Source organism: Medicago sativa, chromosome 5, assembly GCF_051527215.1.
Source record: "Medicago sativa cultivar Bolivia chromosome 5, Bolivia_mono, whole genome shotgun sequence".
Lineage (NCBI taxonomy): Eukaryota > Viridiplantae > Streptophyta > Magnoliopsida > Fabales > Fabaceae > Medicago > Medicago sativa.
In genome coordinates this window covers 39,404,709-39,548,887 of record NC_140753.1, presented here as the reverse complement: position 1 = coordinate 39,548,887, position 144,179 = coordinate 39,404,709, and positions in this window count along the sequence as shown.

The following is a 144,179-nucleotide window of genomic DNA, read 5'->3' as shown; positions in this document are numbered from 1 at the left end:
ATCATCCTGGAAGACGAAAGGTCACACCTTGTGAGCTTTCGTCTTCCAGGATAAAAACTCTATTTAAACAATATTTTAGCAAGTTACTTGTTCATTGGTTATATATTCAAGTAACCTGACTAAAATAATGTTTAAATCGATTTATCATCCTGGAAGACGAAAGGTCACACCTTGTGACCTTTCGTCTTCCAGGATAAAAACTCTATTTAAGTAATATTTTAGTCAAGTTACTTGTTCATTGGTTATATATTCAAGTAACCTGACTAAAATAATGTTTAAATCGAGTTATCATCTTGGAAGACAAAAGGTCACACCTTGTGACCTTTCATCTTCTAGGATAAAAAAAAAGCTATTTAAACAATATTTTAGTCAGGTTACTTGTTAATTGGTTATATATTCAAGTAACCTGACTAAAATAATGTTTAAATCGAGTTATCATCCTGGAAGACGAAAGGTCACACCTTGTGGCCTTTCGTCTTCCAGGATAAAAACTCGATTTAAACAATATTTTAGTCAAGTTACTTGTTCATTGGTTATATATTCAAGTAACCTGACTAAAATAATGTTTAAATCGTGTTTTCATCGTGGAAGACGAAAGGTCACACCTTGTGACCTTTCGTCTTCCAGGTTAAAAACTCTATTTAAATAATATTTTAGTCAAGTTACTTGTTCATTGGTTATATATTCAAGTAACCAGACTAAAATAATGTTTAAATCGAGTTATCATCCTGGAATTTAAACAATATTTTAGTCAAGTTACTTGTTGATTGGTTATATATTCAAGTAACCTGACTAAAATAATGTTTAAATCAATTTATCATCCTGGAAGACGAAAGGTCACACCTTGTGATCTTTCGTCTTCTAGGATAAAAACTCTATTTAAACAATATTTTAGCAGGTTACTTGTTCATTGGTTATATATTCAAGTAACCTGACTAAAATAATGTTTAAATCGTGTTTTCATCTTGGAAGACGAAAGGTCACACCTTGTGACCTTTCGTCTTCCAGGTTAAAAACTCTATTTAAATAATATTTTAGTCAAGTTACTTGTTCATTGGTTATATATTCAAGTAACCAGACTAAAATAATGTTTAAATCGAGTTATCATCCTGGAAGACGAAAGGTCACACCTTGTGACCTTTCGTCTTCCAGGTTAAAAACTGTATTTAAACAATATTTTAGTCAAGTTACTTGTTGATTGGTTATATATTCAAGTAACCTGACTAAAATAATGTTTAAATCTAGTTATCATCCTAGAAGACGAAAGGTCACACCTTGTGACCTTTCGTCTTCCAGGTTAAAAACTCTATTTAAACAATATTTTAGTCAAGTTACTTGTTCATTGGTTATATATTCCAAGAACCCGACTAAATTAATGTTTAAATCGAGTTATCATCCTGGAAGACGAAAGGTCACACCTTGTGACCTTTCGTCTTCCAGGATAAAAACTCTATTTAAGCAATATTTTAGTCAAGTTACTTGTTCATTGGTTATATATTCAAGTAACCTGACTAAAATAATGTTTAAATCGAGTTATCATCCTGGAAGACGAAAGGTCACACCTTGTGGCCTTTCGTCTTCCAGGATAAAAACTCTATTAAATAATATTTTAGTCAAGTTACTTGTTCATTGGTTATATATTCAAGTAACCTGACTAAAATAATGATTAAATCGAGTTATCATCCTGGAAGACGAAAGGTAACACCTTGTGACCTTTCGTCTTCCAGGTTAAAAACTCTATTTAAACAATATTTTAGTCAAGTTACTTGTTCATTGGTTATATATTCCAAGAACCCGACTAAATTAATGTTTAAATCGATTTATCATCCTGGAAGACGAAAGGTCACACCTTGTGACCTTTCGTCTTCCAGGATAAAAACTCTATTTAAGCAATATTTTAGTCAAGTTACTTGTTCATTGGTTATATATTCAAGTAACCTGACTAAAATAATGTTTAAATCGAGTTATCATCCTGGAAGACGAAAGGTCACACCTTGTGGCCTTTCGTCTTCCAGGATAAAAACTCTATTAAATAATATTTTAGTCAAGTTACTTGTTCATTGGTTATATATTCAAGTAACCTGACTAAAATAATGTTTAAATCGAGTTATCATCCTGGAAGACGAAAGGTCACACCTTGTGACCTTTCGTCTTCCAGGTTAAAAACTCTATTTAAATAATATTTTAGTCAAGTTACTTGTTCATTGGTTATATATTCAAGTAACCAGACTAAAATAATGTTTAAATCGAGTTATCATCCTGGAATTTAACAATATTTTAGTCAAGTTACTTGTTGATTGGTTATATATTCAAGTAACCTGACTAAAATAATGTTTAAATCGTGTTTTCATCTTGGAAGACGAAAGGTCACACCTTGTGACCTTTCGTCTTCCAGGTTAAAAACTCTATTTAAATAATATTTTAGTCAAGTTACTTGTTCATTGGTTATATATTCAAGTAACCAGACTAAAATAATGTTTAAATCGAGTTATCATCCTGGAAGACGAAAGGTCACACCTTGTGACCTTTCGTCTTCCAGGTTAAAAACTCTATTTAAACAATATTTTAGTCAAGTTACTTGTTGATTGGTTATATATTCAAGTAACTTGACTAAAATAATGTTTAAATCGAGTTATCTTCTTGGAAGACGAAAGGTCACACCGTGTGACCTTTCGTCTTCCAAGATGAAAACACGATTTAAACATTATTTTAGTCAGGTTACTTGAATATATAACCAATGAACAAGTAACTTGACTTAAATATTGTTTAAATCGAGTTTTTATCCTGGAAGACGAAAGGCCACAAGGTGTGACCTTTCGTCTTCCAGGATGATAACTCGATTTAAACATTAATTTAGTCGGGTTCTTGGAATATATAACCAATGAACAAGTAACTTGACTAAAATATTGTTTAAATAGAGTTTTTATCCTGGAAGACGAAAGGTCACAAGGTGTGACCTTTCGTCTTCCAGGATGAAAACTCGATTTACACATTATTTTAGTCAGGTTACTTGAATATATAACCAATGAACAAGTAACTTGAGTAAAATATTATTTAATAGAGTTTTTATCCTAGAAGACGAAAGGTCACAAGGTGTGACCTTTCGTCTTCCAGGATGATAACTCGATTTAAACATTATTTTAGTCAGGTTACTTGAATATATAACCAATGAACAAGTAACTTGACTAAAATATTGTTTAAATAGAGTTTTTATCCTGGAAGACGAAAGGTCACAAGGTGTGACCTTTCGTCTTCCAGGATGATAGCTCGATGTAATCATTATTTTAGTCAGGTTACTTGAATATATAACCAATGAACAAGTAACTTGACTAAAATATTATTTAAATAGAGCTTTTAACTTGGAAGACGAAAGGTCACAAGGTGTGACCTTTCATCTTCCAGGATGATAAGTCGATTTAAACGTTATTTTAGTCAGGTTACTTGAATATATAACCAATGAACAAGTAACTTGACAAAAATATTGTTTAAATAGAGTTTTTAACCTGGAAGACGAAAGGTCACATGGTGCGACCTTTCGTCTTCCAAGATGATTACTCGATTTAAACATTATTTTAGTCAGGTTACTTGAATATATAACCAATTAACAAGTAACTTGACTAAAATATTGTTTAAATAGCTTTTTTTTTATCCTGGAAGACGAAAGGTCACAAGGTGTGACCTTTCGTCTTCCAGGATGATAACTCGATTTAATCATTATTTTAGTCAGGTTACTTGAATATATAACCAATGAACAAGTAACTTAACTAAAATATTATTTAATAGAGTTTTTATCCGGGAAGACGAAAGGCCACAAGGCGTGACCTTTCGTCTTCCAGGATGATAACTCGATTTAAACATTATTTTAGTCAGGTTACTTGAATATATAACCAATGAACAAGTAACTTGACTAAAATATTATTTAATAGAGTTTTTATCCTGGAAGACGAAAGGCCACAAGGCGTGACCTTTCGTCTTCCAGGATGATAACTCGATTTAAACATTATTTTAGTCAGGTTACTTGAATATATAACCAATGAACAAGTAACTTGACTAAAATATTGCTTAAATAGAGTTTTGATCCTGGAAGACGAAAGGTCACAAGGTGTGACCTTTTGTCTTCCAGGATGATAACTCGATTTAAACATTATTTTAGTCAGGTTACTTGAATATATAACCAATGAACAAGTAACTTGCTAAAATATTGTTTAAATAGAGTTTTTATCCTGGAAGACGAAAGGTCACACTCGATTTAAACATTATTTTTGTCTGGTTACTTGAATATATAACCAATGAACAAGTAACTTGAGTAAAATATTATTTAATAGAGTTTTTATCCTAGAAGACGAAAGGTCACAAGGTGTGACCTTTCGTCTTCCAGGATGATAACTCGATTTAAACATTATTTTAGTCAGGTTACTTGAATATATAACCAATGAACAAGTAACTTGACTAAAATATTGTTTAAATAGAGTTTTTATCCTGGAAGACGAAAGGTCACAAGGTGTGACCTTTCGTCTTCCAGGATGATAGCTCGATGTAATCATTATTTTAGTCATGTTACTTGAATATATAACCAATGAACAAGTAACTTGACTAAAATATTATTTAAATAGAGCTTTTAACTTGGAAGACGAAAGGTCATAAGGTGTGACCTTTCATCTTCCAGGATGATAAGTCGATTTAAACGTTATTTTAGTCAGGTTACTTGAATATATAACCAATGAACAAGTAACTTGACAAAAATATTGTTTAAATAGAGTTTTTAACCTGGAAGACGAAAGGTCACATGGTGCGACCTTTCGTCTTCCAAGATGATTACTCGATTTAAACATTATTTTAGTCAGGTTACTTGAATATATAACCAATTAACAAGTAACTTGACTAAAATATTGTTTAAATAGCTTTTTTTTTATCCTGGAAGACGAAAGGTCACAAGGTGTGACCTTTCGTCTTCCAGGATGATAACTCGATTTAATCATTATTTTAGTCAGGTTACTTGAATATATAACCAATGAACAAGTAACTTAACTAAAATATTATTTAATAGAGTTTTTATCCTGGAAGACGAAAGGCCACAAGGCGTGACCTTTCGTCTTCCAGGATGATAACTCGATTTAAACATTATTTTAGTCAGGTTACTTGAATATATAACCAATGAACAAGTAACTTGACTAAAATATTATTTAATAGAGTTTTTATCCTGGAAGACGAAAGGCCACAAGGCGTGACCTTTCGTCTTCCAGGATGATAACTCGATTTAAACATTATTTTAGTCAGGTTACTTGAATATATAACCAATGAACAAGTAACTTGACTAAAATATTGCTTAAATAGAGTTTTGATCCTGGAAGACGAAAGGTCACAAGGTGTGACCTTTTGTCTTCCAGGATGATAACTCGATTTAAACATTATTTTAGTCAGGTTACTTGAATATATAACCAATGAACAAGTAACTTGCTAAAATATTGTTTAAATAGAGTTTTTATCCTGGAAGACGAAAGGTCACACTCGATTTAAACATTATTTTTGTCTGGTTACTTGAATATATAACCAATGAACAAGTAACTTGACTAAAATATTATTTAAATAGAGTTTTTAACCTGGAAGACGAAAGGTCACAAGGTGTGACCTTTCGTCTTCCAAGATGAAAACACGATTTAAACATTATTTTAGTCAGGTTACTTGAATATATAACCAATGAACAAGTAACTTGACTAAAATATTGTTTAAATCGAGTTTTTATCCTGGAAGACGAAAGGCCACAAGGTGTGACCTTTCGTCTTCCAGGATGATAACTCGATTTAAACATTATTTTAGTCAGGTTACTTGAATATATAACCAATGAACAAGTAACTTGACTAAAATATTGTTTAAATCGAGTTTTTATACTGGAAGACGAAAGGCCACAAGGTGTGACCTTTCGTCTTCCAGGATGATAACTCGATTTAAACATTATTTTAGTCAGGTTACTTGAATATATAACCAATGAACAAGTAACTTGACTAAAATATTGCTTAAATAGAGTTTTTATCCTGGAAGACGAAAGGTCACAAGGTGTGACCTTTCGTCTTCCAGGATGATAACTCGATTTAAACATTATTTTAGTCAGGTTACTTGAATATATAACCAATGAACAAGTAACTTGACTAAAATATTATTTAATAGAGTTTTTATCCTGGAAGACGAAAGGCCACAAGGCGTGACCTTTCGTCTTCCAGGATGATAACTCGATTTAAACATTATTTTAGTCAGGTTACTTGAATATATAACCAATGAACAAGTAACTTGACTAAAATATTATTTAAATAGAGTTTTTAACCTGGAAGACGAAAGGTCACAAGGTGTGCCCTTTCGTCTTCCGAGATGAAAACATGATTTAAACATTATTTTAGTCAGGTTACTTGAATATATAACCAATGAACAAGTAACCTGACTAAAATATTGTTTAAATCGAGTTTTTATCCTGGAAGACGAAAGGCCACAAGGTGTGACCTTTCGTCTTCCAGGATGATAACTCGATTTAAACATTATTTTAGTCAGGTTACTTGAATATATAACCAATGAACAAGTAACTTGACTAAAATATTGTTTAAATCGAGTTTTTATACTGGAAGACGAAAGGCCACAAGGTGTGACCTTTCGTCTTCCAGGATGATAACTCGATTTAAACATTATTTTAGTCAGGTTACTTGAATATATAACCAATGAACAAGTAACTTGACTAAAATATTGCTTAAATAGAGTTTTTATCCTGGAAGACGAAAGGTCACAAGGTGTGACCTTTCGTCTTCCAGGATGATAACTCGATTTAAACATTATTTTAGTCAGGTTACTTGAATATATAACCAATGAACAAGTAACTTGCTAAAATATTGTTTAAATAGAGTTTTTATCCTGGAAGACGAAAGATCACAAGGTGTGACCTTTAGTCTTCCAGGATGATAAATCGATTTAAACATTATATTAGTCAGGTTACTTGAATATATAACCAATGAACAAGTAACTTGACTAAAATATTATTTAATAGAGTTTTTATCCTGGAAGACGAAAGGCCACAAGGTGTGACCTTTCGTCTTCCAGGATGATAACTCAATTTAAACATTATTTTAGTCAGGTTACTTGAATATATAACCAATGAACAAGTAACTTGACTAAAATATTGCTTAAATAGAGTTTTTATCCTGGAAGACGAAAGGTCACAAGGTGTGACCTTTCGTCTTCCAGGATGATAACTCGATTTAAACATTAATTTCGTCGGGTTCTTGGAATATATAACCAATGAACAAGTAACATGACTAAAATATTGTTTAAATAGAGTTTTTATCCTGGAAGACGAAAGGTCACAAGGTGTGACCTTTCGTCTTCCAGGATGATAACTCGATTTAAACATTATTTTAGTCAGGTTACTTGAATATATAACCAATGAACAAGTAACTTGAGTAAAATATTATTTAATAGAGTTTTTATCCTAGAAGACGAAAGGTCACAAGGTGTGACCTTTCGTCTTCCAGGATGATAACTCGATTTAAACATTATTTTAGTCAGGTTACTTGAATATATAACCAATGAACAAGTAACTTGACTAAAATATTGTTTAAATCGAGTTTTTATACTGGAAGACGAAAGGCCACAAGGTGTGACCTTTCGTCTTCCAGGATGATAACTCGATTTAAACATTATTTTAGTCAGGTTACTTGAATATATAACCAATGAACAAGTAACTTGCTAAAATATTGTTTAAATAGAGTTTTTATCCTGGAAGACGAAAGGTCACACTCGATTTAAACATTATTTTTGTCTGGTTACTTGAATATATAACCAATGAACAAGTAACTTGACTAAAATATTATTTAAATAGAGTTTTTAACCTGGAAGACGAAAGGTCACAAGGTGTGACCTTTCGTCTTCCAAGATGAAAACACGATTTAAACATTATTTTAGTCAGGTTACTTGAATATATAACCAATGAACAAGTAACTTGACTAAAATATTGTTTAAATCGAGTTTTTATCCTGGAAGACGAAAGGCCACAAGGTGTGACCTTTCGTCTTCCAGGATGATAACTCGATTTAAACATTATTTTAGTCAGGTTACTTGAATATATAACCAATGAACAAGTAACTTGACTAAAATATTGTTTAAATCGAGTTTTTATACTGGAAGACGAAAGGCCACAAGGTGTGACCTTTCGTCTTCCAGGATGATAACTCGATTTAAACATTATTTTAGTCAGGTTACTTGAATATATAACCAATGAACAAGTAACTTGACTAAAATATTGCTTAAATAGAGTTTTTATCCTGGAAGACGAAAGGTCACAAGGTGTGACCTTTCGTCTTCCAGGATGATAACTCGATTTAAACATTATTTTAGTCAGGTTACTTGAATATATAACCAATGAACAAGTAACTTGACTAAAATATTATTTAATAGAGTTTTTATCCTGGAAGACGAAAGGCCACAAGGCGTGACCTTTCGTCTTCCAGGATGATAACTCGATTTAAACATTATTTTAGTCAGGTTACTTGAATATATAACCAATGAACAAGTAACTTGACTAAAATATTATTTAAATAGAGTTTTTAACCTGGAAGACGAAAGGTCACAAGGTGTGCCCTTTCGTCTTCCGAGATGAAAACATGATTTAAACATTATTTTAGTCAGGTTACTTGAATATATAACCAATGAACAAGTAACCTGACTAAAATATTGTTTAAATCGAGTTTTTATCCTGGAAGACGAAAGGCCACAAGGTGTGACCTTTCGTCTTCCAGGATGATAACTCGATTTAAACATTATTTTAGTCAGGTTACTTGAATATATAACCAATGAACAAGTAACTTGACTAAAATATTGTTTAAATCGAGTTTTTATACTGGAAGACGAAAGGCCACAAGGTGTGACCTTTCGTCTTCCAGGATGATAACTCGATTTAAACATTATTTTAGTCAGGTTACTTGAATATATAACCAATGAACAAGTAACTTGACTAAAATATTGCTTAAATAGAGTTTTTATCCTGGAAGACGAAAGGTCACAAGGTGTGACCTTTCGTCTTCCAGGATGATAACTCGATTTAAACATTATTTTAGTCAGGTTACTTGAATATATAACCAATGAACAAGTAACTTGCTAAAATATTGTTTAAATAGAGTTTTTATCCTGGAAGACGAAAGATCACAAGGTGTGACCTTTAGTCTTCCAGGATGATAAATCGATTTAAACATTATATTAGTCAGGTTACTTGAATATATAACCAATGAACAAGTAACTTGACTAAAATATTATTTAATAGAGTTTTTATCCTGGAAGACGAAAGGCCACAAGGTGTGACCTTTCGTCTTCCAGGATGATAACTCAATTTAAACATTATTTTAGTCAGGTTACTTGAATATATAACCAATGAACAAGTAACTTGACTAAAATATTGCTTAAATAGAGTTTTTATCCTGGAAGACGAAAGGTCACAAGGTGTGACCTTTCGTCTTCCAGGATGATAACTCGATTTAAACATTAATTTCGTCGGGTTCTTGGAATATATAACCAATGAACAAGTAACATGACTAAAATATTGTTTAAATAGAGTTTTTATCCTGGAAGACGAAAGGTCACAAGGTGTGACCTTTCGTCTTCCAGGATGATAACTCGATTTAAACATTATTTTAGTCAGGTTACTTGAATATATAACCAATGAACAAGTAACTTGAGTAAAATATTATTTAATAGAGTTTTTATCCTAGAAGACGAAAGGTCACAAGGTGTGACCTTTCGTCTTCCAGGATGATAACTCGATTTAAACATTATTTTAGTCAGGTTACTTGAATATATAACCAATGAACAAGTAACTTGACTAAAATATTGTTTAAATCGAGTTTTTATACTGGAAGACGAAAGGCCACAAGGTGTGACCTTTCGTCTTCCAGGATGATAACTCGATTTAAACATTATTTTAGTCAGGTTACTTGAATATATAACCAAAGAACAAGTAACTTGACTAAAATATTGCTTAAATAGAGTTTTTATCCTGGAAGACGAAAGGTCACAAGGTGTGACCTTTCGTCTTCCAGGATGATAACCCGATTTAAACATTATTTTAGTCAGGTTACTTGAATATATAACCAATGAACAAGTAACTTGCTAAAATATTGTTTAAATAGAGTTTTTATCCTGGAAGACGAAAGATCACAAGGTGTGACCTTTAGTCTTCCAGCATGATAAATCGATTTAAACATTATTTTAGTCAGGTTACTTGAATATATAACCAATGAACAAGTAACTTGACTAAAATATTATTTAATAGAGTTTTTATCCTGGAAGACGAAAGGCCACAAGGCGTGACCTTTCGTCTTCCAGGATGATAACTCGATTTAAACGTTATTTTAGTCAGGTTACTTGAATATATAACCAATAAACAAGTAACTTGACAAAAATATTGTTTAAATAGAGTTGTTAACCTGGAAGACGAAAGGTCACATGGTGCGACCTTTCGTCTTCCAAGATGATTACTCGATTTAAACATTATTTTAGTCAGGTTACTTGAATATATAACCAATTAACAAGTAACTTGACTAAAATATTGTTTAAATAGCTTTTTTGTTATCCTGGAAGACGAAAGGTCACAAGGTGTGACCTTTCGTCTTCCAGGATGATAACTCGATTTAATCATTATTTTAGTCAGGTTACTTGAATATATAACCAATGAACAAGTAACTTCACTAAAATATTATTTAATAGAGTTTTTATCCTGGAAGACGAAAGGCCACAAGGCGTGACCTTTCGTCTTCCAGGATGATAACTCGATTTAAACATTATTTTAGTCAGGTTACTTGAATATATAACCAATGAACAAGTAACTTGACTAAAATATTATTTAATAGAGTTTTTATCCTGGAAGACGAAAGGCCACAAGGCGTGACCTTTCGTCTTCCAGGATGATAACTCGATTTAAACATTATTTTAGTCAGGTTACTTGAATATATAACCAATGAATAAGTAACTTGACTAGAATATTGCTTAAATAGAGTTTTGATCCTGGAAGACGAAAGGTCACAAGGTGTGACCTTTTGTCTTCAAGGATGATAACTCGATTTAAACATTATTTTAGTCAGGTTACTTGAATATATAACCAATGAACAAGTAACTTGCTAAAATATTGTTTAAATAGAGTTTTTATCCTGGAAGACGAAAGGTCACACTCGATTTAAACATTATTTTTGTCTGGTTACTTGAATATATAACCAATGAACAAGTAACTTGACTAAAATATTATTTAAATAGAGTTTTTAACCTGGAAGACGAAAGGTCACAAGGTGTGACCTTTCGTCTTCCAAGATGAAAACACGATTTAAACATTATTTTAGTCAGGTTACTTGAATATATAACCAATGAACAAGTAACTTGACTAAAATATTGTTTAAATCGAGTTTTTATCTTGGAAGACGAAAGGCCACAAGGTGTGACCTTTCGTCTTCCAGGATGATAACTCGATTTAAACATTATTTTAGTCAGGTTACTTGAATATATAACCAATGAACAAGTAACTTGACTAAAATATTGTTTAAATCGAGTTTTTATACTGGAAGACGAAAGGCCACAAGGTGTGACCTTTCGTCTTCCAGGATGATAACTCGATTTAAACATTATTTTAGTCAGGTTACTTGAATATATAACCAATGAACAAGTAACTTGACTAAAATATTATTTAATAGAGTTTTTATCCTGGAAGACGAAAGGCCACAAGGTGTGACCTTTCGTCTTCCAGGATGATAACTCGATTTAAACATTATTTTAGTCAGGTTACTTGAATATATAACCAATGAACAAGTAACTTGACTAAAATATTGCTTAAATAGAGTTTTTATCCTGGAAGACGAAAGGTCACAAGGTGTGACCTTTCGTCTTCCAGGATGATAACTCGATTTAAACATTAATTTCGTCGGGTTCTTGGAATATATAACCAATGAACAAGTAACATGACTAAAATATTGTTTAAATAGAGTTTTTATCCTGGAAGACGAAAGGTCACAAGGTGTGACCTTTCGTCTTCCAGGATGATAACTCGATTTAAACATTATTTTAGTCAGGTTACTTGAATATATAACCAATGAACAAGTAACTTGAGTAAAATATTATTTAATAGAGTTTTTATCCTAGAAGACGAAAGGTCACAAGGTGTGACCTTTCGTCTTCCAGGATGATAACTCGATTTAAACATTATTTTAGTCAGGTTACTTGAATATATAACCAATGAACAAGTAACTTGACTAAAATATTGTTTAAATCGAGTTTTTATACTGGAAGACGAAAGGCCACAAGGTGTGACCTTTCGTCTTCCAGGATGATAACTCGATTTAAACATTATTTTAGTCAGGTTACTTGAATATATAACCAAAGAACAAGTAACTTGACTAAAATATTGCTTAAATAGAGTTTTTATCCTGGAAGACGAAAGGTCACAAGGTGTGACCTTTCGTCTTCCAGGATCATAACCCGATTTAAACATTATTTTAGTCAGGTTACTTGAATATATAACCAATGAACAAGTAACTTGCTAAAATATTGTTTAAATAGAGTTTTTATCCTGGAAGACGAAAGATCACAAGGTGTGACCTTTAGTCTTCCAGGATGATAAATCGATTTAAACATTATTTTAGTCAGGTTACTTGAATATATAACCAATGAACAAGTAACTTGACTAAAATATTATTTAATAGAGTTTTTATCCTGGAAGACGAAAGGCCACAAGGTGTGACCTTTCGTCTTCCAGGATGATAACTCGATTTAAACATTATTTTAGTTAGGTTACTTGAATATATAACCATTGAACAAGTAACTTGACTAAAATATTGTTTAAATAGAGTTTTTATCCTGGAAGACGAAAGGTCACAAGGTGTGACCTTTCGTCTTCCAGGATGATAACTCGATTTAAACATTATTTTAGTCAGGTTACTTGAATATATAACCAATGAACAAGTAACTTGACTAAAATATTATTTAATAGAGTTTTTATCCTGGAAGACGAAAGGCCACAAGGCATGACCTTTCATCTTCCAGGATGATAACTCGATTTAAACATTATTTTAGTCAGGTTACTTGAATATATAACCAATGAACAAGTAACTTGACAAAAATATTGCTTAAATAGAGTTTTTATCCTGGAAGACGAAAGGTCACAAGGTGCGACCTTTCGTCTTCCAGGATGATAACTCGATTTAAACATTATTTTAGTCAGGTTACTTGAATATATAACCAATGAACAAGTAACTTGACTAAAATATTTTTAAATAGAGCTTTTAACCTGGAAGACGAAAGGTCACAAGGTGTGACCTTTCATCTTCCAGGATGATAAGTCAATTTAAACGTTATTTTAGTCAGGTTACTTGAATATATAACCAATGAACAAGTAACTTGACAAAAATATTGTTTAAATAGAGTTTTTAACCTGGAAGACGAAAGGTCACATGGTGCGACCTTTCGTCTTCCAAGATGATTACTCGATTTCAACATTATTTTAGTCAGGTTACTTGAATATATAACCAATTAACAAGTAACTTGACTAAAATATTGTTTAAATAGCTTTTTTTTATCCTGGAAGACGAAAGGTCACAAGGTGTGACCTTTCGTCTTCCAGGATGATAACTCGATTTAATCATTATTTTAGTCAGGTTACTTGAATATATAACCAATGAACAAGTAACTTGACTAAAATATTATTTAATAGAGTTTTTATCCTGGAAGACGAAAGGCCACAAGGCGTGACCTTTCGTCTTCCAGGATGATAACTCGATTTAAACGTTATTTTAGTCAGGTTACTTGAATATATAACCAATAAACAAGTAACTTGACAAAAATATTGTTTAAATAGAGTTGTTAACCTGGAAGACGAAAGGTCACATGGTGCGACCTTTCGTCTTCCAAGATGATTACTCGATTTAAACATTATTTTAGTCAGGTTACTTGAATATATAACCAATTAACAAGTAACTTGACTAAAATATTGTTTAAATAGCTTTTTTGTTATCCTGGAAGACGAAAGGTCACAAGGTGTGACCTTTCGTCTTCCAGGATGATAACTCGATTTAATCATTATTTTAGTCAGGTTACTTGAATATATAACCAATGAACAAGTAACTTAACTAAAATATTATTTAATAGAGTTTTTATCCTGGAAGACGAAAGGCCACAAGGCGTGACCTTTCGTCTTCCAGGATGATAACTCGATTTAAACATTATTTTAGTCAGGTTACTTGAATATATAACCAATGAACAAGTAACTTGACTAAAATATTATTTAATAGAGTTTTTATCCTGGAAGACGAAAGGCCACAAGGCGTGACCTTTCGTCTTCCAGGATGATAACTCGATTTAAACATTATTTTAGTCAGGTTACTTGAATATATAACCAATGAACAAGTAACTTGACTAAAATATTGCTTAAATAGAGTTTTGATCCTGGAAGACGAAAGGTCACAAGGTGTGACCATTTGTCTTCAAGGATGATAACTCGATTTAAACATTATTTTAGTCAGGTTACTTGAATATATAACCAATGAACAAGTAACTTGCTAAAATATTGTTTAAATAGAGTTTTTATCCTGGAAGACGAAAGGTCACACTCGATTTAAACATTATTTTTGTCTGGTTACTTGAATATATAACCAATGAACAAGTAACTTGACTAAAATATTATTTAAATAGAGTTTTTAACCTGGAAGACGAAAGGTCACAAGGTTTGACCTTTCGTCTTCCAAGATGAAAACACGATTTAAACATTATTTTAGTCAGGTTACTTGAATATATAACCAATGAACAAGTAACTTGACTAAAATATTGTTTAAATCGAGTTTTTATCCTGGAAGACGAAAGGCCACAAGGTGTGACCTTTCGTCTTCCAGGATGATAACTCGATTTAAACATTATTTTAGTCAGGTTACTTGAATATATAACCAATGAACAAGTAACTTGACTAAAATATTGTTTAAATCGAGTTTTTATACTGGAAGACGAAAGGCCACAAGGTGTGACCTTTCGTCTTCCAGGATGATAACTCGATTTAAACATTATTTTAGTCAGGTTACTTGAATATATAACCAATGAACAAGTAACTTGACTAAAATATTGCTTAAATAGAGTTTTTATCCTGGAAGACGAAAGGTCACAAGGTGTGACCTTTCGTCTTCCAGGATGATAACTCGATTTAAACATTATTTTAGTCAGGTTACTTGAATATATAACCAATGAACAAGTAACTTGACTAAAATATTATTTAATAGAGTTTTTATCCTGGAAGACGAAAGGCCACAAGGCGTGACCTTTCGTCTTCCAGGATGATAACTCGATTTAAACATTATTTTAGTCAGGTTACTTGAATATATAACCAATGAACAAGTAACTTGACTAAAATATTGCTTAAATAGAGTTTTTATCCTGGAAGACGAAAGGTCACAAGGTGTGACCTTTTGTCTTCCAGGATGATAACTCGATTTAAACATTATTTTAGTCAGGTTACTTGAATATATAACCAATGAACAAGTAACTTGCTAAAATATTGTTTAAATAGAGTTTTTATCCTGGAAGACGAAAGGTCACAAGGTGTGACCTTTCGTCTTCCAGGATGATAAATCGATTTAAACATTATTTTAGTCTGGTTACTTGAATATATAACCAATGAACAAGTAACTTGACTAAAATATTATTTAAATAGAGTTTTTAACCTGGAAGACGAAAGGTCACAAGGTGTGCCCTTTCGTCTTCCAAGAGGAAAACATGATTTAAACATTATTTTAGTCAGGTTACTTGAATATATAACCAATGAACAAGTAACCTGACTAAAATATTGTTTAAATCGAGTTTTTATCCTGGAAGACGAAAGGCCACAAGGTGTGACCTTTCGTCTTCCAGGATGATAACTCGATTTAAACATTATTTTAGTCAGGTTACTTGAATATATAACCAATGAACAAGTAACTTGACTAAAATATTGTTTAAATCGAGTTTTTATACTGGAAGACGAAAGGCCACAAGGTGTGACCTTTCGTCTTCCAGGATGATAACTCGATTTAAACATTATTTTAGTCAGGTTACTTGAATATATAACCAATGAACAAGTAACTTGACTAAAATATTGCTTAAATAGAGTTTTTATCCTGGAAGACGAAAGGTCACAAGGTGTGACCTTTCGTCTTCCAGGATGATAACTCGATTTAAACATTATTTTAGTCAGGTTACTTGAATATATAACCAATGAACAAGTAACTTGCTAAAATATTGTTTAAATAGAGTTTTTATCCTGGAAGACGAAAGATCACAAGGTGTGACCTTTAGTCTTCCAGGATGATAAATCGATTTAAACATTATATTAGTCAGGTTACTTGAATATATAACCAATGAACAAGTAACTTGACTAAAATATTATTTAATAGAGTTTTTATCCTGGAAGACGAAAGGCCACAAGGTGTGACCTTTCGTCTTCCAGGATGATAACTCGATTTAAACATTATTTTAGTCAGGTTACTTGAATATATAACCAATGAACAAGTAACTTGACTAAAATATTGCTTAAATAGAGTTTTTATCCTGGAAGACGAAAGGTCACAAGGTGTGACCTTTCGTCTTCCAGGATGATAACTCGATTTAACCATTAATTTCGTCGGGTTCTTGGAATATATAACCAATGAACAAGTAACTTGACTAAAATATTGCTTAAATAGAGTTTTTATCCTGGAAGACGAAAGGTCACAAGGTGTGACCTTTCGTCTTCCAGGATGATAACTCGATTTAAACATTATTTTAGTCAGGTTACTTGAATATATAACCAATGAACAAGTAACTTGACTAAAATATTATTTAATAGAGTTTTTATCCTGGAAGACGAAAGGCCACAAGGCGTGACCTTTCGTCTTCCAGGATGATAACTCGATTTAAACATTATTTTAGTCAGGTTACTTGAATATATAACCAATGAACAAGTAACTTGACTAAAATATTGCTTAAATAGAGTTTTTATCCTGGAAGACGAAAGGTCACAAGGTGTGACCTTTGGTCTTCCAGGATGATAACTCGATTTAAACATTATTTTAGTCAGGTTACTTGAATATATAACCAATGAACAAGTAACTTGCTAAAATATTGTTTAAATAGAGTTTTTATCCTGGAAGACGAAAGGTCACAAGGTGTGACCTTTCGTCTTCCAGGATGATAAATCGATTTAAACATTATTTTAGTCTGGTTACTTGAATATATAACCAATGAACAAGTAACTTGACTAAAATATTATTTAAATAGAGTTTTTAACCTGGAAGACGAAAGGTCACAAGGTGTGCCCTTTCGTCTTCCACGATGAAAACATGATTTAAACATTATTTTAGTCAGGTTACTTGAATATATAACCAATGAACAAGTAACCTGACTAAAATATTGTTTAAATCGAGTTTTTATCCTGGAAGACGAAAGGCCACAAGGTGTGACCTTTCGTCTTCCAGGATGATAACTCGATTTAAACATTATTTTAGTCAGGTTACTTGAATATATAACCAATGAACAAGTAACTTGACTAAAATATTGTTTAAATCGAGTTTTTATACTGGAAGACGAAAGGCCACAAGGTGTGACCTTTCGTCTTCCAGGATGATAACTCGATTTAAACATTATTTTAGTCAGGTTACTTGAATATATAACCAATGAACAAGTAACTTGACTAAAATATTGCTTAAATAGAGTTTTTATCCTGGAAGACGAAAGGTCACAAGGTGTGACCATTTGTCTTCAAGGATGATAACTCGATTTAAACATTATTTTAGTCAGGTTACTTGAATATATAACCAATGAACAAGTAACTTGCTAAAATATTGTTTAAATAGAGTTTTTATCCTGGAAGACGAAAGGTCACACTCGATTTAAACATTATTTTTGTCTGGTTACTTGAATATATAACCAATGAACAAGTAACTTGACTAAAATATTATTTAAATAGAGTTTTTAACCTGGAAGACGAAAGGTCACAAGGTTTGACCTTTCGTCTTCCAAGATGAAAACACGATTTAAACATTATTTTAGTCAGGTTACTTGAATATATAACCAATGAACAAGTAACTTGACTAAAATATTGTTTAAATCGAGTTTTTATCCTGGAAGACGAAAGGCCACAAGGTGTGACCTTTCGTCTTCCAGGATGATAACTCGATTTAAACATTATTTTAGTCAGGTTACTTGAATATATAACCAATGAACAAGTAACTTGACTAAAATATTGTTTAAATCGAGTTTTTATACTGGAAGACGAAAGGTCACAAGGTGTGACCTTTCGTCTTCCAGGATGATAACTCGATTTAAACATTATTTTAGTCAGGTTACTTGAATATATAACCAATGAACAAGTAACTTGACTAAAATATTATTTAATAGAGTTTTTATCCTGGAAGACGAAAGGCCACAAGGCGTGACCTTTCGTCTTCCAGGATGATAACTCGATTTAAACATTATTTTAGTCAGGTTACTTGAATATATAACCAATGAACAAGTAACTTGACTAAAATATTGCTTAAATAGAGTTTTTATCCTGGAAGACGAAAGGTCACAAGGTGTGACCTTTGGTCTTCCAGGATGATAACTCGATTTAAACATTATTTTAGTCAGGTTACTTGAATATATAACCAATGAACAAGTAACTTGCTAAAATATTGTTTAAATAGAGTTTTTATCCTGGAAGACGAAAGGTCACAAGGTGTGACCTTTCGTCTTCCAGGATGATAAATCGATTTAAACATTATTTTAGTCTGGTTACTTGAATATATAACCAATGAACAAGTAACTTGACTAAAATATTATTTAAATAGAGTTTTTAACCTGGAAGACGAAAGGTCACAAGGTGTGCCCTTTCGTCTTCCACGATGAAAACATGATTTAAACATTATTTTAGTCAGGTTACTTGAATATATAACCAATGAACAAGTAACCTGACTAAAATATTGTTTAAATCGAGTTTTTATCCTGGAAGACGAAAGGCCACAAGGTGTGACCTTTCGTCTTCCAGGATGATAACTCGATTTAAACATTATTTTAGTCAGGTTACTTGAATATATAACCAATGAACAAGTAACTTGACTAAAATATTGTTTAAATCGAGTTTTTATACTGGAAGACGAAAGGCCACAAGGTGTGACCTTTCGTCTTCCAGGATGATAACTCGATTTAAACATTATTTTAGTCAGGTTACTTGAATATATAACCAATGAACAAGTAACTTGACTAAAATATTGCTTAAATAGAGTTTTGATCCTGGAAGACGAAAGGTCACAAGGTGTGACCATTTGTCTTCAAGGATGATAACTCGATTTAAACATTATTTTAGTCAGGTTACTTGAATATATAACCAATGAACAAGTAACTTGCTAAAATATTGTTTAAATAGAGTTTTTATCCTGGAAGACGAAAGGTCACACTCGATTTAAACATTATTTTTGTCTGGTTACTTGAATATATAACCAATGAACAAGTAACTTGACTAAAATATTATTTAAATAGAGTTTTTAACCTGGAAGACGAAAGGTCACAAGGTTTGACCTTTCGTCTTCCAAGATGAAAACACGATTTAAACATTATTTTAGTCAGGTTACTTGAATATATAACCAATGAACAAGTAACTTGACTAAAATATTGTTTAAATCGAGTTTTTATCCTGGAAGACGAAAGGCCACAAGGTGTGACCTTTCGTCTTCCAGGATGATAACTCGATTTAAACATTATTTTAGTCAGGTTACTTGAATATATAACCAATGAACAAGTAACTTGACTAAAATATTGTTTAAATCGAGTTTTTATACTGGAAGACGAAAGGCCACAAGGTGTGACCTTTCGTCTTCCAGGATGATAACTCGATTTAAACATTATTTTAGTCAGGTTACTTGAATATATAACCAATGAACAAGTAACTTGACTAAAATATTGCTTAAATAGAGTTTTTATCCTGGAAGACGAAAGGTCACAAGGTGTGACCTTTCGTCTTCCAGGATGATAACTCGATTTAAACATTATTTTAGTCAGGTTACTTGAATATATAACCAATGAACAAGTAACTTGACTAAAATATTATTTAATAGAGTTTTTATCCTGGAAGACGAAAGGCCACAAGGCGTGACCTTTCGTCTTCCAGGATGATAACTCGATTTAAACATTATTTTAGTCAGGTTACTTGAATATATAACCAATGAACAAGTAACTTGACTAAAATATTGCTTAAATAGAGTTTTTATCCTGGAAGACGAAAGGTCACAAGGTGTGACCTTTTGTCTTCCAGGATGATAACTCGATTTAAACATTATTTTAGTCAGGTTACTTGAATATATAACCAATGAACAAGTAACTTGCTAAAATATTGTTTAAATAGAGTTTTTATCCTGGAAGACGAAAGGTCACAAGGTGTGACCTTTCGTCTTCCAGGATGATAAATCGATTTAAACATTATTTTAGTCTGGTTACTTGAATATATAACCAATGAACAAGTAACTTGACTAAAATATTATTTAAATAGAGTTTTTAACCTGGAAGACGAAAGGTCACAAGGTGTGCCCTTTCGTCTTCCAAGAGGAAAACATGATTTAAACATTATTTTAGTCAGGTTACTTGAATATATAACCAATGAACAAGTAACCTGACTAAAATATTGTTTAAATCGAGTTTTTATCCTGGAAGACGAAAGGCCACAAGGTGTGACCTTTCGTCTTCCAGGATGATAACTCGATTTAAACATTATTTTAGTCAGGTTACTTGAATATATAACCAATGAACAAGTAACTTGACTAAAATATTGTTTAAATCGAGTTTTTATACTGGAAGACGAAAGGCCACAAGGTGTGACCTTTCGTCTTCCAGGATGATAACTCGATTTAAACATTATTTTAGTCAGGTTACTTGAATATATAACCAATGAACAAGTAACTTGACTAAAATATTGCTTAAATAGAGTTTTTATCCTGGAAGACGAAAGGTCACAAGGTGTGACCTTTCGTCTTCCAGGATGATAACTCGATTTAAACATTATTTTAGTCAGGTTACTTGAATATATAACCAATGAACAAGTAACTTGCTAAAATATTGTTTAAATAGAGTTTTTATCCTGGAAGACGAAAGATCACAAGGTGTGACCTTTAGTCTTCCAGGATGATAAATCGATTTAAACATTATATTAGTCAGGTTACTTGAATATATAACCAATGAACAAGTAACTTGACTAAAATATTATTTAATAGAGTTTTTATCCTGGAAGACGAAAGGCCACAAGGTGTGACCTTTCGTCTTCCAGGATGATAACTCGATTTAAACATTATTTTAGTCAGGTTACTTGAATATATAACCAATGAACAAGTAACTTGACTAAAATATTGCTTAAATAGAGTTTTTATCCTGGAAGACGAAAGGTCACAAGGTGTGACCTTTCGTCTTCCAGGATGATAACTCGATTTAACCATTAATTTCGTCGGGTTCTTGGAATATATAACCAATGAACAAGTAACTTGACTAAAATATTGCTTAAATAGAGTTTTTATCCTGGAAGACGAAAGGTCACAAGGTGTGACCTTTCGTCTTCCAGGATGATAACTCGATTTAAACATTATTTTAGTCAGGTTACTTGAATATATAACCAATGAACAAGTAACTTGACTAAAATATTATTTAATAGAGTTTTTATCCTGGAAGACGAAAGGCCACAAGGCGTGACCTTTCGTCTTCCAGGATGATAACTCGATTTAAACATTATTTTAGTCAGGTTACTTGAATATATAACCAATGAACAAGTAACTTGACTAAAATATTGCTTAAATAGAGTTTTTATCCTGGAAGACGAAAGGTCACAAGGTGTGACCTTTGGTCTTCCAGGATGATAACTCGATTTAAACATTATTTTAGTCAGGTTACTTGAATATATAACCAATGAACAAGTAACTTGCTAAAATATTGTTTAAATAGAGTTTTTATCCTGGAAGACGAAAGGTCACAAGGTGTGACCTTTCGTCTTCCAGGATGATAAATCGATTTAAACATTATTTTAGTCTGGTTACTTGAATATATAACCAATGAACAAGTAACTTGACTAAAATATTATTTAAATAGAGTTTTTAACCTGGAAGACGAAAGGTCACAAGGTGTGCCCTTTCGTCTTCCACGATGAAAACATGATTTAAACATTATTTTAGTCAGGTTACTTGAATATATAACCAATGAACAAGTAACCTGACTAAAATATTGTTTAAATCGAGTTTTTATCCTGGAAGACGAAAGGCCACAAGGTGTGACCTTTCGTCTTCCAGGATGATAACTCGATTTAAACATTATTTTAGTCAGGTTACTTGAATATATAACCAATGAACAAGTAACTTGACTAAAATATTGTTTAAATCGAGTTTTTATACTGGAAGACGAAAGGCCACAAGGTGTGACCTTTCGTCTTCCAGGATGATAACTCGATTTAAACATTATTTTAGTCAGGTTACTTGAATATATAACCAATGAACAAGTAACTTGACTAAAATATTGCTTAAATAGAGTTTTTATCCTGGAAGACGAAAGGTCACAAGGTGTGACCTTTCGTCTTCCAGGATGATAACTCGATTTAAACATTATTTTAGTCAGGTTACTTGAATATATAACCAATGAACAAGTAACTTGCTAAAATATTGTTTAAATAGAGTTTTTATCCTGGAAGACGAAAGATTACAAGGTGTGACCTTTAGTCTTCCAGGATGATAAATCGATTTAAACATTATATTAGTCAGGTTACTTGAATATATAACCAATGAACAAGTAACTTGACTAAAATATTATTTAATAGAGTTTTTATCCTGGAAGACGAAAGGCCACAAGGGGTGACCTTTCGTCTTCCAGGATGATAACTCGATTTAAACATTATTTTAGTCAGGTTACTTGAATATATAACCAATGAACAAGTAACGTGACTAAAATATTGCTTAAATAGAGTTTTTATCCTGGAAGACGAAAGGTCACAAGGTGTGACCTTTCGTCTTCCAGGATGATAACTCGATTTAAACATTATTTTAGTCAGGTTACTTGAATATATAACCAATGAACAAGTAACATGACTAAAATATTGTTTAAATAGAGTTTTTATCCTGGAAGACGAAAGGTCACAAGGTGTGACCTTTCGTCTTCCAGGATGATAACTCGATTTAAACATTATTTTAGTCAGGTTACTTGAATATATAACCAATGAACAAGTAACTTGAGTAAAATATTGTTTAAATCGAGTTTTTATACTGGAAGACGAAAGGTCACAAGGTGTGACCTTTCGTCTTCCAGGATGATAACTCGATTTAAACATTATTTTAGTCAGGTTACTTGAATATATAACCAAAGAACAAGTAACTTGACTAAAATATTGCTTAAATAGAGTTTTTATCCTGGAAGACGAAAGGCCACAAGGTGTGACCTTTCGTCTTCCAGGATGATAACTCGATTTAAACATTATTTTAGTCAGGTTACTTGAATATATAACCAATGAACAAGTAACTTGACTAAAATATTGCTTAAATAGAGTTTTTATCCTGGAAGACGAAAGATCACAAGGTGTGACCTTTCGTCTTCCAGGATGATAACTCGATTTAAACATTATTTTAGTCAGGTTACTTGAATATATAACCAATGAACAAGTAACTTGACTAAAATATTATTTAATAGAGTTTTTATCCTGGAAGACGAAAGATCACAAGGTGTGACCTTTAGTCTTCCAGGATGATAAATCGATTTAAACATTATTTTAGTCAGGTTACTTGAATATATAACCAATGAACAAGTAACTTGACTAAAATATTATTTAATAGAGTTTTTATCCTGGAAGACGAAAGGCCACAAGGCGTGACCTTTCGTCTTCCAGGATGATAACTCGATTTAAACATTATTTTAGTCAGGTTACTTGAATATATAACCAATGAACAAGTAACTTGACTAAAATATTGCTTAAATAGAGTTTTTATCCTGGAAGACGAAAGGTCACAAGGTGTGACCTTTTGTCTTCCAGGATGATAACTCGATTTAAACATTATTTTAGTCAGGTTACTTGAATATATAACCAATGAACAAGTAACTTGCTAAAATATTGTTTAAATAGAGTTTTTATCCTGGAAGACGAAAGGTCACAAGGTGTGACCTTTCGTCTTCCAGGATGATAAATCGATTTAAACATTATTTTAGTCTGGTTACTTGAATATATAACCAATGAACAAGTAACTTGACTAAAATATTATTTAAATAGAGTTTTTAACCTGGAAGACGAAAGGTCACAAGGTGTGCCCTTTCGTCTTCCAAGATGAAAACATGATTTAAACATTATTTTAGTCAGGTTACTTGAATATATAACCAATGAACAAGTAACCTGACTAAAATATTGTTTAAATCGAGTTTTTATCCTGGAAGACGAAAGGCCACAAGGTGTGACCTTTCGTCTTCCAGGATGATAACTCGATTTAAACATTATTTTAGTCAGGTTACTTGAATATATAACCAATGAACAAGTAACTTGACTAAAATATTATTTAATAGAGTTTTTATCCTGGAAGACGAAAGGCCACAAGGTGTGACCTTTCGTCTTCCAGGATGATAACTCGATTTAAACATTAATTTCGTCGGGTTCTTGGAATATATAACCAATGAACAAGTAACATGACTAAAATATTGTTTAAATAGAGTTTTTATCCTGGAAGACGAAAGGTCACAAGGTGTGACCTTTCGTCTTCCAGGATGATAACTCGATTTAAACATTATTTTAGTCAGGTTACTTGAATATATAACCAATGAACAAGTAACTTGACTAAAATATTATTTAATAGAGTTTTTATCCTGGAAGACGAAAGGCCACAAGGTGTGACCTTTCGTCTTCCAGGATGATAACTCGATTTAAACATTAATTTCGTCGGGTTCTTGGAATATATAACCAATGAACAAGTAACATGACTAAAATATTGTTTAAATAGAGTTTTTATCCTGGAAGACGAAAGGTCACAAGGTGTGACCTTTCGTCTTCCAGGATGATAACTCGATTTAAACATTATATTAGTCAGGTTACTTGAATATATAACCAATGAACAAGTAACTTGACTAAAATATTATTTAATAGAGTTTTTATCCTGGAAGACGAAAGGCCACAAGGTGTGACCTTTCGTCTTCCAGGATGATAACTCGATTTAAACATTATTTTAGTCAGGTTACTTGAATATATAACCAATGAACAAGTAACGTGACTAAAATATTGCTTAAATAGAGTTTTTATCCTGGAAGACGAAAGGTCACAAGGTGTGACCTTTCGTCTTCCAGGATGATAACTCGATTTAAACATTATTTTAGTCAGGTTACTTGAATATATAACCAATGAACAAGTAACTTGACTAAAATATTGCTTAAATAGAGTTTTTATCCTGGAAGACGAAAGGTCACAAGGTGTGACCTTTCGTCTTCCAGGATGATAACTCGATTTAAACATTATTTTAGTCAGGTTACTTGAATATATAACCAATGAACAAGTAACTTGCTAAAATATTGTTTAAATAGAGTTTTTATCCTGGAAGACGAAAGATCACAAGGTGTGACCTTTAGTCTTCCAGGATGATAAATCGATTTAAACATTATATTAGTCAGGTTACTTGAATATATAACCAATGAACAAGTAACTTGACTAAAATATTATTTAATAGAGTTTTTATCCTGGAAGACGAAAGGCCACAAGGGGTGACCTTTCGTCTTCCAGGATGATAACTCGATTTAAACATTATTTTAGTCAGGTTACTTGAATATATAACCAATGAACAAGTAACGTGACTAAAATATTGCTTAAATAGAGTTTTTATCCTGGAAGACGAAAGGTCACAAGGTGTGACCTTTCGTCTTCCAGGATGATAACTCGATTTAAACATTATTTTAGTCAGGTTACTTGAATATATAACCAATGAACAAGTAACATGACTAAAATATTGTTTAAATAGAGTTTTTATCCTGGAAGACGAAAGGTCACAAGGTGTGACCTTTCGTCTTCCAGGATGATAACTCGATTTAAACATTATTTTAGTCAGGTTACTTGAATATATAACCAATGAACAAGTAACTTGAGTAAAATATTATTTAATAGAGTTTTTATCCTAGAAGACGAAAGGTCACAAGGTGTGACCTTTCGTCTTCCAGGATGATAACTCGATTTAAACATTATTTTAGTCAGGTTACTTGAATATATAACCAATGAACAAGTAACTTGACTAAAATATTGTTTAAATCGAGTTTTTATACTGGAAGACGAAAGGCCACAAGGTGTGACCTTTCGTCTTCCAGGATGATAACTCGATTTAAACATTATTTTAGTCAAGTTACTTGAATATATAACCAATGAACAAGTAACTTGCTAAAATATTGTTTAAATAGAGTTTTTATCCTGGAAGACGAAAGATCACAAGGTGTGACCTTTAGTCTTCCAGGATGATAAATCGATTTAAACATTATTTTAGTCAGGTTACTTGAATATATAACCAATGAACAAGTAACTTGACTAAAATATTATTTAATAGAGTTTTTATCCTGGAAGACGAAAGGCCACAAGGTGTGACCTTTCGTCTTCCAGGATGATAACTCGATTTAAACATTATTTTAGTCAGGTTACTTGAATATATAACCAATGAACAAGTAACTTGACTAAAATATTGCTTAAATAGAGTTTTTATCCTGGAAGACGAAAGGTCACAAGGTGTGACCTTTTGTCTTCCAGGATGATAACTCGATTTAAACATTATTTTAGTCAGGTTACTTGAATATATAACCAATGAACAAGTAACTTGCTAAAATATTGTTTAAATAGAGTTTTTATCCTGGAAGACGAAAGGTCACAAGGTGTGACCTTTCGTCTTCCAGGATGATAAATCGATTTAAACATTATTTTAGTCTGGTTACTTGAATATATAACCAATGAACAAGTAACTTGACTAAAATATTATTTAAATAGAGTTTTTAACCTGGAAGACGAAAGGTCACAAGGTGTGCCCTTTCGTCTTCCAAGATGAAAACATGATTTAAACATTATTTTAGTCAGGTTACTTGAATATATAACCAATGAACAAGTAACCTGACTAAAATATTGTTTAAATCGAGTTTTTATCCTGGAAGACGAAAGGCCACAAGGTGTGACCTTTCGTCTTCCAGGATGATAACTCGATTTAAACATTATTTTAGTCAGGTTACTTGAATATATAACCAATGAACAAGTAACTTGACTAAAATATTGTTTAAATCGAGTTTTTATACTGGAAGACGAAAGGCCACAAGGTGTGACCTTTCGTCTTCCAGGATGATAACTCGATTTAAACATTATTTTAGTCAGGTTACTTGAATATATAACCAATGAACAAGTAACTTGACTAAAATATTGCTTAAATAGAGTTTTTATCCTGGAAGACGAAAGGTCACAAGGTGTGACCTTTCGTCTTCCAGGATGATAACTCGATTTAAACATTATTTTAGTCAGGTTACTTGAATATATAACCAATGAACAAGTAACTTGCTAAAATATTGTTTAAATAGAGTTTTTATCCTGGAAGACGAAAGGTCACAAGGTGTGACCTTTCGTCTTCCAGGATGATAACTCGATTTAAACATTAATTTCGTCGGGTTCTTGGAATATATAACCAATGAACAAGTAACATGACTAAAATATTGTTTAAATAGAGTTTTTATCCTGGAAGACGAAAGGTCACAAGGTGTGACCTTTCGTCTTCCAGGATGATAACTCGATTTAAACATTATATTAGTCAGGTTACTTGAATATATAACCAATGAACAAGTAACTTGACTAAAATATTATTTAATAGAGTTTTTATCCTGGAAGACGAAAGGCCACAAGGTGTGACCTTTCGTCTTCCAGGATGATAACTCGATTTAAACATTATTTTAGTCAGGTTACTTGAATATATAACCAATGAACAAGTAACGTGACTAAAATATTGCTTAAATAGAGTTTTTATCCTGGAAGACGAAAGGTCACAAGGTGTGACCTTTCGTCTTCCAGGATGATAACTCGATTTAAACATTAATTTCGTCGGGTTCTTGGAATATATAACCAATGAACAAGTAACATGACTAAAATATTGTTTAAATAGAGTTTTTATCCTGGAAGACGAAAGGTCACAAGGTGTGACCTTTCGTCTTCCAGGATGATAACTCGATTTAAACATTATTTTAGTCAGGTTACTTGAATATATAACCAATGAACAAGTAACTTGAGTAAAATATTATTTAATAGAGTTTTTATCCTAGAAGACGAAAGGTCACAAGGTGTGACCTTTCGTCTTCCAGGATGATAACTCTATTTAAACATTATTTTAGTCAGGTTACTTGAATATATAACCAATGAACAAGTAACTTGACTAAAATATTGTTTAAATCGAGTTTTTATACTGGAAGACGAAAGGCCACAAGGTGTGACCTTTCGTCTTCCAGGATGATAACTCGATTTAAACATTATTTTAGTCAGGTTACTTGAATATATAACCAAAGAACAAGTAACTTGACTAAAATATTGCTTAAATAGAGTTTTTATCCTGGAAGACGAAAGGTCACAAGGTGTGACCTTTCGTCTTCCAGGATGATAACTCGATTTAAACATTATTTTAGTCAGGTTACTTGAATATATAACCAATGAACAAGTAACTTGCTAAAATATTGTTTAAATAGAGTTTTTATCCTGGAAGACGAAAGATCACAAGGTGTGACCTTTAGTCTTCCAGGATGATAAATCGATTTAAACATTATTTTAGTCAGGTTACTTGAATATATAACCAATGAACAAGTAACTTGACTAAAATATTATTTAATAGAGTTTTTATCCTGGAAGACGAAAGGCCACAAGGTGTGACCTTTCGTCTTCCAGGATGATAACTCGATTTAAACATTATTTTAGTCAGGTTACTTGAATATATAACCATTGAACAAGTAACTTGACTAAAATATTGTTTAAATAGAGTTTTTATCCTGGAAGACGAAAGGTCACAAGGTGGGACCTTTCGTCTTCTAGGATGATAACTCGATTTAATCATTATTTTAGTCAGGTTACTTGAATATATAACCAATGAACAAGTAACTTGACTAAAATATTATTTAATAGAGTTTTTATCCTGGAAGACGAAAGGCCACAAGGCATGACCTTTCGTCTTCCAGGATGATAACTCGATTTAAACATTATTTTAGTCAGGTTACTTGAATATATAACCAATGAACAAGTAACTTGACAAAAATATTGCTTAAATAGAGTTTTTATCCTGGAAGACGAAAGGTCCCAAGGTGCGACCTTTCGTCTTCCAGGATGATAACTCGATTTAAACATTATTTTAGTCAGGTTACTTGAATATATAACCAATGAACAAGTAACTTGACTAAAATATTATTTAAATAGAGCTTTTAACCTGGAAGACGAAAGGTCACAAGGTGTGACCTTTCATCTTCCAGGATGATAAGTCGATTTAAACGTTATTTTAGTCAGGTTACTTGAATATATAACCAATGAACAAGTAACTTGACAAAAATATTGTTTAAATAGAGTTTTTAACCTGGAAGACGAAAGGTCACATGGTGCGACCTTTCGTCTTCCAAGATGATTACTCGATTTCAACATTATTTTAGTCAGGTTACTTGAATATATAACCAATTAACAAGTAACTTGACTAAAATATTGTTTAAATAGCTTTTTTTTATCCTGGAAGACGAAAGGTCACAAGGTGCGACCTTTCGTCTTCCAGGATGATAACTCGATTTAATCATTATTTTAGTCAGGTTACTTGAATATATAACCAATGAACAAGTAACTTGACTAAAATATTATTTAATAGAGTTTTTATCCTGGAAGACGAAAGGCCACAAGGCGTGACCTTTCGTCTTCCAGGATGATAACTCGATTTAAACATTATTTTAGTCAGGTTACTTGAATATATAACCAATGAACAAGTAACTTGACTAAAATATTGCTTAAATAGAGTTTTTATCCTCGAAGACGAAAGGTCACAAGGTGTGACCTTTCGTCTTCCAGGATGATAACTCGATTTAAACATTATTTTAGTCAGGTTACTTGAATATATAACCAATGAACAAGTAACTTGCTAAAATATTGTTTAAATAGAGTTTTTATCCTGGAAGACGAAAGATCACAAGGTGTGACCTTTAGTCTTCCAGGATGATAAATCGATTTAAACATTATTTTAGTCAGGTTACTTGAATATATAACCAATGAACAAGTAACTTGCTAAAATATTGTTTAAATAGAGTTTTTATCCTGGAAGACGAAAGGTCACAAGGTGTGACCTTTCGTCTTCCAAGATGATAAATCGATTTAAACATTATTTTAGTCTGGTTACTTGAATATATAACCAATGAACAAGTAACTTGACTAAAATATTATTTAAATAGAGTTTTTAACCTGGAAGACGAAAGGTCACAAGGTGTGCCCTTTCGTCTTCCAAGATGAAAACATGATTTAAACATTATTTTAGTCAGGTTACTTGAATATATAACCAATGAACAAGTAACTTGACTAAAATATTGTTTAAATCGAGTTTTTATCCTGGAAGACGAAAGGCCACAAGGTGTGACCTTTCGTCTTCCAGGATGATAACTCGATTTAAACATTATTTTAGTCAGGTTACTTGAATATATAACCAATGAACAAGTAACTTGACTAAAATATTGTTTAAATCGAGTTTTTATACTAGAAGACGAAAGGCCACAAGGTGTGACCTTTCGTCATCCAGGATGATAACTCGATTTAAACATTATTTTAGTCAGGTTACTTGAATATATAACCAATGAACAAGTAACTTGACTAAAATATTATTTAAATAGAGTTTTTAACCTGGAAGACGAAAGGTCACAAGGTGTGCCCTTTCGTCTTCCAAGATGAAAACATGATTTAAACATTATTTTAGTCAGGTTACTTGAATATATAACCAATGAACAAGTAACCTGACTAAAATATTGTTTAAATCGAGTTTTTATCCTGGAAGACGAAAGGCCACAAGGTGTGACCTTTCGTCTTCCAGGATGATAACTCGATTTAAACATTATTTTAGTCAGGTTACTTGAATATATAACCAATGAACAAGTAACTTGACTAAAATATTGCTTAAATAGAGTTTTTATCCTGGAAGACGAAAGGTCACAAGGTGTGACCTTTCGTCTTCCAGGATGATAACTCGATTTAAACATTATATTAGTCAGGTTACTTGAATATATAACCAATGAACAAGTAACTTGACTAAAATATTATTTAATAGAGTTTTTATCCTGGAAGACGAAAGGCCACAAGGTGTGACCTTTCGTCTTCCAGGATGACAACTCGATTTAAACATTATTTTAGTCAGGTTACTTGAATATATAACCAATGAACAAGTAACTTGACTAAAATATTGCTTAAATAGAGTTTTTATCCTGGAAGACGAAAGGTCACAAGGTGTGACCTTTCGTCTTCCAGGATGATAACTCGATTTAAACATTAATTTCGTCGGGTTCTTGGAATATATAACCAATGAACAAGTAACATGACTAAAATATTGTTTAAATAGAGTTTTTATCCTGGAAGACGAAAGGTCACAAGGTGTGACCTTTCGTCTTCCAGGATGATAACTCGATTTAAACATTATTTTAGTCAGGTTACTTGAATATATAACCAATGAACAAGTAACTTGAGTAAAATATTATTTAATAGAGTTTTTATCCTAGAAGACGAAAGGTCACAAGGTGTGACCTTTCGTCTTCCAGGATGATAACTCGATTTAAACATTATTTTAGTCAGGTTACTTGAATATATAACCAATGAACAAGTAACTTGACTAAAATATTGTTTAAATCGAGTTTTTATACTGGAAGACGAAAGGCCACAAGGTGTGACCTTTCGTCTTCCAGGATGATAACTCGATTTAAACATTATTTTAGTCAGGTTACTTGAATATATAACCAAAGAACAAGTAACTTGACTAAAATATTGCTTAAATAGAGTTTTTATCCTGGAAGACGAAAGGTCACAAGGTGTGACCTTTCGTCTTCCAGGATGATAACTCGATTTAAACATTATTTTAGTCAGGTTACTTGAATATATAACCAATGAACAAGTAACTTGCTAAAATATTGTTTAAATAGAGTTTTTATCCTGGAAGACGAAAGATCACAAGGTGTGACCTTTAGTCTTCCAGGATGATAAATCGATTTAAACATTATTTTAGTCAGGTTACTTGAATATATAACCAATGAATAAGTAACTTGACTAAAATATTATTTAATAGAGTTTTTATCCTGGAAGACGAAAGGCCACAAGGTGTGACCTTTCGTCTTCCAGGATGATAACTCGATTTAAACATTATTTTAGTCAGGTTACTTGAATATATAACCAAAGAACAAGTAACCTGACTAAAATATTGCTTAAATAGAGTTTTTATCCTGGAAGACGAAAGGTCACAAGGTGTGACCTTTCGTCTTCCAGGATGATAACTCGATTTAAACATTATTTTAGTCAGGTTACTTGAATATATAACCAATGAACAAGTAACTTGCTAAAATATTGTTTAAATAGAGTTTTTATCCTGGAAGACGAAAGATCACAAGGTGTGACCTTTAGTCTTCCAGGATGATAAATCGATTTAAACATTATATTAGTCAGGTTACTTGAATATATAACCAATGAACAAGTAACTTGACTAAAATATTATTTAATAGAGTTTTTATCCTGGAAGACGAAAGGCCACAAGGTGTGACCTTTCGTCTTCCAGGATGATAACTCGATTTAAACATTATTTTAGTCAGGTTACTTGAATATATAACCAATGAACAAGTAACTTGACTAAAATATTGCTTAAATAGAGTTTTTATCCTGGAAGACGAAAGGTCACAAGGTGTGACCTTTCGTCTTCCAGGATGATAACTCGATTTAAACATTAATTTCGTCGGGTTCTTGGAATATATAACCAATGAACAAGTAACATGACTAAAATATTGTTTAAATAGAGTTTTTATCCTGGAAGACGAAAGGTCACAAGGTGTGACCTTTCGTCTTCCAGGATGATAACTCGATTTAAACATTATTTTAGTCAGGTTACTTGAATATATAACCAATGAACAAGTAACTTGAGTAAAATATTATTTAATAGAGTTTTTATCCTAGAAGACGAAAGGTCACAAGGTGTGACCTTTCGTCTTCCAGGATGATAACTCGATTTAAACATTATTTTAGTCAGGTTACTTGAATATATAACCAATGAACAAGTAACTTGACTAAAATATTGTTTAAATCGAGTTTTTATACTGGAAGACGAAAGGCCACAAGGTGTGACCTTTCGTCTTCCAGGATGATAACTCGATTTAAACATTATTTTAGTCAGGTTACTTGAATATATAACCAAAGAACAAGTAACTTGACTAAAATATTGCTTAAATAGAGTTTTTATCCTGGAAGACGAAAGGTCACAAGGTGTGACCTTTCGTCTTCCAGGATGATAACTCGATTTAAACATTATTTTAGTCAGGTTACTTGAATATATAACCAATGAACAAGTAACTTGCTAAAATATTGTTTAAATAGAGTTTTTATCCTGGAAGACGAAAGATCACAAGGTGTGACCTTTAGTCTTCCAGGATGATAAATCGATTTAAACATTATTTTAGTCAGGTTACTTGAATATATAACCAATGAATAAGTAACTTGACTAAAATATTATTTAATAGAGTTTTTATCCTGGAAGACGAAAGGCCACAAGGTGTGACCTTTCGTCTTCCAGGATGATAACTCGATTTAAACATTATTTTAGTCAGGTTACTTGAATATATAACCATTGAACAAGTAACTTGACTAAAATATTATTTAATAGAGTTTTTATCCTGGAAGACGAAAGATCACAAGGTGTGACCTTTAGTCTTCCAGGATGATAAATCGATTTAAACATTATTTTAGTCAGGTTACTTGAATATATAACCAATGAACAAGTAACTTGACTAAAATATTGTTTAAATAGAGTTTTTATCCTGGAAGACGAAAGGTCACAAGGTGTGACCTTTCGTCTTCCAGGATGATAACTCGATTTAATCATTATTTTAGTCAGGTTACTTGAATATATAACCAATGAACACGTAACTTGACTAAAATATTATTTAATAGAGTTTTTATCCTGGAAGACGAAAGGCCACAAGGCATGACCTTTCGTCTTCCAGGATGATAACTCGATTTAAACATTATTTTAGTCAGGTTACTTGAATATATAACCAATGAACAAGTAACTTGACAAAAATATTGCTTAAATAGAGTTTTTATCCTGGAAGACGAAAGGTCACAAGGTGCGACCTTTCGTCTTCCAGGATGATAACTCGATTTAAACATTATTTTAGTCAGGTTACTTGAATATATAACCAATGAACAAGTAACTTGACTAAAATATTATTTAAATAGAGCTTTTAACCTGGAAGACGAAAGGTCACAAGGTGTGACCTTTCATCTTCCAGGATGATAAGTCGATTTAAACGTTATTTTAGTCAGGTTACTTGAATATATAACCAATGAACAAGTAACTTGACAAAAATATTGTTTAAATAGAGTTTTTAACCTGGAAGACGAAAGGTCACATGGTGCGACCTTTCGTCTTCCAAGATGATTACTCGATTTCAACATTATTTTAGTCAGGTTAGTTGAATATATAACCAATTAACAAGTAACGTGACTAAAATATTGTTTAAATAGCTTTTTTTTATCCTGGAAGACGAAAGGTCACAAGGTGTGACCTTTCGTCTTCCAGGATGATAACTCGATTTAATCATTATTTTAGTTAGGTTACTTGAATATATAACCAATGAACAAGTAACTTGACTAAAATATTATTTAATAGAGTTTTTATCCTGGAAGACGAAAGGCCACAAGGCGTGACCTTTCGTCTTCCAGGATGATAACTCGATTTAAACATTATTTTAGTCAGGTTACTTGAATATATAACCAATGAACAAGTAACTTGACAAAAATATTGCTTAAATAGAGTTTTTATCCTGGAAGACGAAAGGTCACAAGGTGCGACCTTTCGTCTTCCAGGATGATAACTCGATTTAAACATTATTTTAGTCAGGTTACTTGAATATATAACCAATGAACAAGTAACTTGACTAAAATATTATTTAAATAGAGCTTTTAACCTGGAAGACGAAAGGTCACAAGGTGTGACCTTTCATCTTCCAGGATGATAAGTCGATTTAAACGTTATTTTAGTCAGGTTACTTGAATATATAACCAATGAACAAGTAACTTGACAAAAATATTGTTTAAATAGAGTTTTTAACCTGGAAGACGAAAGGTCACATGGTGCGACCTTTCGTCTTCCAAGATGATTACTCGATTTCAACATTATTTTAGTCAGGTTAGTTGAATATATAACCAATTAACAAGTAACGTGACTAAAATATTGTTTAAATAGCTTTTTTTTATCCTGGAAGACGAAAGGTCACAAGGTGTGACCTTTCGTCTTCCAGGATGATAACTCGATTTAATCATTATTTTAGTTAGGTTACTTGAATATATAACCAATGAACAAGTAACTTGACTAAAATATTATTTAATAGAGTTTTTATCCTGGAAGACGAAAGGCCACAAGGCGTGACCTTTCGTCTTCCAGGATGATAACTCGATTTAAACATTATTTTAGTCAGGTTACTTGAATATATAACCAATGAACAAGTAACTTGACTAAAATATTGCTTAAATAGAGTTTTTATCCTCGAAGACGAAAGGTCACAAGGTGTGACATTTCGTCTTCCAGGATGATAACTCGATTTAAACATTATTTTAGTCAGGTTACTTGAATATATAACCAATGAACAAGTAACTTGCTAAAATATTGTTTAAATAGAGTTTTTATCTTGGAAGACGAAAGGTCACAAGGTGTGACCTTTCGTCTTCCAGGATGATAAATCGATTTAAACATTATTTTAGTCTGGTTACTTGAATATATAACCAATGAACAAGTAACTTGACTAAAATATTATTTAAATAGAGTTTTTAACCTGGAAGACGAAAGGTCACAAGGTGTGCCCTTTCGTCTTCCAAGATGAAAACATGATTTAAACATTATTTTAGTCAGGTTACTTGAATATATAACCAATGAACAAGTAACTTGACTAAAATATTGTTTAAATCGAGTTTTTATCCTGGAAGACGAAAGGCCACAAGGTGTGACCTTTCGTCTTCCAGGATGATAACTCGATTTAAACATTATTTTAGTCAGGTTACTTGAATATATAACCAATGAACAAGTAACTTGACTAAAATATTGTTTAAATCGAGTTTTTATACTAGAAGACGAAAGGCCACAAGGTGTGACCTTTCGTCATCCAGGATGATAACTCGATTTAAACATTATTTTAGTCAGGTTACTTGAATATATAACCAATGAACAAGTAACTTGACTAAAATATTGCTTAAATAGAGTTTTTATCCTGGAAGACGAAAGGTCACAAGGTGTGACCTTTCGTCTTCCAGGATGATAACTCGATTTAAACATTATTTTAGTCAGGTTACTTGAATATATAACCAATGAACAAGTAACTTGCTAAAATATTGTTTAAATAGAGTTTTTATCCTGGAAGACGAAGGATCACAAGGTGTGACCTTTAGTCTTCCAGGATGATAAATCGATTTAAACATTATATTAGTCAGGTTACTTGAATATATAACCAATGAACAAGTAACGTGACTAAAATATTATTTAATTGAGTTTTTATCCTGGAAGACGAAAGGCCACAAGGTGTGACCTTTCGTCTTCCAGGATGATAACTCGATTTAAACATTATTTTAGTCATGTTACTTGAATATATAACCAAAGAACAAGTAACTTGACTAAAATATTGCTTAAATAGAGTTTTTATCCTGGAAGACGAAAGGTCACAAGGTGTGACCTTTCGTCTTCCAGGATGATAACTCGATTTAAACATTATTTTAGTCAGGTTACTTGAATATATAACCAATGAACAAGTAACTTGCTAAAATATTGTTTAAATAGAGTTTTTATCCTGGAAGACGAAAGATCAGAAGGTGTGACCTTTAGTCTTCCAGGATGATAAATCGATTTAAACATTATATTAGTCAGGTTACTTGAATATATAACCAATGAACAAGTAACTTGACTAAAATATTATTTAATAGAGTTTTTATCCTGGAAGACGAAAGGCCACAAGGTGTGACCTTTCGTCTTCCAGGATGATAACTCGATTTACACATTATTTTAGTCAGGTTACTTGAATATATAACCAATGAACAAGTAACTTGACTAAAATATTGCTTAAATAGAGTTTTTATCCTGGAAGACGAAAGGTCACAAGGTGTGACCTTTCGTCTTCCAGGATGATAACTCGATTTAAACATTAATTTCGTCGGGTTCTTGGAATATATAACCAATGAACAACTAACATGACTAAAATATTGTTTAAATAGAGTTTTTATCCTGGAAGACGAAAGGTCACAAGGTGTTACCTTTCGTCTTCCAGGATGATAACTCGATTTAAACATTATTTTAGTCAGGTTACTTGAATATATAACCAATGAACAAGTAACTTGAGTAAAATATTATTTAATAGAGTTTTTATCCTAGAAGACGAAAGGTCACAAGGTGTGACCTTTCGTCTTCCAGGATGATAACTCGATTTAAACATTATTTTAGTCAGGTTACTTGAATATATAACCAATGAACAAGTAACTTGACTAAAATATTGTTTAAATCGAGTTTTTATACTGGAAGACGAAAGGCCACAAGGTGTGACCTTTCGTCTTCCAGGATGATAACTCGATTTAAACATTATTTTAGTCAGGTTACTTGAATATATAACCAAAGAACAAGTAACTTGACTAAAATATTGCTTAAATAGAGTTTTTATCCTGGAAGACGAAAGGTCACAAGGTGTGACCTTTCGTCTTCCAGGATGATAACTCGATTTAAACATTATTTTAGTCAGGTTACTTGAATATATAACCAATGAACAAGTAACTTGCTAAAATATTGTTTAAATAGAGTTTTTATCCTGGAAGACGAAAGATCACAAGGTGTGACCTTTAGTCTTCCAGGATGATAAATCGATTTAAACATTATATTAGTCAGGTTACTTGAATATATAACCAATGAACAAGTAACCTGACTAAAATATTATTTAATAGAGTTTTTATCCTGGAAGACGAAAGGCCACAAGGTGTGACCTTTCGTCTTCCAGGATGATAACTCGATTTAAACATTATTTTAGTCAGGTTACTTGAATATATAACCAATGAACAAGTAACTTGACTAAAATATTGCTTAAATAGAGTTTTTGTCCTGGAAGACGAAAGGTCACAAGGTGTGACCTTTCGTCTTCCAGGATGATAACTCGATTTAAACATTAATTTCGTCGGGTTCTTGGAATATATAACCAATGAACAAGTAACATGACTAAAATATTGTTTAAATAGAGTTTTTATCCTGGAAGACGAAAGGTCACAAGGTGTGACCTTTCGTCTTCCAGGATGATAACTCGATTAAAACATTATTTTAGTCAGGTTACTTGAATATATAACCAATGAACAAGTAACTTGAGTAAAATATTATTTAATAGAGTTTTTATCCTAGAAGACGAAAGGTCACAAGGTGTGACCTTTCGTCTTCCAGGATGATAACTCGATTTAAACATTATTTTAGTCAGGTTACTTGAATATATAACCAATGAACAAGTAACTTGACTAAAATATTGTTTAAATCGAGTTTTTATACTGGAAGACGAAAGGCCACAAGGTGTGACCTTTCGTCTTCCAGGATGATAACTCGATTTAAACATTATTTTAGTCAGGTTACTTGAATATATAACCAATGAACAAGTAACTTGACTAAAATATTATTTAATAGAGTTTTTATCCTGGAAGACGAAAGGCCACAAGGTGTGACCTTTCGTCTTCCAGGATGATAACTCGATTTAAACATTATTTTAGTCAGGTTACTTGAATATATAACCAATGAACAAGTAACTTGACTAAAATATTGTTTAAATAGAGTTTTTATCCTGGAAGACGAAAGGTCACAAGGTGTGACCTTTCGTCTTCCAGGATGATAACTCGATTTAATCATTATTTTAGTCAGGTTACTTGAATATATAACCAATGAACAAGTAACTTGACTAAAATATTATTTAATAGAGTTTTTATCCTGGAAAACGAAAGGCCACAAGGCGTGACCTTTCGTCTTCCAGGATGATAACTCGATTTAAACATTATTTTAGTCAGGTTACTTGAATATATAACCAATGAACAAGTAACTTGACTAAAATATTGCTTAAATAGAGTTTTTATCCTGGAAGACGAAAGGTCACAAGGTGTGACCTTTCGTCTTCCAGGATGATAACTCGATTTAAACATTATTTTAGTCAGGTTACTTGAATATATAACCAATGAACAAGTAACTTGACTAAAATATTATTTAATAGAGTTTTTATCCTGGAAGACGAAAGGCCACAAGGCGTGACCTTTCGTCTTCCAGGATGATAACTCGATTTAAACATTATTTTAGTCAGGTTACTTGAATATATAACCAATGAACAAGTAACTTGACTAAAATATTGCTTAAATAGAGTTTTTATCCTGGAAGACGAAAGGTCACAAGGTGTGACCTTTCGTCTTCCAGGATGATAACTCGATTTAAACATTATTTTAGTCAGGTTACTTGAATATATAACCAATGAACAAGTAACTTGACTAAAATATTATTTAATAGAGTTTTTATCCTGGAAGACGAAAGGCCACAAGGCGTGACCTTTCGTCTTCCAGGATGATAACTCGATTTAAACATTATTTTAGTCAGGTTACTTGAATATATAACCAATGAACAAGTAACTTGACTAAAATATTGCTTAAATAGAGTTTTTGTCCTGGAAGACGAAAGGTCACAAGGTGTGACCTTTCGTCTTCCAGGATGATAACTCGATTTAAACATTAATTTCGTCGGGTTCTTGGAATATATAACCAATGAACAAGTAACATGACTAAAATATTGTTTAAATAGAGTTTTTATCCTGGAAGACGAAAGGTCACAAGGTGTGACCTTTCGTCTTCCAGGATGATAACTCGATTTAAACATTATTTTAGTCAGGTTACTTGAATATATAACCAATGAACAAGTAACTTGAGTAAAATATTATTTAATAGAGTTTTTATCCTAGAAGACGAAAGGTCACAAGGTGTGACCTTTCGTCTTCCAGGATGATAACTCGATCTAAACATTATTTTAGTCAGGTTACTTGAATATATAACCAATGAACAAGTAACATGACTAAAATATTGTTTAAATAGAGTTTTTATCCTGGAAGACGAAAGGTCACAAGGTGTGACCTTTCGTCTTCCAGGATGATAACTCGATTTAATCATTATTTTAGTCAGGTTACTTGAATATATAACCAATGAACAAGTAACTTGACTAAAATATTGCTTAAATAGAGTTTTTGTCCTGGAAGACGAAAGGTCACAAGGTGTGACCTTTCGTCTTCCAGGATGATAACTCGATTTAAACATTAATTTCGTCGGGTTCTTGGAATATATAACCAATGAACAAGTAACATGACTAAAATATTGTTTAAATAGAGTTTTTATCCTGGAAGACGAAAGGTCACAAGGTGTGACCTTTCGTCTTCCAGGATGATAACTCGATTTAAACATTATTTTAGTCAGGTTACTTGATTATATAACCAATGAACAAGTAACTTGAGTAAAATATTATTTAATAGAGTTTTTATCCTAGAAGACGAAAGGTCACAAGGTGTGACCTTTCGTCTTCCAGGATGATAACTCGATTTAAACATTATTTTAGTCAGGTTACTTGAATATATAACCAATGAACAAGTAACTTGACTAAAATATTGTTTAAATCGAGTTTTTATACTGGAAGACGAAAGGCCACAAGGTGTGACCTTTCGTCTTCCAGGATGATAACTCGATTTAAACATTATTTTAGTCAGGTTACTTGAATATATAACCAATGAACAAGTAACTTGACTAAAATATTATTTAATAGAGTTTTTATCCTGGAAGACGAAAGGCCACAAGGTGTGACCTTTCGTCTTCCAGGATGATAACTCGATTTAAACATTATTTTAGTCAGGTTACTTGAATATATAACCAATGAACAAGTAACTTGACTAAAATATTGTTTAAATAGAGTTTTTATCCTGGAAGACGAAAGGTCACAAGGTGTGACCTTTCGTCTTCCAGGATGATAACTCGATTTAATCATTATTTTAGTCAGGTTACTTGAATATATAACCAATGAACAAGTAACTTGACTAAAATATTATTTAATAGAGTTTTTATCCTGGAAGACGAAAGGCCACAAGGCGTGACCTTTCGTCTTCCAGGATGATAACTCGATTTAAACATTATTTTAGTCAGGTTACTTGAATATATAACCAATGAACAAGTAACTTGCTAAAATATTGTTTAAATAGAGTTTTTATCCTGGAAGACGAAAGATCACAAGGTGTGACCTTTAGTCTTCCAGGATGATAAATCGAATTAAACATTATATTAGTCAGGTTACTTGAATATATAACCAATGAACAAGTAACTTGACTAAAATATTATTTAATAGAGTTTTTATCCTGGAAGACGAAAGGCCACAAGGTGTGACCTTTCGTCTTCCAGGATGATAACTCGATTTAAACATTATTTTAGTCAGGTTACTTGAATATATAACCAATGAACAAGTAACTTGACTAAAATATTGCTTAAATAGAGTTTTTATCCTGGAAGACGAAAGGTCACAAGGTGTGACCTTTCGTCTTCCAGGATGATAACTCGATTTAAACATTAATTTCGTCGGGTTCTTGGAATATATAACCAATAAACAAGTAACATGACTAAAATATTGTTTAAATAGAGTTTTTATCCTGGAAGACGAAAGGTCACAAGGTGTGACCTTTCGTCTTCCAGGATGATAACTCGATTTAAACATTATTTTAGTCAGGTTACTTGAATATATAACCAATGAACAAGTAACTTGAGTAAAATATTATTTAATAGAGTTTTTATCCTAGAAGACGAAAGGTCACAAGGTGTGACCTTTCGTCTTCCAGGATGATAACTCGATTTAAACATTATTTTAGTCAGGTTACTTGACTATATAACCAATGAACAAGTAACTTGACTAAAATATTGTTTAAATAGAGTTTTTATCCTGGAAGACGAAAGGTCACAAGGTGTAACCTTTCGTCTTCCAGGATGATAACTCGATTTAAACATTATTTTAGTCAGGTTACTTGAATATATAACCAATGAACAAGTAACTTGCTAAAATATTGTTTAAATAGAGTTTTTATCCTGGAAGACGAAAGGTCACAAGGTGTGACCTTTCGTCTTCCAGGATGATAAATCGATTTAAACATTATTTTAGTCTGGTTACTTGAATATATAACCAATGAACAAGTAACATGACTAAAATATTGTTTAAATAGAGTTTTTATCCTGGAAGACGAAAGGTCACAAGGTGTGACCTTTCGTCTTCCAGGATGATAACTCGATTAAAACATTATTTTAGTCAGGTTACTTGAATATATAACCAATGAACAAGTAACTTGAGTAAAATATTATTCAATAGAGTTTTTATCCTAGAAGACGAAAGGTCACAAGGTGTGACCTTTCGTCTTCCAGGATGATAACTCGATTTAAACATTATTTTAGTCAGGTTACTTGAATATATAACCAATGAACAAGTAACTTGACTAAAATATTGTTTAAATCGAGTTTTTATACTGGAAGACGAAAGGCCACAAGGTGTGACCTTTCGTCTTCCAGGATGATAACTCGATTTAAACATTATTTTAGTCAGGTTACTTGAATATATAACCAATGAACAAGTAACTTGACTAAAATATTATTTAATAGAGTTTTTATCCTGGAAGACGAAAGGCCACAAGGTGTGACCTTTCGTCTTCCAGGATGATAACTCGATTTAAACATTATTTTAGTCAGGTTACTTGAATATATAACCAATGAACAAGTAACTTGACTAAAATATTGTTTAAATAGAGTTTTTATCCTGGAAGACGAAAGGTCACAAGGTGTGACCTTTCGTCTTCCAGGATGATAACTCGATTTAATCATTATTTTAGTCAGGTTACTTGAATATATAACCAATGAACAAGTAACTTGACTAAAATATTATTTAATAGAGTTTTTATCCTGGAAAACGAAAGGCCACAAGGCGTGACCTTTCGTCTTCCAGGATGATAACTCGATTTAAACATTATTTTAGTCAGGTTACTTGAATATATAACCAATGAACAAGTAACTTGACTAAAATATTGCTTAAATAGAGTTTTTATCCTGGAAGACGAAAGGTCACAAGGTGTGACCTTTCGTCTTCCAGGATGATAACTCGATTTAAACATTATTTTAGTCAGGTTACTTGAATATATAACCAATGAACAAGTAACTTGACTAAAATATTATTTAATAGAGTTTTTATCCTGGAAGACGAAAGGCCACAAGGCGTGACCTTTCGTCTTCCAGGATGATAACTCGATTTAAACATTATTTTAGTCAGGTTACTTGAATATATAACCAATGAACAAGTAACTTGACTAAAATATTGCTTAAATAGAGTTTTTATCCTGGAAGACGAAAGGTCACAAGGTGTGACCTTTCGTCTTCCAGGATGATAACTCGATTTAAACATTATTTTAGTCAGGTTACTTGAATATATAACCAATGAACAAGTAACTTGACTAAAATATTATTTAATAGAGTTTTTATCCTGGAAGACGAAAGGCCACAAGGCGTGACCTTTCGTCTTCCAGGATGATAACTCGATTTAAACATTATTTTAGTCAGGTTACTTGAATATATAACCAATGAACAAGTAACTTGACTAAAATATTGCTTAAATAGAGTTTTTGTCCTGGAAGACGAAAGGTCACAAGGTGTGACCTTTCGTCTTCCAGGATGATAACTCGATTTAAACATTAATTTCGTCGGGTTCTTGGAATATATAACCAATGAACAAGTAACATGACTAAAATATTGTTTAAATAGAGTTTTTATCCTGGAAGACGAAAGGTCACAAGGTGTGACCTTTCGTCTTCCAGGATGATAACTCGATTTAAACATTATTTTAGTCAGGTTACTTGAATATATAACCAATGAACAAGTAACTTGAGTAAAATATTATTTAATAGAGTTTTTATCCTAGAAGACGAAAGGTCACAAGGTGTGACCTTTCGTCTTCCAGGATGATAACTCGATCTAAACATTATTTTAGTCAGGTTACTTGAATATATAACCAATGAACAAGTAACATGACTAAAATATTGTTTAAATAGAGTTTTTATCCTGGAAGACGAAAGGTCACAAGGTGTGACCTTTCGTCTTCCAGGATGATAACTCGATTTAATCATTATTTTAGTCAGGTTACTTGAATATATAACCAATGAACAAGTAACTTGACTAAAATATTGCTTAAATAGAGTTTTTGTCCTGGAAGACGAAAGGTCACAAGGTGTGACCTTTCGTCTTCCAGGATGATAACTCGATTTAAACATTAATTTCGTCGGGTTCTTGGAATATATAACCAATGAACAAGTAACATGACTAAAATATTGTTTAAATAGAGTTTTTATCCTGGAAGACGAAAGGTCACAAGGTGTGACCTTTCGTCTTCCAGGATGATAACTCGATTTAAACATTATTTTAGTCAGGTTACTTGATTATATAACCAATGAACAAGTAACTTGAGTAAAATATTATTTAATAGAGTTTTTATCCTAGAAGACGAAAGGTCACAAGGTGTGACCTTTCGTCTTCCAGGATGATAACTCGATTTAAACATTATTTTAGTCAGGTTACTTGAATATATAACCAATGAACAAGTAACTTGACTAAAATATTGTTTAAATCGAGTTTTTATACTGGAAGACGAAAGGCCACAAGGTGTGACCTTTCGTCTTCCAGGATGATAACTCGATTTAAACATTATTTTAGTCAGGTTACTTGAATATATAACCAATGAACAAGTAACTTGACTAAAATATTATTTAATAGAGTTTTTATCCTGGAAGACGAAAGGCCACAAGGTGTGACCTTTCGTCTTCCAGGATGATAACTCGATTTAAACATTATTTTAGTCAGGTTACTTGAATATATAACCAATGAACAAGTAACTTGACTAAAATATTGTTTAAATAGAGTTTTTATCCTGGAAGACGAAAGGTCACAAGGTGTGACCTTTCGTCTTCCAGGATGATAACTCGATTTAATCATTATTTTAGTCAGGTTACTTGAATATATAACCAATGAACAAGTAACTTGACTAAAATATTATTTAATAGAGTTTTTATCCTGGAAGACGAAAGGCCACAAGGCGTGACCTTTCGTCTTCCAGGATGATAACTCGATTTAAACATTATTTTAGTCAGGTTACTTGAATATATAACCAATGAACAAGTAACTTGCTAAAATATTGTTTAAATAGAGTTTTTATCCTGGAAGACGAAAGATCACAAGGTGTGACCTTTAGTCTTCCAGGATGATAAATCGAATTAAACATTATATTAGTCAGGTTACTTGAATATATAACCAATGAACAAGTAACTTGACTAAAATATTATTTAATAGAGTTTTTATCCTGGAAGACGAAAGGCCACAAGGTGTGACCTTTCGTCTTCCAGGATGATAACTCGATTTAAACATTATTTTAGTCAGGTTACTTGAATATATAACCAATGAACAAGTAACTTGACTAAAATATTGCTTAAATAGAGTTTTTATCCTGGAAGACGAAAGGTCACAAGGTGTGACCTTTCGTCTTCCAGGATGATAACTCGATTTAAACATTAATTTCGTCGGGTTCTTGGAATATATAACCAATAAACAAGTAACATGACTAAAATATTGTTTAAATAGAGTTTTTATCCTGGAAGACGAAAGGTCACAAGGTGTGACCTTTCGTCTTCCAGGATGATAACTCGATTTAAACATTATTTTAGTCAGGTTACTTGAATATATAACCAATGAACAAGTAACTTGAGTAAAATATTATTTAATAGAGTTTTTATCCTAGAAGACGAAAGGTCACAAGGTGTGACCTTTCGTCTTCCAGGATGATAACTCGATTTAAACATTATTTTAGTCAGGTTACTTGACTATATAACCAATGAACAAGTAACTTGACTAAAATATTGTTTAAATAGAGTTTTTATCCTGGAAGACGAAAGGTCACAAGGTGTAACCTTTCGTCTTCCAGGATGATAACTCGATTTAAACATTATTTTAGTCAGGTTACTTGAATATATAACCAATGAACAAGTAACTTGCTAAAATATTGTTTAAATAGAGTTTTTATCCTGGAAGACGAAAGGTCACAAGGTGTGACCTTTCGTCTTCCAGGATGATAAATCGATTTAAACATTATTTTAGTCTGGTTACTTGAATATATAACCAATGAACAAGTAACTTGACTAAAATATTATTTAAATAGAGTTTTTAACCTGGAAGACGAAAGGTCACAAGGTGTGCCCTTTCGTCTTCCAAGATGAAAACATGATTTAAACATTATTTTAGTCAGGTTACTTGAATATATAACCAATGAACAAGTAACTTGACTAAAATATTGTTTAAATCGAGTTTTTATCCTGGAAGACGAAAGGCCACAAGGTGTGATCTTTCGTCTTCCAGGATGATAACTCGATTTAAACATTATTTTAGTCAGGTTACTTGAATATATAACCAATGAACAAGTAACTTGACTAAAATATTGTTTAAATAGAGTTTTTATCCTGGAAGACGAAAGGTCACAAGGTGTGACCTTTCGTCTTCCAGGATGATAACTCGATTTAAACATTATTTTAGTCAGGTTACTTGAATATATAACCAATGAACAAGTAACTTGACTAAAATATTGTTTAAATAGAGTTTTTATCCTGGAAGACGAAAGGTCACAAGGTGTGACCTTTCGTCTTCCAGGATGATAGCTCGATGTAATCATTATTTTAGTCAGGTTACTTGAATATATAACCAATGAACAAGTAACTTGACTAAAATATTATTTAAATAGAGCTTTTAACCTGGAAGACGAAAGGTCACAAGGTGTGACCTTTCATCTTCCAGGATGATAAGTCGATTTAAACGTTATTTTAGTCAGGTTACTTGAATATATAACCAATGAACAAGTAACTTGACAAAAATATTGTTTAAATAGAGTTTTTAACCTGGAAGACGAAAGGTCCCATGGTGCGACCTTTCGTCTTCCAAGATGATTACTCGATTTCAACATTATTTTAGTCAGGTTACTTGAATATATAACCAATTAACATGTAACTTGACTAAAATATTGTTTAAATAGAGTTTTTGTCCTGGAAGACGAAAGGTCACAAGGTGTGACCTTTCGTCTTCCAGGATGATAACTCGATTTAATCATTATTTTAGTCAGGTTACTTGAATATATAACCAATGAACAAGTAACTTGACTAAAATATTATTTAATAGAGTTTTTATCCTGGAAGACGAAAGGCCACAAGGCGTGACCTTTCGTCTTCCAGGATGATAACTCGATTTAAACATTATTTTAGTCAGGTTACTTGAATATATAACCAATGAACAAGTAACTTGACTAAAATATTGCTTAAATAGAGTTTTTATCCTGGAAGACGAAAGGTCACAAGGTGTGACCTTTCTTCTTCCAGGATGATAACTCGATTTAAACATTATTTTAGTCAGGTTACTTGAATATATAACCAATGAACAAGTAACTTGACTAAAATATTATTTAAATAGAGCTTTTAACCTGGAAGACGAAAGGTCACATGGTGTAACCTTTCGTCTTCCAGGATGATAACTCGATTTAAACATTATTTTAGTCAGGTTACTTGAATATATAACCAATGAACAAGTAACTTGCTAAAATATTGTTTAAATAGAGTTTTTATCCTGGAAGACGAAAGGTCACAAGGTGTGACCTTTCGTCTTCCAGGATGATAAATCGATTTAAACATTATTTTAGTCAGGTTACTTGAATATATAACCAATGAACAAGTAACTTGACTAAAATATTGTTTAAATAGAGTTTTTATCCTGGAAGACGAAAGGTCACAAGGTGTGACCTTTCGTCTTCCAGGATGATAGCTCGATGTAATCATTATTTTAGTCAGGTTACTTGAATATATAACCAATATTTAAATAGAGCTTTTAAATAGAGCTTTTAACCTGGAAGACGAAAGGTCACAAGGTGTGACCTTTCATCTTCCAGGATGATAAGTCGATTTAAACGTTATTTTAGTCAGGTTACTTGAATATATAACCAATGAACAAGTAACTTGACAAAAATATTGTTTAAATAGAGTTTTTAACCTGGAAGACGAAAGGTCACATGGTGCGACCTTTCGTCTTCCAAGATGATTACTCGATTTCAACATTATTTTAGTCAGGTTACTTGAATATATAACCAATTAACAAGTAACTTGACTAAAATATTGTTTAAATAGAGTTTTTGTCCTGGAAGACGAAAGGTCACAAGGTGTGACCTTTCGTCTTCCAGGATGATAACTCGATTTAATCATTATTTTAGTCAGGTTACTTGAATATATAACCAATGAACAAGTAACTTGACTAAAATATTATTTAATAGAGTTTTTATCCTGGAAGACGAAAGGCCACAAGGCGTGACCTTTCGTCTTCCAGGATGATAACTCGATTTAAACATTATTTTAGTCAGGTTACTTGAATATATAACCAATGAACAAGTAACTTGACTAAAATATTGCTTAAATAGAGATTTTATCCTGGAAGACGAAAGGTCACAAGGTGTGACCTTTCTTCTTCCAGGATGATAACTCGATTTAAACATTATTTTAGTCAGGTTACTTGAATATATAACCAATGAACAAGTAACTTGACTAAAATATTATTTAAATAGAGCATTTAACCTGGAAGACGAAAGGTCACAAGGTGTAACCTTTCGTCTTCCAGGATGATAACTCGATTTAAACATTATTTTAGTCAGGTTACTTGAATATATAACCAATGAACAAGTAACTTGACTAAAATATTATTTAAATAGAGCATTTAACCTGGAAGACGAAAGGTCACAAGGTGTAACCTTTCGTCTTCCAGGATGATAACTCGATTTAAACATTATTTTAGTCAGGTTACTTGAATATATAACCAATGAACAAGTAACTTGACTAAAATATTGTTTAAATAGAGTTTTTATCCTGGAAGACGAAAGGTCACAAGGTGTAACCTTTCGTCTTCCAGGATGATAACTCGATTTAAACATTATTTTAGTCAGGTTACTTGAATATATAACCAATGAACAAGTAACTTGCTAAAATATTATTTAATAGAGTTTTTATCCTGGAAGACGAAAGGCCACAAGGCGTGACCTTTCGTCTTCCAGGATGATAACTCGATTTAAACATTATTTTAGTCAGGTTACTTGAATATATAACCAATGAACAAGTAACTTGACTAAAATATTGCTTAAATAGAGTTTTTATCCTGGAAGACGAAAGGTCACAAGGTGTGACCTTTCGTCTTCCAGGATGATAAATCGATTTAAACATTATTTTAGTCTGGTTACTTGAATATATAACCAATGAACAAGTAACTTGACTAAAATATTATTTAAATAGAGTTTTTAACCTGGAAGACGAAAGGTCACAAGGTGTGCCCTTTCGTCTTCCAAGATGAAAACATGATTTAAATATTATTTTAGTCAGGTTACTTGAATATATAACCAATGAACAAGTAACTTGACTAAAATATTGTTTAAATCGAGTTTTTATCCTGGAAGACGAAAGGCCACAAGGTGTGATCTTTCGTCTTCCAGGATGATAACTCGATTTAAACATTATTTTAGTCAGGTTACTTGAATATATAACCAATGAACAAGTAACTTGACTAAAATATTGTTTAAATAGAGTTTTTATCCTGGAAGACGAAAGGTCACAAGGTGTGACCTTTCGTCTTCCAGGATGATAACTCGATTTAAACATTATTTTAGTCAGGTTACTTGAATATATAACCAATGAACAAGTAACTTGAGTAAAATATTATTTAATAGAGTTTTTATCCTAGAAGACGAAAGGTCACAAGGTGTGACCTTTCGTCTTCCAGGATGATAACTCGATTTAAACATTATTTTAGTCAGGTTACTTGAATATATAACCAATGAACAAGTAACTTGACTAAAATATTGTTTAAATAGAGTTTTTATCCTGGAAGACGAAAGGTCACAAGGTGTGACCTTTCGTCTTCCAGGATGATAGCTCGATGTAATCATTATTTTAGTCAGGTTACTTGAATATATAACCAATGAACAAGTAACTTGACTAAAATATTATTTAAATAGAGCTTTTAACCTGGAAGACGAAAGGTCACAAGGTGTGACCTTTCATCTTCCAGGATGATAAGTCGATTTAAACGTTATTTTAGTCAGGTTACTTGAATATATAACCAATGAACAAGTAACTTGACAAAAATATTGTTTAAATAGAGTTTTTAACCTGGAAGACGAAAGGTCACATGGTGCGACCTTTCGTCTTCCAAGATGATTACTCGATTTCAACATTATTTTAGTCAGGTTACTTGAATATATAACCAATTAACAAGTAACTTGACTAAAATATTGTTTAAATAGAGTTTTTGTCCTGGAAGACGAAAGGTCACAAGGTGTGACCTTTCGTCTTCCAGGATGATAACTCGATTTAATCATTATTTTAGTCAGGTTACTTGAATATATAACCAATGAACAAGTAACTTGACTAAAATATTATTTAATAGAGTTTTTATCCTGGAAGACGAAAGGCCACAAGGCGTGACCTTTCGTCTTCCAGGATGATAACTCGATTTAAACATTATTTTAGTCAGGTTACTTGAATATATAACCAATGAACAAGTAACTTGACTAAAATATTGCTTAAATAGAGTTTTTATCCTGGAAGACGAAAGGTCACAAGGTGTGACCTTTCTTCTTCCAGGATGATAACTCGATTTAAACATTATTTTAGTCAGGTTACTTGAATATATAACCAATGAACAAGTAACTTGACTAAAATATTATTTAAATAGAGCTTTTAACCTGGAAGACGAAAGGTCACAAGGTGTGACCTTTCATCTTCCAGGATGATAAGTCGATTTAAACGTTATTTTAGTCAGGTTACTTGAATATATAACCAATGAACAAGTAACTTGACAAAAATATTGTTTAAATAGAGTTTTTAACCTGGAAGACGAAAGGTCGCATGGTGCGACCTTTCGTCTTCCAAGATGATTACTCGATTTCAACATTATTTTAGTCAGGTTACTTGAATATATAACCAATTAACAAGTAACTTGACTAAAATATTGTTTAAATAGTTTTTTTTTATCCTGGAAGACGAAAGGTCACAAGGTGTGACCTTTCGTCTTCCAGGATGATAACTCGATTTAATCATTATTTTAGTCAGGTTACTTGAATATATATCCAATGAACAAGTAACGTGACTAAAATATTATTTAATAGAGTTTTTATCCTGGAAGACGAAAGGCCACAAGGCATGACCTTTCGTCTTCCAGGATGATAACTCGATTTAAACATTATTTTAGTCAGGTTACTTGAATATATAACCAATGAACAAGTAACTTGACTAAAATATTGTTTAAATCGAGTTTTTATCCTGGAAGACGAAAGGCCACAAGGTGTGACCTTTCGTCTTCCAGGATGATAACTCGATTTAAACATTATTTTAGTCAGGTTACTTGAATATATAACCAATGAACAAGTAACTTGACTAAAATATTGCTTAAATAGAGTTTTTATCCTGGAAGACGAAAGGTCACAAGGTGTGACCTTTCGTCTTCCAGGATGATAACTCGATTTAAACATTATTTTAGTCAGGTTACTTGAATATATAACCAATGAACAAGTAACTTGAGTAAAATATTATTTAATAGAGTTTTTATCCTAGAAGACGAAAGGTCACAAGGTGTGACCTTTCGTCTTCCAGGATGATAACTCGATTTAAACATTATTTTAGTCAGGTTACTTGAATATATAACCAATGAACAAGTAACTTGACTAAAATATTGTTTAAATAGAGTTTTTATCCTGGAAGACGAAAGGTCACAAGGTGTGACCTTTCGTCTTCCAGGATGATAGCTCGATGTAATCATTATTTTAGTCAGGTTACTTGAATATATAACCAATGAACAAGTAACTTGACTAAAATATTATTTAAATAGAGCTTTTAACCTGGAAGACGAAAGGTCACAAGGTGTGACCTTTCATCTTCCAGGATGATAAGTCGATTTAAACGTTATTTTAGTCAGGTTACTTGAATATATAACCAATGAACAAGTAACTTGACAAAAATATTGTTTAAATAGAGTTTTTAACCTGGAAGACGAAAGGTCACATGGTGCGACCTTTCGTCTTCCAAGATGATTACTCGATTTCAACATTATTTTAGTCAGGTTACTTGAATATATAACCAATTAACAAGTAACTTGACTAAAATATTGTTTAAATAGAGTTTTTGTCCTGGAAGACGAAAGGTCACAAGGTGTGACCTTTCGTCTTCCAGGATGATAACTCGATTTAATCATTATTTTAGTCAGGTTACTTGAATATATAACCAATGAACAAGTAACTTGACTAAAATATTATTTAATAGAGTTTTTATCCTGGAAGACGAAAGGCCACAAGGCGTGACCTTTCGTCTTCCAGGATGATAACTCGATTTAAACATTATTTTAGTCAGGTTACTTGAATATATAACCAATGAACAAGTAACTTGACTAAAATATTGCTTAAATAGAGTTTTTATCCTGGAAGACGAAAGGTCACAAGGTGTGACCTTTCTTCTTCCAGGATGATAACTCGATTTAAACATTATTTTAGTCAGGTTACTTGAATATATAACCAATGAACAAGTAACTTGACTAAAATATTATTTAATAGAGTTTTTATCCTGGAAGACGAAAGGCCACAAGGGGTGACCTTTCGTCTTCCAGGATGATAACTCGATTTAAACATTATTTTAGTCAGGTTAGTTGAATATATAACCAATGAACAAGTAACTTGACTAAAATATTGTTTAAATAGAGTTTTTATCCTGGAAGACGAAAGGTCACAAGGTGTGACCTTTCGTCTTCCAGGATGATAACTCGATTTAAACATTATTTTAGTCAGGTTACTTGAATATATAACCAATGAACAAGTAACTTGACTAAAATATTATTTAATAGAGTTTTTATCCTGGAAGACGAAAGGCCACAAGGTGTGACCTTTCGTCTTCCAGGATGATAACTCGATTTAAACATTATTTTAGTCAGGTTAGTTGAATATATAACCAATGAACAAGTAACTTGACTAAAATATTGTTTAAATAGAGTTTTTATCCTGGAAGACGAAAGGTCACAAGGTGTGACCTTTCGTCTTCCAGGATGATAACTCGATTTAAACATTATTTTAGTCAGGTTACTTGAATATATAACCAATGAACAAGTAACTTGACTAAAATATTATTTAAATAGAGCTTTTAACCTGGAAGACGAAAGGTCACAAGGTGTGACCTTTCGTCTTCCAGGATGATAAGTCGATTTAAACGTTATTTTAGTCAGGTTACTTGAATATATAACCAATGAACAAGTAACTTGACAAAAATATTGTTTAAATAGAGTTTTTAACCTGGAAGACGAAAGGTCACATGGTGCGACCTTTCGTCTTCCAAGATGATTACTCGATTTCAACATTATTTTAGTCAGGTTACTTGAATATATAACCAATTAACAAGTAACTTGACTAAAATATTGTTTAAATAGCTTTTTTTTATCCTGGAAGACGAAAGGTCACAAGGTGTGACCTTTCGTCTTCCAGGATGATAACTCGATTTAATCATTATTTTAGTCAGGTTACTTGAATATATAACCAATGAACAAGTAACTTGACTAAAATATTATTTAATAGAATTTTTATCCTGAAAGACGAAAGGCCACAAGGTGTGACCTTTCGTCTTCCAGGATGATAACTCGATTTAAACATTATTTTAGTCAGGTTACTTGAATATATAACCAATGAACAAGTAACTTGACTAAAATATTGTTTAAATAGAGTTTTTATCCTGGAAGACGAAAGGTCACAAGGTGTGACCTTTCGTCTTCCAGGATGATAACTCGATTTAATCATTATTTTAGTCAGGTTACTTGAATATATAACCAATGAACAAGTAACTTGACTAAAATATTATTTAATAGAGTTTTTATCCTGGAAGACGAAAGGCCACAAGGCGTGACCTTTCGTCTTCCAGGATGATAACTCGATTTAAACATTATTTTAGTCAGGTTACTTGAATATATAACCAATGAACAAGTAACTTGACTAAAATATTGCTTAAATAGAGTTTTTATCCTGGAAGACGAAAGGTCACAAGGTGTGACCTTTCGTCTTCCAGGATGATAACTCGATTTAAACATTATTTTAGTCAGGTTACTTGAATATATAACCAATGAACAAGTAACTTGACTAAAATATTATTTAAATAGAGCTTTTAACCTGGAAGACGAAAGGTCACAAGGTGTGACCTTTCATCTTCCAGGATGATAAGTCGATTTAAACGTTATTTTAGTCAGGTTACTTGAATATATAACCAATGAACAAGTAACGTGACAAAAATATTGTTTAAATAGAGTTTTTAACCTGGAAGACGAAAGGTCACATGGTGCGACCTTTCGTCTTCCAAGATGATTACTCGATTTCAACATTATTTTAGTCAGGTTACTTGAATATATAACCAATTAACAAGTAACTTGACTAAAATATTGTTTAAATAGCTTTTTTTTATCCTGGAAGACGAAAGGTCACAAGGTGTGACCTTTCGTCTTCCAGGATGATAACTCGATTTAATCATTATTTTAGTCAGGTTACTTGAATATATAACCAATGAACAAGTAACTTGACTAAAATATTATTTAATAGAGTTTTTATCCTGGAAGACGAAAGGCCACAAGGCGTGACCTTTCGTCTTCCAGGATGATAACTCGATTTAAACATTATTTTAGTCAGGTTACTTGAATATATAACCAATGAACAAGTAACTTGACTAAAATATTGCTTAAATAGAGTTTTTATCCTGGAAGACGAAAGGTCACAAGGAGTGACCTTTCGTCATCCAGGATGATAACTCGATTTAAACATTATTTTAGTCAGGTTACTTGAATATATAACCAATGAACAAGTAACTTGACTAAAATATTATTTAAATAGAGCTTTTAACCTGGAAGACGAAAGGTCACAGGTGTGACCTTTCATCTTCCAGGATGATAAGTCGATTTAAACGTTATTTTAGTCAGGTTACTTGAATATATAACCAATGAACAAGTAACGTGACAAAAATATTGTTTAAATAGAGTTTTTAACCTGGAAGACGAAAGGTCACATGGTGCGACCTTTCGTCTTCCAAGATGATTACTCGATTTCAACATTATTTTAGTCAGGTTACTTGAATATATAACCAATTAACAAGTAACTTGACTAAAATATTGGTTAAATAGCTTTTTTTTTATCCTGGAAGACGAAAGGTCACAAGGTGTGACCTTTCGTCTTCCAGGATGATAACTCGATTTAATCATTATTTTAGTCAGGTTACTTGAATATATAACCAATGAACAAGTAACTTGACTAAAATATTATTTAATAGAGTTTTTATCCTGGAAGACGAAAGGCCACAAGGCGTGACCTTTCGTCTTCCAGGATGATAACTCGATTTAAACATTATTTTAGTCAGGTTACTTGAATATATAACCAATGAACAAGTAACTTGACTAAAATATTGTTTAAATAGAGTTTTTATCCTGGAAGACGAAAGGTCACAAGGTGTGACCTTTCGTCTTCCAGGATGATAACTCGATTTAAACATTATTTTAGTCAGGTTACTTGAATATATAACCAATGAACAAGTAACTTGACTAAAATATTATTTAAATAGAGCTTTTAACCTGGAAGACGAAAGGTCACAAGGTGTGACCTTTCATCTTCCAGGATGATAAGTCGATTTAAACGTTATTTTAGTCAGGTTACTTGAATATATAACCAATGAACAAGTAACTTGACAAAAATATTGTTTAAATAGAGTTTTTAACCTGGAAGACGAAAGGTCACATGGTGCGACCTTTCGTCTTCCAAGATGATTACTCGATTTCAACATTATTTTAGTCAGGTTACTTGAATATATAACCAATTAACAAGTAACTTGACTAAAATATTGTTTAAATAGAGTTTTTGTCCTGGAAGACGAAAGGTCACAAGGTGTGACCTTTCGTCTTCCAGGATGATAACTCGATTTAATCATTATTTTAGTCAGGTTACTTGAATATATAACCAATGAACAAGTAACTTGACTAAAATATTATTTAATAGAGTTTTTATCCTGGAAGACGAAAGGCCACAAGGCGTGACCTTTCGTCTTCCAGGATGATAACTCGATTTAAACATTATTTTAGTCAGGTTACTTGAATATATAACCAATGAACAAGTAACTTGACTAAAATATTGCTTAAATAGAGTTTTTATCCTGGAAGACGAAAGGTCACAAGGTGTGACCTTTCTTCTTCCAGGATGATAACTCGATTTAAACATTATTTTAGTCAGGTTACTTGAATATATAACCAATGAACAAGTAACTTGACTAAAATATTATTTAATAGAGTTTTTATCCTGGAAGACGAAAGGCCACAAGGGGTGACCTTTCGTCTTCCAGGATGATAACTCGATTTAAACATTATTTTAGTCAGGTTAGTTGAATATATAACCAATGAACAAGTAACTTGACTAAAATATTGTTTAAATAGAGTTTTTATCCTGGAAGACGAAAGGTCACAAGGTGTGACCTTTCGTCTTCCAGGATGATAACTCGATTTAAACATTATTTTAGTCAGGTTACTTGAATATATAACCAATGAACAAGTAACTTGACTAAAATATTATTTAATAGAGTTTTTATCCTGGAAGACGAAAGGCCACAAGGTGTGACCTTTCGTCTTCCAGGATGATAACTCGATTTAAACATTATTTTAGTCAGGTTAGTTGAATATATAACCAATGAACAAGTAACTTGACTAAAATATTGTTTAAATAGAGTTTTTATCCTGGAAGACGAAAGGTCACAAGGTGTGACCTTTCGTCTTCCAGGATGATAACTCGATTTAAACATTATTTTAGTCAGGTTACTTGAATATATACCCAATGAACAAGTAACTTGACTAAAATATTATTTAAATAGAGCTTTTAACCTGGAAGACGAAAGGTCACAAGGTGTGACCTTTCGTCTTCCAGGATGATAAGTCGATTTAAACGTTATTTTAGTCAGGTTACTTGAATATATAACCAATGAACAAGTAACTTGACAAAAATATTGTTTAAATAGAGTTTTTAACCTGGAAGACGAAAGGTCACATGGTGCGACCTTTCGTCTTCCAAGATGATTACTCGATTTCAACATTATTTTAGTCAGGTTACTTGAATATATAACCAATTAACAAGTAACTTGACTAAAATATTGTTTAAATAGCTTTTTTTTATCCTGGAAGACGAAAGGTCACAAGGTGTGACCTTTCGTCTTCCAGGATGATAACTCGATTTAATCATTATTTTAGTCAGGTTACTTGAATATATAACCAATGAACAAGTAACTTGACTAAAATATTATTTAATAGAATTTTTATCCTGGAAGACGAAAGGCCACAAGGTGTGACCTTTCGTCTTCCAGGATGATAACTCGATTTAAACATTATTTTAGTCAGGTTACTTGAATATATAACCAATGAACAAGTAACTTGACTAAAATATTGTTTAAATAGAGTTTTTATCCTGGAAGACGAAAGGTCACAAGGTGTGACCTTTCGTCTTCCAGGATGATAACTCGATTTAATCATTATTTTAGTCAGGTTACTTGAATATATAACCAATGAACAAGTAACTTGACTAAAATATTATTTAATAGAGTTTTTATCCTGGAAGACGAAAGGCCACAAGGCGTGACCTTTCGTCTTCCAGGATGATAACTCGATTTAAACATTATTTTAGTCAGGTTACTTGAATATATAACCAATGAACAAGTAACTTGACTAAAATATTGCTTAAATAGAGTTTTTATCCTGGAAGACGAAAGGTCACAAGGTGTGACCTTTCGTCTTCCAGGATGATAACTCGATTTAAACATTATTTTAGTCAGGTTACTTGAATATATAACCAATGAACAAGTAACTTGACTAAAATATTATTTAAATAGAGCTTTTAACCTGGAAGACGAAAGGTCACAAGGTGTGACCTTTCATCTTCCAGGATGATAAGTCGATTTAAACGTTATTTTAGTCAGGTTACTTGAATATATAACCAATGAACAAGTAACGTGACAAAAATATTGTTTAAATAGAGTTTTTAACCTGGAAGACGAAAGGTCACATGGTGCGACCTTTCGTCTTCCAAGATGATTACTCGATTTCAACATTATTTTAGTCAGGTTACTTGAATATATAACCAATTAACAAGTAACTTGACTAAAATATTGTTTAAATAGCTTTTTTTTATCCTGGAAGACGAAAGGTCACAAGGTGTGACCTTTCGTCTTCCAGGATGATAACTCGATTTAATCATTATTTTAGTCAGGTTACTTGAATATATAACCAATGAACAAGTAACTTGACTAAAATATTATTTAATAGAGTTTTTATCCTGGAAGACGAAAGGCCACAAGGCGTGACCTTTCGTCTTCCAGGATGATAACTCGATTTAAACATTATTTTAGTCAGGTTACTTGAATATATAACCAATGAACAAGTAACTTGACTAAAATATTGCTTAAATAGAGTTTTTATCCTGGAAGACGAAAGGTCACAAGGAGTGACCTTTCGTCATCCAGGATGATAACTCGATTTAAACATTATTTTAGTCAGGTTACTTGAATATATAACCAATGAACAAGTAACTTGACTAAAATATTATTTAAATAGAGCTTTTAACCTGGAAGACGAAAGGTCACAGGTGTGACCTTTCATCTTCCAGGATGATAAGTCGATTTAAACGTTATTTTAGTCAGGTTACTTGAATATATAACCAATGAACAAGTAACGTGACAAAAATATTGTTTAAATAGAGTTTTTAACCTGGAAGACGAAAGGTCACATGGTGCGACCTTTCGTCTTCCAAGATGATTACTCGATTTCAACATTATTTTAGTCAGGTTACTTGAATATATAACCAATTAACAAGTAACTTGACTAAAATATTGTTTAAATAGCTTTTTTTTATCCTGGAAGACGAAAGGTCACAAGGTGTGACCTTTCGTCTTCCAGGATGATAACTCGATTTAATCATTATTTTAGTCAGGTTACTTGATTATATAACCAATGAACAAGTAACTTGACTAAAATATTATTTAATAGAGTTTTTATCCTGGAAGACGAAAGGCCACAAGGCGTGACCTTTCGTCTTCCAGGATGATAACTCGATTTAAACATTATTTTAGTCAGGTTACTTGAATATATAACCAATGAACAAGTAACTTGACTAAAATATTGCTTAAATAGAGTTTTTATCCTGGAAGACGAAAGGTCACAAGGTGTGACCTTTCGTCTTCCAGGATGATAACTCGATTTAAACATTATTTTAGTCAGGTTACTTGAATATATAACCAATGAACAAGTAACTTGCTAAAATATTGTTTAAATAGAGTTTTTATCCTGGAAGACGAAAGATCACAAGGTGTGACCTTTAGTCTTCCAGGATGATAAATCGATTTAAACATTATATTAGTCAGGTTACTTGAATATATAACCAATGAACAAGTAACTTGACTAAAATATTATTTAATAGAGTTTTTATCCTGGAAGACGAAAGGCCACAAGGTGTGACCTTTCGTCTTCCAGGATGATAACTCGATTTAAACATTATTTTAGTCAGGTTACTTGAATATATAACCAATGAACAAGTAACTTGACTAAAATATTGCTTAAATAGAGTTTTTATCCTGGAAGACGAAAGGTCACAAGGTGTGACCTTTCGTCTTCCAGGATGATAACTCGATTTAAACATTAATTTCGTCGGGTTCTTGGAATATATAACCAATGAACAAGTAACATGACTAAAATATTGTTTAAATAGAGTTTTTATCCTGGAAGACGAAAGGTCACAAGGTGTGACCTTTCGTCTTCCAGGATGATAACTCGATTTAAACATTATTTTAGTCAGGTTACTTGAATATATAACCAATGAACAAGTAACTTGACTAAAATATTGTTTAAATAGAGTTTTTATCCTGGAAGACGAAAGGTCACAAGGTGTGACCTTTCGTCTTCCAGGATGATAACTCGATTTAATCATTATTTTAGTCAGGTTACTTGAATATATAACCAATGAACAAGTAACTTGACTAAAATACTATTTAATAGAGTTTTTATCCTGGAAGACGAAAGGCCACAAGGCGTGCCCTTTCGTCTTCCAGGATGATAACTCGATTTAAACATTATTTTAGTCAGGTTACTTGAATATATAACCAATGAACAAGTAACTTGACTAAAATATTGCTTAAATAGAGTTTTTATCCTGGAAGACGAAAGGTCACACGGTGTGACCTTTCGTCTTCCAGGATGATAACTCGATTTAAACATTATTTTAGTCAGGTTACTTGAATATATAACCAATGAATAAGTAACTTGACTAAAATATTATTTAAATAGAGCTTTTAACCTGGAAGACGAAAGGTCACAAGGTGTGACCTTTCATTTTCCAGGATGATAAGTCGATTTAAACGTTATTTTAGTCAGGTTACTTGAATATATAACCAATGAACAAGTAACTTGACAAAAATATTGTTTAAATAGAGTTTTTAACCTGGAAGACAAAAGGTCACATGGTGCGACCTTTCGTCTTCCAAGATGATTACTCGATTTCAACATTATTTTAGTCAGGTTACTTGAATATATAACCAATTAACAAGTAACTTGACTAAAATATTGTTTAAATAGCTTTTTTTTATCCTGGAAGACGAAAGGTCACAAGGTGTGACCTTTCGTCTTCCAGGATGATAACTCGATTTAATCATTATTCTAGTCAGGTTACTTGAATATATAACCAATGAACAAGTAACTTGACTAAAATATTATTTAATAGAGTTTTTATCCTGGAAGACGAAAGGCCACAAGGCGTGACCTTTCGTCTTCCAGGATGATAACTCGATTTAAACATTATTTTAGTCAGGTTACTTGAATATATAACCAATGAACAAGTAACTTGACTAAAATATTGCTTAAATAGAGTTTTTATCCTGGAAGACGAAAGGCCACAAGGTGTGACCTTTCGTCTTCCAGGATGATAACTCGATTTAAACATTATTTTAGTCAGGTTACTTGAATATATAACCATTGAACAAGTAACTTGACTAAAATATTATTTAAATAGAGCTTTTAACCTGGAAGACGAAAGGTCACAAGGTGTGACCTTTCATCTTCCAGGATGATAAGTCGATTTAAACGTTATTTTAGTCAGGTTACTTGAATATATAACCAATGAACAAGTAACTTGACAAAAATATTGTTTAAATAGAGTTTTTAACCTGGAAGACGAAAGGTCACATGGTGCGACCTTTCGTCTTCCAAGATGATTACTCGATTTCAACATTATTTTAGTCAGGTTACTTGAATATATAACCAATGAACAAGTAACTTGCTAAAATATTGTTTAAATAGAGTTTTTATCCTGGAAGACGAAAGATCACAAGGTGTGACCTTTAGTCTTCCAGGATGATAAATCGATTTAAACATTATATTAGTCAGGTTACTTGAATATATAACCAATGAACAAGTAACTTGACTAAAATATTATTTAATAGAGTTTTTATCCTGGAAGACGAAAGGCCACAAGGTGTGACCTTTCGTCTTCCAGGATGATAACTCGATTTAAACATTATTTTAGTCAGGTTACTTGAATATATAACCAATGAACAAGTAACTTGACTAAAATATTGCTTAAATAGAGTTTTTATCCTGGAAGACGAAAGGTCACAAGGTGTGACCTTTCGTCTTCCAGGATGATAACTCGATTTAAACATTAATTTCGTCGGGTTCTTGGAATATATAACCAATGAACAAGTAACATGACTAAAATATTGTTTAAATAGAGTTTTTATCCTGGAAGACGAAAGGTCACAAGGTGTGACCTTTCGTCTTCCAGGATGATAACTCGATTTAAACATTATTTTAGTCAGGTTACTTGAATATATAACCAATGAACAAGTAACTTGAGTAAAATATTGTTTAAATCGAGTTTTTATACTGGAAGACGAAAGGCCACAAGGTGTGACCTTTCGTCTTCCAGGATGATAACTCGATTTAAACATTATTTTAGTCAGGTTACTTGAATATATAACCAATGAACAAGTAACTTGACTAAAATATTGTTTAAATCGAGTTTTTATACTGGAAGACGAAAGGCCACAAGGTGTGACCTTTCGTCTTCCAGGATGATAACTCGATTTAAACATTATTTTAGTCAGGTTACTTGAATATATAACCAAAGAACAAGTAACTTGACTAAAATATTGCTTAAATAGAGTTTTTATCCTGGAAGACGAAAGGTCACAAGGTGTGACCTTTCGTCTTCCAGGATGATAACTCGATTTAACCATTATTTTAGTCAGGTTACTTGAATATATAACCAATGAACAAGTAACTTGCTAAAATATTGTTTAAATAGAGTTTTTATCCTGGAAGACGAAAGATCACAAGGTGTGACCTTTAGTCTTCCAGGATGATAAATCGATTTAAACATTATTTTAGTCAGGTTACTTGAATATATAACCAATGAACAAGTAACTTGACTAAAATATTATTTAAATAGAGCTTTTAACCTGGAAGACGAAAGGTCACAAGGTGTGACCTTTCCTCTTCCTGGATGATAAGTCGATTTAAACGTTATTTTAGTCAGGTTACTTGAATATATAACCAATGAACAAGTAACTTGACAAAAATATTGTTTAAATAGAGTTTTTAACCTGGAAGACGAAAGGTCACATGGTGCGACCTTTCGTCTTCCAAGATGATTACTCGATTTCAACATTATTTTAGTCAGGTTACTTGAATATATAACCAATTAACAAGTAACTGGACTAAAATATTGTTTAAATAGCTTTTTTTTTATCCTGGAAGACGAAAGGTCACAAGGTGTGACCTTTCGTCTTCCAGGATGATAACTCGATTTAATCATTATTTTAGTCAGGTTACTTGAATATATAACCAATGAACAAGTAACTTGACTAAAATATTATTTAATAGAGTTTTTATCCTGGAAGACGAAAGGCCACAAGGTGTGACCTTTCGTCTTCCAGGATGATAACTCGATTTAAACATTATTTTAGTCAGGTTACTTGAATATATAACCAATGAACAAGTAACTTGACTAAAATATTGTTTAAATAGAGTTTTTATCCTGGAAGACGAAAGGTCACAAGGTGTGACCTTTCGTCTTCCAGGATGATAACTCGATTTAATCATTATTTTAGTCAGGTTACTTGAATATATAACCAATGAACAAGTAACTTGACTAAAATACTATTTAATAGAGTTTTTATCCTGGAAGACGAAAGGTCACAAGGTGTGACCTTTCGTCTTCCAGGATGATAACTCGATTTAAACATTATTTTAGTCAGGTTACTTGAATATATAACCAATGAATAAGTAACTTGACTAAAATATTATTTAAATAGAGCTTTTAACCTGGAAGACGAAAGGTCACAAGGTGTGACCTTTCATTTTCCAGGATGATAAGTCGATTTAAACGTTATTTTAGTCAGGTTACTTGAATATATAACCAATGAACAAGTAACTTGACAAAAATATTGTTTAAATAGAGTTTTTAACCTGGAAGACAAAAGGTCACATGGTGCGACCTTTCGTCTTCCAAGATGATTACTCGATTTCAACATTATTTTAGTCAGGTTACTTGAATATATAACCAATTAACAAGTAACTTGACTAAAATATTGTTTAAATAGCTTTTTTTTATCCTGGAAGACGAAAGGTCACAAGGTGTGACCTTTCGTCTTCCAGGATGATAACTCGATTTAATCATTATTCTAGTCAGGTTACTTGAATATATAACCAATGAACAAGTAACTTGACTAAAATATTATTTAATAGAGTTTTTATCCTGGAAGACGAAAGGCCACAAGGCGTGACCTTTCGTCTTCCAGGATGATAACTCGATTTAAACATTATTTTAGTCAGGTTACTTGAATATATAACCAATGAACAAGTAACTTGACTAAAATATTGCTTAAATAGAGTTTTTATCCTGGAAGACGAAAGGCCACAAGGTGTGACCTTTCGTCTTCCAGGATGATAACTCGATTTAAACATTATTTTAGTCAGGTTACTTGAATATATAACCATTGAACAAGTAACTTGACTAAAATATTATTTAAATAGAGCTTTTAACCTGGAAGACGAAAGGTCACAAGGTGTGACCTTTCATCTTCCAGGATGATAAGTCGATTTAAACGTTATTTTAGTCAGGTTACTTGAATATATAACCAATGAACAAGTAACTTGACAAAAATATTGTTTAAATAGAGTTTTTAACCTGGAAGACGAAAGGTCACATGGTGCGACCTTTCGTCTTCCAAGATGATTACTCGATTTCAACATTATTTTAGTCAGGTTACTTGAATATATAACCAATGAACAAGTAACTTGCTAAAATATTGTTTAAATAGAGTTTTTATCCTGGAAGACGAAAGATCACAAGGTGTGACCTTTAGTCTTCCAGGATGATAAATCGATTTAAACATTATATTAGTCAGGTTACTTGAATATATAACCAATGAACAAGTAACTTGACTAAAATATTATTTAATAGAGTTTTTATCCTGGAAGACGAAAGGCCACAAGGTGTGACCTTTCGTCTTCCAGGATGATAACTCGATTTAAACATTATTTTAGTCAGGTTACTTGAATATATAACCAATGAACAAGTAACTTGACTAAAATATTGCTTAAATAGAGTTTTTATCCTGGAAGACGAAAGGTCACAAGGTGTGAACTTTCGTCTTCCAGGATGATAACTCGATTTAAACATTAATTTCGTCGGGTTCTTGGAATATATAACCAATGAACAAGTAACATGACTAAAATATTGTTTAAATAGAGTTTTTATCCTGGAAGACGAAAGGTCACAAGGTGTGACCTTTCGTCTTCCAGGATGATAACTCGATTTAAACATTATTTTAGTCAGGTTACTTGAATATATAACCAATGAACAAGTAACTTGAGTAAAATATTGTTTAAATCGAGTTTTTATACTGGAAGACGAAAGGCCACAAGGTGTGACCTTTCGTCTTCCAGGATGATAACTCGATTTAAACATTATTTTAGTCAGGTTACTTGAATATATAACCAATGAACAAGTAACTTGACTAAAATATTGTTTAAATCGAGTTTTTATACTGGAAGACGAAAGGCCACAAGGTGTGACCTTTCGTCTTCCAGGATGATAACTCGATTTAAACATTATTTTAGTCAGGTTACTTGAATATATAACCAAAGAACAAGTAACTTGACTAAAATATTGCTTAAATAGAGTTTTTATCCTGGAAGACGAAAGGTCACAAGGTGTGACCTTTCGTCTTCCAGGATGATAACTCGATTTAACCATTATTTTAGTCAGGTTACTTGAATATATAACCAATGAACAAGTAACTTGCTAAAATATTGTTTAAATAGAGTTTTTATCCTGGAAGACGAAAGATCACAAGGTGTGACCTTTAGTCTTCCAGGATGATAAATCGATTTAAACATTATTTTAGTCAGGTTACTTGAATATATAACCAATGAACAAGTAACTTGACTAAAATATTATTTAAATAGAGCTTTTAACCTGGAAGACGAAAGGTCACAAGGTGTGACCTTTCCTCTTCCTGGATGATAAGTCGATTTAAACGTTATTTTAGTCAGGTTACTTGAATATATAACCAATGAACAAGTAACTTGACAAAAATATTGTTTAAATAGAGTTTTTAACCTGGAAGACGAAAGGTCACATGGTGCGACCTTTCGTCTTCCAAGATGATTACTCGATTTCAACATTATTTTAGTCAGGTTACTTGAATATATAACCAATTAACAAGTAACTGGACTAAAATATTGTTTAAATAGCTTTTTTTTATCCTGGAAGACGAAAGGTCACAAGGTGTGACCTTTCGTCTTCCAGGATGATAACTCGATTTAATCATTATTTTAGTCAGGTTACTTGAATATATAACCAATGAACAAGTAACTTGACTAAAATATTATTTAATAGAGTTTTTATCCTGGAAGACGAAAGGCCACAAGGTGTGACCTTTCGTCTTCCAGGATGATAACTCGATTTAAACATTATTTTAGTCAGGTTACTTGAATATATAACCAATGAACAAGTAACTTGACTAAAATATTGTTTAAATAGAGTTTTTATCCTGGAAGACGAAAGGTCACAAGGTGTGACCTTTCGTCTTCCAGGATGATAACTCGATTTAATCATTATTTTAGTCAGGTTACTTGAATATATAACCAATGAACAAGTAACTTGACTAAAATACTATTTAATAGAGTTTTTATCCTGGAAGACGAAAGGTCACAAGGTGTGACCTTTCGTCTTCCAGGATGATAACTCGATTTAAACATTATTTTAGTCAGGTTACTTGAATATATAACCAATGAACAAGTAACTTGACTAAAATATTATTTAAATAGAGCTTTTAACCTGGAAGACGAAAGGTCACAAGGTGTGACCTTTCATCTTCCAGGATGATAAGTCGATTTAAACGTTATTTTAGTCAGGTTACTTGAATATATAACCAATGAACAAGTAACTTGACAAAAATATTGTTTAAATAGAGTTTTTAACCTGGAAGACGAAAGGTCACATGGTGCGACCTTTCGTCTTCCAAGATGATTACTCGATTTCAACATTATTTTAGTCAGGTTACTTGAATATATAACCAATTAACAAGTAACTTGACTAAAATATTGTTTAAATAGCTTTTTTTTATCCTGGAAGACGAAAGGTCACAAGGTGTGACCTTTCGTCTTCCAGGATGATAACTCGATTTAATCATTATTTTAGTCAGGTTACTTGAATATATAACCAATGAACAAGTAACTTGACTAAAATATTATTTAATAGAGTTTTTATCCTGGAAGACGAAAGGCCACAAGGCGTGACCTTTCGTCTTCCAGGATGATAACTCGATTTAAACATTATTTTAGTCAGGTTACTTGAATATATAACCAATGAACAAGTAACTTGACTAAAATATTGCTTAAATAGAGTTTTTATCCTGGAAGACGAAAGGTCACAAGGTGTGACCTTTCGTCTTCCAGGATGATAACTCGATTTAAACATTATTTTAGTCAGGTTACTTGAATATATAACCAATGAACAAGTAACTTGACTAAAATATTATTTAAATAGAGCTTTTAACCTGGAAGACGAAAGGTCACAAGGTGTGACCTTTCATCTTCCAGGATGATAAGTCGATTTAAACGTTATTTTAGTCAGGTTACTTGAATATATAACCAATGAACAAGTAACTTGACAAAAATATTGTTTAAATAGAGTTTTTAACCTGGAAGACGAAAGGTCACATGGTGCGACCTTTCGTCTTCCAAGATGATTACTCGATTTCAACATTATTTTAGTCAGGTTACTTGAATATATAACCAATTAACAAGTAACTTGACTAAAATATTGTTTAAATAGCTTTTTTTTATCCTGGAAGACGAAAGGTCACAAGGTGTGACCTTTCGTCTTCCAGGATGATAACTCGATTTAATCATTATTTTAGTCAGGTTACTTGAATATATAACCAATGAACAAGTAACTTGACTAAAATATTATTTAATAGAGTTTTTATCCTGGAAGACGAAAGGCCACAAGGCGTGACCTTTCGTCTTCCAGGATGATAACTCGATTTAAACATTATTTTAGTCAGGTTACTTGAATATATAACCAATGAACAAGTAACTTGACTAAAATATTGCTTAAATAGAGTTTTTATCCTGGAAGACGAAAGGTCACAAGGTGTGACCTTTCGTCTTCCAGGATGATAACTCGATTTAAACATTATTTTAGTCAGGTTACTTGAATATATAACCAATGAACAAGTAACTTGCTAAAATATTGTTTAAATAGAGTTTTTATCCTGAAAGACGAAAGATCACAAGGTGTGACCTTTAGTCTTCCAGGATGATAAATCGATTTAAACATTATATTAGTCAGGTTACTTGAATATATAACCAATGAACAAGTAACTTGACTAAAATATTATTTAATAGAGTTTTTATCCTGGAAGACGAAAGGCCACAAGGTGTGACCTTTCGTCTTCCAGGATGATAACTCGATTTAATCATTATTTTAGTCAGGTTACTTGAATATATAACCAATGAACAAGTAACTTGACTAAAATATTATTTAATAGAGTTTTTATCCTGGAAGACGAAAGGCCACAAGGCGTGACCTTTCGTCTTCCAGGATGATAACTCGATTTAAACATTATTTTAGTCAGGTTACTTGAATATATAACCAATGAACAAGTAACTTGACTAAAATATTGCTTAAATAGAGTTTTTATCCTGGAAGACGAAAGGTCACAAGGTGTGACCTTTCGTCTTCCAGGATGATAACTCGATTTAAACATTATTTTAGTCAGGTTACTTGAATATATAACCAATGAACAAGTAACTTGAGTAAAATATTGTTTAAATCGAGTTTTTATACTGGAAGACGAAAGGCCACAAGGTGTGACCTTTCGTCTTCCAGGATGATAACTCGATTTAAACATTATTTTAGTCAGGTTACTTGAATATATAACCAATGAACAAGTAACTTGACTAAAATATTGTTTAAATCGAGTTTTTATACTGGAAGACGAAAGGCCACAAGGTGTGACCTTTCGTCTTCCAGGATGATAACTCGATTTAAACATTATTTTAGTCAGGTTACTTGAATATATAACCAAAGAACAAGTAACTTGACTAAAATATTGCTTAAATAGAGTTTTTATCCTGGAAGACGAAAGGTCACAAGGTGTGACCTTTCGTCTTCCAGGATGATAACTCGATTTAACCATTATTTTAGTCAGGTTACTTGAATATATAACCAATGAACAAGTAACTTGCTAAAATATTGTTTAGATAGAGTTTTTATCCTGGAAGACGAAAGATCACAAGGTGTGACCTTTAGTCTTCCAGGATGATAAATCGATTTAAACATTATTTTAGTCAGGTTACTTGAATATATAACCAATGAACAAGTAACTTGACTAAAATATTATTTAAATAGAGCTTTTAACCTGGAAGACGAAAGGTCACAAGGTGTGACCTTTCCTCTTCCAGGATGATAAGTCGATTTAAACGTTATTTTAGTCAGGTTACTTGAATATATAACCAATGAACAAGTAACTTGACAAAAATATTGTTTAAATAGAGTTTTTAACCTGGAAGACGAAAGGTCACATGGTGCGACCTTTCGTCTTCCAAGATGATTACTCGATTTCAACATTATTTTAGTCAGGTTACTTGAATATATAACCAATTAACAAGTAACTTGACTAAAATATTGTTTAAATAGCTTTTTTTTATCCTGGAAGACGAAAGGTCACAAGGTGTGACCTTTCGTCTTCCAGGATGATAACTCGATTTAATCATTATTTTAGTCAGGTTACTTGAATATATAACCAATGAACAAGTAACTTGACTAAAATATTATTTAATAGAGTTTTTATCCTGGAAGACGAAAGGCCACAAGGTGTGACCTTTCGTCTTCCAGGATGATAACTCGATTTAAACATTATTTTAGTCAGGTTACTTGAATATATAACCAATGAACAAGTAACTTGACTAAAATATTGTTTAAATAGAGTTTTTATCCTGGAAGACGAAAGGTCACAAGGTGTGACCTTTCGTCTTCCAGGATGATAACTCGATTTAATCATTATTTTAGTCAGGTTACTTGAATATATAACCAATGAACAAGTAACTTGACTAAAATACTATTTAATAGAGTTTTTATCCTGGAAGACGAAAGGTCACAAGGTGTGACCTTTCGTCTTCCAGGATGATAACTCGATTTAAACATTATTTTAGTCAGGTTACTTGAATATATAACCAATGAACAAGTAACTTGACTAAAATATTATTTAAATAGAGCTTTTAACCTGGAAGACGAAAGGTCACAAGGTGTGACCTTTCATCTTCCAGGATGATAAGTCGATTTAAACGTTATTTTAGTCAGGTTACTTGAATATATAACCAATGAACAAGTAACTTGACTAAAATATTATTTAATAGAGTTTTTATCCTGGAAGACGAAAGGCCACAAGGCGTGACCTTTCGTCTTCCAGGATGATAACTCGATTTAAACATTATTTTAGTCAGGTTACTTGAATATATAACCAATGAACAAGTAACTTGACTAAAATATTGCTTAAATAGAGTTTTTATCCTGGAAGACGAAAGGTCACAAGGTGTGACCTTTCGTCTTCCAGGATGATAACTCGATTTAAACATTATTTTAGTCAGGTTACTTGAATATATAACCAATGAACATGTAACTTGCTAAAATATTGTTTAAATAGAGTTTTTATCCTGGAAGACGAAAGATCACAAGGTGTGACCTTTAGTCTTCCAGGATGATAAATCGATTTAAACATTATATTAGTCAGGTTACTTGAATATATAACCAATGAACAAGTAACTTGACTAAAATATTATTTAATAGAGTTTTTATCCTGGAAGACGAAAGGCCACAAGGTGTGACCTTTCGTCTTCCAGGATGATAACTCGATTTAAACATTATTTTAGTCAGGTTACTTGAATATATAACCAATGAACAAGTAACTTGACTAAAATATTGCTTAAATAGAGTTTTTATCCTGGAAGACGAAAGGTCACAAGGTGTGACCTTTCGTCTTCCAGGATGATAACTCGATTTAAACATTAATTTCGTCGGGTTCTTGGAATATATAACCAATGAACAAGTAACATGACTAAAATATTGTTTAAATAGAGTTTTTATCCTGGAAGACGAAAGGTCACAAGGTGTGACCTTTCGTCTTCCAGGATGATAACTCGATTTAAACATTATTTTAGTCAGGTTACTTGAATATATAACCAATGAACAAGTAACTTGAGTAAAATATTATTTAATAGAGTTTTTATCCTAGAAGACGAAAGGTCACAAGGTGTGACCTTTCGTCTTCCAGGATGATAACTCGATTTAAACATTATTTTAGTCAGGTTACTTGAATATATAACCAATGAACAAGTAACTTGACTAAAATATTGTTTAAATCGAGTTTTTATACTGGAAGACGAAAGGCCACAAGGTGTGACCTTTCGTCTTCCAGGATGATAACTCGATTTAAACATTATTTTAGTCAGGTTACTTGAATATATAACCAAAGAACAAGTAACTTGACTAAAATATTGCTTAAATAGAGTTTTTATCCTGGAAGACGAAAGGTCACAAGGTGTGACCTTTCGTCTTCCTGGATGATAACTCGATTTAAACATTATTTTAGTCAGGTTACTTGAATATATAACCAATGAACAAGTAACTTGCTAAAATATTGTTTAAATAGAGTTTTTATCCTGGAAGACGAAAGATCACAAGGTGTGACCTTTAGTCTTCCAGGATGATAAATCGATTTAAACATTATTTTAGTCAGGTTACTTGAATATATAACCAATGAACAAGTAACTTGACTAAAATATTATTTAAATAGAGCTTTTAACCTGGAAGACGAAAGGTCACAAGGTGTGACCTTTCATCTTCCAGGATGATAAGTCGATTTAAACGTTATTTTAGTCAGGTTACTTGAATATATAACCAATGAACAAGTAACTTGACAAAAATATTGTTTAAATAGAGTTTTTAACCTGGAAGACGAAAGGTCACATGGTGCGACCTTTCGTCTTCCAAGATGATTACTCGATTTCAACATTATTTTAGTCAGGTTACTTGAATATATAACCAATTAACAAGTAACTTGACTAAAATATTGTTTAAATAGCTTTTTTTTATCCTGGAAGACGAAAGGTCACAAGGTGTGACCTTTCGTCTTCCAGGATGATAACTCGATTTAATCATTATTTTAGTCAGGTTACTTGAATATATAACCAATGAACAAGTAACTTGACTAAAATATTATTTAATAGAGTTTTTATCCTGGAAGACGAAAGGCCACAAGGTGTGACCTTTCGTCTTCCAGGATGATAACTCGATTTAAACATTATTTTAGTCAGGTTACTTGAATATATAACCAATGAACAAGTAACTTGACTAAAATATTGTTTAAATAGAGTTTTTATCCTGGAAGACGAAAGGTCACAAGGTGTGACCTTTCGTCTTCCAGGATGATAACTCGATTTAATCATTATTTTAGTCAGGTTACTTGAATATATAACCAATGAACAAGTAACTTGACTAAAATACTATTTAATAGAGTTTTTATCCTGGAAGACGAAAGGCCACAAGGCGTGACCTTTCGTCTTCCAGGATGATAACTCGATTTAAACATTATTTTAGTCAGGTTACTTGAATATATAACCAATGAACAAGTAACTTGACTAAAATATTGCTTAAATAGAGTTTTTATCCTGGAAGACGAAAGGTCACGAGGTGTGACCTTTCGTCTTCCAGGATGATAACTCGATTTAATCATTATTTTAGTCAGGTTACTTGAATATATAACCAATGAACAAGTAACTTGACTAAAATATTATTTAAATAGAGCTTTTAACCTGGAAGACGAAAGGCCACAAGGTGTGACCTTTCGTCTTCCAGGATGATAAGTCGATTTAAACGTTATTTTAGTCAGGTTACTTGAATATATAACCAATGAACAAGTAACTTGACAAAAATATTGTTTAAATAGAGTTTTTAACCTGGAAGACGAAAGGTCACATGGTGCGACCTTTCGTCTTCCAAGATGATTACTCGATTTCAACATTATTTTAGTCAGGTTACTTGAATATATAACCAATTAACAAGTAACTTGACTAAAATATTGTTTAAATAGCTTTTTTTTATACTGGAAGACGAAAGGTCACAAGGTGTGACCTTTCGTCTTCCAGGATGATAACTCGATTTAATCATTATTTTAGTCAGGTTACTTGAATATATAACCAATGAACAAGTAACTTGACTAAAATATTATTTAATAGAGTTTTTATCCTGGAAGACGAAAGGCCACAAGGCGTGACCTTTCGTCTTCCAGGATGATAACTCGATTTAAACATTATTTTAGTCAGGTTACTTGAATATATAACCAATGAACAAGTAACTTGACTAAAATATTATTTAATAGAGTTTTTATCCTGGAAGACGAAAGGCCACAAGGTGTGACCTTTCGTCTTCCAGGATGATAACTCGATTTAAACATTATTTTATTCAGGTTACTTGAATATATATCCAATGAACAAGTAACTTGACTAAAATATTGTTTAAATCGAGTTTTTATACTGGAAGACGAAAGGCCACAAGGTGTGACCTTTCGTCATCCAGGATGATAACTCGATTTAAACATTATTTTAGACAGGTTACTTGAATATATAACCAATGAACAAGTAACTTGACTAAAATATTGCTTAAATAGAGTTTTTATCCTGGAAGACGAAAGGTCACAAGGTGTGACCTTTCGTCTTCCAGGATGATAACTCGATTTAAACATTATTTTAGTCAGGTTACTTGAATATATAACCAATGAACAAGTAACTTGCTAAAATATTGTTTAAATAGAGTTTTTATCCTGGAAGACGAAAGATCACAAGGTGTGACCTTTAGTCTTCCAGGATGATAAATCGATTTAAACATTATATTAGTCAGGTTACTTGAATATATAACCAATGAACAAGTAACTTGACTAAAATATTATATAATAGAGTTTTTATCCTGGAAGACGAAAGGCCACAAGGTGTGACCTTTCGTCTTCCAGGATGATAACTCGATTTAAACATTATTTTAGTCAGGTTACTTGAATATATAACCAATGAACAAGTAACGTGACTAAAATATTGCTTAAATAGAGTTTTTATCCTGGACGACGAAAGGTCACAAGGTGTGACCTTTCGTCTTCCAGGATGATAACTCGATTTAAACATTAATTTCGTCGGGTTCTTGGAATATATAACCAATGAACAAGTAACATGACTAAAATATTGTTTAAATAGAGTTTTTATCCTGGAAGACGAAAGGTCACAAGGTGTGACCTTTCGTCTTCCAGGATGATAACTCGATTTAAACATTATTTTAGTCAGGTTACTTGAATATATAACCAATGAACAAGTAACTTGAGTAAAATATTATTTAATAGAGTTTTTATCCTAGAAGACGAAAGGTCACAAGGTGTGACCTTTCGTCTTCCAGGATGATAACTCGATTTAAACATTATTTTAGTCAGGTTACTTGAATATATAACCAATGAACAAGTAACTTGACTAAAATATTGTTTAAATCGAGTTTTTATACTGGAAGACGAAAGGCCACAAGGTGTGACCTTTCGTCTTCCAGGATGATAACTCGATTTAAACATTATTTTAGTCAGGTTACTTGAATATATAACCAAAGAACAAGTAACTTGACTAAAATATTGCTTAAATAGAGTTTTTATCCTGGAAGACGAAAGGTCACAAGGTGTGACCTTTCGTCTTCCAGGATGATAACTCGATTTAAACATTATTTTAGTCAGGTTACTTGAATATATAACCAATGAACAAGTAACTTGCTAAAATATTGTTTAAATAGAGTTTTTAGCCTGGAAGACGAAAGATCACAAGGTGTGACCTTTAGTCTTCCAGGATGATAAATCGATTTAAACATTATTTTAGTCAGGTTACTTGAATATATAAGCAATGAACAAGTAACTTGACTAAAATATTATTTAATAGAGTTTTTATCCTGGAAGACGAAAGGCCACAAGGTGTGATCTTTCGTCTTCCAGGATGATAACTCGATTTAAACATTATTTTAGTCAGGTTACTTGAATATATAACCAATGAACAAGTAACTTGACTAAAATATTGTTTAAATAGAGTTTTTATCCTGGAAGACGAAAGGTCACAAGGTGTGACCTTTCGTCTTCGAGGATGATAACTCGATTTAAACATTATTTTAGTCAGGTTACTTGAATATATAACCAATGAACAAGTAACTTGAGTAAAATATTATTTAATAGAGTTTTTATCCTAGAAGACGAAAGGTCACAAGGTGTGACCTTTCGTCTTCCAGGATGATAACTCGATTTAAACATTATTTTAGTCAGGTTACTTGAATATATAACCAATGAACAAGTAACTTGACTAAAATATTGTTTAAATAGAGTTTTTATCCTGGAAGACGAAAGGTCACAAGGTGTGACCTTTCGTCTTCCAGGATGATAGCTCGATGTAATCATTATTTTAGTCAGGTTACTTGAATATATAACCAATGAACAAGTAACTTGACTAAAATATTATTTAAATAGAGCTTTTAACCTGGAAGACGAAAGGTCACAAGGTGTGACCTTTCATCTTCCAGGATGATAAGTCGATTTAAACGTTATTTTAGTCAGGTTACTTGAATATATAACCAATGAACAAGTAACTTGACAAAAATATTGTTTAAATAGAGTTTTTAACCTGGAAGACGAAAGGTCACATGGTGCGACCTTTCGTCTTCCAAGATGATTACTCGATTTCAACATTATTTTAGTCAGGTTACTTGAATATATAACCAATTAACAAGTAACTTGACTAAAATATTGTTTGAATAGCTTTTTTTTTTATCCTGGAAGACGAAAGGTCACAAGGTGTGACCTTTCATATTCCAGGATGATAACTCGATTTAATCATTTTTTAGTCAGGTTACTTGAATATATAACCAATGAACAAGTAACTTGACTAAAATATTATTTAATAGAGTTTTTATCCTGGAAGACGAAAGGCCACAAGGCGTGACCTTTCGTCTTCCAGGATGATAACTCGATTTAAACATTATTTTAGTCAGGTTACTTGAATATATAACCAATGAACAAGTAACTTGACTAAAATATTGCTTAAATAGAGTTTTTATCCTGGAAGACGAAAGGTCACAAGGTGTGACCTTTCATCTTCCAGGATGATAACTCGATTTAAACATTATTTTAGTCAGGTTACTTGAATATATAACCAATGAACAAGTAACTTGCTAAAATATTGTTTAAATAGAGTTTTTATCCTGCAAGACGAAAGGTCACAAGGTGTGACCTTTCGTCTTCCAGGATGATAAATCGATTTAAACATTATTTTAGTCTGGTTACTTGAATATATAACCAATGAACAAGTAACTTGACTAAAATATTATATAAATAGTTTTTAACCTGGAAGACGAAAGGTCACAAGGTGTGACCTTTCGTCTTCCACGATGAAAACACAATTTAAACATTATTTTAGTCAGGTTACTTGAATATATAACCAATGAACAAGTAACTTGACAAAAATATTGTTTAAATCGAGTTTTTATCCTGGAAGACGAAATGCCACAAGGTGTGACCTTTCGTCTTCCAGGATGATAACTCGATTTAAACATTATTTTAGTCAGGTTACTTGAATATATAACCAATCAACAAGTAACTTGACTAAAATTTTGTTTAAATAGAGTTTTTAACCTGGAAGACGAAAGGTCACAAGGTGTGACCTTTCGTCTTCCAGGATGATAACTCGATTTAAACATTATTTTAGTCTGATTACTTGAATATATAACCAATGAACAAGTAACTTGACTAAAATATTGTTTAAATAGAGTTTTTATCCTGGAAGAAGAAAGGTCACAAGTTGTGACCTTTAGTCTTCCAGGAAGATAAATCGATTTAAACATTATTTTAGTCAGGTTACTTGAATATATAACCAATCAACAAGTAACGTGACTAAAATATTGTTTAAATCGAGTTTTTATCCTGGAAGACGAAAGGCCACAAGGTGTGACCTTTCGTCTTCCAGGATGATAACTCGATTTAAACATTATTTTAGTCAGGTTACTTGAATATATAACCAATGAACAAGTAACTTGACTAAAATATTGCTTAAATAGAGTTTTTATCCTGGAAGACGAAAGGTCACAAGGTGTGACCTTTCGTCTTCCAGGATGATAACTCGATTTAAACATTATTTTAGTCAGGTTACTTGAATATATAACCAATGAACAAGTAACTTGCTAAAATATTGTTTAAATAGAGTTTTTATCTTGGAAGACGAAAGATCTCAAGGTGTGACCTTTAGTCTTCCAGGATGATAAATCGATTTAAACATTATTTTAGTCAGGTTACTTGAATATATAACCAATCAACAAGTAACTTGACTAAAATATTGTTTAAATAGAGTTCTTAACCTGGAAGACGAAAGGTCACAAGGTGTGACCTTTCGTCTTCCAGGATGATAACTCGATTTAAACATTATTTTAGTCTGGTTACTTGAATATATAACCAATGAACAAGTAACTTGACTAAAATATTGTTTAAATAGAGTTTTTATCCTGGAAGAAGAAAGGTCACAAGTTGTGACCTTTAGTCTTCCAGGAAGATAAATCGATTTAAACATTATTTTAGTCAGGTTACTTGAATATATAACCAATCAACAAGTAACTTGACTAAAATATTGTTTAAATCGAGTTTTTATCCTGGAAGACGAAAGGCCACAAGGTGTGACCTTTCGTCTTCCAGGATGATAACTCGATTTAAACATTATTTTAGTCAGGTTACTTGGATATATAACCAATTAACAAGTAACTTGACTAAAATATTGTTTAAATAGCTTTTTTTTTTATCCTGGAAGACGAAAGGTCACAAGGTGTGACCTTTCGTCTTCCAGGATGATAACTCGATTTAATCATTATTTTAGTCAGGTTACTTGAATATATAACCAATGAACAAGTAACTTGACTAAAATATTATTTAATAGAGTTTTTATCCTGGAAGACGAAAGGCCACAAGGCGTGACCTTTCGTCTTCCAGGATGATAACTCGATTTAAACATTATTTTAGTCTGATTACTTGAATATATAACCAATGAACAAGTAACTTGACTAAAATATTGTTTAAATAGAGTTTTTATCCTGGAAGAAGAAAGGTCACAAGTTGTGACCTTTAGTCTTCCAGGAAGATAAATCGATTTAAACATTATTTTAGTCAGGTTACTTGAATATATAACCAATCAACAAGTAACGTGACTAAAATATTGTTTAAATCGAGTTTTTATCCTGGAAGACGAAAGGCCACAAGGTGTGACCTTTCGTCTTCCAGGATGATAACTCGATTTAAACATTATTTTAGTCAGGTTACTTGAATATATAACCAATGAACAAGTAACTTGACTAAAATATTGCTTAAATAGAGTTTTTATCCTGGAAGACGAAAGGTCACAAGGTGTGACCTTTCGTCTTCCAGGATGATAACTCGATTTAAACATTATTTTAGTCAGGTTACTTGAATATATAACCAATGAACAAGTAACTTGCTAAAATATTGTTTAAATAGAGTTTTTATCTTGGAAGACGAAAGATCTCAAGGTGTGACCTTTAGTCTTCCAGGATGATAAATCGATTTAAACATTATTTTAGTCAGGTTACTTGAATATATAACCAATCAACAAGTAACTTGACTAAAATATTGTTTAAATAGAGTTCTTAACCTGGAAGACGAAAGGTCACAAGGTGTGACCTTTCGTCTTCCAGGATGATAACTCGATTTAAACATTATTTTAGTCTGGTTACTTGAATATATAACCAATGAACAAGTAACTTGACTAAAATATTGTTTAAATAGAGTTTTTATCCTGGAAGAAGAAAGGTCACAAGTTGTGACCTTTAGTCTTCCAGGAAGATAAATCGATTTAAACATTATTTTAGTCAGGTTACTTGAATATATAACCAATCAACAAGTAACTTGACTAAAATATTGTTTAAATCGAGTTTTTATCCTGGAAGACGAAAGGCCACAAGGTGTGACCTTTCGTCTTCCAGGATGATAACTCGATTTAAACATTATTTTAGTCAGGTTACTTGGATATATAACCAATTAACAAGTAACTTGACTAAAATATTGTTTAAATAGCTTTTTTTTTTATCCTGGAAGACGAAAGGTCACAAGGTGTGACCTTTCGTCTTCCAGGATGATAACTCGATTTAATCATTATTTTAGTCAGGTTACTTGAATATATAACCAATGAACAAGTAACTTGACTAAAATATTATTTAATAGAGTTTTTATCCTGGAAGACGAAAGGCCACAAGGCGTGACCTTTCGTCTTCCAGGATGATAACTCGATTTAAACATTATTTTAGTCAGGTTACTTGAATATATAACCAATGAACAAGTAACTTGACTAAAATATTGCTTAAATAGAGTTTTTATCCTGGAAGACGAAAGGTCACAAGGTGTGACCTTTCATCTTCCAGGATGATAACTCGATTTAAACATTATTTTAGTCAGGTTACTTGAATATATAACCAATGAACAAGTAACTTGCTAAAATATTGTTTAAATAGAGTTTTTATCCTGGAAGACGAAAGGTCACAAGGTGTGACCTTTCGTCTTCCAGGATGATAAATCGATTTAAACATTATTTTAGTCTGGTTACTTGAATATATAACCAATGAACAAGTAACTTGACTAAAATATTATATAAATAGTTTTTAACCTGGAAGACGAAAGGTCACAAGGTGTGACCTTTCGTCTTCCAAGATGAAAACACAATTTAAACATTATTTTAGTCAGGTTACTTGAATATATAACCAATGAACAAGTAACCTGACTAAAATATTGTTTAAATCGAGTTTTTATCCTGGAAGACGAAAGGCCACAAGGTGTGACCTTTCGTCTTCCAGGATGATAACTCGATTTAAACATTATTTTAGTCAGGTTACTTGAATATATAACCAATGAACAAGTAACTTGACTAAAATATTGTTTAAATCGAGTTTTTATACTGGAAGACGAAAGGCCACAAGGTGTGACCTTTCGTCTTCCAGGATGATAACTTGATTTAAACATTATTTTAGTCAGGTTACTTGAATATATAACCAATGAACAAGTAACTTGACTAAAATATTGCTTAAATAGAGTTTTTATCCTGGAAGACGAAAGGTCACAAGGTGTGACCTTTCGTCTTCCAGGATGATAACTCAATTTAAACATTATTATAGTCAGGTTACTTGAATATATAACCAATGAACAAGTAACTTGCTAAAATATTGTTTAAATAGAGTTTTTATCCTGGAAGACGAAAGATCACAAGGTGTGACCTTTACTCTTCCAGGATGATAAATCGATTTAAACATTATTTTAGTCAGGTTACTTGAATATATAACCAATCAACAAGTAACTTGACTAAAATTTTGTTTAAATAGAGTTTTTAACCTGGAAGACGAAAGGTCACAAGGTGTGACCTTTCGTCTTCCAGGATGATAACTCGATTTAAACATTATTTTAGTCTGATTACTTGAATATATAACCAATGAACAAGTAACTTGACTAAAATATTGTTTAAATAGAGTTTTTATCCTGGAAGAAGAAAGGTCACAAGTTGTGACCTTTAGTCTTCCAGGAAGATAAATCGATTTAAACATTATTTTAGTCAGGTTACTTGAATATATAACCAATCAACAAGTAACTTGACTAAAATATTGTTTAAATCGAGTTTTTATCCTGGAAGACGAAAGGCCACAAGGTGTGACCTTTCGTCTTCCAGGATGATAACTCGATTTAAACATTATTTTAGTCAGGTTACTTGAATATATAACCAATGAACAAGTAACTTGACTAAAATATTGCTTAAATAGAGTTTTTATCCTGGAAGACGAAAGGTCACAAGGTGTGACCTTTCGTCTTCCAGGATGATAACTCGATTTAAACATTATTTTAGTCAGGTTACTTGAATATATAACCAATGAACAAGTAACTTGCTAAAATATTGTTTAAATAGAGTTTTTATCCTGGAAGACGAAAGATCTCAAGGTGTGACCTTTAGTCTTCCAGGATGATAAATCGATTTAAACATTATTTTAGTCAGGTTACTTGAATATATAACCAATCAACAAGTAACTTGACTAAAATATTGTTTAAATAGAGTTTTTAACCTGGAAGACGAAAGGTCACAAGGTGTGACCTTTCGTCTTCCAGGATGATAACTCGATTTAAACATTATTTTAGTCTGGTTACTTGAATATATAACCAATGAACAAGTAACTTGACTAAAATATTGTTTAAATAGAGTTTTTATCCTGGAAGAAGAAAGGTCACAAGTTGTGACCTTTAGTCTTCCAGGAAGATAAATCGATTTAAACATTATTTTAGTCAGGTTACTTGAATATATAACCAATCAACAAGTAACTTGACTAAAATATTGTTTAAATCGAGTTTTTATCCTGGAAGACGAAAGGCCACAAGGTGTGACCTTTCGTCTTCCAGGATGATAACTCGATTTAAACATTATTTTAGTCAGGTTACTTGAATATATAACCAATGAACAAGTAACTTGACTAAAATATTGCTTAAATAGAGTTTTTATCCTGGAAGACGAAAGGTCACAAGGTGTGACCTTTCGTCTTCCAGGATGATAACTCGATTTAAACATTATTTTAGTCAGGTTACTTGAATATATAACCAATGAACAAGTAACTTGCTAAAATATTGTTTAAATAGAGTTTTTATCCTGGAAGACGAAAGATCTCAAGGTGTGACCTTTAGTCTTCCAGGATGATAAATCGATTTAAACATTATTTTAGTCAGGTTACTTGAATATATAACCAATCAACAAGTAACTTGACTAAAATATTGTTTAAATAGAGTTTTTAACCTGGAAGACGAAAGGTCACAAGGTGTGACCTTTCGTCTTCCAGGATGATAACTCGATTTAAACATTATTTTAGTCTGGTTACTTGAATATATAACCAATGAACAAGTAACTTGACTAAAATATTGTTTAAATAGAGTTTTTATCCTGGAAGAAGAAAGGTCACAAGTTGTGACCTTTAGTCTTCCAGGAAGATAAATCGATTTAAACATTATTTTAGTCAGGTTACTTGAATATATAACCAATCAACAAGTAACTTGACTAAAATATTGTTTAAATCGAGTTTTTATCCTGGAAGACGAAAGGCCACAAGGTGTGACCTTTCGTCTTCCAGGATGATAACTCAATTTAAACATTATTTTAGTCAGGTTACTTGAATATATAACCAATGAACAAGTAATTTGACTAAAATATTGCTTAAATAGAGTTTTTATCCTGGAAGACGAAAGGTCACAAGGTGTGACCTTTCGTCTTCCAGGATGATAACTCGATTTAAACATTATTTTAGTCAGGTTACATGAATATATAACCAATGAACAAGTAACTTGCTAAAATATTGTTTAAATAGAGTTTTTATCCTGGAAGACGAAAGATCTCAAGGTGTGACCTTTAGTCTTCCAGGATGATAAATCGATTTAAACATTATTTTAGTCAGGTTACTTGAATATATAACCAATCAACAAGTAACTTGTCTAAAATATTGTTTAAATAGAGTTTTTAACCTGGAAGACGAAAGGTCACAAGGTGTGACCTTTCGTCTTCCAGGATGATAACTCGATTTAAACATTATTTTAGTCTGGTTACTTGAATATATAACCAATCAACAAGTAACTTGACTAAAATATTGTTTAAATAGAGTTTTTAACCTGGAAGACGAAAGGTCACAAGTTGTGACCTTTAGTCTTCCAGGAAGATAAATCGATTTAAACATTATTTTAGTCAGGTTACTTGAATATATAACCAATCAACAAGTAACGTGACTAAAATATTGTTTAAATCGAGTTTTTATCCTGGAAGACGAAAGGCCACAAGGTGTGACCTTTCGTCTTCCAGGATGATAACTCGATTTAATCATTATTTTAGTCAGGTTACTTGAATATATAACCAATGAACAAGTAACTTGACTAAAATATTGCTTAAATAGAGTTTTGATCCTGGAAGACGAAAGGTCACAAGGTGTGACCTTTCCTCTTCCAGGATGATAACTCGATTTAAACATTATTTTAGTCAGGTTACTTGAATATATAACCAATGAACAAGTAACTTGCTAAAATATTGTTTAAATAGAGTTTTTATCCTGGAAGACGAAAGGTCACAAGGTGTGACCTTTCGTCTTCCAGGATGATAAATCGATTTAAACATTATTTTAGTCTGGTTACTTGAATATATAACCAATGAACAAGTAACTTGACTAAAATATTATATAAATAGTTTTTAACCTGGAAGACGAAAGGTCACAAGGTGTGACCTTTCGTCTTCCAAGATGAAAACACAATTTAAACATTATTTTAGTCAGGTTACTTGAATATATAACCAATGAACAAGTAACTTGACTAAAATATTGTTTAAATCGAGTTTTTATCCTGGAAGACGAAAGGCCACAAGGTGTGACCTTTCGTCTTCCAGGATGATAACTCGATTTAAACATTATTTTAGTCAGGTTACTTGAATATATAACCAATGAACAAGTAACTTGACTAAAATATTATTTAAATCGAGTTTTTATACTGGAAGACGAAAGGCCACAAGGTGTGACCTTTCGTCTTCCAGGATGATAACTTGATTTAAACATTATTTTAGTCAGGTTACTTGAATATATAACCAATGAACAAGTAACTTGACTAAAATATTGCTTAAATAGAGTTTTTATCCTGGAAGACGAAAGGTCACAAGGTGTGACCTTTCGTCTTCCAGGATGATAACTCAATTTAAACATTATTTTAGTCAGGTTACTTGAATATATAACCAATGAACAAGTAACTTGCTAAAATATTGTTTAAATAGAGTTTTTATCCTGGAAGACGAAAGATCACAAGCTGTGACCTTTACTCTTCCAGGATGATAAATCGATTTAAACATTATTTTAGTCAGGTTACTTGAATATATAACCAATCAACAAGTAACTTGACTAAAATTTTGTTTAAATAGAGTTTTTAACCTGGAAGACGAAAGGTCACAAGGTGTGACCTTTCGTCTTCCAGGATGATAACTCGATTTAAACATTATTTTAGTCTGATTACTTGAATATATAACCAATGAACAAGTAACTTGACTAAAATATTGTTTAAATAGAGTTTTTATCCTGGAAGAAGAAAGGTCACAAGTTGTGACCTTTAGTCTTCCAGGAAGATAAATCGATTTAAACATTATTTTAGTCAGGTTACTTGAATATATAACCAATCAACAAGTAACTTGACTAAAATATTGTTTAAATCGAGTTTTTATCCTGGAAGACGAAAGGCCACAAGGTGTGACCTTTCGTCTTCCAGGATGATAACTCGATTTAAACATTATTTTAGTCAGGTTACTTGAATATATAACCAATGAACAAGTAACTTGACTAAAATATTGCTTAAATAGAGTTTTTATCCTGGAAGACGAAAGGTCACAAGGTGTGACCTTTCGTCTTCCAGGATGATAACTCGATTTAAACATTATTTTAGTCAGGTTACTTGAATATATAACCAATGAACAAGTAACTTGCTAAAATATTGTTTAAATAGAGTTTTTATCCTGGAAGACGAAAGATCTCAAGGTGTGACCTTTAGTCTTCCAGGATGATAAATCGATTTAAACATTATTTTAGTCAGGTTACTTGAATATATAACCAATCAACAAGTAACTTGACTAAAATATTGTTTAAATGGAGTTTTTAACCTGGAAGACGAAAGGTCACAAGGTGTGACCTTTCGTCTTCCAGGATGATAACTCGATTTAAACATTATTTTAGTCTGGTTACTTGAATATATAACCAATGAACAAGTAACTTGACTAAAATATTGTTTAAATAGAGTTTTTATCCTGGAAGAAGAAAGGTCACAAGTTGTGACCTTTAGTCTTCCAGGAAGATAAATCGATTTAAACATTATTTTAGTCAGGTTACTTGAATATATAACCAATCAACAAGTAACTTGACTAAAATATTGTTTAAATCGAGTTTTTATCCTGGAAGACGAAAGGCCACAAGGTGTGACCTTTCGTCTTCCAGGATGATAACTCGATTTAAACATTATTTTAGTCAGGTTACTTGAATATATAACCAATGAACAAGTAACTTGACTAAAATATTGCTTAAATAGAGTTTTTATCCTGGAAGACGAAAGGTCACAAGGTGTGACCTTTCGTCTTCCAGGATGATAACTCGATTTAAACATTATTTTAGTCAGGTTACATGAATATATAACCAATGAACAAGTAACTTGCTAAAATATTGTTTAAATAGAGTTTTTATCCTGGAAGACGAAAGATCTCAAGGTGTGACCTTTAGTCTTCCAGGATGATAAATCGATTTAAACATTATTTTAGTCAGGTTACTTGAATATATAACCAATGAACAAGTAACTTGACTAAAATATTGTTTAAATAGAGTTTTTAACCTGGAAGACGAAAGGTCACAAGGTGTGACCTTTCGTCTTCCAGGATGATAACTCGATTTAAACATTATTTTAGTCTGATTACTTGAATATATAACCAATGAACAAGTAACTTGACTAAAATATTGTTTAAATAGAGTTTTTATCCTGGAAGAAGAAAGGTCACAAGTTGTGACCTTTAGTCTTCCAGGAAGATAAATCGATTTAAACGTTATTTTAGTCAGGTTACTTGAATATATAACCAATCAACAAGTAACTTGACTAAAATATTGTTTAAATCGAGTTTTTATCCTGGAAGACGAAAGGCCACAAGGTGTGACCTTTCGTCTTCCAGGATGATAACTCGATTTAAACATTATTTTAGTCAGGTTACTTGAATATATAACCAATGAACAAGTAACTTGACTAAAATATTGCTTAAATAGAGTTTTTATCCTGGAAGACGAAAGGTCACAAGGTGTGACCTTTCGTCTTCCAGGATGATAACTCGATTTAAACATTATTTTAGTCAGGTTACATGAATATATAACCAATGAACAAGTAACTTGCTAAAATATTGTTTAAATAGAGTTTTTATCCTGGAAGACGAAAGATCTCAAGGTGTGACCTTTAGTCTTCCAGGATGATAAATCGATTTAAACATTATTTTAGTCAGGTTACTTGAATATATAACCAATGAACAAGTAACTTGACTAAAATATTGTTTAAATAGAGTTTTTAACCTGGAAGACGAAAGGTCACAAGGTGTGACCTTTCGTCTTCCAGGATGATAACTCGATTTAAACATTATTTTAGTCTGATTACTTGAATATATAACCAATGAACAAGTAACTTGACTAAAATATTGTTTAAATAGAGTTTTTATCCTGGAAGAAGAAAGGTCACAAGTTGTGACCTTTAGTCTTCCAGGAAGATAAATCGATTTAAACATTATTTTAGTCAGGTTACTTGAATATATAACCAATGAACAAGTAACTTGCTAAAATATTGTTTAAATAGAGTTTTTATCCTGGAAGACGAAAGGTCACAAGGTGTGACCTTTCGTCTTCCAGGATGATAAATCGATTTAAACATTATTTTAGTCTGGTTACTTGAATATATAACCAATGAACAAGTAACTTGACTAAAATATTATATAAATAGTTTTTAACCTGGAAGACGAAAGGTCACAAGGTGTGACCTTTCGTCTTCCAAGATGAAAACACAATTTAAACATTATTTTAGTCAGGTTACTTGAATATATAACCAATGAACAAGTAACTTGACTAAAATATTGTTTAAATCGAGTTTTTATCCTGGAAGACGAAAGGCCACAAGGTGTGACCTTTCGTCTTCCAGGATGATAACTCGATTTAAACATTATTTTAGTCAGGTTACTTGAATATATAACCAATGAACAAGTAACTTGACTAAAATATTATTTAAATCGAGTTTTTATACTGGAAGACGAAAGGCCACAAGGTGTGACCTTTCGTCTTCCAGGATGATAACTTGATTTAAACATTATTTTAGTCAGGTTACTTGAATATATAACCAATGAACAAGTAACTTGACTAAAATATTGCTTAAATAGAGTTTTTATCCTGGAAGACGAAAGGTCACAAGGTGTGACCTTTCGTCTTCCAGGATGATAACTCAATTTAAACATTATTTTAGTCAGGTTACTTGAATATATAACCAATGAACAAGTAACTTGCTAAAATATTGTTTAAATAGAGTTTTTATCCTGGAAGACGAAAGATCACAAGCTGTGACCTTTACTCTTCCAGGATGATAAATCGATTTAAACATTATTTTAGTCAGGTTACTTGAATATATAACCAATCAACAAGTAACTTGACTAAAATTTTGTTTAAATAGAGTTTTTAACCTGGAAGACGAAAGGTCACAAGGTGTGACCTTTCGTCTTCCAGGATGATAACTCGATTTAAACATTATTTTAGTCTGATTACTTGAATATATAACCAATGAACAAGTAACTTGACTAAAATATTGTTTAAATAGAGTTTTTATCCTGGAAGAAGAAAGGTCACAAGTTGTGACCTTTAGTCTTCCAGGAAGATAAATCGATTTAAACATTATTTTAGTCAGGTTACTTGAATATATAACCAATCAACAAGTAACTTGACTAAAATATTGTTTAAATCGAGTTTTTATCCTGGAAGACGAAAGGCCACAAGGTGTGACCTTTCGTCTTCCAGGATGATAACTCGATTTAAACATTATTTTAGTCAGGTTACTTGAATATATAACCAATGAACAAGTAACTTGACTAAAATATTGCTTAAATAGAGTTTTTATCCTGGAAGACGAAAGGTCACAAGGTGTGACCTTTCGTCTTCCAGGATGATAACTCGATTTAAACATTATTTTAGTCAGGTTACTTGAATATATAACCAATGAACAAGTAACTTGCTAAAATATTGTTTAAATAGAGTTTTTATCCTGGAAGACGAAAGATCTCAAGGTGTGACCTTTAGTCTTCCAGGATGATAAATCGATTTAAACATTATTTTAGTCAGGTTACTTGAATATATAACCAATCAACAAGTAACTTGACTAAAATATTGTTTAAATGGAGTTTTTAACCTGGAAGACGAAAGGTCACAAGGTGTGACCTTTCGTCTTCCAGGATGATAACTCGATTTAAACATTATTTTAGTCTGGTTACTTGAATATATAACCAATGAACAAGTAACTTGACTAAAATATTGTTTAAATAGAGTTTTTATCCTGGAAGAAGAAAGGTCACAAGTTGTGACCTTTAGTCTTCCAGGAAGATAAATCGATTTAAACATTATTTTAGTCAGGTTACTTGAATATATAACCAATCAACAAGTAACTTGACTAAAATATTGTTTAAATCGAGTTTTTATCCTGGAAGACGAAAGGCCACAAGGTGTGACCTTTCGTCTTCCAGGATGATAACTCGATTTAAACATTATTTTAGTCAGGTTACTTGAATATATAACCAATGAACAAGTAACTTGACTAAAATATTGCTTAAATAGAGTTTTTATCCTGGAAGACGAAAGGTCACAAGGTGTGACCTTTCGTCTTCCAGGATGATAACTCGATTTAAACATTATTTTAGTCAGGTTACATGAATATATAACCAATGAACAAGTAACTTGCTAAAATATTGTTTAAATAGAGTTTTTATCCTGGAAGACGAAAGATCTCAAGGTGTGACCTTTAGTCTTCCAGGATGATAAATCGATTTAAACATTATTTTAGTCAGGTTACTTGAATATATAACCAATGAACAAGTAACTTGACTAAAATATTGTTTAAATAGAGTTTTTAACCTGGAAGACGAAAGGTCACAAGGTGTGACCTTTCGTCTTCCAGGATGATAACTCGATTTAAACATTATTTTAGTCTGATTACTTGAATATATAACCAATGAACAAGTAACTTGACTAAAATATTGTTTAAATAGAGTTTTTATCCTGGAAGAAGAAAGGTCACAAGTTGTGACCTTTAGTCTTCCAGGAAGATAAATCGATTTAAACGTTATTTTAGTCAGGTTACTTGAATATATAACCAATCAACAAGTAACTTGACTAAAATATTGTTTAAATCGAGTTTTTATCCTGGAAGACGAAAGGCCACAAGGTGTGACCTTTCGTCTTCCAGGATGATAACTCGATTTAAACATTATTTTAGTCAGGTTACTTGAATATATAACCAATGAACAAGTAACTTGACTAAAATATTGCTTAAATAGAGTTTTTATCCTGGAAGACGAAAGGTCACAAGGTGTGACCTTTCGTCTTCCAGGATGATAACTCGATTTAAACATTATTTTAGTCAGGTTACATGAATATATAACCAATGAACAAGTAACTTGCTAAAATATTGTTTAAATAGAGTTTTTATCCTGGAAGACGAAAGATCTCAAGGTGTGACCTTTAGTCTTCCAGGATGATAAATCGATTTAAACATTATTTTAGTCAGGTTACTTGAATATATAACCAATGAACAAGTAACTTGACTAAAATATTGTTTAAATAGAGTTTTTAACCTGGAAGACGAAAGGTCACAAGGTGTGACCTTTCGTCTTCCAGGATGATAACTCGATTTAAACATTATTTTAGTCTGATTACTTGAATATATAACCAATGAACAAGTAACTTGACTAAAATATTGTTTAAATAGAGTTTTTATCCTGGAAGAAGAAAGGTCACAAGTTGTGACCTTTAGTCTTCCAGGAAGATAAATCGATTTAAACGTTATTTTAGTCAGGTTACTTGAATATATAACCAATCAACAAGTAACTTGACTAAAATATTGTTTAAATCGAGTTTTTATCCTGGAAGACGAAAGGCCACAAGGTGTGACCTTTCGTCTTCCAGGATGATAACTCGATTTAAACATTATTTTAGTCAGGTTACTTGAATATATAACCAATGAACAAGTAACTTGACTAAAATATTGCTTAAATAGAGTTTTTATCCTGGAAGACGAAAGGTCACAAGTTGTGACCTTTAGTCTTCCAGGAAGATAAATCGATTTAAACATTATTTTAGTCAGGTTACTTGAATATATAACTAATCAACAAGTAACTTGACTAAAATATTGTTTAAATCGAGTTTTTATCCTGGAAGACGAAAGGCCACAAGGTGTGACCTTTCGTCTTCCAGGATGATAACTCGATTTAAACATTATTTTAGTCAGGTTACTTGAATATATAACCAATGAACAAGTAACTTGACTAAAATATTGCTTAAATAGAGTTTTTATCCTGGAAGACGAAAGGTCACAAGGTGTGACCTTTCGTCTTCCAGGATGATAACTCGATTTAAACATTATTTTAGTCAGGTTACATGAATATATAACCAATGAACAAGTAACTTGCTAAAATATTGTTTAAATAGAGTTTTTATCCTGGAAGACGAAAGATCTCAAGGTGTGACCTTTAGTCTTCCAGGATGATAAATCGATTTAAACATTATTTTAGTCAGGTTACTTGAATATATAACCAATGAACAAGTAACTTGACTAAAATATTGTTTAAATAGAGTTTTTAACCTGGAAGACGAAAGGTCACAAGGTGTGACCTTTCGTCTTCCAGGATGATAACTCGATTTAAACATTATTTTAGTCTGATTACTTGAATATATAACCAATGAACAAGTAACTTGACTAAAATATTGTTTAAATAGAGTTTTTATCCTGGAAGAAGAAAGGTCACAAGTTGTGACCTTTAGTCTTCCAGGAAGATAAATCGATTTAAACGTTATTTTAGTCAGGTTACTTGAATATATAACCAATCAACAAGTAACTTGACTAAAATATTGTTTAAATCGAGTTTTTATCCTGGAAGACGAAAGGCCACAAGGTGTGACCTTTCGTCTTCCAGGATGATAACTCGATTTAAACATTATTTTAGTCAGGTTACTTGAATATATAACCAATGAACAAGTAACTTGCTAAAATATTGTTTAAATAGAGTTTTTATCCTGGAAGACGAAAGATCTCAAGGTGTGACCTTTAGTCTTCCAGGATGATAAATCGATTTAAACATTATTTTAGTCTGGTTACTTGAATATATAACCAATGAACAAGTAACTTGACTAAAATATTGTTTAAATAGAGTTTTTATCCTGGAAGAAGAAAGGTCACAAGTTGTGACCTTTAGTCTTCCAGGAAGATAAATCGATTTAAACATTATTTTAGTCAGGTTACTTGAATATATAACTAATCAACAAGTAACTTGACTAAAATATTGTTTAAATCGAGTTTTTATCCTGGAAGACGAAAGGCCACAAGGTGTGACCTTTCGTCTTCCAGGATGATAACTCGATTTAAACATTATTTTAGTCAGGTTACTTGAATATATAACCAATGAACAAGTAACTTGACTAAAATATTGCTTAAATAGAGTTTTTATCCTGGAAGACGAAAGGTCACAAGGTGTGACCTTTCGTCTTCCAGGATGATAACTCGATTTAAACATTATTTTAGTCAGGTTACATGAATATATAACCAATGAACAAGTAACTTGCTAAAATATTGTTTAAATAGAGTTTTTATCCTGGAAGACGAAAGATCTCAAGGTGTGACCTTTAGTCTTCCAGGATGATAAATCGATTTAAACATTATTTTAGTCAGGTTACTTGAATATATAACCAATGAACAAGTAACTTGACTAAAATATTGTTTAAATAGAGTTTTTAACCTGGAAGACGAAAGGTCACAAGGTGTGACCTTTCGTCTTCCAGGATGATAACTCGATTTAAACATTATTTTAGTCTGATTACTTGAATATATAACCAATGAACAAGTAACTTGACTAAAATATTGTTTAAATAGAGTTTTTATCCTGGAAGAAGAAAGGTCACAAGTTGTGACCTTTAGTCTTCCAGGAAGATAAATCGATTTAAACATTATTTTAGTCAGGTTACTTGAATATATAACCAATCAACAAGTAACTTGACTAAAATATTGTTTAAATCGAGTTTTTATCCTGGAAGACGAAAGGCCACAAGGTGTGACCTTTCGTCTTCCAGGATGATAACTCGATTTAAACATTATTTTAGTCAGGTTACTTGAATATATAACCAATGAACAAGTAACTTGACTAAAATATTGCTTAAATAGAGTTTTTATCCTGGAAGAAGAAAGGTCACAAGTTGTGACCTTTAGTCTTCCAGGAAGATAAATCGATTTAAACATTATTTTAGTCAGGTTACTTGAATATATAACCAATCAACAAGTAACTTGACTAAAATATTGTTTAAATCGAGTTTTTATCCTGGAAGACGAAAGGCCACAAGGTGTGACCTTTCGTCTTCCAGGATGATAACTCGATTTAAACATTATTTTAGTCAGGTTACTTGAATATATAACCAATGAACAAGTAACTTGACTAAAATATTGCTTAAATAGAGTTTTTATCCTGGAAGACGAAAGGTCACAAGGTGTGACCTTTCGTCTTCCAGGATGATAACTCGATTTAAACATTATTTTAGTCAGGTTACATGAATATATAACCAATGAACAAGTAACTTGCTAAAATATTGTTTAAATAGAGTTTTTATCCTGGAAGACGAAAGATCTCAAGGTGTGACCTTTAGTCTTCCAGGATGATAAATCGATTTAAACATTATTTTAGTCAGGTTACTTGAATATATAACCAATGAACAAGTAACTTGACTAAAATATTGTTTAAATAGAGTTTTTAACCTGGAAGACGAAAGGTCACAAGGTGTGACCTTTCGTCTTCCAGGATGATAACTCGATTTAAACATTATTTTAGTCTGATTACTTGAATATATAACCAATGAACAAGTAACTTGACTAAAATATTGTTTAAATAGAGTTTTTATCCTGGAAGAAGAAAGGTCACAAGTTGTGACCTTTAGTCTTCCAGGAAGATAAATCGATTTAAACATTATTTTAGTCAGGTTACTTGAATATATAACCAATCAACAAGTAACTTGACTAAAATATTGTTTAAATCGAGTTTTTATCCTGGAAGACGAAAGGCCACAAGGTGTGACCTTTCGTCTTCCAGGATGATAACTCGATTTAAACATTATTTTAGTCAGGTTACTTGAATATATAACCAATGAACAAGTAACTTGACTAAAATATTGCTTAAATAGAGTTTTTATCCTGGAAGACGAAAGGTCACAAGGTGTGACCTTTCGTCTTCCAGGATGATAACTCGATTTAAACATTATTTTAGTCAGGTTACTTGAATATATAACCAATGAACAAGTAACTTGCTAAAATATTGTTTAAATAGAGTTTTTATCCTGGAAGACGAAAGATCTCAAGGTGTGACCTTTAGTCTTCCAGGATGATAAATCGATTTAAACATTATTTTAGTCTGGTTACTTGAATATATAACCAATGAACAAGTAACTTGACTAAAATATTGTTTAAATAGAGTTTTTATCCTGGAAGAAGAAAGGTCACAAGTTGTGACCTTTAGTCTTCCAGGAAGATAAATCGATTTAAACATTATTTTAGTCAGGTTACTTGAATATATAACCAATCAACAAGTAACTTGACTAAAATATTGTTTAAATCGAGTTTTTATCCTGGAAGAAGAAAGGTCACAAGTTGTGACCTTTAGTCTTCCAGGAAGATAAATCGATTTAAACATTATTTTAGTCAGGTTACTTGAATATATAACCAATCAACAAGTAACTTGACTAAAATATTGCTTAAATAGAGTTTTTATCCTGGAAGACGAAAGGTCACAAGGTGTGACCTTTCGTCTTCCAGGATGATAACTCGATTTAAACATTATTTTAGTCAGGTTACATGAATATATAACCAATGAACAAGTAACTTGCTAAAATATTGTTTAAATAGAGTTTTTATCCTGGAAGACGAAAGATCTCAAGGTGTGACCTTTAGTCTTCCAGGATGATAAATCGATTTAAACATTATTTTAGTCAGGTTACTTGAATATATAACCAATGAACAAGTAACTTGACAAAAATATTGTTTAAATAGAGTTTTTAACCTGGAAGACGAAAGGTCACAAGGTGTGACCTTTCGTCTTCCAGGATGATAACTCGATTTAAACATTATTTTAGTCTGATTACTTGAATATATAACCAATGAACAAGTAACTTGACTAAAATATTGTTTAAATAGAGTTTTTAGCCTGGAAGAAGAAAGGTCACAAGTTGTGACCTTTAGTCTTCCAGGAAGATAAATCGATTTAAACATTATTTTAGTCAGGTTACTTGAATATATAACCAATCAACAAGTAACTTGACTAAAATATTGTTTAAATCGAGTTTTTATCCTGGAAGACGAAAGGCCACAAGGTGTGACCTTTCGTCTTCCAGGATGATAACTCGATTTAAACATTATTTTAGTCAGGTTACTTGAATATATAACCAATGAACAAGTAACTTGACTAAAATATTGCTTAAATAGAGTTTTTATCCTGGAAGACGAAAGGTCACAAGGTGTGACCTTTCGTCTTCCAGGATGATAACTCGATTTAAACATTATTTTAGTCAGGTTACTTGAATATATAACCAATGAACAAGTAACTTGCTAAAATATTGTTTAAATAGAGTTTTTATCCTGGAAGACGAAAGATCTCAAGGTGTGACCTTTAGTCTTCCAGGATGATAAATCGATTTAAACATTATTTTAGTCTGGTTACTTGAATATATAACCAATGAACAAGTAACTTGACTAAAATATTGTTTAAATAGAGTTTTTATCCTGGAAGAAGAAAGGTCACAAGTTGTGACCTTTAGTCTTCCAGGAAGATAAATCGATTTAAACATTATTTTAGTCAGGTTACTTGAATATATAACCAATCAACAAGTAACTTGACTAAAATATTGTTTAAATCGAGTTTTTATCCTGGAAGACGAAAGGCCACAAGGTGTGACCTTTCGTCTTCCAGGATGATAACTCGATTTAAACATTATTTTAGTCAGGTTACTTGAATATATAACCAATGAACAAGTAACTTGACTAAAATATTGCTTAAATAGAGTTTTTATCCTGGAAGACGAAAGGTCACAAGGTGTGACCTTTCGTCTTCCAGGATGATAACTCGATTTAAACATTATTTTAGTCAGGTTACATGAATATATAACCAATGAACAAGTAACTTGCTAAAATATTGTTTAAATAGAGTTTTTATCCTGGAAGACGAAAGATCTCAAGGTGTGACCTTTAGTCTTCCAGGATGATAAATCGATTTAAACATTATTTTAGTCAGGTTACTTGAATATATAACCAATCAACAAGTAACTTGACTAAAATATTGTTTAAATAGAGTTTTTAACCTGGAAGACGAAAGGTCACAAGGTGTGACCTTTCGTCTTCCAGGATGATAACTCGATTTAAACATTATTTTAGTCTGGTTACTTGAATATATAACCAATCAACAAGTAACTTGACTAAAATATTGTTTAAATAGAGTTTTTAACCTGGAAGACGAAAGGTCACAAGTTGTGACCTTTAGTCTTCCAGGAAGATAAATCGATTTAAACAATATTTTAGTCAGGTTACTTGAATATATAACCAATCAACAAGTAACTTGACTAAAATATTGTTTAAATCGAGTTTTTATCCTGGAAGACGAAAGGCCACAAGGTGTGACCTTTCGTCTTCCAGGATGATAACTCGATTTAATCATTATTTTAGTCAGGTTACTTGAATATATAACCAATGAACAAGTAACTTGACTAAAATATTATTTAATAGAGTTTTTATCCTGGAAGACGAAAGGCCACAAGGCGTGACCTTTCGTCTTCCAGGATGATAACTCGATTTAAACATTATTTTAGTCAGGTTACTTGAATATATAACCAATGAACAAGTAACTTGACTAAAATATTGCTTAAATAGAGTTTTTATCCTGGAAGACGAAAGGTCACAAGGTGTGACCTTTCATCTTCCAGGATGATAACTCGATTTAAACATTATTTTAGTCAGGTTACTTGAATATATAACCAATGAACAAGTAACTTGCTAAAATATTGTTTAAATAGAGTTTTTATCCTGGAAGACGAAAGGTCACAAGGTGTGACCTTTCGTCTTCCAGGATGATAAATCGATTTAAACATTATTTTAGTCTGGTTACTTGAATATATAACCAATGAACAAGTAACTTGACTAAAATATTATATAAATAGTTTTTAACCTGGAAGACGAAAGGTCACAAGGTGTGACCTTTCGTCTTCCAAGATGAAAACACAATTTAAACATTATTTTAGTCAGGTTACTTGAATATATAACCAATGAACAAGTAACTTGACTAAAATATTGTTTAAATCGAGTTTTTATCCTGGAAGACGAAAGGCCACAAGGTGTGACCTTTCGTCTTCCAGGATGATAACTCGATTTAAACATTATTTTAGTCAGGTTACTTGAATATATAACCAATGAACAAGTAACTTGACTAAAATATTGTTTAAATCGAGTTTTTATACTGGAAGACGAAAGGCCACAAGGTGTGACCTTTCGTCTTCCAGGATGATAACTTGATTTAAACATTATTTTAGTCAGGTTACTTGAATATATAACCAATGAACAAGTAACTTGACTAAAATATTGCTTAAATAGAGTTTTTATCCTGGAAGACGAAAGGTCACAAGGTGTGACCTTTCGTCTTCCAGGATGATAACTCAATTTAAACATTATTTTAGTCAGGTTACTTGAATATATAACCAATGAACAAGTAACTTGCTAAAATATTGTTTAAATAGAGTTTTTATCCTGGAAGACGAAAGATCACAAGCTGTGACCTTTACTCTTCCAGGATGATAAATCGATTTAAACATTATTTTAGTCAGGTTACTTGAATATATAACCAATCAACAAGTAACTTGACTAAAATATTGTTTAAATCGAGTTTTTATCCTGGAAGACGAAAGGCCACAAGGTGTGACCTTTCGTCTTCCAGGATGATAACTCGATTTAATCATTATTTTAGTCAGGTTACTTGAATATATAACCAATGAACAAGTAACTTGACTAAAATATTATTTAATAGAGTTTTTATCCTGGAAGACGAAAGGCCACAAGGCGTGACCTTTCGTCTTCCAGGATGATAACTCGATTTAAACATTATTTTAGTCAGGTTACTTGAATATATAACCAATGAACAAGTAACTTGACTAAAATATTGCTTAAATAGAGTTTTTATCCTGGAAGACGAAAGGTCACAAGGTGTGACCTTTCATCTTCCAGGATGATAACTTGATTTAAACATTATTTTAGTCAGGTTACTTGAATATATAACCAATGAACAAGTAACTTGCTAAAATATTGTTTAAATAGAGTTTTTATCCTGGAAGACGAAAGGTCACAAGGTGTGACCTTTCGTCTTCCAGGATGATAAATCGATTTAAACATTATTTTAGTCTGGTTACTTGAATATATAACCAATGAACAAGTAACTTGACTAAAATATTATATAAATAGTTTTTAACCTGGAAGACGAAAGGTCACAAGGTGTGACCTTTCGTCTTCCAAGATGAAAACACAATTTAAACATTATTTTAGTCAGGTTACTTGAATATATAACCAATGAACAAGTAACTTGACTAAAATATTGTTTAAATCGAGTTTTTATCCTGGAAGACGAAAGGCCACAAGGTGTGACCTTTCGTCTTCCAGGATGATAACTCGATTTAAACATTATTTTAGTCAGGTTACTTGAATATATAACCAATGAACAAGTAACTTGACTAAAATATTGTTTAAATCGAGTTTTTATACTGGAAGACGAAAGGCCACAAGGTGTGACCTTTCGTCTTCCAGGATGATAACTTGATTTAAACATTATTTTAGTCAGGTTACTTGAATATATAACCAATGAACAAGTAACTTGACTAAAATATTGCTTAAATAGAGTTTTTATCCTGGAAGACGAAAGGTCACAAGGTGTGACCTTTCGTCTTCCAGGATGATAACTCAATTTAAACATTATTTTAGTCAGGTTACTTGAATATATAACCAATGAACAAGTAACTTGCTAAAATATTGTTTAAATAGAGTTTTTATCCTGGAAGACGAAAGATCACAAGCTGTGACCTTTACTCTTCCAGGATGATAAATCGATTTAAACATTATTTTAGTCAGGTTACTTGAATATATAACCAATCAACAAGTAACTTGACTAAAATTTTGTTTAAATAGAGTTTTTAACCTGGAAGACGAAAGGTCACAAGGTGTGACCTTTCGTCTTCCAGGATGATAACTCGATTTAAACATTATTTTAGTCTGATTACTTGAATATATAACCAATGAACAAGTAACTTGACTAAAATATTGTTTAAATAGAGTTTTTATCCTGGAAGAAGAAAGGTCACAAGTTGTGACCTTTAGTCTTCCAGGAAGATAAATCGATTTAAACATTATTTTAGTCAGGTTACTTGAATATATAACCAATCAACAAGTAACTTGACTAAAATATTGTTTAAATCGAGTTTTTATCCTGGAAGACGAAAGGCCACAAGGTGTGACCTTTCGTCTTCCAGGATGATAACTCGATTTAAACATTATTTTAGTCAGGTTACTTGAATATATAACCAATGAACAAGTAACTTGACTAAAATATTGCTTAAATAGAGTTTTTATCCTGGAAGACGAAAGGTCACAAGGTGTGACCTTTCGTCTTCCAGGATGATAACTCGATTTAAACATTATTTTAGTCAGGTTACTTGAATATATAACCAATGAACAAGTAACTTGCTAAAATATTGTTTAAATAGAGTTTTTATCCTGGAAGACGAAAGATCTCAAGGTGTGACCTTTAGTCTTCCAGGATGATAAATCGATTTAAACATTATTTTAGTCAGGTTACTTGAATATATAACCAATCAACAAGTAACTTGACTAAAACATTGTTTAAATAGAGTTTTTAACCTGGAAGACGAAAGGTCACAAGGTGTGACCTTTCGTCTTCCAGGATGATAACTCGATTTAAACATTATTTTAGTCTGGTTACTTGAATATATAACCAATCAACAAGTAACTTGACTAAAATATTGTTTAAATAGAGTTTTTAACCTGGAAGACGAAAGGTCACAAGTTGTGACCTTTAGTCTTCCAGGAAGATAAATCGATTTAAACATTATTTTACTCAGGTTACTTGAATATATAACCAATCAACAAGTAACTTGACTAAAATATTGTTTAAATCGAGTTTTTATCCTGGAAGACAAAAGGCCACAAGGTGTGACCTTTCGTCTTCCAGGATGATAACTCGATTTAAACATTATTTTAGTCAGGTTACTTGAATATATAACCAATCAACAAGTAACTTGACTAAAATATTGTTTAAATCGAGTTTTTATCCTGGAAGACGAAAGGCCACAAGGTGTGACCTTTCGTCTTCCAGGATGATAACTCGATTTAAACATTATTTTAGTCAGGTTACTTGAATATATAACCAATGAACAAGTAACTTGACTAAAATATTGTTTAAATAGAGTTTTTATCCTGGAAGACGAAAGGTCACAAGGTGTGACCTTTCGTCTTCCAGGATGATAAATCGATTTAAACATTATTTTAGTCTGGTTACTTGAATATATAACCAATGAACAAGTAACTTGACTAAAATATTATATAAATAGTTTTTAACCTGGAAGACGAAAGGTCACAAGGTGTGACCTTTCGTCTTCCAAGATGAAAACACAATTTAAACATTATTTTAGTCAGGTTACTTGAATATATAACCAATGAACAAGTAACTTGACTAAAATATTGTTTAAATCGAGTTTTTATCCTGGAAGACGAAAGGCCACAAGGTGTGACCTTTCGTCTTCCAGGATGATAACTCGATTTAAACATTATTTTAGTCAGGTTACTTGAATATATAACCAATGAACAAGTAACTTGACTAAAATATTGTTTAAATCGAGTTTTTATACTGGAAGACGAAAGGCCACAAGGTGTGACCTTTCGTCTTCCAGGATGATAACTTGATTTAAACATTATTTTAGTCAGGTTACTTGAATATATAACCAATGAACAAGTAACTTGACTAAAATATTGCTTAAATAGAGTTTTTATCCTGGAAGACGAAAGGTCACAAGGTGTGACCTTTCGTCTTCCAGGATGATAACTCAATTTAAACATTATTTTAGTCAGGTTACTTGAATATATAACCAATGAACAAGTAACTTGCTAAAATATTGTTTAAATAGAGTTTTTATCCTGGAAGACGAAAGATCTCAAGGTGTGACCTTTAGTCTTCCAGGATGATAAATCGATTTAAACATTATTTTAGTCAGGTTACTTGAATATATAACCAATCAACAAGTAACTTGACTAAAATATTGTTTAAATAGAGTTTTTAACCTGGAAGACGAAAGGTCACAAGGTGTGACCTTTCGTCTTCCAGGATGATAACTCGATTTAAACATTATTTTAGTCTGGTTACTTGAATATATAACCAATCAACAAGTAACTTGACTAAAATATTGTTTAAATAGAGTTTTTAACCTGGAAGACGAAAGGTCACAAGTTGTGACCTTTAGTCTTCCAGGAAGATAAATCGATTTAAACATTATTTTACTCAGGTTACTTGAATATATAACCAATCAACAAGTAACTTGACTAAAATATTGTTTAAATCGAGTTTTTATCCTGGAAGACGAAAGGCCACAAGGTGTGACCTTTCGTCTTCCAGGATGATAACTCGATTTAAACATTATTTTAGTCAGGTTACTTGAATATATAACCAATCAACAAGTAACTTGACTAAAATATTGTTTAAATCGAGTTTTTATCCTGGAAGACGAAAGGCCACAAGGTGTGACCTTTCGTCTTCCAGGATGATAACTCGATTTAAACATTATTTTAGTCAGGTTACATGAATATATAACCAATGAACAAGTAACTTGCTAAAATATTGTTTAAATAGAGTTTTTATCCTGGAAGACGAAAGATCTCAAGGTGTGACCTTTAGTCTTCCAGGATGATAAATCGATTTAAACATTATTTTAGTCAGGTTACTTGAATATATAACCAATCAACAAGTAACTTGACTAAAATATTGTTTAAATAGAGTTTTTAACCTGGAAGACGAAAGGTCACAAGGTGTGACCTTTCGTCTTCCAGGATGATAACTCGATTTAAACATTATTTTAGTCTGGTTACTTGAATATATAACCAATCAACAAGTAACTTGACTAAAATATTGTTTAAATAGAGTTTTTAACCTGGAAGACGAAAGGTCACAAGTTGTGACCTTTAGTCTTCCAGGAAGATAAATCGATTTAAACATTATTTTACTCAGGTTACTTGAATATATAACCAATCAACAAGTAACTTGACTAAAATATTGTTTAAATCGAGTTTTTATCCTGGAAGACAAAAGGCCACAAGGTGTGACCTTTCGTCTTCCAGGATGATAACTCGATTTAAACATTATTTTAGTCAGGTTACTTGAATATATAACCAATCAACAAGTAACTTGACTAAAATATTGTTTAAATCGAGTTTTTATCCTGGAAGACGAAAGGCCACAAGGTGTGACCTTTCGTCTTCCAGGATGATAACTCGATTTAAACATTATTTTAGTCAGGTTACTTGAATATATAACCAATGAACAAGTAACTTGACTAAAATATTGTTTAAATAGAGTTTTTATCCTGGAAGACGAAAGGTCACAAGGTGTGACCTTTCGTCTTCCAGGATGATAAATCGATTTAAACATTATTTTAGTCTGGTTACTTGAATATATAACCAATGAACAAGTAACTTGACTAAAATATTATATAAATAGTTTTTAACCTGGAAGACGAAAGGTCACAAGGTGTGACCTTTCGTCTTCCAAGATGAAAACACAATTTAAACATTATTTTAGTCAGGTTACTTGAATATATAACCAATGAACAAGTAACTTGACTAAAATATTGTTTAAATCGAGTTTTTATCCTGGAAGACGAAAGGCCACAAGGTGTGACCTTTCGTCTTCCAGGATGATAACTCGATTTAAACATTATTTTAGTCAGGTTACTTGAATATATAACCAATGAACAAGTAACTTGACTAAAATATTGTTTAAATCGAGTTTTTATACTGGAAGACGAAAGGCCACAAGGTGTGACCTTTCGTCTTCCAGGATGATAACTTGATTTAAACATTATTTTAGTCAGGTTACTTGAATATATAACCAATGAACAAGTAACTTGACTAAAATATTGCTTAAATAGAGTTTTTATCCTGGAAGACGAAAGGTCACAAGGTGTGACCTTTAGTCTTCCAGGAAGATAAATCGATTTAAACATTATTTTACTCAGGTTACTTGAATATATAACCAATCAACAAGTAACTTGACTAAAATATTGTTTAAATAGAGTTTTTAACCTGGAAGACGAAAGGTCACAAGGTGTGACCTTTCGTCTTCCAGGATGATAACTCGATTTAAACATTATTTTAGTCTGGTTACTTGAATATATAACCAATCAACAAGTAACTTGACTAAAATATTGTTTAAATAGAGTTTTTAACCTGGAAGACGAAAGGTCACAAGTTGTGACCTTTAGTCTTCCAGGAAGATAAATCGATTTAAACATTATTTTACTCAGGTTACTTGAATATATAACCAATCAACAAGTAACTTGACTAAAATATTGTTTAAATCGAGTTTTTATCCTGGAAGACGAAAGGCCACAAGGTGTGACCTTTCGTCTTCCAGGATGATAACTCGATTTAAACATTATTTTAGTCAGGTTACTTGAATATATAACCAATCAACAAGTAACTTGACTAAAATATTGTTTAAATCGAGTTTTTATCCTGGAAGACGAAAGGCCACAAGGTGTGACCTTTCGTCTTCCAGGATGATAACTCGATTTAAACATTATTTTAGTCAGGTTACATGAATATATAACCAATGAACAAGTAACTTGCTAAAATATTGTTTAAATAGAGTTTTTATCCTGGAAGACGAAAGATCTCAAGGTGTGACCTTTAGTCTTCCAGGATGATAAATCGATTTAAACATTATTTTAGTCAGGTTACTTGAATATATAACCAATCAACAAGTAACTTGACTAAAATATTGTTTAAATAGAGTTTTTAACCTGGAAGACGAAAGGTCACAAGGTGTGACCTTTCGTCTTCCAGGATGATAACTCGATTTAAACATTATTTTAGTCTGGTTACTTGAATATATAACCAATCAACAAGTAACTTGACTAAAATATTGTTTAAATAGAGTTTTTAACCTGGAAGACGAAAGGTCACAAGTTGTGACCTTTAGTCTTCCAGGAAGATAAATCGATTTAAACATTATTTTACTCAGGTTACTTGAATATATAACCAATCAACAAGTAACTTGACTAAAATATTGTTTAAATCGAGTTTTTATCCTGGAAGACGAAAGGCCACAAGGTGTGACCTTTCGTCTTCCAGGATGATAACTCGATTTAAACATTATTTTAGTCAGGTTACTTGAATATATAACCAATCAACAAGTAACTTGACTAAAATATTGTTTAAATCGAGTTTTTATCCTGGAAGACGAAAGGCCACAAGGTGTGACCTTTCGTCTTCCAGGATGATAACTCGATTTAAACATTATTTTAGTCAGGTTACTTGAATATATAACCAATGAACAAGTAACTTGACTAAAATATTGTTTAAATAGAGTTTTTATCCTGGAAGACGAAAGGTCACAAGGTGTGACCTTTCGTCTTCCAGGATGATAAATCGATTTAAACATTATTTTAGTCTGGTTACTTGAATATATAACCAATGAACAAGTAACTTGACTAAAATATTATATAAATAGTTTTTAACCTGGAAGACGAAAGGTCACAAGGTGTGACCTTTCGTCTTCCAAGATGAAAACACAATTTAAACATTATTTTAGTCAGGTTACTTGAATATATAACCAATGAACAAGTAACTTGACTAAAATATTGTTTAAATCGAGTTTTTATCCTGGAAGACGAAAGGCCACAAGGTGTGACCTTTCGTCTTCCAGGATGATAACTCGATTTAAACATTATTTTAGTCAGGTTACTTGATTATATAACCAATGAACAAGTAACTTGACTAAAATATTGTTTAAATCGAGTTTTTATACTGGAAGACGAAAGGCCACAAGGTGTGACCTTTCGTCTTCCAGGATGATAACTTGATTTAAACATTATTTTAGTCAGGTTACTTGAATATATAACCAATGAACAAGTAACTTGACTAAAATATTGCTTAAATAGAGTTTTTATCCTGGAAGACGAAAGGTCACAAGGTGTGACCTTTCGTCTTCCAGGATGATAACTCAATTTAAACATTATTTTAGTCAGGTTACTTGAATATATAACCAATGAACAAGTAACTTGCTAAAATATTGTTTAAATAGAGTTTTTATCCTGGAAGACGAAAGATCTCAAGGTGTGACCTTTAGTCTTCCAGGATGATAAATCGATTTAAACATTATTTTAGTCAGGTTACTTGAATATATAACCAATCAACAAGTAACTTGACTAAAATATTGTTTAAATAGAGTTTTTAACCTGGAAGACGAAAGGTCACAAGGTGTGACCTTTCGTCTTCCAGGATGATAACTCGATTTAAACATTATTTTAGTCTGGTTACTTGAATATATAACCAATCAACAAGTAACTTGACTAAAATATTGTTTAAATAGAGTTTTTAACCTGGAAGACGAAAGGTCACAAGTTGTGACCTTTAGTCTTCCAGGAAGATAAATCGATTTAAACATTATTTTACTCAGGTTACTTGAATATATAACCAATCAACAAGTAACTTGACTAAAATATTGTTTAAATCGAGTTTTTATCCTGGAAGACGAAAGGCCACAAGGTGTGACCTTTCGTCTTCCAGGATGATAACTCGATTTAAACATTATTTTAGTCAGGTTACTTGAATATATAACCAATCAACAAGTAACTTGACTAAAATATTGTTTAAATCGAGTTTTTATCCTGGAAGACGAAAGGCCACAAGGTGTGACCTTTCGTCTTCCAGGATGATAACTCGATTTAAACATTATTTTAGTCAGGTTACTTGAATATATAACCAATGAACAAGTAACTTGACTAAAATATTGTTTAAATAGAGTTTTTATCCTGGAAGACGAAAGGTCACAAGGTGTGACCTTTCGTCTTCCAGGATGATAAATCGATTTAAACATTATTTTAGTCTGGTTACTTGAATATATAACCAATGAACAAGTAACTTGACTAAAATATTATATAAATAGTTTTTAACCTGGAAGACGAAAGGTCACAAGGTGTGACCTTTCGTCTTCCAAGATGAAAACACAATTTAAACATTATTTTAGTCAGGTTACTTGAATATATAACCAATGAACAAGTAACTTGACTAAAATATTGTTTAAATCGAGTTTTTATCCTGGAAGACGAAAGGCCACAAGGTGTGACCTTTCGTCTTCCAGGATGATAACTCGATTTAAACATTATTTTAGTCAGGTTACTTGAATATATAACCAATGAACAAGTAACTTGACTAAAATATTGTTTAAATCGAGTTTTTATACTGGAAGACGAAAGGCCACAAGGTGTGACCTTTCGTCTTCCAGGATGATAACTTGATTTAAACATTATTTTAGTCAGGTTACTTGAATATATAACCAATGAACAAGTAACTTGACTAAAATATTGCTTAAATAGAGTTTTTATCCTGGAAGACGAAAGGTCACAAGGTGTGACCTTTCGTCTTCCAGGATGATAACTCAATTTAAACATTATTTTAGTCAGGTTACTTGAATATATAACCAATGAACAAGTAACTTGCTAAAATATTGTTTAAATAGAGTTTTTATCCTGGAAGACGAAAGATCTCAAGGTGTGACCTTTAGTCTTCCAGGATGATAAATCGATTTAAACATTATTTTAGTCAGGTTACTTGAATATATAACCAATCAACAAGTAACTTGACTAAAATATTGTTTAAATAGAGTTTTTAACCTGGAAGACGAAAGGTCACAAGGTGTGACCTTTCGTCTTCCAGGATGATAACTCGATTTAAACATTATTTTAGTCTGGTTACTTGAATATATAACCAATCAACAAGTAACTTGACTAAAATATTGTTTAAATAGAGTTTTTAACCTGGAAGACGAAAGGTCACAAGTTGTGACCTTTAGTCTTCCAGGAAGATAAATCGATTTAAACATTATTTTACTCAGGTTACTTGAATATATAACCAATCAACAAGTAACTTGACTAAAATATTGTTTAAATCGAGTTTTTATCCTGGAAGACGAAAGGCCACAAGGTGTGACCTTTCGTCTTCCAGGATGATAACTCGATTTAAACATTATTTTAGTCAGGTTACTTGAATATATAACCAATCAACAAGTAACTTGACTAAAATATTGTTTAAATCGAGTTTTTATCCTGGAAGACGAAAGGCCACAAGGTGTGACCTTTCGTCTTCCAGGATGATAACTCGATTTAAACATTATTTTAGTCAGGTTACATGAATATATAACCAATGAACAAGTAACTTGCTAAAATATTGTTTAAATAGAGTTTTTATCCTGGAAGACGAAAGATCTCAAGGTGTGACCTTTAGTCTTCCAGGATGATAAATCGATTTAAACATTATTTTAGTCAGGTTACTTGAATATATAACCAATCAACAAGTAACTTGACTAAAATATTGTTTAAATAGAGTTTTTAACCTGGAAGACGAAAGGTCACAAGGTGTGACCTTTCGTCTTCCAGGATGATAACTCGATTTAAACATTATTTTAGTCTGGTTACTTGAATATATAACCAATCAACAAGTAACTTGACTAAAATATTGTTTAAATAGAGTTTTTAACCTGGAAGACGAAAGGTCACAAGTTGTGACCTTTAGTCTTCCAGGAAGATAAATCGATTTAAACATTATTTTACTCAGGTTACTTGAATATATAACCAATCAACAAGTAACTTGACTAAAATATTGTTTAAATCGAGTTTTTATCCTGGAAGACGAAAGGCCACAAGGTGTGACCTTTCGTCTTCCAGGATGATAACTCGATTTAAACATTATTTTAGTCAGGTTACTTGAATATATAACCAATCAACAAGTAACTTGACTAAAATATTGTTTAAATCGAGTTTTTATCCTGGAAGACGAAAGGCCACAAGGTGTGACCTTTCGTCTTCCAGGATGATAACTCGATTTAAACATTATTTTAGTCAGGTTACTTGAATATATAACCAATGAACAAGTAACTTGACTAAAATATTGTTTAAATAGAGTTTTTATCCTGGAAGACGAAAGGTCACAAGGTGTGACCTTTCGTCTTCCAGGATGATAAATCGATTTAAACATTATTTTAGTCTGGTTACTTGAATATATAACCAATGAACAAGTAACTTGACTAAAATATTATATAAATAGTTTTTAACCTGGAAGACGAAAGGTCACAAGGTGTGACCTTTCGTCTTCCAAGATGAAAACACAATTTAAACATTATTTTAGTCAGGTTACTTGAATATATAACCAATGAACAAGTAACTTGACTAAAATATTGTTTAAATCGAGTTTTTATCCTGGAAGACGAAAGGCCACAAGGTGTGACCTTTCGTCTTCCAGGATGATAACTCGATTTAAACATTATTTTAGTCAGGTTACTTGATTATATAACCAATGAACAAGTAACTTGACTAAAATATTGTTTAAATCGAGTTTTTATACTGGAAGACGAAAGGCCACAAGGTGTGACCTTTCGTCTTCCAGGATGATAACTTGATTTAAACATTATTTTAGTCAGGTTACTTGAATATATAACCAATGAACAAGTAACTTGACTAAAATATTGCTTAAATAGAGTTTTTATCCTGGAAGACGAAAGGTCACAAGGTGTGACCTTTCGTCTTCCAGGATGATAACTCAATTTAAACATTATTTTAGTCAGGTTACTTGAATATATAACCAATGAACAAGTAACTTGCTAAAATATTGTTTAAATAGAGTTTTTATCCTGGAAGACGAAAGATCTCAAGGTGTGACCTTTAGTCTTCCAGGATGATAAATCGATTTAAACATTATTTTAGTCAGGTTACTTGAATATATAACCAATCAACAAGTAACTTGACTAAAATATTGTTTAAATAGAGTTTTTAACCTGGAAGACGAAAGGTCACAAGGTGTGACCTTTCGTCTTCCAGGATGATAACTCGATTTAAACATTATTTTAGTCTGGTTACTTGAATATATAACCAATCAACAAGTAACTTGACTAAAATATTGTTTAAATAGAGTTTTTAACCTGGAAGACGAAAGGTCACAAGTTGTGACCTTTAGTCTTCCAGGAAGATAAATCGATTTAAACATTATTTTACTCAGGTTACTTGAATATATAACCAATCAACAAGTAACTTGACTAAAATATTGTTTAAATCGAGTTTTTATCCTGGAAGACGAAAGGCCACAAGGTGTGACCTTTCGTCTTCCAGGATGATAACTCGATTTAAACATTATTTTAGTCAGGTTACTTGAATATATAACCAATCAACAAGTAACTTGACTAAAATATTGTTTAAATCGAGTTTTTATCCTGGAAGACGAAAGGCCACAAGGTGTGACCTTTCGTCTTCCAGGATGATAACTCGATTTAAACATTATTTTAGTCAGGTTACTTGAATATATAACCAATGAACAAGTAACTTGACTAAAATATTGTTTAAATAGAGTTTTTATCCTGGAAGACGAAAGGTCACAAGGTGTGACCTTTCGTCTTCCAGGATGATAAATCGATTTAAACATTATTTTAGTCTGGTTACTTGAATATATAACCAATGAACAAGTAACTTGACTAAAATATTATATAAATAGTTTTTAACCTGGAAGACGAAAGGTCACAAGGTGTGACCTTTCGTCTTCCACGATGAAAACACAATTTAAACATTATTTTAGTCAGGTTACTTGAATATATAACCAATGAACAAGTAACTTGACTAAAATATTGTTTAAATCGAGTTTTTATCCTGGAAGACGAAAGGCCACAAGGTGTGACCTTTCGTCTTCCAGGATGATAACTCGATTTAAACATTATTTTAGTCAGGTTACTTGAATATATAACCAATGAACAAGTAACTTGACTAAAATATTGTTTAAATCGAGTTTTTATACTGGAAGACGAAAGGCCACAAGGTGTGACCTTTCGTCTTCCAGGATGATAACTTGATTTAAACATTATTTTAGTCAGGTTACTTGAATATATAACCAATGAACAAGTAACTTGACTAAAATATTGCTTAAATAGAGTTTTTATCCTGGAAGACGAAAGGTCACAAGGTGTGACCTTTCGTCTTCCAGGATGATAACTCAATTTAAACATTATTTTAGTCAGGTTACTTGAATATATAACCAATGAACAAGTAACTTGCTAAAATATTGTTTAAATAGAGTTTTTATCCTGGAAGACGAAAGATCACAAGGTGTGACCTTTACTCTTCCAGGATGATAAATCGATTTAAACATTATTTTAGTCAGGTTACTTAAATATATAACCAATCAACAAGTAACTTGACTAAAATTTTGTTTAAATAGAGTTTTTAACCTGGAAGACGAAAGGTCACAAGGTGTGACCTTTCGTCTTCCAGGATGATAACTCGATTTAAACATTATTTTAGTCTGATTACTTGAATATATAACCAATGAACAAGTAACTTGACTAAAATATTGTTTAAATAGAGTTTTTATCCTGGAAGAAGAAAGGTCACAAGTTGTGACCTTTAGTCTTCCAGGAAGATAAATCGATTTAAACATTATTTTAGTCAGGTTACTTGAATATATAACCAATCAACAAGTAACTTGACTAAAATATTGTTTAAATCGAGTTTTTATCCTGGAAGACGAAAGGCCACAAGGTGTGACCTTTCGTCTTCCAGGATGATAACTCGATTTAAACATTATTTTAGTCAGGTTACTTGAATATATAACCAATGAACAAGTAACTTGACTAAAATATTGTTTAAATAGAGTTTTTATCCTGGAAGACGAAAGATCTCAAGGTGTGACCTTTCGTCTTCCAGGATGATAACTCGATTTAAACATTATTTTAGTCAGGTTACTTGAATATATAACCAATGAACAAGTAACTTGACTAAAATATTGTTTAAATAGAGTTTTTAACCTGGAAGACGAAAGGTCACAAGGTGTGACCTTTCGTCTTCCAGGATGATAACTCGATTTAAACATTATTTTAGTCTGGTTACTTGAATATATAACCAATCAACAAGTAACTTGACTAAAATATTGTTTAAATAGAGTTTTTAACCTGGAAGACGAAAGGTCACAAGTTGTGACCTTTAGTCTTCCAGGAAGATAAATCGATTTAAACATTATTTTACTCAGGTTACTTGAATATATAACCAATCAACAAGTAACTTGACTAAAATATTGTTTAAATCGAGTTTTTATCCTGGAAGACGAAAGGCCACAAGGTGTGACCTTTCGTCTTCCAGGATGATAACTCGATTTAAACATTATTTTAGTCAGGTTACTTGAATATATAACCAATCAACAAGTAACTTGACTAAAATATTGTTTAAATCGAGTTTTTATCCTGGAAGACGAAAGGCCACAAGGTGTGACCTTTCGTCTTCCAGGATGATAACTCGATTTAAACATTATTTTAGTCAGGTTACTTGAATATATAACCAATGAACAAGTAACTTGACTAAAATATTGTTTAAATAGAGTTTTTATCCTGGAAGACGAAAGGTCACAAGGTGTGACCTTTCGTCTTCCACGATGAAAACACAATTTAAACATTATTTTAGTCAGGTTACTTGAATATATAACCAATGAACAAGTAACTTGACTAAAATATTGTTTAAATCGAGTTTTTATCCTGGAAGACGAAAGGCCACAAGGTGTGACCTTTCGTCTTCCAGGATGATAACTCGATTTAAACATTATTTTAGTCAGGTTACTTGAATATATAACCAATGAACAAGTAACTTGACTAAAATATTGTTTAAATCGAGTTTTTATACTGGAAGACGAAAGGCCACAAGGTGTGACCTTTCGTCTTCCAGGATGATAACTTGATTTAAACATTATTTTAGTCAGGTTACTTGAATATATAACCAATGAACAAGTAACTTGACTAAAATATTGCTTAAATAGAGTTTTTATCCTGGAAGACGAAAGGTCACAAGGTGTGACCTTTCGTCTTCCAGGATGATAACTCAATTTAAACATTATTTTAGTCAGGTTACTTGAATATATAACCAATGAACAAGTAACTTGCTAAAATATTGTTTAAATAGAGTTTTTATCCTGGAAGACGAAAGATCACAAGGTGTGACCTTTACTCTTCCAGGATGATAAATCGATTTAAACATTATTTTAGTCAGGTTACTTAAATATATAACCAATCAACAAGTAACTTGACTAAAATTTTGTTTAAATAGAGTTTTTAACCTGGAAGACGAAAGGTCACAAGGTGTGACCTTTCGTCTTCCAGGATGATAACTCGATTTAAACATTATTTTAGTCTGATTACTTGAATATATAACCAATGAACAAGTAACTTGACTAAAATATTGTTTAAATAGAGTTTTTATCCTGGAAGAAGAAAGGTCACAAGTTGTGACCTTTAGTCTTCCAGGAAGATAAATCGATTTAAACATTATTTTAGTCAGGTTACTTGAATATATAACCAATCAACAAGTAACTTGACTAAAATATTGTTTAAATCGAGTTTTTATCCTGGAAGACGAAAGGCCACAAGGTGTGACCTTTCGTCTTCCAGGATGATAACTCGATTTAAACATTATTTTAGTCAGGTTACTTGAATATATAACCAATGAACAAGTAACTTGACTAAAATATTGCTTAAATAGAGTTTTTATCCTGGAAGACGAAAGGGCACAAGGTGTGACCTTTCGTCTTCCAGGATGATAACTCGATTTAAACATTATTTTAGTCAGGTTACTTGAATATATAACCAATGAACAAGTAACTTGCTAAAATATTGTTTAAATAGAGTTTTTATCCTGGAAGACGAAAGATCTCAAGGTGTGACCTTTAGTCTTCCAGGATGATAAATCGATTTAAACATTATTTTAGTCAGGTTACTTGAATATATAACCAATCAACAAGTAACTTGACTAAAATATTGTTTAAATAGAGTTTTTAACCTGGAAGACGAAAGGTCACAAGTTGTGACCTTTAGTCTTCCAGGAAGATAAATCGATTTAAACATTATTTTACTCAGGTTACTTGAATATATAACCAATCAACAAGTAACTTGACTAAAATATTGTTTAAATCGAGTTTTTATCCTGGAAGACGAAAGGCCACAAGGTGTGACCTTTCGTCTTCCAGGATGATAACTCGATTTAAACATTATTTTAGTCAGGTTACTTGAATATATAACCAATCAACAAGTAACTTGACTAAAATATTGTTTAAATCGAGTTTTTATCCTGGAAGACGAAAGGCTACAAGGTGTGACCTTTCGTCTTCCAGGATGATAACTCGATTTAAACATTATTTTAGTCAGGTTACTTGAATATATAACCAATGAACAAGTAACTTGACTAAAATATTGTTTAAATAGAGTTTTTATCCTGGAAGACGAAAGGTCACAAGGTGTGACCTTTCGTCTTCCAGGATGATAAATCGATTTAAACATTATTTTAGTCTGGTTACTTGAATATATAACCAATGAACAAGTAACTTGACTAAAATATTATATAAATAGTTTTTAACCTGGAAGACGAAAGGTCACAAGGTGTGACCTTTCGTCTTCCAAGATGAAAACACAATTTAAACATTATTTTAGTCAGGTTACTTGAATATATAACCAATGAACAAGTAACTTGACTAAAATATTGTTTAAATCGAGTTTTTATCCTGGAAGACGAAAGGCCACAAGGTGTGACCTTTCGTCTTCCAGGATGATAACTCGATTTAAACATTATTTTAGTCAGGTTACTTGAATATATAACCAATGAACAAGTAACTTGACTAAAATATTGTTTAAATCGAGTTTTTATACTGGAAGACGAAAGGCCACAAGGTGTGACCTTTCGTCTTCCAGGATGATAACTTGATTTAAACATTATTTTAGTCAGGTTACTTGAATATATAACCAATGAACAAGTAACTTGACTAAAATATTGCTTAAATAGAGTTTTTATCCTGGAAGACGAAAGGTCACAAGGTGTGACCTTTCGTCTTCCAGGATGATAACTCAATTTAAACATTATTTTAGTCAGGTTACTTGAATATATAACCAATGAACAAGTAACTTGCTAAAATATTGTTTAAATAGAGTTTTTATCCTGGAAGACGAAAGATCTCAAGGTGTGACCTTTAGTCTTCCAGGATGATAAATCGATTTAAACATTATTTTAGTCAGGTTACTTGAATATATAACCAATCAACAAGTAACTTGACTAAAATATTGTTTAAATAGAGTTTTTAACCTGGAAGACGAAAGGTCACAAGGTGTGACCTTTCGTCTTCCAGGATGATAACTCGATTTAAACATTATTTTAGTCTGGTTACTTGAATATATAACCAATCAACAAGTAACTTGACTAAAATATTGTTTAAATAAAGTTTTTAACCTGGAAGACGAAAGGTCACAAGTTGTGACCTTTAGTCTTCCAGGAAGATAAATCGATTTAAACATTATTTTACTCAGGTTACTTGAATATATAACCAATCAACAAGTAACTTGACTAAAATATTGTTTAAATCGAGTTTTTATCCTGGAAGACGAAAGGCCACAAGGTGTGACCTTTCGTCTTCCAGGATGATAACTCGATTTAAACATTATTTTAGTCAGGTTACTTGAATATATAACCAATCAACAAGTAACTTGACTAAAATATTGTTTAAATCGAGTTTTTATCCTGGAAGACGAAAGGCCACAAGGTGTGACCTTTCGTCTTCCAGGATGATAACTCGATTTAAACATTATTTTAGTCAGGTTACTTGAATATATAACCAATGAACAAGTAACTTGACTAAAATATTGTTTAAATAGAGTTTTTATCCTGGAAGACGAAAGGTCACAAGGTGTGACCTTTCGTCTTCCAGGATGATAAATCGATTTAAACATTATTTTAGTCTGGTTACTTGAATATATAACCAATGAACAAGTAACTTGACTAAAATATTATATAAATAGTTTTTAACCTGGAAGACGAAAGGTCACAAGGTGTGACCTTTCGTCTTCCAAGATGAAAACACAATTTAAACATTATTTTAGTCAGGTTACTTGAATATATAACCAATGAACAAGTAACTTGACTAAAATATTGTTTAAATCGAGTTTTTATCCTGGAAGACGAAAGGCCACAAGGTGTGACCTTTCGTCTTCCAGGATGATAACTCGATTTAAACATTATTTTAGTCAGGTTACTTGAATATATAACCAATGAACAAGTAACTTGACTAAAATATTGTTTAAATCGAGTTTTTATACTGGAAGACGAAAGGCCACAAGGTGTGACCTTTCGTCTTCCAGGATGATAACTTGATTTAAACATTATTTTAGTCAGGTTACTTGAATATATAACCAATGAACAAGTAACTTGACTAAAATATTGCTTAAATAGAGTTTTTATCCTGGAAGACGAAAGGTCACAAGGTGTGACCTTTCGTCTTCCAGGATGATAACTCAATTTAAACATTATTTTAGTCAGGTTACTTGAATATATAACCAATGAACAAGTAACTTGCTAAAATATTGTTTAAATAGAGTTTTTATCCTGGAAGACGAAAGATCACAAGGTGTGACCTTTACTCTTCCAGGATGATAAATCGATTTAAACATTATTTTAGTCAGGTTACTTGAATATATAACCAATCAACAAGTAACTTGACTAAAATTTTGTTTAAATAGAGTTTTTAACCTGGAAGACGAAAGGTCACAAGGTGTGACCTTTCGTCTTCCAGGATGATAACTCGATTTAAACATTATTTTAGTCTGATTACTTGAATATATAACCAATGAACAAGTAACTTGACTAAAATATTGTTTAAATAGAGTTTTTATCCTGGAAGAAGAAAGGTCACAAGTTGTGACCTTTAGTCTTCCAGGAAGATAAATCGATTTAAACATTATTTTAGTCAGGTTACTTGAATATATAACCAATCAACAAGTAACTTGACTAAAATATTGTTTAAATCGAGTTTTTATCCTGGAAGACGAAAGGTCACAAGGTGTGACCTTTCGTCTTCCAGGATGATAACTCGATTTAAACATTATTTTAGTCAGGTTACTTGAATATATAACCAATGAACAAGTAACTTGCTAAAATATTGTTTAAATAGAGTTTTTATCCTGGAAGACGAAAGGTCACAAGGTGTGACCTTTCGTCTTCCAGGATGATAACTCGGTTACTTGAATATATAACCAATGAACAAGTAACTTGCTAAAATATTGTTTAAATAGAGTTTTTATCCTGGAAGACGAAAGATCTCAAGGTGTGACCTTTAGTCTTCCAGGATGATAAATCGATTTAAACATTATTTTAGTCAGGTTACTTGAATATATAACCAATCAACAAGTAACTTGACTAAAATATTGTTTAAATAGAGTTTTTAACCTGGAAGACGAAAGGTCACAAGGTGTGACCTTTCGTCTTCCAGGATGATAACTCGATTTAAACATTATTTTAGTCTGGTTACTTGAATATATAACCAATGAACAAGTAACTTGACTAAAATATTGTTTAAATAGAGTTTTTATCCTGGAAGAAGAAAGGTCACAAGTTGTGACCTTTAGTCTTCCAGGAAGATAAATCGATTTAAACATTATTTTAGTCAGGTTACTTGAATATATAACCAATCAACAAGTAACTTGACTAAAATATTGTTTAAATCGAGTTTTTATCCTGGAAGACGAAAGGCCACAAGGTGTGACCTTTCGTCTTCCAGGATGATAACTCGATTTAAACATTATTTTAGTCAGGTTACTTGAATATATAACCAATGAACAAGTAACTTGACTAAAATATTGCTTAAATAGAGTTTTTATCCTGGAAGACGAAAGGTCACAAGGTGTGACCTTTCGTCTTCCAGGATGATAACTCGATTTAAACATTATTTTAGTCAGGTTACATGAATATATAACCAATGAACAAGTAACTTGCTAAAATATTGTTTAAATAGAGTTTTTATCCTGGAAGACGAAAGATCTCAAGGTGTGACCTTTAGTCTTCCAGGATGATAAATCGATTTAAACATTATTTTAGTCAGGTTACTTGAATATATAACCAATCAACAAGTAACTTGACTAAAATATTGTTTAAATAGAGTTTTTAACCTGGAAGACGAAAGGTCACAAGGTGTGACCTTTCCTCTTCCAGGATGATAACTCGATTTAAACATTATTTTAGTCTGGTTACTTGAATATATAACCAATCAACAAGTAACTTGACTAAAATATTGTTTAAATAGAGTTTTTAACCTGGAAGACGAAAGGTCACAAGTTGTGACCTTTAGTCTTCCAGGAAGATAAATCGATTTAAACATTATTTTAGTCAGGTTACTTGAATATATAACCAATCAACAAGTAACTTGACTAAAATATTGTTTAAATCGAGTTTTTATCCTGGAAGACGAAAGGCCACAAGGTGTGACCTTTCGTCTTCCAGGATGATAACTCGATTTAAACATTATTTTAGTCAGGTTACTTGAATATATAACCAATCAACAAGTAACGTGACTAAAATATTGTTTAAATCGAGTTTTTATCCTGGAAGACGAAAGGCCACAAGGTGTGACCTTTCGTCTTCCAGGATGATGAATCGATTTAAACATTATTTTAGTCAGGTTACTTGAATATATAAGCAATCAACAAGTAACTTGACTAAAATATTGTTTAAATAGAGTTTTTAACCTGGAAGACGAAAGGTCACAAGGTGTGACCTTTCGTCTTCCAGGATGATAACTCGATTTAAACATTATTTTAGTCAGGTTACTTGAATATATAACCAATGAACAAGTAACTTGCTAAAATATTGTTTAAATAGAGTTTTTATCCTGGAAGACGAAAGATCACAAGGTGTGACCTTTAGTCTTCCAGGATGATAAATCGATTTAAACATTATATTAGTCAGGTTACTTGAATATATAACCAATCAACAAGTAACTTGACTAAAATATTGTTTAAATAGAGTTTTTAACCTGGAAGACGAAAGGTCACAAGTTGTGACCTTTAGTCTTCCAGGAAGATAAATCGATTTAAACATTATTTTAGTCAGGTTACTTGAATATATAACCAATCAACAAGTAACTTGACTAAAATATTGTTTAAATCGAGTTTTTATCCTGGAAGACGAAAGGCCACAAGGTGTGACCTTTCGTCTTCCAGGATGATAAATCGATTTAAACATTATTTTAGTCAGGTTACTTGAATATATAACCAATCAACAAGTAACTTGACTAAAATATTGTTTAAATAGAGTTTTTAACCTGGAAGACGAAAGGTCACAAGGTGTGACCTTTCGTCTTCCAGGATGATAACTCGATTTAAACATTATTTTAGTCAGGTTACTTGAATATATAACCAATGAACAAGTAACTTGCTAAAATATTGTTTAAATAGAGTTTTTATCCTGGAAGACGAAAGATCACAAGGTGTGACCTTTAGTCTTCCAGGATGATAAATCGATTTAAACATTATATTTGTCAGGTTACTTGAATATATAACCAATGAACAAGTAACTTGACTAAAATATTATTTAATAGAGTTTTTATCCTGGAAGACGAAAGGCCACAAGGTGTGACCTTTCGTCTTCCATATTGTTCAATCTTCTCGTTTATCAAACTTGTAACCATTCTCTTTTTTGCGACAAAGGTCATTCCAATTCTTTCATTTTACCAAATACAAAAACAAATAGGTTCACATATCAAGTTTTAAATCAAGGGAAGTTGAGGGACAAGTTCAACCTTCATATTTATCAAAATTGTAACCATATAGTCTAAAATCTCGTTTTCGCAACAAGGGACATTCCAATACCTTCATTTTACCGAATACGAAACCAAATAGGTTCACATATCATGTTTCGTGTCAAGGGACATCGAGGGACATGGTCAACCTTCATATTTATCAAACTTTTAACCATATAGGCTACAATCTCATTTTCACGACAAGGGTCATTTCAAGACTTTCATTTTACCTTATTTAAAACAAAATAGGTTCACATATCATTTCTCAAATCAAGGAACAAGTTCAATCTTCTCATTTATCAAACTTGTAACCATTCTCTTTTTTGCGACAAAGGTCATTCCAATTCTTTCATTTTACCAAATACAAAAACAAATAGGTTCACATATCAAGTTTTAAATCAAGGGAAGTTGAGGGACAAGTTCAACCTTCATATTTATCAAAATTGTAACCATATAGTCTAAAATCTCGTTTTCGCAACAAGGGACATTTCAATACCTTCGTTTTACCGAATACGAAACCAAATAGGTTCACATATCATGTTTCGCGTCAAGGGACATCGAGGGACATGGCCAACCTTCATATTTATCATACTTTTAACCATATAGGCTACAATCTCATTTTCACGACAAGGGTCATTTCAAGACTTCATTTTACCTTATTTAAAACAAAATAGGTTCACATATCATTTTTCAAATCAAGGGACAAGTTCAATCTTCTCATTTATCAAACTTGTAACCATTCTCTTTTTAGCGACAAAGGTCATTCCAATTCTTTCATTTTACCAAATACAAAAACAAATAGGTTCACATATCAAGTTTTAAATCAAGGGAAGTTGAGGGACAAGTTCAACCTTCATATTTATCAAAATTGTAACCATATAGTCTAAAATCTCGTTGTCGCAACAAGGGACATTTCAATACCTTCGTTTTACCGAATACGAAACCAAATAGGTTCACATATCATGTTTCGCGTCAAGGGACATCGAGGGACATGGTCAACCTTCATATTTATCAAACTTTTAACCATATAGGCTACAATCTCATTTTCACGACAAGGGTCATTTCAAGACTTCATTTTACCTTATTTAAAACAAAATAGGTTCACATATCATTTTTCAAATCAAGGGACAAGTTCAATCTTCTCATTTATCAAACTTGTAACCATTCTCTTTTTAGCGACAAAGGTCATTCCAATTCTTTCATTTTACCAAATACAAAAACAAATAGGTTCACATATCAAGTTTTAAATCAAGGGAAGTTGAGGGACAAGTTCAACCTTCATATTTATCAAAATTGTAACCATATAGTCTAAAATCTCGTTGTCGCAACAAGGGACATTTCAATACCTTCGTTTTACCGAATACGAAACCAAATAGGTTCACATATCATGTTTCGCGTCAAGGGACATCGAGGGACATGGTCAACCTTCATATTTATCAAACTTTTAACCATATAGGCTACAATCTCATTTTCACGACAAGGGTCATTTCAAGACTTTCATTTTACCTTATTTAAAACAAAATAGGTTCACATATCATTTTTCAAATCAAGGAACAAGTTCAATCTTCTCATTTATCAAACTTGTAACCATTCTCTTTTTTGCGACAAAGGTCATTCCAATTCTTTCATTTTACCAAATACAAAAACAAATAGGTTCACATATCAAGTTTTAAATCAAGGGAAGTTGAGGGACAAGTTCAACCTTCATATTTATCAAAATTGTAACCATATAGTCTAAAATCTCGTTTTCGCAACAAGGGACATTTCAATACCTTCGTTTTACCGAATACGAAACCAAATAGGTTCACATATCATGTTTCGCGTCAAGGGACATCGAGGGACATGGCCAACCTTCATATTTATCAAACTTTTAACCATATAGGCTACAATCTCATTTTCACGACAAGGGTCATTTCAAGACTTCATTTTACCTTATTTAAAACAAAATAGGTTCACATATCATTTTTCAAATCAAGGGACAAGTTCAATCTTCTCATTTATCAAACTTGTAACCATTCTCTTTTTAGCGACAAAGGTCATTCCAATTCTTTCATTTTACCAAATACAAAAACAAATAGGTTCACATATCAAGTTTTAAATCAAGGGAAGTTGAGGGACAAGTTCAACCTTCATATTTATCAAAATTGTAACCATATAGTCTAAAATCTCGTTTTCGCAACAAGGGACATTTCAATACCTTCGTTTTACCGAATACGAAACCAAATAGGTTCACATATCATGTTTCGCGTCAAGGGACATCGAGGGACATGGTCAACCTTCATATTTATCAAACTTTTAACCATATAGGCTACAATCTCATTTTCACGACAAGGGTCATTTCAAGACTTCATTTTACCTTATTTAAAACAAAATAGGTTCACATATCATTTTTCAAATCAAGGGACAAGTTCAATCTTCTCATTTATCAAACTTGTAACCATTCTCTTTTTTGCGACAAAGGTCATTCCAATTCTTTCATTTTACCAAATACAAAAACAAATAGGTTCACATATCAAGTTTTAAATCAAGGGAAGTTGAGGGACAAGTTCAACCTTCATATTTATCAAAATTGTAACCATATAGTCTAAAATCTCGTTTTCGCAACAAGGGACATTCCAGTACCTTCGTTTTACCGAATACGAAACCAAATAGGTTCACATATCATGTTTCGCGTCAAGGGACATCGAGGGACATGGCCAACCTTCATATTTATCAAACTTTTAACCATATAGGCTACAATCTCATTTTCACGACAAGGGTCATTTCAAGACTTCATTTTACCTTATTTAAAACAAAATAGGTTCACATATCATTTTTCAAATCAAGGGACAAGTTCAATCTTCTCATTTATCAAACTTGTAACCATTCTCTTTTTTGCGACAAAGGTCATTCCAATTCTTTCATTTTACCAAATACAAAAACAAATAGGTTCACATATCAAGTTTTAAATCAAGGGAAGTTGAGGGACAAGTTCAACCTTCATATTTATCAAAATTGTAACCATATAGTCTAAAATCTCGTTTTCGCAACAAGGGACATTCCAATACCTTCATTTTACCGAATACGAAACCAAATAGGTTCACATATCATGTTTCGCGTCAAGGGACATCGAGGGACATGGTCAACCTTCATATTTATCAAACTTTTAACCATATAGGCTACAATCTCATTTTCACGACAAGGGTCATTTCAAGACTTTCATTTTACCTTATTTAAAACAAAATAGGTTCACATATCATTTTTCAAATCAAGGGACAAGTTCAATCTTCTCATTTATCAAACTTGTAACCATTCTCTTTTTTGCGACAAAGGTCATTCCAATTCTTTCATTTTACCAAATACAAAAACAAATAGGTTCACATATCAAGTTTTAAATCAAGGGAAGTTGAGGGACAAGTTCAACCTTCATATTTATCAAAATTGTAACCATATAGTCTAAAATCTCGTTTTCGCAACAAGGGACATTCCAATACCTTCATTTTACCGAATACGAAACCAAATAGGTTCACATATCATGTTTCGCGTCAAGGGACATCGAGGGACATGGTCAACCTTCATATTTATCAAACTTTTAACCATATAGGCTACAATCTCATTTTCACGACAAGGGTCATTTCAAGACTTTCATTTTACCTTATTTAAAACAAAATAGGTTCACATATCATTTTTCAAATCAAGGGACAAGTTCAATCTTCTCATTTATCAAACTTGTAACCATTCTCTTTTTTGCGACAAAGGTCATTCCAATTCTTTCATTTTACCAAATACAAAAACAAATAGGTTCACATATCAAGTTTTAAATCAAGGGAAGTTGAGGGACAAGTTCAACCTTCATATTTATCAAAATTGTAACCATATAGTCTAAAATCTCGTTTTCGCAACAAGGGACATTCCAATACCTTCATTTTACCGAATACGAAACCAAATAGGTTCACATATCATGTTTCGCGTCAAGGGACATCGAGGGACATGGCCAACCTTCATATTTATCAAACTTTTAACCATATAGGCTACAATCTCATTTTCACGACAAGGGTCATTTCAAGACTTTCATTTTACCTTATTTAAAACAAAATAGGTTCACATATCATTTTTCAAATCAAGGAACAAGTTCAATCTTCTCATTTATCAAACTTGTAACCATTCTCTTTTTTGCGACAAAGGTCATTCCAATTCTTTCATTTTACCAAATACAAAAACAAATAGGTTCACATATCAAGTTTTAAATCAAGGGAAGTTGAGGGACAAGTTCAACCTTCATATTTATCAAAATTGTAACCATATAGTCTAAAATCTCGTTTTCGCAACAAGGGACATTCCAATACCTTCGTTTTACCGAATACGAAACCAAATAGGTTCACATATCATGTTTCGCGTCAAGGGACATCGAGGGACATGGTCAACCTTCATATTTATCAAACTTTTAACCATATAGGCTACAATCTCATTTTCACGACAAGGGTCATTTCAAGACTTCATTTTACCTTATTTAAAACAAAATAGGTTCACATATCATTTTTCAAATCAAGGGACAAGTTCAATCTTCTCATTTATCAAACTTGTAACCATTCTCTTTTTTGCGACAAAGGTCATTCCAATTCTTTCATTTTACCAAATACAAAAACAAATAGGTTCACATATCAAGTTTTAAATCAAGGGAAGTTGAGGGACAAGTTCAACCTTCATATTTATCAAAATTGTAACCATATAGTCTAAAATCTCGTTTTCGCAACAAGGGACATTCCAATACCTTCATTTTACCGAATACGAAACCAAATAGGTTCACATATCATGTTTCGCGTCAAGGGACATCGAGGGACATGGTCAACCTTCATATTTATCAAACTTTTAACCATATAGGCTACAATCTCATTTTCACGACAAGGGTCATTTCAAGACTTTCATTTTACCTTATTTAAAACAAAATAGGTTCACATATCATTTTTCAAATCAAGGGACAAGTTCAATCTTCTCATTTATCAAACTTGTAACCATTCTCTTTTTTGCGACAAAGGTCATTCCAATTCTTTCATTTTACCAAATACAAAAACAAATAGGTTCACATATCAAGTTTTAAATCAAGGGAAGTTGAGGGACAAGTTCAACCTTCATATTTATCAAAATTGTAACCATATAGTCTAAAATCTCGTTTTCGCAACAAGGGACATTCCAATACCTTCATTTTACCGAATACGAAACCAAATAGGTTCACATATCATGTTTCGCGTCAAGGGACATCGAGGGACATGGCCAACCTTCATATTTATCAAACTTTTAACCATATAGGCTACAATCTCATTTTCACGACAAGGGTCATTTCAAGACTTTCATTTTACCTTATCTAAAACAAAATAGGTTCACATATCATTTTTCAAATCAAGGAACAAGTTCAATCTTCTCATTTATCAAACTTGTAACCATTCTCTTTTTTGCGACAAAGGTCATTCCAATTCTTTCATTTTACCAAATACAAAAACAAATAGGTTCACATATCAAGTTTTAAATCAAGGGAAGTTGAGGGACAAGTTCAACCTTCATATTTATCAAAATTGTAACCATATAGTCTAAAATCTCGTTTTCGCAACAAGGGACATTCCAATACCTTCATTTTACCGAATACGAAACCAAATAGGTTCACATATCATGTTTCGCGTCAAGGGACATCGAGGGACATGGCCAACCTTCATATTTATCAAACTTTTAACCATATAGGCTACAATCTCATTTTCACGACAAGGGTCATTTCAAGACTTTCATTTTACCTTATTTAAAACAAAATAGGTTCACATATCATTTTTCAAATCAAGGAACAAGTTCAATCTTCTCATTTATCAAACTTGTAACCATTCTCTTTTTTGCGACAAAGGTCATTCCAATTCTTTCATTTTACCAAATACAAAAACAAATAGGTTCACATATCAAGTTTTAAATCAAGGGAAGTTGAGGGACAAGTTCAACCTTCATATTTATCAAAATTGTAACCATATAGTCTAAAATCTCGTTGTCGCAACAAGGGACATTTCAATACCTTCGTTTTACCGAATACGAAACCAAATAGGTTCACATATCATGTTTCGCGTCAAGGGACATCGAGGGACATGGTCAACCTTCATATTTATCAAACTTTTAACCATATAGGCTACAATCTCATTTTCACGACAAGGGTCATTTCAAGACTTCATTTTACCTTATTTAAAACAAAATAGGTTCACATATCATTTTTCAAATCAAGGGACAAGTTCAATCTTCTCATTTATCAAACTTGTAACCATTCTCTTTTTTGCGACAAAGGTCATTCCAATTCTTTCATTTTACCAAATACAAAAACAAATAGGTTCACATATCAAGTTTTAAATCAAGGGAAGTTGAGGGACAAGTTCAACCTTCATATTTATCAAAATTGTAACCATATAGTCTAAAATCTCGTTGTCGCAACAAGGGACATTTCAATACCTTCGTTTTACCGAATACGAAACCAAATAGGTTCACATATCATGTTTCGCGTCAAGGGACATCGAGGGACATGGCCAACCTTCATATTTATCAAACTTTTAACCATATAGGCTACAATCTCATTTTCACGACAAGGGTCATTTCAAGACTTCATTTTACCTTATTTAAAACAAAATAGGTTCACATATCATTTTTCAAATCAAGGGACAAGTTCAATCTTCTCATTTATCAAACTTGTAACCATTCTCTTTTTTGCGACAAAGGTCATTCCAATTCTTTCATTTTACCAAATACAAAAACAAATAGGTTCACATATCAAGTTTTAAATCGAAGCATGTAATAGTTCCTAGGAAATCTAACAAGCATATCTACGACTTCCATCGCTGATTTTAGAGTTTTCAAAAACGGCCGAAATGGGGGTTAAGTGAATTTCCTTGTTAGTTTATGGATTTCACTCGTTTTTGACCATTTTTCTTTCACTAAAAAGGGCATAAAGTGGCCTACCCTTATTGAATCGAAGCATGTAATAGTTCCTAGGAAATCTAACAAGCATATCTACGACTTCAATGGTTGATTCTAGAGTTTTCAAAAACGGTCGAAATGGGGGTTAAGTGAATTTCCATGCTAATTTACGGATTTCACTCGTTTTTGACCCTTTTTGTTTCACTAAAAAGGGCATAAAGTGGCCTACCCTTATTGAATCGAAGCATGTAATAGTTCCTAGGAAATCTAACAAGCATATCTACGACTTCAATGGTTGATTCAAGAGTTTTCAAAAACGGCCGAAACGGGGGTTAAGTGAATTTCCATGCTAATTTACGGATTTCACTCGTTTTTGACCCTTTTTCTTTCACTAAAAAGGGCATAAAGTGGCCTAGCCTTATTGAATCGAAGCGTGTAATAGTTCTTAAGAAATCTAACAAGCATATCTAAGACTTCGATGGTTGATTTTAGAGTTTTCAAAAACGGACGAAATGGGGGTTAAGTGAATTTCCTTGTTAATTTACGGAATTCCCTCGTTTTTGACCCTTTTCCTTTCAATAAAAAGGGCATAAAGTGGCCTAGTCCTATTGAATCGAAGCATGTAATAGTTCCTAGGAAATCTAACAAGCATATCTACGACTTCCATGGTTGATTTTAGAGTTTTCAAAAACGGCCGAAATGGGGGTTAAGTGAATTTCCTTGTTAATTTACGGATTTCACTCGTCTTTTGACCATTTTTCTTTCACTAAAAAGGGCATAAAGTGGCCTACCCTTATTGAATTGAAGCATGTAATAGTTCCTAGGAAATCTAACAAGCATATCTACGACTTCAATGGTTGATTCTAGAGTTTTCAAAAACGGCCGAAATGGGGGTCAAGTGAATTTCCTTGTTAATTTACGGAATTCCCTCGTTTTTGACCCTTTTTCTTTCAATAAAAAGGGCATAAAGTGGCCTAGCCTTATTGAATCGAAACCTGTAATAGTTCTTAGGAAATCTAACTAGAATATCTACGACTTCCATGGTTTATTTTAGAATTTTCAAAAACGGCCAAAATGGGGGTTAAGTGAATTTCCTTGTTAGTTTACGGATTTCACTCGTTTTTTACCCTTTTTCTTTCACTAAAAAGGGCATAGAGTGGCCTACCCTTATTGAATCGAAGCATGTAATAGTTCTTAGGAAATCTAACAAGCATATCTACGACTTCAATGGTTGATTCTAGAGTTTAAAACGGCCGAAATGGGGGTTAAGTGAATTTCCATGCTAATTTACGGATTTCACTCGTTTTTGACCCTTTTTCTTTCACTAAAAAGGGCATAAAGTGGCCTAGCCTTATTGAATCGAAGCGTGTAATAGTTCTTAAGAAATCTAACAAGCATATCTACGACTTCCATGGTTGATTTTAGAGTTTTCAAAAACGGCCGAAATGGGGGTTAAGTGAATTTCCATGCTAATTTACGGAATTCCCTCGTTTTTGACCCTTTTTCTTTCAATAAAAAGGGCATAAAGTGGCCTAGTCCTATTGAATCGAAGCATGTAATAGTTCCTAGGAAATCTAACAAGCATATCTACGACTTCCATCGTTGATTTTAGAGTTTTCAAAAACGGCCGAAATGGGGGTTAAGTGAATTTCCTTGTTAGTTTATGGATTTCACTCGTTTTTGACCATTTTTCTTTCACTAAAAAGGGCATAAAGTGGCCTACCCTTATTGAATCGAAGCATGTAATAGTTCCTAGGAAATCTAACAAGCATATCTACGACTTCAATGGTTGATTCTAGAGTTTTCAAAAACGGCCGAAATGGGGGTTAAGTGAATTTCCTTGTTAATTTACGGATTTCACTCGTTTTTGACCCTTTTTCTTTCACTAAAAAGGGCATAAAGTGGCCTAGACTTATTAAATCAAAGCATGTAATAGTTCCTAGGAAATCTAACAAGCATATCTACAACTTCCATGGTTGATTTTAGTGTTTCCAAAAATGGCCGAAATGGGGGTTAAGTGAATTTCCTTGTTAATTTACGGATTTCACTCGTCTTTTGACCCTTTTTCTTTCACTAAAAAGGGCATAAAGTGGCCTACCCTTATTGAATCGAAGCATGTAATAGTTCCTAGGAAATCTAACAAGCATATCTACGACTTCAATGGTTGATTCTAGAGTTTTCAAAAACGGCCGAAATGGGGGTCAAGTGAATTTCCTTGTTAATTTACGAAATTCCCTCGTTTTTGACCCTTTTTCTTTCAATAAAAAGGGCATAAAGTGGCCTAGCCTTATTGAATCGAAACCTGTAATAGTTCTTAGGAAATCTAACTAGAATATCTACGACTTCCATGGTTTATTTTAGAATTTTCAAATCGGCCAAAATGGGGGTTAAGTGAATTTCCTTGTTAGTTTACGGATTTCACTCGTTTTTTACCCTTTTTCTTTCACTAAAAAGGGCATAGAGTGGCCTACCCTTATTGAATCGAAGCATGTAATAGTTCTTAGGAAATCTAACAATCATATCTACGACTTCAATGGTTGATTCTAGAGTTTAAAACGGCCGAAATGGGGGTTAAGTGAAGTTCCATGCTAATTTACGGATTTCACTCGTTTTTGACCCTTTTTCTTTCACTAAAAAGGGCATAAAGTGGCCTAGCCTTATTGAATCGAAGCGTGTAATAGTTCTTAAGAAATCTAACAAGCATATCTACGACTTCCATGGTTGATTTTAGAGTTTTCAAAAACGGCCGAAATGGGGGTTAAGTGAATTTCCTTGTTAATTTACGGAATTCCCTCGTTTTTGACCCTTTTTCTTTCAATAAAAAGGGCATAAAGTGGCCTAGTCCTATTGAATCGAAGCATGTAATAGTTCCTAGGAAATCTAACAAGCATATCTACGACTTCCATCGTTGATTTTAGAGTTTTCAAAAACGGCCGAAATGGGGGTTAAGTGAATTTCCTTGTTAGTTTATGGATTTCACTCGTTTTCGACCATTTTTCTTTCACTAAAAAGGGCATAAAGTGGCCTACCCTTATTGAATCGAAGCATGTAATAGTTCCTAGGAAATCTAACAAGCATATCTACGACTTCAATGGTTGATTCTAGAGTTTTCAAAAACGGTCGAAATGGGGGTTAAGTGAATTTCCATGCTAATTTACGGATTTCACTCGTTTTTGACCCTTTTTTTTCACTAAAAAGGGCATAAAGTGGCCTACCCTTATTGAATCGAAGCATGTAATAGTTCCTAGGAAATCTAACAAGCATATCTACGACTTCAATGGTTGATTCAAGAGTTTTCAAAAACGGCCGAAACGGGGGTTAAGTTAATTTCCATGCTAATTTACGGATTTCACTTGTTTTTGACCCTTTTTCTTTCACTAAAAAGGGCATAAAGTGGCCTAGCCTTATTGAATCGAAGCGTGTAATAGTTCTTAAGAAATCTAACAAGCATATCTAAGACTTCGATGGTTGATTTTAGAGTTTTCAAAAACGGACGAAATGGGGGTTAAGTGAATTTCCTTGTTAATTTACGGAATTCCCTCGTTTTTGACCCTTTTCCTTTCAATAAAAAGGGCATAAAGTGGCCTAGTCCTATTGAATCGAAGCATGTAATAGTTCCTAGGAAATCTAACAAGCATATCTACGACTTCCATAGTTGATTTTAGAGTTTTCAAAAACGGCCGAAATGGGGGTTAAGTGAATTTCCTTGTTAATTTACGGATTTCACTCGTCTTTTGACCATTTTTCTTTCACTAAAAAGGGCATAAAGTGGCCTACCCTTATTGAATTGAAGCATGTAATAGTTCCTAGGAAATCTAACAAGCATATCTACGACTTCAATGGTTGATTCTAGAGTTTTCAAAAACGGCCGAAATGGGGGTCAAGTGAATTTCCTTGTTAATTTACGGAATTCCCTCGTTTTTGACCCTTTTTCTTTCAATAAAAAGGGCATAAAGTGGCCTAGCCTTATTGAATCGAAACCTGTAATAGTTCTTAGGAAATCTAACTAGAATATCTACGACTTCCATGGTTTATTTTAGAATTTTCAAAAACGGCCAAAATGGGGGTTAAGTGAATTTCCTTGTTAGTTTACGGATTTCACTCGTTTTTTACCCTTTTTCTTTCAGTAAAAAGGGCATAAAGTGGCCTACCCTTATTGAATCGAAGCATGTAATAGTTCTTAGGAAATCTAACAAGCATATCTACGACTTCAATGGTTGATTCTAGAGTTTAAAACGGCCGAAATGGGGGTTAAGTGAATTTCCATGCTAATTTACGGATTTCACTCGTTTTTGACCCTTTTTCTTTCACTAAAAAGGGCATAAAGTGGCCTAGCCTTATTGAATCGAAGCGTGTAATAGTTCTTAAGAAATCTAACAAGCATATCTACGACTTCCATGGTTGATTTTAGAGTTTTCAAAAACGGCCGAAATGGGGGTTAAGTGAATTTCCTTGTTAATTTACGGAATTCCCTCGTTTTTGACCCTTTTTCTTTCAATAAAAAGGGCATAAAGTGGCCTAGTCCTATTGAATCGAAGCATGTAATAGTTCCTAGGAAATCTAACAAGCATATCTACGACTTCCATCGTTGATTTTAGAGTTTTCAAAAACGGCCGAAATGGGGGTTAAGTGAATTTCCTTGTTAGTTTATGGATTTCACTCGTTTTTGACCATTTTTCTTTCACTAAAAAGGGCATAAAGTGGCCTACCCTTATTGAATCGAAGCATGTAATAGTTCCTAGGAAATCTAACAAGCATATCTACGACTTCAATGGTTGATTCTAGAGTTTTCAAAAACGGCCGAAATGGGGGTTAAGTGAATTTCCTTGTTAATTTACGGATTTCACTCGTTTTTGACCCTTTTTCTTTCACTAAAAAGGGCATAAAGTGGCCTAGACTTATTAAATCGAAGCATGTAATAGTTCCTAGGAAATCTAACAAGCATATCTACGACTTCCATGGTTGATTTTAGTGTTTCCAAAAACGGCCGAAATGGGGGTTAAGTGAATTTCCTTGTTAATTTACGGATTTCACTCGTCTTTTGACCCTTTTTCTTTCACTAAAAAGGGCATAAAGTGGCCTACCCTTATTGAATCGAAGCATGTAATAGTTCCTAGGAAATCTAACAAGCATATCTACGACTTCAATGGTTGATTCTAGAGTTTTCAAAAACGGCCGAAATGGGGGTCAAGTGAATTTCCTTGTTAATTTACGGAATTCCCTCGTTTTTGACCCTTTTTCTTTCAATAAAAAGGGCATAAAGTGGCCTAGCCTTATTGAATCGAAACCTGTAATAGTTCTTAGGAAATCTAACTAGAATATCTACGACTTCCATGGTTTATTTTAGAATTTTCAAAAACGGCCAAAATGGGGGTTAAGTGAATTTCCTTGTTAGTTTACGGATTTCACTCGTTTTTTACCCTTTTTCTTTCACTAAAAAGGGCATAAAGTGGCCTACCCTTATTGAATTGAAGCATGTAATAGTTCCTAGGAAATCTAACAAGCATATCTACGACTTCAATGGTTGATTCTAGAGTTTTCAAAAACGGCCGAAATGGGGGTCAAGTGAATTTCCTTGTTAATTTACGGAATTCCCTCGTTTTTGACCCTTTTTCTTTCAATAAAAAGGGCATAAAGTGGCCTAGCCTTATTGAATCGAAACCTGTAATAGTTCTTAGGAAATCTAACTAGAATATCTACGACTTCCATGGTTTATTTTAGAATTTTCAAAAACGGCCAAAATGGGGGTTAAGTGAATTTCCTTGTTAGTTTACGGATTTCACTCGTTTTTTACCCTTTTTCTTTCAGTAAAAAGGGCATAAAGTGGCCTACCCTTATTGAATCGAAGCATGTAATAGTTCTTAGGAAATCTAACAAGCATATCTATGACTTCAATGGTTGATTCTAGAGTTTAAAACGGCCGAAATGGGGGTTAAGTGAATTTCCTTGTTAGTTTATGGATTTCACTCGTTTTTGACCATTTTTCTTTCACTAAAAAGGGCATAAAGTGGCCTACCCTTATTGAATCGAAGCATGTAATAGTTCCTAGGAAATCTAACAAGCATATCTACGACTTCAATGGTTGATTCTAGAGTTTTCAAAAACGGCCGAAATGGGGGTTAAGTGAATTTCCTTGTTAATTTACGGATTTCACTCGTTTTTGACCCTTTTTCTTTCACTAAAAAGGGCATAAAGTGGCCTAGACTTATTAAATCGAAGCATGTAATAGTTCCTAGGAAATCTAACAAGCATATCTACGACTTCCATGGTTGATTTTAGTGTTTCCAAAAACGGCCGAAATGGGGGTTAAGTGAATTTCCTTGTTAATTTACGGATTTCACTCGTCTTTTGACCCTTTTTCTTTCACTAAAAAGGGCATAAAGTGGCCTACCCTTATTGAATCGAAGCATGTAATAGTTCCTAGGAAATCTAACAAGCATATCTACGACTTCAATGGTTGATTCTAGAGTTTTCAAAAACGGCCGAAATGGGGGTCAAGTGAATTTCCTTGTTAATTTACGGAATTCCCTCGTTTTTGACCCTTTTTCTTTCAATAAAAAGGGCATAAAGTGGCCTAGCCTTATTGAATCGAAACCTGTAATAGTTCTTAGGAAATCTAACTAGAATATCTACGACTTCCATGGTTTATTTTAGAATTTTCAAAAACGGCCAAAATGGGGGTTAAGTGAATTTCCTTGTTAGTTTACGGATTTCACTCGTTTTTTACCCTTTTTCTTTCACTAAAAAGGGCATAAAGTGGCCTACCCTTATTGAATTGAAGCATGTAATAGTTCCTAGGAAATCTAACAAGCATATCTACGACTTCAATGGTTGATTCTAGAGTTTTCAAAAACGGCCGAAATGGGGGTCAAGTGAATTTCCTTGTTAATTTACGGAATTCCCTCGTTTTTGACCCTTTTTCTTTCAATAAAAAGGGCATAAAGTGGCCTAGCCTTATTGAATCGAAACCTGTAATAGTTCTTAGGAAATCTAACTAGAATATCTACGACTTCCATGGTTTATTTTAGAATTTTCAAAAACGGCCAAAATGGGGGTTAAGTGAATTTCCTTGTTAGTTTACGGATTTCACTCGTTTTTTACCCTTTTTCTTTCAGTAAAAAGGGCATAAAGTGGCCTACCCTTATTGAATCGAAGCATGTAATAGTTCTTAGGAAATCTAACAAGCATATCTATGACTTCAATGGTTGATTCTAGAGTTTAAAACGGCCGAAATGGGGGTTAAGTGAATTTCCATGCTAATTTACGGATTTCACTCGTTTTTGACCCTTTTTCTTTCACTAAAAAGGGCATAAAGTGGCCTAGCCTTATTGAATCGAAGCTTGTAATAGTTCTTAAGAAATCTAACAAGCATATCTACGACTTCCATGGTTGATTTTAGAGTTTTCAAAAACGGCCGAAATGGGGGTTAAGTGAATTTCCTTGTTAATTTACGGAATTCCCTCGTTTTTGACCCTTTTTCTTTCAATAAAAAGGGCATAAAGTGGCCTAGTCCTATTGAATCGAAGCATGTAATAGTTCCTAGGAAATCTAACAAGCATATCTACGACTTCCATCGTTGATTTTAGAGTTTTCAAAAACGGCCGAAATGGGGGTTAAGTGAATTTCCTTGTTAGTTTATGGATTTCACTCGTTTTTGACCATTTTTCTTTCACTAAAAAGGGCATAAAGTGGCCTACCCTTATTGAATCGAAGCATGTAATAGTTCCTAGGAAATCTAACAAGCATATCTACGACTTCAATGGTTGATTCTAGAGTTTTCAAAAACGGCCGAAATGGGGGTTAAGTGAATTTCCTTGTTAATTTACGGATTTCACTCGTTTTTGACCCTTTTTCTTTCACTAAAAAGGGCATAAAGTGGCCTAGACTTATTAAATCGAAGCATGTAATAGTTCCTAGGAAATCTAACAAGCATATCTACGACTTCCATGGTTGATTTTAGTGTTTCCAAAAACGGCCGAAATGGGGGTTAAGTGAATTTCCTTGTTAATTTACGGATTTCACTCGTCTTTTGACCCTTTTTCTTTCACTAAAAAGGGCATAAAGTGGCCTACCCTTATTGAATCGAAGCTTGTAATAGTTCCTAGGAAATCTAACAAGCATATCTACGACTTCAATGGTTGATTCTAGAGTTTTCAAAAACGGCCGAAATGGGGGTCAAGTGAATTTCCTTGTTAATTTACGGAATTCCCTCGTTTTTGACCCTTTTTCTTTCAATAAAAAGGGCATAAAGTGGCCTAGCCTTATTGAATCGAAACCTGTAATAGTTCTTAGGAAATCTAACTAGAATATCTACGACTTCCATGGTTTATTTTAGAATTTTCAAAAACGGCCAAAATGGGGGTTAAGTGAATTTCCTTGTTAGTTTACGGATTTCACTCGTTTTTTACCCTTTTTCTTTCAGTAAAAAGGGCACAAAGTGGCCTACCCTTATTGGATCGAAGCATGTAATAGTTCTTAGGAAATCTAACAAGCATATCTACGACTTCAATGGTTGATTCTAGAGTTTAAAACGGCCGAAATGGGGGTTACGTGAATTTCCATGCTAATTTACGGATTTCACTCGTTTTTGACCCTTTTTCTTTCACTAAAAAGGGCATAAAGTGGTCTAGCCTTATTGAATCGAAGCGTGTAATAGTTCTTAAGAAATCTAACAAGCATATCTACGACTTCCATGGTTGATTTTAGAGTTTTCAAAAACGGCCGAAATGGGGGTTAAGTGAATTTCCTTGTTAATTTACGGAATTCCCTCGTTTTTGACCCTTTTTCTTTCGATAAAAAGGGCATATAGTGGCCTAGTCCTATTGAATCGAAGCATGTAATAGTTCCTAGGAAATCTAACAAGCATATCTACGACTTCCATCGTTGATTTTAGAGTTTTCAAAAACGGCCGAAATGGGGGTTAAGTGAATTTCCTTGTTTGTTTATGGATTTCACTCGTTTTTGACCATTTTTCTTTCACTAAAAAGGGCATAAAGTGGCCTACCCTTATTGAATCGAAGCATGTAATAGTTCCTAGGAAATCTAACAAGCATATCTACGACTTCAATGGTTGATTCTAGAGTTTTCAAAAACGGCTGAAATGGGGGTTAAGTGAATTTCCATGCTAATTTACGGATTTCACTCGTTTTTGACCCTTTTTCTTTCACTAAAAAGGGCATAAAGTGGCCTACCCTTATTGAATCGAAGCATGTAATAGTTCCTAGGAAATCTAACAAGCATATCTACGACTTCAATGGTTGATTCTAGAGTTTTCAAAAATGGCCGAAACGGGGGTTAAGTGAATTTCCATGCTAATTTACGGATTTCACTCGTTTTTGACCCTTTTTCTTTCACTAAAAAGGGCATAAAGTGGCCTAGCCTTATTGAATCGAAGCGTGTAATAGTTCTTAAGAAATCTAACAAGCATATCTAAGACTTCGATGGTTGATTTTAGAGTTTTCAAAAACGGACGAAATGGGGGTTAAGTGAATTTCCTTGTTAATTTACGGAATTCCCTCGTTTTTGACCCTTTTCCTTTCAATAAAAAGGGCATAAAGTGGGCTAGTCCTATTGAATCGAAGCATGTAATAGTTCCTAGGAAATCTAACAAGCATATCTACGACTTCCATAGTTGATTTTAGAGTTTTCAAAAACGGCCGAAATGGGGGTTAAGTGAATTTCCTTGTTAGTTTACGGATTTCACTCGTCTTTTGACCATTTTTCTTTCACTAAAAAGGGCATAAAGTGGCCTACCCTTATTGAATTGAAGCATGTAATAGTTCTTAGGAAATCTAACAAGCATATCTACGACTTCAATGGTTGATTCTAGAGTTTTCAAAAACGGCCGAAATGGGGGTCAAGTGAATTTCCTTGTTAATTTACGGAATTCCCTCGTTTTTGACCCTTTTTCTTTCAATAAAAAGGGCATAAAGTGGCCTAGCCTTATTGAATCGAAACCTGTAATAGTTCTTAGGAAATCTAACTAGAATATCTACGACTTCCATGGTTTATTTTAGAATTTTCAAAAACGGCCAAAATGGGGGTTAAGTGAATTTCCTTGTTAGTTTACGGATTTCACTCGTTTTTTACCCTTTTTCTTTCAGTAAAAAGGGCACAAAGTGGCCTACCCTTATTGGATCGAAGCATGTAATAGTTCTTAGGAAATCTAACAAGCATATCTACGACTTCAATGGTTGATTCTAGAGTTTAAAACGGCCGAAATGGGGGTTACGTGAATTTCCATGCTAATTTACGGATTTCACTCGTTTTTGACCCTTTTTCTTTCACTAAAAAGGGCATAAAGTGGTCTAGCCTTATTGAATCGAAGCGTGTAATAGTTCTTAAGAAATCTAACAAGCATATCTACGACTTCCATGGTTGATTTTAGAGTTTTCAAAAACGGCCGAAATGGGGGTTAAGTGAATTTCCTTGTTAATTTACGGAATTCCCTCGTTTTTGACCCTTTTTCTTTCGATAAAAAGGGCATATAGTGGCCTAGTCCTATTGAATCGAAGCATGTAATAGTTCCTAGGAAATCTAACAAGCATATCTACGACTTCCATCGTTGATTTTAGAGTTTTCAAAAACGGCCGAAATGGGGGTTAAGTGAATTTCCTTGTTTGTTTATGGATTTCACTCGTTTTTGACCATTTTTCTTTCACTAAAAAGGGCATAAAGTGGCCTACCCTTATTGAATCGAAGCATGTAATAGTTCCTAGGAAATCTAACAAGCATATCTACGACTTCAATGGTTGATTCTAGAGTTTTCAAAAACGGCCGAAATGGCGGTTAAGTGAATTTCCATGCTAATTTACGGATTTCACTCGTTTTTGACCCTTTTTCTTTCACTAAAAAGGGCATAAAGTGGCCTACCCTTATTGAATCGAAGCATGTAATAGTTCCTAGGAAATCTAACAAGCATATCTACGACTTCAATGGTTGATTCTAGAGTTTTCAAAAATGGCCGAAACAGGGGTTAAGTGAATTTCCATGCTAATTTACGGATTTCACTCGTTTTTGACCCTTTTTCTTTCACTAAAAAGGGCATAAAGTGGCCTAGCCTTATTGAATCGAAGCGTGTAATAGTTCTTAAGAAATCTAACAAGCATATCTAAGACTTCGATGGTTGATTTTAGAGTTTTCAAAAACGGCCGAAATGGGGGTTAAGTGAATTTCCTTGTTAGTTTACGGATTTCACTCGTCTTTTGACCATTTTTCTTTCACTAAAAAGGGCATAAAGTGGCCTACCCTTATTGAATTGAAGCATGTAATAGTTCTTAGGAAATCTAACAAGCATATCTACGACTTCAATGGTTGATTCTAGAGTTTAAAACGGCCGAAATGGGGGTTAAGTGAATTTCCATGCTAATTTACGGATTTCACTCGTTTTTGACCCTTTTTCTTTCACTAAAAAGGGCATAAAGTGGCCTAGCCTTATTGAATCGAAGCGTGTAATAGTTCTTAAGAAATCTAACAAGCATATCTACGACTTCCATGGTTGATTTTAGAGTTTTCAAAAACGGCCGAAATGGGGGTTAAGTGAATTTCCTTGTTAATTTACGGAATTCCCTCGTTTTTGACCCTTTTTCTTTCAATAAAAAGGGCATAAAGTGGCCTAGTCCTATTGAATCGAAGCATGTAATAGTTCCTAGGAAATCTAACAAGCATATCTACGACTTCCATCGTTGATTTTAGAGTTTTCAAAAACGGCTGAAATGGGGGTTAAGTGAATTTCCTTGTTAGTTTATGGATTTCACTCGTTTTTGACCATTTTTCTTTCACTAAAAAGGGCATAAAGTGAACTACCCTTATTGAATCGAAGCATGTAATAGTTCCTAGGAAATCTAACAAGCATATCTACGACTTCAATGGTTGATTCTAGAGTTTTCAAAAACGGCCGAAACGGGGGTTAAGTGAATTTCCATGCTAATTTACGGATTTCACTCGTTTTTGACCCTTTTTCTTTCACTAAAAAGGGCATAAAGTGGCCTAGCCTTATTGAATCGAAGCGTGTAATAGTTCTTAAGAAATCTAACAAGCATATCTAAGACTTCGATGGTTGATTTTAGAGTTTTCAAAAACGGACGAAAGGGGGGTTAAGTGAATTTCCTTGTTAATTTACGGAATTCCCTCGTTTTTGACCCTTTTCCTTTCAATAAAAAGGGCATAAAGTGGCCTAGTCCTATTGAATCGAAGCATGTAATAGTTCCTAGGAAATCTAACAAGCATATCTACGACTTCCATCGTTGATTTTAGAGTTTTCAAAAACGGCCGAAATGGGGGTTAAGTGAATTTCCTTGTTAGTTTATGGATTTCACTCGTTTTTGACCATTTTTCTTTCACTAAAAAGGGCATAAAGTGAACTACCCTTATTGAATCGAAGCATGTAATAGTTCCTAGGAAATCTAACAAGCATATCTACGACTTCAATGGTTGATTCTAGAGTTTTCAAAAACGGCCGAAACGGGGGTTAAGTGAATTTCCATGCTAATTTACGGATTTCACTCGTTTTTGACCCTTTTTCTTTCACTAAAAAGGGCATAAAGTGGCCTACCCTTATTGAATCGAAGCATGTAATAGTTCCTAGGAAATCTAACAAGCATATCTACGACTTCAATGGTTGATTCTAGAGTTTTCAAAAATGGCCGAAACGGGGGTTAAGTGAATTTCCATGCTAATTTACGGATTTCACTCGTTTTTGACCCTTTTTCTTTCACTAAAAAGGGCATAAAGTGGCCTAGCCTTATTGAATCGAAGCGTGTAATAGTTCTTAAGAAATCTAACAAGCATATCTAAGACTTCGATGGTTGATTTTAGAGTTTTCAAAAACGGACGAAATGGGGGTTAAGTGAATTTCCTTGTTAATTTACGGAATTCCCTCGTTTTTGACCCTTTTCCTTTCAATAAAAAGGGCATAAAGTGGGCTAGTCCTATTGAATCGAAGCATGTAATAGTTCCTAGGAAATCTAACAAGCATATCTACGACTTCCATAGTTGATTTTAGAGTTTTCAAAAACGGCCGAAATGGGGGTTAAGTGAATTTCCTTGTTAGTTTACGGATTTCACTCGTCTTTTGACCATTTTTCTTTCACTAAAAAGGGCATAAAGTGGCCTACCCTTATTGAATTGAAGCATGTAATAGTTCTTAGGAAATCTAACAAGCATATCTACGACTTCAATGGTTGATTCTAGAGTTTAAAACGGCCGAAATGGGGGTTAAGTGAATTTCCATGCTAATTTACGGATTTCACTCGTTTTTGACCCTTTTTCTTTCACTAAAAAGGGCATAAAGTGGCCTAGCCTTATTGAATCGAAGCGTGTAATAGTTCTTAAGAAATCTAACAAGCATATCTACGACTTCCATGGTTGATTTTAGAGTTTTCAAAAACGGCCGAAATGGGGGTTAAGTGAATTTCCTTGTTAATTTACGGAATTCCCTCGTTTTTGACCCTTTTTCTTTCAATAAAAAGGGCATAAAGTGGCCTAGTCCTATTGAATCGAAGCATGTAATAGTTCCTAGGAAATCTAACAAGCATATCTACGACTTCCATCGTTGATTTTAGAGTTTTCAAAAACGGCCGAAATGGGGGTTAAGTGAATTTCCTTGTTAGTTTATGGATTTCACTCGTTTTTGACCATTTTTCTTTCACTAAAAAGGGCATAAAGTGAACTACCCTTATTGAATCGAAGCATGTAATAGTTCCTAGGAAATCTAACAAGCATATCTACGACTTCAATGGTTGATTCTAGAGTTTTCAAAAACGGCCGAAACGGGGGTTAAGTGAATTTCCATGCTAATTTACGGATTTCACTCGTTTTTGACCCTTTTTCTTTCACTAAAAAGGGCATAAAGTGGCCTAGCCTTATTGAATCGAAGCGTGTAATAGTTCTTAAGAAATCTAACAAGCATATCTAAGACTTCGATGGTTGATTTTAGAGTTTTCAAAAACGGACGAAAGGGGGGTTAAGTGAATTTCCTTGTTAATTTACGGAATTCCCTCGTTTTTGACCCTTTTCCTTTCAATAAAAAGGGCATAAAGTGGCCTAGTCCTATTGAATCGAAGCATGTAATAGTTCCTAGGAAATCTAACAAGCATATCTACGACTTCCATCGTTGATTTTAGAGTTTTCAAAAACGGCCGAAATGGGGGTTAAGTGAATTTCCTTGTTAGTTTATGGATTTCACTCGTTTTTGACCATTTTTCTTTCACTAAAAAGGGCATAAAGTGAACTACCCTTATTGAATCGAAGCATGTAATAGTTCCTAGGAAATCTAACAAGCATATCTACGACTTCAATGGTTGATTCTAGAGTTTTCAAAAACGGCCGAAACGGGGGTTAAGTGAATTTCCATGCTAATTTACGGATTTCACTCGTTTTTGACCCTTTTTCTTTCACTAAAAAGGGCATAAAGTGGCCTAGCCTTATTGAATCGAAGCGTGTAATAGTTCTTAAGAAATCTAACAAGCATAGCTAAGACTTCGATGGTTGATTTTAGAGTTTTCAAAAACGGACGAAATGGGGGTTAAGTGAATTTCCTTGTTAATTTACGGAATTCCCTCGTTTTTGACCCTTTTCCTTTCAATAAAAAGGGCATAAAGTGGCCTAGTCCTATTGAATCGAAGCATGTAATAGTTCCTAGGAAATCTAACAAGCATATCTACGACTTCCATAGTTGATTTTAGAGTTTTCAAAAACGGCCGAAATGGGGGTTAAGTGAATTTCCTTGTTAATTTACGGATTTCACTCGTCTTTTGACCATTTTTCTTTCACTAAAAAGGGCATAAAGTGGCCTACCCTTATTGAATTGAAGCATGTAGTAGTTCCTAGGAAATCTAATAAGCATATCTACGACTTCAATGGTTGATTCTAGAGTTTTCAAAAACGGCCGAAATGAGGGTCAAGTGAATTTCCTTGTTAATTTACGGAATTCCCTCGTTTTTGACCCTTTTTCTTTCAATAAAAAGAGCATAAAGTGGCCTAGCCTTATTGAATCGAAACCTGTAATAGGTCTTAGGAAATCTAACTAGAATATCTACGACTTCCATGGTTTATTTTAGAATTTTCAAAAACGGCCAAAATGGGGGTTAAGTGAATTTCCTTGTTAGTTTACGGATTTCACTCGTTTTTTACCCTTTTTCTTTCAGTAAAAAGGGCATAAAGTGGCCTACCCTTATTGAATCGAAGCATGTAATAGTTCTTAGGAAATCTAACAAGCATATCTACGACTTCAATGGTTGATTCTAGAGTTTAAAACGGCCGAAATGGGGGTTAAGTGAATTTCCATGCTAATTTACGGATTTCACTCGTTTTTGACCCTTTTTCTTTCACTAAAAAGGGCATAAAGTGGCCTAGCCTTATTGAATCGAAGCGTGTAATAGTTCTTAAGAAATCTAACAAGCATATCTACGACTTCCATGGTTGATTTTAGAGTTTTCAAAAACGGCCGAAATGGGGGTTAAGTGAATTTCCTTGGTAGTTTATGGATTTCACTCGTTTTTGACCATTTTTCTTTCACTAAAAAGGGCATAAAGTGAACTACCCTTATTGAATCGAAGCATGTAATAGTTCCTAGGAAATCTAACAAGCATATCTACGACTTCAATGGTTGATTCTAGAGTTTTCAAAAACGGCCGAAACGGGGGTTAAGTGAATTTCCATGCTAATTTACGGATTTCACTCGTTTTTGACCCTTTTTCTTTCACTAAAAAGGGCATAAAGTGGCCTACCCTTATTGAATCGAAGCATGTAATAGTTCCTAGGAAATCTAACAAGCATATCTACGACTTCAATGGTTGATTCTAGAGTTTTCAAAAATGGCCGAAACGGGGGTTAAGTGAATTTCCATGCTAATTTACGGATTTCACTCGTTTTTGACCCTTTTTCTTTCACTAAAAAGGGCATAAAGTGGCCTAGCCTTATTGAATCGAAGCGTGTAATAGTTCTTAAGAAATCTAACAAGCATATCTAAGACTTCGATGGTTGATTTTAGAGTTTTCAAAAACGGACGAACTGGGGGTTAAGTGAATTTCCTTGTTAATTTACGGAATTCCCTCGTTTTTGACCCTTTTCCTTTCAATAAAAAGGGCATAAAGTGGGCTAGTCCTATTGAATCGAAGCATGTAATAGTTCCTAGGAAATCTAACAAGCATATCTACGACTTCCATCGTTGATTTTAGAGTTTTCAAAAATGGCCGAAATGGGGGTTAAGTGAATTTCCTTGTTAGTTTATGGATTTCACTCGTTTTTGACCATTTTTCTTTCACTAAAAAGGGCATAAAGTGAACTACCCTTATTGAATCGAAGCATGTAATAGTTCCTAGGAAATCTAACAAGCATATCTACGACTTCAATGGTTGATTCTAGAGTTTTCAAAAACGGCCGAAACGGGGGTTAAGTGAATTTCCATGCTAATTTACGGATTTCACTCGTTTTTGACCCTTTTTCTTTCACTAAAAAGGGCATAAAGTGGCCTACCCTTATTGAATCGAAGCATGTAATAGTTCCTAGGAAATCTAACAAGCATATCTACGACTTCAATGGTTGATTCTAGAGTTTTCAAAAATGGCCGAAACGGGGGTTAAGTGAATTTCCATGCTAATTTACGGATTTCACTCGTTTTTGACCCTTTTTCTTTCACTAAAAAGGGCATAAAGTGGCCTAGCCTTATTGAATCGAAGCGTGTAATAGTTCTTAAGAAATCTAACAAGCATATCTAAGACTTCGATGGTTGATTTTAGAGTTTTCAAAAACGGACGAAATGGGGGTTAAGTGAATTTCCTTGTTAATTTACGGAATTCCCTCGTTTTTGACCCTTTTCCTTTCAATAAAAAGGGCATAAAGTGGGCTAGTCCTATTGAATCGAAGCATGTAATAGTTCCTAGGAAATCTAACAAGCATATCTACGACTTCCATAGTTGATTTTAGAGTTTTCAAAAACGGCCGAAATGGGGGTTAAGTGAATTTCCTTGTTAGTTTACGGATTTCACTCGTCTTTTGACCATTTTTCTTTCACTAAAAAGGGCATAAAGTGGCCTACCCTTATTGAATTGAAGCATGTAATAGTTCTTAGGAAATCTAACAAGCATATCTACGACTTCAATGGTTGATTCTAGAGTTTAAAACGGCCGAAATGGGGGTTAAGTGAATTTCCATGCTAATTTACGGATTTCACTCGTTTTTGACCCTTTTTCTTTCACTAAAAAGGGCATAAAGTGGCCTAGCCTTATTGAATCGAAGCGTGTAATAGTTCTTAAGAAATCTAACAAGCATATCTACGACTTCCTTGGTTGATTTTAGAGTTTTCAAAAACGGCCGAAATGGGGGTTAAGTGAATTTCCTTGTTAATTTACGGAATTCCCTCGTTTTTGACCCTTTTTCTTTCAATAAAAAGGGCATAAAGTGGCCTAGTCCTATTGAATCGAAGCATGTAATAGTTCCTAGGAAATCTAACAAGCATATCTACGACTTCCATCGTTGATTTTAGAGTTTTCAAAAACGGCCGAAATGGGGGTTAAGTGAATTTCCTTGTTAGTTTATGGATTTCACTCGTTTTTGACCATTTTTCTTTCACTAAAAAGGGCATAAAGTGAACTACCCTTATTGAATCGAAGCATGTAATAGTTCCTAGGAAATCTAACAAGCATATCTACGACTTCAATGGTTGATTCTAGTGTTTTCAAAAACGGCCGAAACGGGGGTTAAGTGAATTTCCATGCTAATTTACGGATTTCACTCGTTTTTGACCCTTTTTCTTTCACTAAAAAGGGCATAAAGTGGCCTAGCCTTATTGAATCGAAGCGTGTAATAGTTCTTAAGAAATCTAACAAGCATATCTAAGACTTCGATGGTTGATTTTAGAGTTTTCAAAAACGGACGAAAGGGGGGTTAAGTGAATTTCCTTGTTAATTTACGGAATTCCCTCGTTTTTGACCCTTTTCCTTTCAATAAAAAGGGCATAAAGTGGCCTAGTCCTATTGAATCGAAGCATGTAATAGTTCCTAGGAAATCTAACAAGCATATCTACGACTTCCATCGTTGATTTTAGAGTTTTCAAAAACGGCCGAAATGGGGGTTAAGTGAATTTCCTTGTTAGTTTATGGATTTCACTCGTTTTTGACCATTTTTCTTTCACTAAAAAGGGCATAAAGTGAACTACCCTTATTGAATCGAAGCATGTAATAGTTCCTAGGAAATCTAACAAGCATATCTACGACTTCAATGGTTGATTCTAGAGTTTTCAAAAACGGCCGAAACGGGGGTTAAGTGAATTTCCATGCTAATTTACGGATTTCACTCGTTTTTGACCCTTTTTCTTTCACTAAAAAGGGCATAAAGTGGCCTAGCCTTATTGAATCGAAGCGTGTAATAGTTCTTAAGAAATCTAACAAGCATAGCTAAGACTTCGATGGTTGATTTTAGAGTTTTCAAAAACGGACGAAATGGGGGTTAAGTGAATTTCCTTGTTAATTTACGGAATTCCCTCGTTTTTGACCCTTTTCCTTTCAATAAAAAGGGCATAAAGTGGCCTAGTCCTATTGAATCGAAGCATGTAATAGTTCCTAGGAAATCTAACAAGCATATCTACGACTTCCATAGTTGATTTTAGAGTTTTCAAAAACGGCCGAAATGGGGGTTAAGTGAATTTCCTTGTTAATTTACGGATTTCACTCGTCTTTTGACCATTTTTCTTTCACTAAAAAGGGCATAAAGTGGCCTACCCTTATTGAATTGAAGCATGTAGTAGTTCCTAGGAAATCTAATAAGCATATCTACGACTTCAATGGTTGATTCTAGAGTTTTCAAAAACGGCCGAAATGAGGGTCAAGTGAATTTCCTTGTTAATTTACGGAATTCCCTCGTTTTTGACCCTTTTTCTTTCAATAAAAAGAGCATAAAGTGGCCTAGCCTTATTGAATCGAAACCTGTAATAGGTCTTAGGAAATCTAACTAGAATATCTACGACTTCCATGGTTTATTTTAGAATTTTCAAAAACGGCCAAAATGGGGGTTAAGTGAATTTCCTTGTTAGTTTACGGATTTCACTCGTTTTTTACCCTTTTTCTTTCAGTAAAAAGGGCATAAAGTGGCCTACCCTTATTGAATCGAAGCATGTAATAGTTCTTAGGAAATCTAACAAGCATATCTACGACTTCAATGGTTGATTCTAGAGTTTAAAACGGCCGAAATGGGGGTTAAGTGAATTTCCATGCTAATTTACGGATTTCACTCGTTTTTGACCCTTTTTCTTTCACTAAAAAGGGCATAAAGTGGCCTAGCCTTATTGAATCGAAGCGTGTAATAGTTCTTAAGAAATCTAACAAGCATATCTACGACTTCCATGGTTGATTTTAGAGTTTTCAAAAACGGCCGAAATGGGGGTTAAGTGAATTTCC